The 139,197-nt window shown below is 37.8% G+C and overlaps 3 protein-coding genes across 3 annotated transcripts; all 3 read right to left on the minus strand.

The window, feature by feature from the left end:
- Nucleotides 1–895: 895 nt before the first annotated feature.
- On the minus strand, nt 896–32,150 carry LOC134415081 (macrophage mannose receptor 1-like). The gene is made up of 30 exons (XM_063150394.1): nt 31,981–32,150; nt 29,838–30,236; nt 28,433–28,606; nt 27,389–27,553; nt 26,932–27,048; nt 26,551–26,694; nt 24,987–25,169; nt 24,640–24,794; nt 23,736–23,849; nt 22,932–23,047; nt 21,962–22,110; nt 21,337–21,539; nt 20,844–20,965; nt 20,003–20,090; nt 19,162–19,306; nt 18,676–18,711; nt 18,418–18,587; nt 17,514–17,581; nt 15,805–15,905; nt 14,412–14,554; nt 13,500–13,614; nt 12,082–12,230; nt 10,470–10,572; nt 9,430–9,662; nt 7,813–7,978; nt 6,684–6,836; nt 6,323–6,439; nt 5,439–5,606; nt 3,477–3,518; nt 896–3,080 (listed from the first exon to the last, which is right to left on the minus strand). Exons 1-30 carry the CDS (start codon nt 32,039–32,041, stop codon nt 2,839–2,841), a joined length of 4,341 nt encoding a protein of 1,446 aa, XP_063006464.1. The 5' UTR covers nt 32,042–32,150; the 3' UTR covers nt 896–2,838.
- Nucleotides 32,151–36,267: 4,117 nt separating this feature from the next.
- On the minus strand, nt 36,268–89,031 carry LOC134415071 (macrophage mannose receptor 1-like). Its single transcript, XM_063150386.1, has 30 exons — nt 88,927–89,031; nt 84,798–85,199; nt 83,130–83,303; nt 79,253–79,414; nt 76,056–76,169; nt 73,539–73,685; nt 68,944–69,126; nt 65,732–65,889; nt 62,704–62,817; nt 61,278–61,393; nt 59,801–59,949; nt 58,215–58,414; nt 57,503–57,627; nt 56,302–56,389; nt 55,245–55,389; nt 54,044–54,085; nt 53,767–53,930; nt 52,788–52,855; nt 51,724–51,824; nt 51,072–51,214; nt 50,256–50,370; nt 48,178–48,347; nt 46,061–46,163; nt 44,956–45,185; nt 43,742–43,907; nt 43,223–43,375; nt 42,262–42,378; nt 40,635–40,802; nt 38,049–38,108; nt 36,268–37,662 (listed from the first exon to the last, which is right to left on the minus strand). The coding sequence occupies exons 1-30, from the start codon at nt 88,991–88,993 to the stop codon at nt 37,412–37,414; spliced, it is 4,395 nt and encodes a 1,464-aa protein (XP_063006456.1). The 5' UTR covers nt 88,994–89,031; the 3' UTR covers nt 36,268–37,411.
- A 16,776-nt stretch (nt 89,032–105,807) lies between these two features.
- STAM (signal transducing adaptor molecule) lies at nt 105,808–138,527 on the minus strand. The gene is made up of 14 exons (XM_063150457.1): nt 138,439–138,527; nt 128,028–128,112; nt 121,459–121,534; nt 121,278–121,373; nt 120,603–120,749; nt 120,241–120,331; nt 119,067–119,259; nt 118,647–118,741; nt 117,344–117,432; nt 115,661–115,748; nt 113,081–113,135; nt 112,586–112,739; nt 111,899–112,074; nt 105,808–110,721 (listed from the first exon to the last, which is right to left on the minus strand). Exons 1-14 carry the CDS (start codon nt 138,476–138,478, stop codon nt 110,472–110,474), a joined length of 1,635 nt encoding a protein of 544 aa, XP_063006527.1. The 5' UTR covers nt 138,479–138,527; the 3' UTR covers nt 105,808–110,471.
- Between the last annotated feature and the right edge of the window lie 670 nt (nt 138,528–139,197).

A 139,197-nucleotide genomic window follows, 5' to 3' on the forward strand; every position in this document is an offset into this window, starting at 1 on the left:
AACTAAACTTTCTTGTAAATTCCTGCTTCACTGATAGGGAAGAAATGCAGATCATAAACTGGGTTTCTTAAAACAAGTTGTTCTGTTTGTTTGGGTTTTTCTCTAACAAGCTGTTATTATGAATAGAATAAGCTCCTCTAATAACAAGCAGGTAAATATTCACATAGCAAATTCACTTATTCACTCACAGATGATCAATATTGGTTGGACCAATATTCTGAAACTAATCCCAGCTGTACACTCAGTTTCAAAGAGCCATACTGGCACTCCAGATAATTCTCAGGAGATGTCTGGAAAGTTCCTTAGAGAGTCTTACTTTTCAACACCAGGCACCAGCCACTTCTGTCTCCAGTATGGTCCAAGATACAGAATCCTCTCTCTGCTGATGCTCATGGGCACTAGAAACTCTGTACAGACCTGGTGAACTCTGGGTTCAATTCTCACAAATGCAACAGGACTGCTAAGGCTTATCAGTCCTTGGAAACTTTCACTAATTAAATTCTCATTAGGCATATTTCCTGGGTTTGGCCTATTGTTTTCTGGTAGCCACTTTATCCAAAATTATGCATCCTGTGGAACCAATTCAGACAAGCCAGACAAAAGGCTCCTTTATCAAAGGTGTTACAAGGATAGATTAAATCTTTTTAATCTGCTCAGTGCTGCAAGGATCTCAGCTGAAATATCTTATCTACTGGTGCAGGGCACTATCAGAAGGACCTACATACCACAGCATGGAGTCCAGAAGGGAACAGCAGAAGGGATGAGAGACCTGGAAGATGCAGTCAGTGAAATGCAGAAGGAAGAGCCAGAGTTGCTATCAGCAAATATTGAGAGGAGATATGAAAGGGCTATCAATATATAAAATCCGTCTCAGAAACTACTAGTGCAGACCAGCTTAAATTACAACACTTTTATTAGACAAGTAAAACCTTCAAATGTTACAGATAAAGAAGCAATGAGACAGTTTCACAGATTGGTAAGGAACATTTAAGACCATGGTAGACTAGGAAAAGTGGATGCTCATTTGTGCATAAAAATTTAAGAGCTCCATCCCTCCTTTCTCTTTTTTTCTGTTATGATAAATTGTTGCAAACATATTTTTGTGAAAATCCTTGCTTAGGATTTTTCCTGCTGAAGCTGAGAATTTTCAGCAACAAAATGTAAACAATGATTATCTGCTGCTGTGGAATGCAACAGGTCCACATGTGATTGGCCCATCTTGGATGTTTATAATTAATGGCGAATCAAGGACTGAGCTATCTTGGACAGAGACTGAGAGAGCTGCCTTTTGTTATCATTCTTTTCTTTTCTATTCTTAGCTAGCCATAAGAGGAAACCTTTCCTGCTATTTCTTTTTAGTATAGTTATAATGTAATATATATATCATAAAATAATAAATCAAGCATTCTGAACATGGAGTCAACATTCTCGTCTCTCCCCTCATCCAAGAACCCCTGTGAACACTGTCACAATAAATTTTTCTGTTTAAGAAGAGACACACACTTTTACTTAGAATCAGCCTTTTAATTCCCATTTAGTGAACCAACGCAGAATAAAAACTTATTTACATATTTTTCATACACACACAAAATATTTTAACTTAAACACAATTAAAACCTGTAAAAAGATTAAAATATCAAAAAGTATCAAATTAAATAAGGCCATCCACTGTACTAAGAGCTTTGAGCCATTTGGTTGTTTGCATTTGGCATGAAAGATGCTCGGAAGGTGAAAATTAAAAACACCTGTATGCAAGCCTATTTTAAGGTTTATGAAGCCTGAGAATTATACCAGTAGACCAGTATAAGATGCAATGCCATAAGCTCCATCATGATGGAAGTCTAGAATGAGACTCAAAGGTTTAAAACAGACCTGCACAGGGTGAATTTGGTTAGAAATTAGAAAATACTTTCTAAAGGTAAGATTCATTAGGCGTTGACAAAATGGCCTGAAAATTTATGAAATCTACATTGGCATTGGAGATATCAAGAATACTTTTTATGCCAATGTTTAGGTGTGAATTAAGTATAATTTCTCTTTCCTTCCTGCCCTTTTGCAGCATCTTTTGGGATCCCTACTTGACTGTTTAAGCTACTTGACTGTTTATGACAAACAACTATATTCACAATACATTCCCACCTCTCATCACAGTTGTTCTTTCAATGCATATGTTACAGAACTACAGCAGAAGAAATACAATTTACACTGTGCTTTCATCAGTCATAAACAGAGGAGGAAATTATGTTAATTCTGATGTTATGGGCAACACAAAGAGTTTCTGTGGTGCCTCAGTAGCAAAGAGAAGACATGGACCCGCAGCTCTGGAGCAGTTGCCTGGCTGAGGCCAGGACCTGGTCTTGCTTCAAACAGGGATCTGCGCCAGATGAGCTTGGACATCCTGTCCTACCTGTGCAATTCTGCCAGTCTGTGCTGGACATCAACAGGACACTTTCAGGGTACCTACAGGTCTGGATAAACTTTTTGGAACATGCTAAGGACTATATTCTCACAACTGAATATGATGAACACAGTTCTTGTGCCTACAGATGATGCTGGATGTGCGTGGTGGCTGGAGCTGCCTGGGTGTTGGTTGACACAACAGAGCTCCAGGTCTGTGTGAAAGCTCAGCAACCCTCCCAGGTACTAAATTTTGTGAGCAGATCTCTGTGTCTGGCTGGCAAGTTTGCTTGTTCCTGCTAGTAGAGAAAGCAAGAAGCACCCCATGCAAAATTAAATAGAATTTACACAGGAGAAAATTGCTTTCCTTTTCCTTAAGGATTCTTATGTATGCCAACACTTTAATTCTTTTCAAAATCAAGCCCAAGATTACCCCGCCTATTAAATTGTTGCCTGCTCATTTTCTTCAATATTGGTCACAAGACAATTGGATTCATGAGTTCCAATGTCACCACGGTATATGGCATTGTCAAACCCAGCTGTAAACATTTGTCGATCACGTCGTCTTTTATAGAAACAATACAATGTGAGGCCAGTGCCAGCCAGCAGAAGGAAGACCAGTACAAAAATCATCCCACCTAAACCACTGGATGATGAAGCAGCAGGAGCTTCGTTTCTGGATGCTGTAGAAGACAAAACGCAACAATTGCTACAGATGCCCAGAGAGTGCTGTTGCATACAACAAATATCTCTCTAAGTAAGAAACTGAGTTAAAACAAAAGTCCTGAACAATCATAATAGCAGTTAAAATTGATGCATGTTCCATCTAAATAATGCAAAATTTGGCTCAATCTCTTCTAAGGAACATTATGTTGTACTACATATACAACTTGTCAGGAAACAAAGACATCCAGTTTGAGAGAAGTGCTCTGATTTTAAACAGATTTAAAATAAAATAATCATAACAGTTAAGTGGGTATTTAAATGAAAATTTCTGGAGGAAATTCCACTTATAAATAATGAATGCCTATAAACCTATTGAAATTTCTGTTTATTTGGCTCAAAAGAAACCAACTTACCATTATTGCCAGATGAATCATGGGTTGGCTCAACTTCAGCAACTTCAAAATTAAGAAATATGTATATTATACAGCTTGAAAGCAAGAGTTCAATGAAATAAATTTGGCATACATAATTTTTGCTTTTTGTTCATAACACAAAGTTAAAATTTTTAAATTTTTACTTTTAAATAATCATAGAATCATAGAACGGTTTGGGTTGGAAAGAGCTTTAAAGATCATTGAATTCCAAGCCCCTGCCCTGGACAGGGACACCTTCCAGACACCAAGTTTCTCACCAACCCCTACCCAACCTTTCCAGAGCTGGGTATCTACAACTTCTCAGGACAACCTGTCCCAGTTGCTCATCACCTTCACATTAAAGAATTTCCTCCTAATATGCAATGTGAACATACTCATTTTTATTTTAAAGTCCCTTATCTTGTCACTACACGCTCTTGAAAAAGTCCCTCTCCAGCTCTCTTGTGGGCCCCCATTAGGAACTGGAAAGTGCTATAATTTATGTACCTATAAAGAGTTTTCCTGGACTCTTCTCCACTCCAGACTAAACAACCCCCGCTCCCCCAGCCTCTGCTCATATGGGAGATGCTCCAGCCCTCAGATCACCTTCAAAGTCCTTCTCTGTACCAAGCTGAGTAGGCTATTTTAAAAGTAGGTTATTTCAAATGGTTTAAAAATAATCTAGTTGAGTTTTTCTTGTGCTGGGGGCCCCAGAGCTGAACAAAGTATGTGCACATGAAAAAATATATGAAAATGTGTTTTGACAAATGATGCTGAATTCATGAAATATACTCACTAAAAACATTTGTAAGAGAAGAAAACCTCAAGACTAACTGTCGTCATTCATTGCTTTGACCACTTTTTATGTAAGGTAGATTGTGTTCAAAGTTTTTACTTTTCCACAGTGTAAGGCTTAACACTTCACACTAAAGAATTCCAGTTTTAACGTTAGCAAAAATGAAAAGCACAGTTGTACTCAGCACTTTAGCTGTATTATTAGGCAGATTCCTTTTCCTCCCTCCATTGCTTGGAGGGTATGATTCAGTTAATTGCCTGTTGATCTGACTGGCTGGGCCCTAAGAAGTTCATGGATGACTCCATTGCCAACCCACCAACATGTGAAGATCCATAGGCAGAATTACATTTGTGTGGTGGATCTGTTTGCCAGTAGCAAATGTGACCTATTCCACACTGTCTCCCAGCTGTTGTGTGCAAACATTGACCACGACAGCTGCATGTGTGCAGATTTACATCCTCCACATTTTATGAAGTACTGCTGGGGAAGTACTCGCCCCAGCCTGTGACACCCAGATTCCTTATCAGCTGTCATCTAAAACACCACAGGGCCACAAGTACCCATTACAATGAAGCATACCATGCTGTTTGGTTGTACTGACATGTCTCACTGTGCCCCTGTCAGCAGAGAAAGGAATTGGGCCCCACTGCCCACCCTCTGATGCTTTCTTCTTGCTCATCCAGCAGATCCCAGCACAATTCCCCATGGTAGCACTGTCCCCACCAGCAGCACCCACCTTCTCTCTGCAGGAGCTCAGTGACTTTGCACTGCTTCCCCTCAGCTTACCCATGAGGAGAGTATCTGCTTTTCTTCTCAGCACTCACTAGTTTAATCATCTACTCATCATCTACTGCTCCTTGCACTCTAACCATAATATCCATGAATCTTCTCTGCATTCTCAGCAGATTACTTGTTCTTCCCTACCCCAGGGCCCAGTAAATGCCCAGAAGTCAATGCTTTTAAACTGAGGGGAGGGAACAGTGACTCAGATTATTCTCCAACATTATTTCTCACCATTTTAAACAGAAACTACTCTTGTCTTTCATTCAGGTGCACATGCATCAGCATCAATGCATGAAGTGTACTCACTGCCTAAACACTGACGGCCTGATGTGCATCAACCACTTCTGTGTAAATAACTCAAAGCACAGAAATTCAAAACTTACTTTTGGGGATTTTGCAAATAAAATTCTGGTCAACAGAGCAGTAATAGGTCCTCCAGGTTCCACTTGAGACATCCATGTCAACACAGTGTTCATCAAAAAGTACTGTGGGCTCTCCTTTCTCCCAGTTGACATATTCTACTGCACTTCTGTCCATCCATATCCATTCTCCTAAAATCAAATGTATTACCTAGTGAGTGAATGAAGTGGAGAATAACTCCTAGTCTACTGCTCACAATGACAGATCAGATCAGATTTGGGATTTTTTAATTTATTAAATTGGTATCACAGAGCATCTGTTTCTCACTCTAAAGCACTTATTTCTCACTCTTTTAACACCCAGCACTTTTCAGGTGGGAGTGTACCAAATGCAAATGCTCACAAAATTTACTTCATTAGTATTCACAGCTGTCACTGACGTATGGACGACCTGTCCAGCTTCCCAGGGACCTTTAGCTGGAGCCTGCACCCAGGACTGTGCCTGGGAACCTTAAGGAAAGCAGAGCACCTGTAAAGCCAGTATCAGCAGTGCCAGCACACAGAATGCTCAGGAGAGTTTCTTTATGTGCATATTCAAGATCAGCAAATAACTACTTTATTAGAGCAGGATTAATTAATTATCTTTGCAAATTGAATTAGCTCTCTCTTTAATCATCTCATCTGCTGACTGTCATGCGTCTCTCATCAATTAGGAATAATAGCTATCTTCCCTGCCTCTGCACGTGTTTTTGTGGCAGCATATCCTGGTATATCCAGCTGCCTCAGTGCCACTTCCTCTGTCCCTCTCCTGCAGCTGCACCTCCCTCCCAGTGTGTTAGTAGTGCTCAGTATTCCCTCTGTTTACTCAGTATCTATTTTCATCCCAGTATGCATTGTGAAATAATTACCATCAATATTTTTGAACAATCCTATCCAAAACTTTCTGAAGTCACTTGCAAGTGGAGACAAGTAAAGTAAGAGAAAATTCATTTCAGCCGAATCTTCTATGGAAACCAGAGAGGCACCTAAAAATTCAATTAAAGATTACATACAATTTCAGTGAGATTTTTCATTATAAATTAATTATCTCAGTAAAAAATCATTACATGCTTCATGATCAGCATTGCCATACAGTAAAAATGCTTGATAATAAATTTAAACTAGTTGCAGCTTATAATTGATGCACACATTAAGTATTATAATTTGGTTCTGGATTAAAAAAACAAACATACAAACTGTAAAATATCCTTATTAAAAAAGAGCACGTACCCATTTGAATACACATCATGGAAGCATCAGGCCAACTTTCCTCAGAAGTGGTGTGAACATAGTAACAGTGCCCACGGAAGGGAATCCAGGACCTACCACGCTTCGGTTCAGGGCACTTCCCAGGAAGCTGAGGTGGCTCGCTAGGGATTAACTCTGTTAGGAAGAAACACAGGTTCAGTGGAGTTTTAAAACCTAAGGGAAATATTTACTCCTGGACCCCACATCAGCCCTACAAATATGACATTTATTCCAGGAAAAGGAATATCCCATAGATTCAACTCATTATAAAATACTGAATTAAGCTTGACAAACTAGTAATAAACTATCCTGGTTGGAGCTGGTTCTCCAGTCTGCTAAAGGAGGCTTACATAATTGCAATTGTCTTCAACACTCCAATTTTTACCTAAAATTTGTGAAACAGAATGAGGAATGAGTCAGCATACATAAGGGATCTCAACACAACTCTGTGGCTTTTGTCTAGCTAGTTTCTACAAAAGTCAGAGAAGTTGTCTATTCATGCCCTTGTGCATCATACAGCCTAATCAACATAAAAGCAGAATTTGTAGCCTATTGCATCACCTGATTAAAGCCAAAACAGAGCTTAAATTAGAATAAAATTTGTTGTGAATTATGATGCAGAAATTATTATTTTCATATATAATTTGTAACATGTTTGAAAATTACATGCAATATTTGAGCACTGATGTATTTGGGCAGAAACAACAAACTAATTCATTTGGATCCTACACTGGCAGAAGTTTTTTAACTCACAATATTTCAAAAGATACTTTTAAATGTGAAAGTATATCATTAATATATTTATAGTTAGGCTAAAGTTGATTGATTCTGTAGTTCTTGACAAACCATGGATGCACTATGGCATGTGGCATGAAATATTGCAGCTGTTTTTATGATGTGCATTTGTTGGCTGGTCTGTGAAATGATATGTCTGGAAATCACACAAGACAGACAGGATCAGACTGGATCTACTCCTTAAAAAAGTAAGAGTTTATCACAAGGCATACACAGTTTATTACAACCTTTGCATATGTGGAAAATCTAAATCCAAATAAAGACATTAACTCAAATTCCAACCTCCCAAAACACATTTGTCCAATTCAGAACTTACCATTGGATTGCTTACAGAGGGATGGAAATGTTTCATTGCAAGATGCTGTCTTCCAAAAACCATCCACATCTAAATAGACACAGGCCTTGTTTTTATTTGGTTCTCCACTGCCCCAGTTAAGATACCTGCTCCTCCTTCTATCTGACCATACATATTGGCCACCAGTCTAAATGCAAATCAAAATTATGATTATGTCACATACAAGAATTAGATTGGAAGAACATTAAGATTGCACTTGAATGCATGCAAAAGTTGGGGAAAAAATGAGAATCGTGGTTTCTTGCACAAGATTATGTAATGAATATATAGGAAACTGTTCCATACTCCCACTCTCCACAGCAGGTGGTAGGTGAGCCACATCTGTGGTCCTACAGATGTTTAGCATGCAGCCTACATTATTCAATTCTCACCATTTGTCTCATGCCCTAAGTGGGCAAAGGGTCTTGAGGTAATAAATGTGAATATACAGATGAAGATTTCTTCAAATAAGTCCACATATACATACAGATCAAATAAAGATTGCAGAGAAACTATTCCTCTAACATAGGCTTCTCTAGGTATTTAGAAAGCAAAGAGGAAAATCTGAGGTTTCACTGAAGAGAGAAAACTAATGAGGCTTTCCTTGGGGCTGAACCACAGAACTCTGCCACCCATATTAACAGGGCTTGTGGTCAGTTTGTGGGTCTTGCATGGGCCAACTACCAGAGATGAGCTAAGCATGTATTTTGTCAGTGGATTTCACCAGTGTTTGTGGAGGATAACTGACATTAGTCACACCCATGGCTTCTGCTACCCCATCCTGTGCATCCTAGATCCTTCCTACCATCGTGTTCTTTGTGCCATTTCCTTTCCTGTCTGCTTTGAGACCCTTGGCCATGTTTCATTCCAGATTCCTGACTAATCCCAGTTCCCCAGTGCTCTCACTAAGGTGCAGCACCTGTGTCCCACCAAGCTCTTGCTCCCATCTCAGACCTGTGTCCCACCAAGCTCTTGCTCTACCTCTCTCCACGTGATTTCTGCTCAGCTTCAATTCCAAAAATATCTAGCTACACTTTATTTATCTATGTTCTTTTTTTACATGCCTCTGTAGATGCTTCCCATTTCAGATCTTTCCACTCTTAGCTGAGTTTGTTGGCAGTTTTACACAAGGCACCAGCTGCAGCTCCAAAAGCCAGCCTAAGGAGTCCTCATTGCCAGAGCCCTGCTCTTTCCACTATTGCCCAGCATGAACTCTTGTACTGCTGGGCTGTGAATTGAAACAAAAACTTGAACTCACAAAGAAAGAACTATTTTTATCCCATTTTTTTCCTTTGGTGTGCTCCACAGTGTACCTTCAGAAAGCACTGCTCCACCACAGGAACATGTGGTAGACCATGGAAGAGGAAGTGAGAGCTTCATTGCTGCTTTTATCACTGAAGCCACTCAGGTCTTTGAAGTGTGGGCTGTGGCAGTTCTTGTTTACACAATGGACAAACATCTAGATGTGTAACACCCCTCAAGTGGAGGGAAGTCAGGAACCTCTGCAAGATTTTGATTCCTGTCACACATCCATGGATCTGACCAATAGTTCATCTAAGGCAATGCTATGACTGTCACAAGCAATTGGGTTGGACTCACTATGTTGCTGTTAAGGCCAATCCATACAGGCTCCCCGTGCTTTAGTATTTGTAACCACAGGAAAGATTCAGCATAAGGATCCAGGATACTGGCCAGTTCTGCAGACTGGTCCCTGCAGTTCTTCTCTGCTTTTTCCCAGCTCATTTTGTAGTTGATGACTTCGTAGCGGTCATCACCATAACTGTTAAAGCCAAACGCCGGATCTGTGGGTTGCGAGTGCGGCAGTTTGGGGTCTGTAACAAGCAAAAGAACCCAAAAATCTGTATTGGCTCAGACTCATAACCCTGAGAGAAGATCTAGTATACTGGAATTAAGTGAAACTGCAATAACAAATTAAAATATATCCAAAAATCCCTGCAGTGATGAAAGCTACATGTTCATGAACTGTGACAAAATTTTCTAATACTTGTCAGAATCACTTTTTACCGCTATCATCATGCCCAGAAATACACCTTTTAAGCACAGACCTACCTAAATCATATTGTACCATATGCAGGGCATTAAAGGGAACAATTCCTTCAATTTTTCCATTATATAAATATTGGCATTTGTTGTATTTCTTACAAGGAACAGGGTATGATAAACACAGCATGAGCAAGCAGAGGGATGTGACTGCTGCTGCTGAAATTGTCTGAGAAAGAATGTAAAGGAAATCAAGCAGGGCAGTTTTAAAAAAATAAAGAACTTGCAGTGTTTTTAGTATACCATTAAAAATTCCAGTTTTGAAGATGTAAAGACAATTCACTCAGCCACCTTTGATTGCTAAAAGTAGTAAACTACATGATGATACATAGTTCTATTTTGTTGTTGTTCTTGATGTTGTTATTTGCTGGTCTAGTTTTTGAAATAGAAAAAAATTAAGAGATTTTCTCCAAAGAAATAAAATGTGTGATCATCTTGTTAAAACGGCCAATAATGCATGTGATACTGTCATTAATTTCAATTAGGTTAGGGCAGAATTACAGGAAAGTCACTTTTAGCATCAGTTTGAAATTACCACAATAAATCAGGTCTATTAGAAAGTGTGAAAGAAAACTTACCAGAACTTTTTTGGCAGATGTAACTTTTGCTTGCTTTACACCCTTCATCCTTCCATTTCCCTGCCTGTTCAATAGGGTTCTTCATCAAAAAGACGCAATCATCCTCCAAGACAAGTGAGATTAACAAGAAAAAAATGTGGGTAGGTAGGAAGCATTCCTGTTTCTGGATACACAGACTCATGCATCACATACAAGCACATACAGAGGAATAATATGAAGTTCATAAAACTCATAAACCAATGGTCAGACACATTGTATGGCAATAAGCCTATGCAACTCAGCCCCAGGCAAGTCTGCCCTTGGATGATGGAGGGAGTTGCAAAGCAGAGCACAGAGGCAGGAGGATGTGTCTGGGCCTCCTGGGTGTACGTGGCTCTGTGCGTGGCCCTGAATGTGTGTGCCTGTGTGGGGGTTCCATGTGTGTGCTGGGGCTGGCCCACAGGTCTGCTGCTGTTTTCCTGGAAGTTGTGGGGAATTTCTCCTCATCACTGAAGCTTACCTGGAGGGCTGAATTCCTCCTTCTGCCCCAGTTCAGGACTAGGAAGCAAAGTGGTCATCACAGTGCAGTAATGTAGAGGCAGTTTCTCCTTTTGTTGAAGAAACTCCCACACCCTTTCTGCTGCACTTCAGACCCTTTACCCTTCTCCTCTCCTCCCACAGCATGAAAAGATTGGCCTCCTGCAGGAGGAGGCAGTAGCTGTCCCCCCCTTGCCTCAGTTTAACCTTGTGCTACCTCCAAACCCCCTTCTGGCACAAGCCCAGGTCTTGTCTGCAAGAGGCAGAAGTTGTCTGTCCAGTGATTTCTGGAGGGGAATGGTCACAGCCTTCTGCAGGAAGCACAGGCATGTGTGAGATGGGGAAGCCCTGGAGACTCCAAAACCCAGCTCTAGCCTGGTGATAGCTGGACCTCAAGAACCTTTTTCCATTTTAACTGAATGTGAAGCAATATTCTTAATGAAAAGAGAGAAACTTGGTAGAGCTAGCGCAGGGGTATAGAAACAATAGTATTGGGCAGTATTTTACCTTGGCTATTTCACAATTACTGAGTAACACTATGTTTTGTCTTATAATTACACACAAAAGGTATAGAGATGCCAGAAGTTTCAATGCATAGAGAAAGGATTTTTTCAAAATGAAGATTAGGGGAAGATAAAAATTAGAAAGGAAAACCCAGACTCCCTCTTTTGAGTATTTCATTCAATGCATTTATCTTGACAGGCCCAGTGCCAAGAAATGTCAATGCATGTAATTATCTGAGTATTTTCATCAAATCTAAATAACACTAACTGCATCCCAAAATTATATAGTTTATGCTATGGTTAATTTGAATATCCCAATGAATCATGGTAAAGTGAGGGAAATTGCTCACATGTCTGAGTTTTGCACAATTCTTCCAAACCTCTGTCTGGGCTCATACAGAGCCAGGACAAATACAGAAGCTGAAAAAAAGTGTGTATATACATCTTCTACACTGATACTCTGCTTTTAAAAAGCAATGAGACAAGTAAAAATCTTTGTAAAGGAAAAGACAGATATACAATTGTAGCTGTATACATTTTGCTCATCTACCAAAGCTGTAATGTTTAAGTGACAAACAGAAATTGATGCTTACCATGCTATAATAACTTCGGGAACCTTTGGCCCAGTTTGTATAGTCTACTGGGCTTCCATCTGTCCACAAGTATGTGTGCTCCTGATTTATGTCGTTCAGCCCAATCCAAGCATCAGTTGCAGCATTTTTTAAGAGGGACATAAGGAAAGCTGAAGGGAAAAAAGAAAAATGGTATAAGGAAGGAAACTGGATGCACTCTTCCCCAGTGCTACACACTTTGGAGTGCCTGAAACCAGGATGATGAGTTTTTTCTTAATTATAAGGTGCCAATCTCATGACAAAAATAAAATTTATATATATTAATGGATATTTAACATTGGTCATATGAAGTTAAAATTGGAAAAAAGAGTATACAAATTCAAGGATCGGAAAATTTTTAATGAAACAGGAATTTATTTGTACATTCCTCTATGTTGCTCCTCATCTGAGGAAGCATGGAAAATGTTCTAATATATTACAGAAATTAACATGACTACACTAAGCCTTGGCACATAGAAATTGAGTCCACTGAGTGTGCACTCCCTCTCTTTCTTTGGTTAATTCTTTTTTATCCTGATGTAATAACTTAATTTCTAAACAGGCATAACACAAAATAAACCTTACTTAGTAACCAAGTATGTATTTACCAAGTATGTATGAATTTATGGAATACCAGATTCTGCTCTCCTTAATTCCTACCAAGACTGTCTTTCCACTGAAATAATCTCCTTCCTCTGCTACAAAAAAAGACATTTAAAACACTAGCACTGATGGAGTGAGGTAGGAGATCCACGTGCATCCCTCAGGACCTGAGGCGGCACATCTCCCAAGCAAACATGAGGCCTCTTAAAACATTTGCAACATGCTGAGCAGCAAGAGCAGCAGGTGCTGAGGTGCAGCAGAACAAGGGGAACAGTGGGAGGCTGGGACTCCAGCACTGGAGCCCTCTGCTGCCTGAGGATGTGTCCTCCACTGGCACCCACAGCATCTGCTCAGCAGCTACGTGCCCAGTGATTTGGGTTTGGATATTACTCCTTTTCTGTGCCATTTGGGCATAGAATCATAGAATCATAGATTCTACCAGAGGTGGAATCTATGAGGTGACGTTCCGCCAGAGATGGATGTCACCTCAAGGATCAGCTAGCTTCTTTAAAAAAAAGGGGGGGACATTTAATTATATGACAAGACTCTAATTAAAAAAAAAATAATATTTCAGGAGTATGTCCTATATTAACCTCCAAACTATGACTTTAGGATTTAATCAAGACACTAAAACCTGTGCAAGCATTTTTCCAAAGGTGCAATTTCTCATTCAGCATAAATTTGTATTGATATGGAATAAATAACTGCATATATGGCAGAAGCTCTAACATATTTTTAAATCTTTTTATCAGAAATTAATGATGTGTCATCATTGTCAAAACATTGGTACATTATACCTTGCTCTTCCTTTTTTGATATAGTAGCCAGATTTCCTCCAAGATCAATGCAGTTGTTTCGTGCAGCATGCCATGTCAATGTCTCATTTTCATTAAAGCCAAAGACTTTAAAACACTGAAAAAGAGAAGTGTGCCAAATCTGAATCTAGATGCTGTTTTAATTTCTGATGAAAACATCTCTGTTTGTAGCAAACAAAATAAACTGAATATTTTATGTTAAAGGGGAGGTTGCATTAAACCTTCTGAGCATAATTCTGGCATGTGACCATGAGAAGAATGTTGAAGAAGACTTCAGAAAAGAAAAAGGATAAGATGTGTTATTGAAGCCAAGTATCTCATCTTCTGCTGTCCTATTTGTCAAACAGGATTTGGTTCTCACACGAAAATCACAGAAAGAAAATTATTCTGACATTGTAAATAAAACCATGAATTTATCATTTCTTGTAATATGATCTTATGAGGTTTAAGTCATTAGACAGCTTTGTCAGAGTCATGCAACCCAAATGTGCTACCTAAAGCATGCAACTGAAAAGTCAAGCAGTTAGTTTGTGGAAAATTGTGGAAAATGGAAGGTGGGCAGAAGTGGTATATAAATACTTAGTGAAGAGTCCAGCGAAAAAGACCATGAAGCTCCTCTTCCTGGAGAAGAGGACCAGAGAGAGATTTTAACTTGAGATAGCAGCATGAAATGGAAGACACTGCATTTGTGACCTTTCCTCAGGACTGGGAGAGAGAAGGGAAAGGAAGACAACAGCCAGTGATCTCAAACACAGGATCTCTATCAAGCTGAAATATTTTTGCTCAACCAAATTTGTGATAACTAAAAACCCTGCTAAAACTGAAAAATTGATTCAAAGATTTTTTTCATTCTGCTCTGTTAAAAATACAATATATTGGCATTTCATACTGCACCTTGTTATCAAAGAGGAGCCAGTCTTCCGTACACCCACCCTTTGGTGGTGGTGAGGTGGGAGCAACAGTTGGACGAACAGTGTTGTTAAGCCTTTCACAGATGAATAACTCAACACTGCCACAGTTGATATCATTCCATGTACCTGAAAGCAAATTAGAATTAGAACAAAACAAAACAAAATGCAAACAAGACTGAAATTAAAAGTGTCCTTTCCTAAAGAAAATCTATTGTAGGAAGCAAAACTGGTTGCAGCATTTGTGTTTCTCTCCCCTAGGAACAATAACTTGTTGTATGTCCGTTTCTTCAAAATATTCACGTTTCCAGCAAAATTTAGAATATAAATAATTTGTCTAGAAACAGAGATATTTCAATATTTCAAAACCATTGCATTAACAGAGGGGAGTTTTAGGTCAAATACTTAAATCCTTTGAGATCTGTAAAGTCTCTGGAATCGCTCTGTCTATATATAAGGCACTCAAGTCCAGGGTACCTTCCTACCTGAGCTTCTCACACTCCTAGAGTTTTCTGGTATATTTTCTGCCTATTGGAGTGAGGTTTAAGACAATAACATTAACATCATCATCCCCATTTTACAGATCAGGAATGAATAAGAAAATTAGATATGTTTCATTGGCTGCAGACATTTACAAGTAACTACCTACAGCAGAATTTTCCACCCCTAATGTTTAATAGAGATATTGCCATTTTAATTCAGAAAAGTTAAGGATATGACTCATCATATCTGAAAGAAGGTTTCCCAAACAGGACATAATATTTACTCCCCAAAAGTGTCCATATCCTTCCATTCACCTCTAAGAGAACCTTGGAAAATCACCTCAGCTATAGATTTTGAGACCAGAAATGTTTAAAAGTAGAAGAGATTTACTGATCCAAAAAAAAGACTAAGTTCTTGGCTAGTATAAACACAATTGCTTCCAGTTCTCTGTATTAATGGATATTAAAGAATATTAAATTTTCTTTTAATTAAAATCTTGTATAACATTGCTTAAAAATAATAATCCAAGCCATGGCCAAACCCTCAATTTTTAGGAACTGCACAAATGAAAGCAGATAGTTAATATCCTGGGGAGGTGGGCATAAAATGGACAGAGGTAAGAGGAGAAAAAATACTGACTCTATCTGCCAACTGTCTGATACTTACCTGATTTATTCACTTAGAAATTTTCTTACAAAATTGCAGGTGTTAGCTACATAGAGTTCCATTTTTTTTAAAGTATCTATATAATGAAGAGACTACAATTCATTTTCCTTTGCTTTTTGAACATTATGAAACATCAGCCTGCTCAGTATGATAACCCACCCAGCCCTGCCCACACAGCCCTCCCAGGCCTAAGGCACATTCTGCAGATTGAATGTTGTTACAGCACCCACCTGTATGGGTATACATGACCACACAGTTTTCATCATTATTTGCAAAGTTGGGTTCATTTGGAGCCCAGGCAACATAGTTCACTGATGTTCCATCCATCCACCTGAAAGAAGTAATTTGAGGGAATTATAATTCTAAGTTGAATTAGTCAATATTTCTTTGCAAAGGATACATTTGAGTTTTGTATTGTAAGTTTTGTGTGTCATAGCTTAAAAACACATGTTTTTCTCTGTTAAAAGGAAACCAAGACCTTCCAATATTTTCATATCAACTGCCTACAGTGTTGACTCAGACCAGGTCTGAACAAATCATCTTCACTGGTGGTCCCAACTTGTCTTGGTCTCTAAACACTGATAGAGTGCTGGAAATGCACAAGTCAAGGACTTGACCTGGATTTCTCTGGAGCACAGAAACAGACACTTGAGCTTATTTTCCTGGGTGAAAAGCAATAATATAAATTCTTGTAGGATAAGAAAGGGTCTTGAACCATATACTGGGAGTCCCTTGGAAGCATTTTGTTAAGCATAGGAAATCTTTAATGTTATTTACCTATTTGCTCTTTTTTCCAATTATGCATCAATTGATTCTTAGTTTGATGATTCACAAGTTTATTTACAAAAAGCGGCCAAGAAAAAAGTGAAAAGGCCTCAGTGTGCTGGAAGTCAAGTGATGAATCAGACAAGACTGACAATCTTCAGGCAGTAACACCTCCTGGACAATTCAATGTTTTTCCAATTTTGGAGACTGAGTAAGTACTTGCATGCTTTTGGAAGTAAATTACAGATTAGGAGTCCACCTGGATGCCTAGCTGCTTGCAAACCTCCTGAGTCAAATTAGAAAAACCAGGAGAAAGAATACACAGCAAATAGTGGCACCTTCATCCAACAGGGAAGAGAATGAAACTAGTGAGGGAACAAGGGAGGACTGGAAAACAACAATCATCTGAGCAGTGAATGTGATGTAGAAAGCAGAATCTCCAGGAGCTGAGACTAAAGAGTTGGTTTGCCAACAAAGACAACCTGTGACAACAGAAGAAAGACTAAAATGAAGAGGCTGAGACTCATCTGACCAAGCTTTGAATCCCAGAATAATGCACTAGAAAAAGTTGCAGTGGAAGAGAAGAATGCCACAGGAGACGTGTCTGCAACACATCCAAGGCTCCAGGGGACGTTTAAGATAATTCCAGCGCCCTTTGTTTCCAAAAACGTTTGTAGAGGAGTAGCGACTCCATGTCACCTGAAGCTGTCCTGCCCTGAACTCTGAGAGTAAAACCATCTGAAAAACCAAACAAGAGCTCTCCAGGATTGATATTTCACCTCTAAAAACTACTTTGGTGCTTCTCACTGCAGGTTTCTAGGGTTCTTTTTCTTTGATCATTTCAATGTTAAGTAATGCCTACAAGTAGTGTCTGGAATATGCTGAAGACCTCCAACCAAATAAAAGAGGATGAAGCCTCACTTACCATGATACAACAACTCGGCCTCAGAACATGAAAGCAGGGTAAAGAACCAAAAGAGGTAAAAATTGATAGTGGAAATATGCTGCGTGAAGTGCTTTGCTGAGGAGCAGAATCCCATTTGAAAACCTTATGTGAGGACATAAACCTGTCTACAGGTTGTGTTAGTCATTGGATCTCAATTGTCTCCTAGAGCCAACCTTGTTAAATGTGAATACATTATGAGTCTGACAAAATTAATTTGTTTTTGCTTACCGGAATGTTCTGTCAAGGCTCACACTTAAGCCAATGTAGAAGTTGTTCCCCCAGTCTTTATAGAAAATCTAAAACAAACAAACAAATTTATTTAGCTGTAATAAAACAGATTTCAAATAAAATTTAAAAAAAGTTCCAAAAATGCTGTAGTTTCTGTTGCTCAATTGCATAGTATGTAATGTGCAGGGATTTGCTGGAATTATGTGCCCAAACTGCAAAATGCAAAATTTTCTGCTAATTTTCAGTATATAACTAGGGGAAATTTAAAAAAAAAAACAAACAAAACAAAACAAAAAAAAAAGTGCAAATTCTCTTAAAAAGAAATGGAGAGAAAAAGCTACGTTAAAAAGGCGAGAATGACCTCTTAAGCAGGCTTATAGTAATATTTTTGAGAGTTTCAGGAAAACATTGTGAGAATTTGCTGAAAGGCTCCCAGTTAATCATGGGGGTTTGTACTTAGTCATGTGGGGAAAGAATGTAATAAAATTTGATTTTATTTTATTCCAAAGCAGTATATCATCACCAGGCCATTCCTTTGCTATAAGACAATATCCTAACTTAAACTTTTTGCTGCCAATATGAGATCTACTTTGACAAAGAGCTGTTATTGAATTCTGTGAAAAGAATGAGTTAAAAAAAACATAATTAGTAATTGCAGCTTTCAGTTAAACAGAGCAAAGTCTTCGAAAGTTGCACCCTGAGAATTTGTCTATGTATAGCAAGTTATTAAAATAATTATTATAATAAAGCTTTTAAGTAGACAAGCCGATGAAAGGATGAAAGGTGGACTGATTTTTTTTTTTTTTTATGATGGGGACAACTTTCTAATATTTCCCAAACCAGATAAAATATGTGCCTCAGTTCATCGAAAATGGTGCATTTTTCAAACAAACATGTTTCTTACATATTTCCAAAGAAAATTTTTTTCAGTTTCACTCTCAATAACAACAAGGTCACCACCATTCTTCTTGCAAAAGTCTCTGGCTCTTTCCATAGACTTCGCTTCTCTGCTGAAGTAGTATTCCTTGTGTTTGTACATTATCCAGTCATCTTCACCAACAGTATATTCATGATCTGCAAATGAAAACATAAATTACCTATAATAGAAATTAACTTCATTACATGTTAATTAAATTGTTTTCATTGGATGCACAAGACTTACTGAATGTGGAATTAGGCTCTGGTTTCGGTGAGGTTCCTGCAATATAAATCAATATTTTAGTATATTATGTTTCTCAGCTCTCTCTCAATTATATTTACACAGTAATCAGCATTTTAATTACAAATAATCCTAAGGATTACTCAGTATATGCTTATTTTTGTCACAGAATTTCTCAGAATATCTGTAAAAAAAGGGCTACATTCAGCAAACAACATGTTAGAGCTCATCATAAGTTAAGCTTACAGAAACTGCCCAACTTTAGGCTGTTGTGTTTCTCTTCCCCAACATACTGTATATACCTTCTAAACCTGCTGGTATATTTCATGGATTAATCAATAGTTTTCAACTGCCTAAACTGAAATTATATATATAAACTGTTTTATTGTGATTGATGGCACAGCTGTCTCTAACACATGTAGACAGTGTGATCTGACCTGGGAAGGATGTTCTCATCTACCTAAAAGTTGCTAAACAAAGTTATCTTACCTTTTTTAATTTGGCAAGCAAAGTCCAGCATGTGTTCACAAAATAAATCATTCCAGTTCATATTGAGATAGCCAGTAAACACACCACATTTTTCATTCCCATCATAATTGTTTGGTTCTCCATGTGACCATTTCTCAAAATTTACCTGTAGGGAAAACACAGCTTTGTTACTATTTTCTTTTTAAGAAGATACAATCATTCTGTTAAAGAAGGATGTATTTCATTTGATTTCATGGTTCATCTTGTTTTGTAATGCCAGACCTTTTAAGGAGAAGTGCATGACACTTGAATAGAACAATCATTAATCTATGTGTTTATAAGCCATGTTAGTAAATCATAAGTTCTTGCCCCATTTGTTACCAGGAGAGTTGATGTTCTCCTGTCAAGCTCTAAAGAGGAACCCTTCTGGGTTGTTTGTCCTGCTCAGATGTTCCAACCCAAGACAATCCATTGGTTCCAACCCAAGACAATCCATTGGTGCTGCCATGGCCTTGGGCCTGGCAGATCTTGATTCACTTAAGACAAAGAGGGCAGCAAAGCTGAGCTGGTGTAGATGTACAAAATTATTTATTACAGCAAATGATGAATGGGAATATAGAGATTAGACCAATCAGACTTGCTTGAAACAGGCGCTAGACTCCATCACCTTTCATTACTGTAAATGCTGTACTTTTATCTACAACTATGAACTATTAGAAGATTTTACACTAATTCCTACAAAGGAATCAGGTGCTAAAGACTTAAGGTTACCTGTATTTTATATAGGAATTATGAGAGCTTTCTACCAAGAGAGACAAAAAAGAAAGAGTCAAAAAGCTAGAATAACAAATTATTTACTCACTGGTGAGCCATCACTCCATGTAAATCCACTGTCAGAGTCCAAGGCACTTAAACCCATCCAGTAAGAATAGTGAATATAACCTCTGTCTCTGAATGATTACAAATAGAGAGAATCAGACACACCATGAAACAGAGAAGGGTAATGTACAGCTTTATATTACTGTCAGCACACATGATACTCTAAGTATAATTTGAGATAATCATATAAAGTAATCATTCAATTGTCATGGGGGGAAAAACAGCCTGGCACTACATGTGCCAGGAAGCAGTGAAACACAGAACTTTATGGGAAAGATCACAAAAGCCATGAGTGCACAAAAACTGAGTTAAAAGAAAATATATTTAAAGGTCTTGGTTCCACTAAGTAGCTTAGGCATTCAAATTCAGACCTGCCTGCATTCATGGATTTGATTTAAACATGTATACAAGCATATCAATAGGTCAGACTTTTCATAGTCTTCCAATTTTCCCCCTTACTTAAGGTAGGAAACCAACACAAAACATTCTTTTAATCAAGAGTATTTTATCTACTGATCAGCTACAAATGAGATAAGATAATCTGTTTTATCTCTTTGAATTAACTTCAGTTAAAATCAATTTTGATGATTCTTCTTTCAATTTTGTCTATGTTTGGGCAACTTTAGTGCATAGCACCAGCTTCCCAGAGGTGTGTCAAGAAAACTTTTTTACTCACCTCTTTTTACCCATTTTTTTCCTGCCACCATTTACACCATCTTTGTAAAGCAGAAACTGGTCATCAGAAATCCTTCATGTCTTTAAGAGTGGCATTTTTAAAATTTTTTTCTTCTTCTACTTAAATGATGGACTTTGCAGATACTTACAGTCTAGCTATCAGGTTTTGTTCTTCTTCACTGTGGATGCATGCAAGATCTCCTCCAATAGTTCTGCAAAAATCTCTTGCTTCAAACCACGTTTGCATTTTTTCCCTTCCTCCGTGAAAAATCTATAGAAAGCGGGCAATTAAATACTGTATTGGATATTACAGATATTTAAAAACACAAATATGATCTTCTGTCTTGCTTCTGATTTTCTGGTCTCATTCTATTACTGACTATTTAATTGTTTTACCATTCGACCTATGGTTGTCTATCAAATTTGATTATTGCTTTTCGTGTCATCGCAGAGTTCCTGTGATTTCAAACATCATACACAAACAACGTTTTCCAGCATTTCCCAGCCATACCTCTTGGGGATGGCTGGAGACATGTTACCACAGACTGTCAAATAGGCAGGGTAAAATCTACCGTCCATGCATGAACAAAATATATTCTTATTTAAATGGCAAACACTTGCATTCAGAAATGAAACACCTACTTTGAAGCAGAAGCTGCTCTTAGAAACAGACTGCCATCCCTCTGGGCAAAACAGGAGAGGGGATGTTGTTGGAGGAGGAGGAGGGGGAGTGATTCCCTCCACCAGCTGCTTGCAGAGAAATGTGTTTGTCTCTTCACAGTTCAAAATATCCCATAATCCAGCTGAACGTCCTGTTGCCATGGCCACGCAGCCTGTCTCCTCTCCTTCATGAGACATAAAGTTGTTAAATCTTATTGATAACTACATCTCAAAATATCTGCTGCTTATTTAAGAGTAACCTGTTCCCTCTGTGTTTGGATACCAGTAGTTCACAATAGCTCATATTCCTTCCTATTAATCATTAAAAGATTTTTGTAATGTAACTTTATTTTATGTTATGCTAGGAGTTACTTAAAAATACCCATCAAACAACAAAAAACCTAATGATACCAACAGACATGCAGTTCCAAGTGATCTTCTAGCAAGAGTTACCACAATCCCTGATCTATCTCTTTTGCATAAATAGAAAGCAGCATTACCCTTTCTGCTGCTTTATGACAGAGAGTTTCTAAACCACTTTTTAGCTTTCAAACCCTCACCTTGTCATTCCCCAGAGCAGGACCTCAATGGCCCCTATGGCACTTACCAGGCATTCCCACATTCCAGTGAGTGAAGCTGACGGGATCTCCATTATCCCACTTGAATGTCCCCTGTTCTTCCACATCTGAAAGACCAATCCAGAAGTATTTTTCTGGTTTGAATCCAATTATGGAGGTCAGAAAAGCTTGTTCATATCTGCAAAGAGTAAACACCAAACTGTTGTATCACATTTTATCAGAATTTATTTATTGAAAACAGCAGAGGGGATGTTGTTGGACGTTGGATGTTCAAACAGTACATGGTAGCAAATCTGGTAAATTTAAGGTGACTTGTCAATATATACGAAATGAAGCAAGGGTAATTGTCTTCATTTAATAGTTCTAATTATCATACAAAATAATTTTTCCCTCATATTTTCCAATGTAAACTATATCTAGAATTTAAGATGATTCTATTTACCTTTTATACTGTGCAATGAACACAAGACAATACTTAAGGTAATGCATATATTTCTCATTCTGTATAAATAAGAGCTACAGTATTTTACTGAGATGTATGATAAGTTCTAGATCTTTAAATATTGTTACTGTGGGGGGAAAAAATCTATTTTTATTCAAAAATTCTTCCAGATCTGGCTGTTGCAAAGAAATAAATAAAAGGCTGAAAAGCTTGAACCCAAGAGAAATAAATAGTTCCATGTTTATCTGTCTATTTTAATTCAAAAAGTTTGAAAACAATCTGTCAGTCTGGGGTTGTTGTGCGGGTGACCCAATTTTTTAATTCCCATAGGCAACAACAGTGTAAGTGCAGTAGCAATAGCCTGAATGTTTTATTGATGACCCTAAAGACCCTGATGTATTATGTAATACTTGATCAGCTCTACCTTAAATTTTCCTGGAAAAGAGAGGTGTTACACTAAACAGACATTATGAATATCTTCTACGTAAAAAGAAATTTCTATTTAATTCTTCCATCCTGGTTACACATGTTACAGGACAAGAATTATGTTTCCATACCTGTCTCTTACAGTAGCCAGATAACCTTTGTTTTCTTCACAAACTTTTTTTGCACCTGAAAATGTTGTTGGCAGCTGCACCAAGGAGTAGCAGTAAAAGCCATGCTTCATCCAGCCCTGTCAGTGTAGAACAGAGATGTGCAGAGAGGCTGTCAGATTCCACGGCTTTGAGCACTTCCAAAAGCCACACTAGTACCACACCCAAGTCATAACTAATCCCAAAGGCCGTGAAAGGAACCAAGAGGATAATCAAACATAGCCTTTGGGACAATAACTCCATGTCTTGTCCCTGGATACAGCACACTCCAAGGGTCTTTGCAAACAGTGAGCCATGGTTATGCCTTGGGGCTGGCAGCCACAGCCACTTTGCAGCTCCCTGTGTAAAGCTTGCTCTGCCTCCTCATTGCATTAGTAGCTGTCACAAGAGCTTACAGCCTGCAAAACAGTCAGCTCAAATATTCCTGATTCCTGTGGCAGACTGATGGAACTGAGGAGGCATGCAGCCCTTGACATGTGTGTTACACCCTGAAAAGATTGCTCAGCAGAGAGTGGCTTTTATGGGGGCAGTGATCAGTTCTGCAGGAGGAGAGAGCTGAGTTTAAATACGCTCATAAGGAAATACAAAAAATAAGTCAATCTACATTTTATTTAATAAAGCAAAAGTTTCCCTATTGGTCTAAGAAGTATCAATGCCTATGAAATTAACAGCTTTCTAGGCTCCACCAAGAACAGTCAAAATAATTTACTTCTGTCGTAGTTATTATCATGGGAGCGAAAGTAATACACAATCACCTTTTACACTTACTTTCGGGCAGCCTGGGTAAGTAACTTCAGCTTCCCCTGCTTCTTCAGCCAAGGGTTTCCTTTTACAGATGTAGCCAATTTTCACATCACAAGCACTGTCAGCCCAGGATCCATCCTAAGTATTGTAAGAAGAAACCACAAAGAGAAGTGAAAGCTTGAGACAATTCAGGTCCAACAAGAATATCCATCCTCAGAAAGAACTCTTCTGTCTTCCTATGGTTGAGACTGCTTCAGCTCTCTTCCTTGCCTTGTTTTTTTCTCCAAAACTCCCAAATACATACAGTAAGGGCCACATTTCCTTAGAGATGTGAGAATGTATCCATTAAAGATTCAGGGACTAATGAAAGCAGGAAAGAAACATTAGGTTCCTCTTTATTCTCACCAGCATAGCATCTATTATGGTCATATAACCATAATAGATGACTATGGCAAGTAAATGCTTGATAAACCAAACGGAAAATATGAAAAAATGCCTTGTGAAGTCTTTTTCCACAACATTACCCTTTTCTTTTTATAATGAATAGAAAACAAAATAAAATCTGGGTTTGTGCCTCCAAAGTAACTCTAAAAACCATATATTTGAGTAGTTGTAGAGAAAAAATGAGAAAGTCCATGCTCCAAGGATCAATTTGTTTATGATCAGTCACGTAGCATGTGGAGGATGAGTGATTTCAACCAATTTCAGATGGAAATTGCATCAGAGAAGACAAAGTCTCCAGGCATTGCACTGCTTCTGGTGCATTACACAGCTTCCTAGACCTGGTCTTGCTTGAATATCCCTCCACAGTAAGATATCCTAAATTAAACCAGTTTAAGATTTATTTTTTTTTTTTAATCATGATTGTTTTCATTTTAGGCCAGAAGAAGGCCAGAAGAAAGTATGAGAGTGGGGAAGGGATTTTTACCTGTCCCTTCATAAGGACGCAGTCTGCCTTATTCCAGGTGTGGGTTGGCTCTCCATGGTGCCATTTGGTGTAAGTCACAGGTGTGCCATCACTCCATTCAAAGTACATTTGAATCCTGAAGTCATTTAGACCAATCCAGAGTTCATCATCTGGCTCTGGGAACACAAAATTAATTGTAGGTATGGATATATCTTATAATGGAATAATTACATCTCACACCCACTTTTGACTGAAGAACTTAAAAAAAAAAAAAAGACCACGATTATAATGATTAAATGAATAATAGCAACAGCATAATCCCAGATTAAAAAAAAAAAAAAAAGAAAGTGATCTTCAGGAATACTCACTGTACCCGAGCTGTGACACTGTAAAACTGTACTCTTCAATATTATGAATGCTTGCCAGCTCTCCATCCTCTTTTCTACAGGAAGACTGGGCTTCTTTCCATATTTTTGGTGTTCTATAAATTCTGTAGCAATGACCTGCATAAGCCACCCATTCCCTGGGGCATTTAAAATGCTTTGAATCACCTAAAAAAATTATGTTATTAATGAGACATTATATTCAGTGTTTTATTCAAATCAAAAATAAAATTACCTGTGCCAATATGAATTTGAAATATTGGAGCACATACTGAAAGAGAAGCCAAGGTCTGAGGGTACAAAGATTAACAAACAAATTTTTCCCTCCTATTTGTGCTTGGAGCTCCCAAAAAACTGTTTTACAGGATTAAGTAAATACTGAGTAATTTGGCATGCAAATGTACAGGGCACAACTCCACATGAAATCCCTCTCACTGAGGCTCTGGATACAGCCAAGTTCTATATAAAAGAGCCTCTTTTTCCACACAGGGACTATATCTTGGTGAATTTTGTAGCTTTTTATATTTTTTTTCTGGAAACAGCAGGTGCTCAGGAGCTGGTTGGAGTTCCTACACAGCCCAAACCACATATCAGAGAGTCCAGACACAGCCACGTTATACCAGAAATGTTATAGCAGGCATTCCAGCTGCACAGAAATGCCACACACTTTGTTCAACACTGATTTCCTGGCATGAATTCAGTATGGCCAGCCCATCTTCCATTGCTTGGAAAGCTCCCATGCTCTGCACCTACAGAGCAAACTGAAGAGGGGAGGATGTGTGGGGGACGTGTGCCCAGAACTGGTGTGTGGTCCTGCTTTGTCTGATGCTCCCTGGACATGGTTTGGACCTGGGCAAATTGCAACCCTGAGCAACATCCAGACATGGTTTGATGGTTAGCAGGGTCAGAAACGTTTCCAAGTGATCTGCCTGGATACAGCCAGAAAGAACAGGATATGCATGCTCCCCTGAGGTGTACAATCTCAGATACTCATATATGTAAGGGGAGGGAGGTACTGTGAAGTCAGTTACACGCTGGGAATTCCCAGGTAAGCAACTGCACACCTATTTCTTCACATAGCTAAGACCTAGTCTGCCTCAAGTAAAAAAGAGAGCTCAGCAGGGGAAAGGTTCCTGATGCATAGTCTGATTCTTTCCTTTCAGAATAGAACAAAAAAGTGTCACAGAGAGCAGGGGAGCATGAACTCTGCTCACATCTTTTATTAGAACATATGTTTAGAGTGTATATCAGAGCAGAGGATATTTATCAATATTTCATGGTCTGGATAACATGGCTAAACTCCTAATTGCCTTTTTCAGTACCCTGGGCTCTTTTCCAGATGATGAACAATATTTAGAACAACATGAGCCAGATTTTAATTTTCTGGCTCATCTTTAAAATGAGCCAGAAAATTAAAATCATCTCAATATTTGACCCAGGTCAACAAGTGTAAGCCTTTTGTTTTGATAATATGTTGCCTTTTCATGTGTGACATCCTCCCAGTATTTCTCACTGACTGTAAAAACAGCCTTAACTTTTGACAGTGTACCTGAGGCAATGGTGAGAGAATCCAAGGAGGTGTTTCTCTTCTGGCAGATATATCCCAGTTTCCGATCACACAGCTGGTTTTCCCATTTGCCATTCCTACCTTGGAAGGTCCCACATATTTTTCCAGATTCCACGGAGGGATTTCCTTTTCAAAAAAGCAACAGAATCCCTCTGTTAACAGTGAAAATTTTCACCTCTTCACAGGAGGGAATGTGCAAGACCTTTGCAGCTGCAAAGCCACAGGGGTATTATTCTTTAGAGTGAAAAATCCCAAGAGGTGTGACAAGGGAGCATCACTGTGATGAGGAGGGGAGAGGAGGAGAGAGAAGGGGAGGAAATTTTGGCCCAGATGTTGATCATCATTTAAGAAAAGTGCACTTACCTGGGGCCCAGTTGAGGTATCTGAAAGGACTTCCCCCAGTCCACTTCCAGCCACTGTCAAGTGCACCATAGAGACCAATCCAGAGCTTTGCATTGATGCCCAGGTCACTAGTGAGCCCTAAATGGCCAAAACAAATAGTCAGGTTTTTAAATGACTCTGTTTTTTGAAGTTATTCAGTAAAACTGGAAATAATATTTTAAAGCATGAGTAACATTTTTTTTTAGTGCAAGTTAGATTATTTCCATTATTTTAATACAGGGTTTTGTGAGAAAGACAACTCTTATAAGAATGTCACTGGGACCTATTTTATGGGATAAATATAAGTATCCATGCTAAAGTCTTGGATCTGACTTACATTTACTATTATTATTATTATTATTATTATTATTATTATTATTATTATTATTATTATTATTATTATTATTACTATTATTATTATAGGGTATTTTTACCTTACCTAATAAATACATTTCTTCACGAAGGTCTGTGATGCTCAATAATTCTGCATCCTGCTGCTGGCAGCTTTTTCTTGCTTGGTGCCATGTCAAAAGTGACTCTGAGTTTATCTGATAGCGTGTTTCTGTCACAGGATTTGTTTTCCAAAAGTTATTGTGGGTGGTGTCTATAAAAAAAGATACCAGCAACTTGACAAGATATTCATGTTTACTAACCCAGAAAATAAATCTTTGATGAAGACTAAAACTATATAACTGTGATTTGATACTTTTTAAGCAGCTTTTGCCTCACATATGTATATATTTTGTCCATTCAGTGTTAAAAATATTTCAATCACATAAGGAATTATTTATCCTTACAAACCTAAGTTTTCTACATTGACCCTGTTCCTTGTCATTTATGTAATTCATCTACTTCTTTCACATTTCAGTCCACATTAACCCACTCACTGATAAATTCTACCTCTACAAGTATTTCTCTCTTCACCATACAGAAGTTTTGGTCTCCACACCCATTTCTTACCTTCAGATCCCTCTTATGCTCTTCCAGACCACTCAATATAACATAAATTGCCATTTCCACTCAATTACATGTGAAGTGAGGAAGAAGGGGCAGGGAATTTGTGTATGGAAGCGCTGAAGGCAGGTGAAGATCGCTGCCTTCAGCGTGTCCTGTACCCTTCCCTTCACTAAAGCCCTCCTGTCTCTCCTCCATCCCATAATACACCACTGTCTCCTGATAAATCTCACCTTCCTCATTCCACCGCACTTCCTTTTGCCTTGAAACCCAGTCTTCCTTTATCCATCAGTCCCAGTCACCACCCTGAGAACACTCCCTGTAAGCACCAGTTTTGGGGGACACTGTAGGATAGTGGGAGTGCAGAGCAGATGCCTCATGTCCTTGGGGCACAGCTCACCAGGGAACTGGGCAAGCCAGAATTCAGCTCACTGTCCAATGCTACTTCCACATACAAGAGCATCTTGACCATGACAGTGCGTGACACTTTTGCTTAACAGCTTTCTGGAGATTTTCATAAATAAATTACCTTTAAGTGGGCAGTTTCCAAACAACTGGTCTTTATCAAAATCCGCAGAAGTTGCACACCAGAGAGAGTCTGTGTCGCCCCTCCGAGGGATGCATTTGGCATACCACTTCCCCTGGTGCTTAAAAGGGAACACACAGGGTGCACCAAAGGCATTTCCTCCCAGGGTATAGATGTCTATGGAGAAAAGCAGAGATCAGTACTCACAGTCAGCTGCCATCAGATGCTCACCACAGTGACACTCATAGCCAGTTTTCCATGGACAAACTGAGTCATGCAGGGCTCAACATGCCAGTGCTTTGTTACCCTGAGCCTCTAAAGGTTGTGCCAGTCAGGTGTGGCTATGGCAAAATATTCAGAACTTAGACTCTCAAACACTTAATTGGGCCTCAAACTAATTTCTGTATAACTTTGTCATGCCATTGCTTTCTGGACTATTGTGTCAGAGGTCCCTGTGACTCAGCTTTTCCCATGACATACATACTTCTGTCCTTAGATAATATATATATTTATTCTTTTTTTTTCCTCTTCATTGTTGAAAAAACTTGGAAAGGAGGTATCACAACATTTTTGTTAGTCTTCATGAGAGGAAGCTGTATCTTAAATTTGCAAGGACTTTGCTAGGAAGTGACCCATCATTCTCCACTCTAATTTGCTGCTGTCTGTACAAAATTATGAAGAACGTCATTCCAGTGCAACAGCTGTAGTGTACAACAAAAATTTATTCTATTGTTATTTAAATTCCCAGCATACCAGTGTCACAAAAAAAAGGACATTGATTACTTGATCCTGAATGCCCCCACTACATAGCCCAAGAGCCATAAAATTGTAGGAAAAGATCTTACTCTCTAGGGGTCTTTTTTCAGCGTAATAAAACATTGCATCCTAAACCATTATGCAGCATTTTTCCTTTTGTTTCTTCTATTTTTTTTTCTTACTAGGCCTGGGAAACACTAGGTAGATAATGTTAATTGTGAATTCCATCCATCTAAACTAGAAATTCACTTACAGATTATGGGTGGTCAAACCAAATAAAAGCAACAACAAAAACTACATATAACACAATCATATCTTCTACAAGTTGCTCAGATATATTTTAAAACAGTCATAGGTTTCCTTTTGCTATTGTTGTACAAACAGAATTGCCATTCTTCTTTATGTTTGCATCATGGGCCTTTGTAATTTTATTCTATCATTCGAAAGAACTGCATTTTTTAAGTTATGCAGAAATGTATACAGCTATATTTGTTGAAAATCATACAGATATATTCACCTTTCATTTCTACATGCTATTTATAAATAGCTCCTCTGCTGATGTCACCCTAAGAAAATGGTTGCTGCCTGTCCAGGCTTTGTAGGAAGGGGCAGTCAAGTTACCAAGAAATAGAGATGGAATTTCAGTACTCACCCTCATAGCGCTGAGAGCACACGCTGTCTGCACTTCCATGGATTTTCCACCTGCTCCCTTTGCTGGATGCTTTGGACAGCCTCATTTTCTTCCCCTTCCCCTTGCCATAGTTGAGAAATAAATCCTTGCCATGGGTTGCAAGTGTCTCATTTCTGCACTCCCACCACTGGAGCTGGTTTGTCCTGTTGCAGGATTCCAAGGTGATGGCAGCCTCGTCGTCCTTGGCGAGCACTCCCAGGCACAGCTTGAGCGCCATGCTCAGCAGCTGCGTGGGAGAGACCCACCTGAACTTCTGGAACTCATCATGTTCATCGCAAGTGGTGGTGATGACTGAGCTGGAGTTCTGAGCTTGGGCACACAGCTTGTTGTCTTCATTATAGATTGAAAATATTTCCCTACCTATAAAATAAAATCATAATGCAAACATTTGAGGAGACGTTTCTTAGGAGATAAAGGCTATTAGTTGCTATATGACAGTCTGCTACCCAAAAAAATCAAAACTATCCAAACACCAAAACCAAAAAAAAAACCAAAAAACAACCAAACCAACCAACCAAACAAAAAACCCAAAATAGCATATGTAGCTCATAGAGAGATAAATCAAGGGAAGTTAATCATTGGTATGAAGGACAATTATGAAAATATTCTTAAAATGAAAAAACACGAGAACTGAAAATAGAGCTCTTTCAAGAGAAATTGCTCTTCTTCACAGCCCTCCTGAAACCACAGTGGTCTCAAAACGCATGTGAAAAATGACCTTCACTACATTTTATAATTTCTTCAAAGTTACACAAAATCATATTTAAATGGGCCTAAATTCTGCAAGTAAGAGTACTTTTTTGCTTTAGAGCTATTAAAAATCATTTACATACTCAAAATTTTAAAAAATTTATATTTGGCCCAGAAAAACACTGTAGCTGTCAGCTCACCAAGAAAATGGTGTATTTTTCATTTTTGGTTAATTATCTTGGAAATTTTTAGCAGCTGTGCAAAAATTCATTTCTTCCCAAAGTTTTATTTGTGAGTTTCTCAGGAGGGAAGCCACAACTTGCAGCATCATCAGTTCTAAGAACAGCTAAACTACGCCAGTATCCTTAGTGCTATTAATAACTACATTTTTAAATAGAAATGTGAGACACTGAACATCAGGGTTTTGTTTCTTAAGATCAGCTTCAACAAAAAGCCTCCTGCAAATCTTCACTCTTTTTGCATCTCAGCTTGCATCCCTTTTCTCCCTTCTAGTTGACAGGCAACATCACCCAATTCACTTGGCGGTGCCATCGACTTCTACCCAAGGGTTCTTGCCAAGGCCAGAGTATTTAACTGTGTCTTCATAACCCCCCACCCCAAAGCTGACAGGGAATGGTTGAACAGCCTTGGTATTGTTGCTCTGAAAGGCTATGGACCAGAGCAAGCCAGGTAATATTTTCCCTGACAGAGCTCTCTGGCTGCAGTGGTGCTTGGGCAGGTTAGCAGAGGATGGGTTAGAGCTGGCTTGGTCTCACCCAAAAGCATGCCCCAAAGAAATTGCCTGTGGTGGATTAGATCATTGGTGCATTGGGTGGTCCCTGCTGCCATTCAAGCAATAGCACTTGACTTCCAGAGTTCTCTAGCTGGGAACTTGCCATGGAAAAGACACAGTGTCATTTCTTTTTCATCTCAGCAGTAGGAGGGTGCAAGATCTAATGGATGGGAGATTTTGAGGTCCTTCCTAAAGCTCCCAGCTTGGAAACGAGTTTTCAATATGCACTGATCAGTATGCTATGGTCCATATGAGCTGCCAAAAAACTCAAAGCACACATCAGCCAGTAGTCTGTGCATGCTGAGTTCACTGCTCTGTACTGAGCCCTTCTAGCCTCCGATGGAGTAAAGTGAAATCAGATTTTGTCTGCTGTCCAAGAATCCGCACTGCCGAGGTTATGGCCACATCTGTTGGCATATTCCTTTCACTCATACACCTCATTGAAACCTGGGTTAAGGAAAGAGAATGCCTATGCAGATATTACCAAACTTCAAGTTGAACATAACATTTTCAAATCATATGCTGTGACTAGATCTAAATTCACTGCCCACTAAGAGAGATAATTGAATGCATGCTAAAGAACTTGAAAACCTCCACACTAAGCAGAGGACAAAGACTTACCAGACATTTGAAGAGATGTACTAATGGAGAGAAGAAAAATCAGGGACAAGTAGAGAGACATGGCAAATATTTCCCTCCTTTCTTCCCTTCACCTCGTATTGATGCTAAAGACCAAATCAGTGCCTTGCAAGAAAACCCCACTGCACTGAAGTGGATTAACAAACCCTTTTTAAGACCCAACAGATAGAGGGAAGTTCTGAGCTTCAAATAAGGAACTGTCTCATGTCACATGAGTAATTTTGAAATAATACATTAATGAGCAAACTTTGCTTCCTAAGCTAGTTTTTCTAATGTATATGTCTGCCATGGAAGTATAAGATCTAACAGGTAAGATTTTAGTGTGGATTTTTTAAGACGTACCTTATATCTCAGAATAATTATTTTTAACAAAAGGTGAGATTACTGTCTCATTTGCAGAAATAAATAAAAGAAGTAAAAAAGAAGAGAAAGATTTGTCTGTATTAATACATGATGAAAAAAAACCAGAGTGCACTGCAGTATTGTGAAAAATCTGCTGGGACACCACGCAAATGAAGTAACTATGACCTTGGAGTCAGAGAGAAACAGAATTTTCCATGCCTGAAATTCCACAGAAAAAAAAAAAAAGCTATAGAAAGTGAGATCTGTGTTCTTCAGGAGACACCTATTCTTTCTTTTGCTCCATTCTTGACTATATGCAGGAATTATTACCCAACTGACAGCAACAGCTGAAAAAAATTGGGAAAGAAAATACACAATTCTAGGAAGAAAAGAACCTGTAACTGGGAAATACTGGATTTTCAATTATTGCTAGTGAGGAAGCCTAAACTGATGGGGAATATGGCCTCATTTTTAGTGCCACTAGTTTGTGAAAGTTTGCACCTCATAAAGTATACACCCTACAGGCATTCTGACCAAATTCTGATGTTTACTTTGATAAAGCTTTCTCCATGATAGTCTAAAGAGCTCAAACATCTTAGAGCACAGGGACAAGAAAAGGGACTTTGGTGGAAGTTTTGCATCAGTTTTTGCACGTGGACTTTGAAAAATTTCATTTCCCATACCTCCAGGAGAGGCTGGTATGGCATTCTTTCCCCAATATTACATCTGCAGCAAAATTGCTTCTGTTGCAGGTAGTGAAAACCCTGGACACCCACACGGAGTTGTGGGACTTTGCTGCTGTTACTCTGACTCAGATGTAGATGAACAACTGGGTCTGATAATGTATGCAGGGAATTGGAGTACAACAAAGCCACAACAGTGAGGAGAATGGTGGGACCTCAAGGCCAGCAGACACAGTTAGAACAAAGCCATGTGAAGAAGGGAGCCTGAAAAGGATACAGACACCTGAGCAAAGAGGATGAAATGAGGGCTGCTCCACAAAGCAGCAGAATCCAATTACTCATTAAGTTATGATCCATACGTAAGGATGGCTGCAGTCAAGCAGAGTGTTTGAACATGCAACCTCAATTTTCCAATTTTCCTTCCTTCCTTGTTCAGGAGCAAGACAAATATGTCTTGTGGTTCTGCTGTATAAAACATCTCAGAATATCCAAATCTACCAGGGTGTAACAAGGATAATTGCAACAGAAAAAAGGAAGCTGGTTCTGTTCTGAACAAGGATCAGTGGTTAGTGAGGGACTGGTACTGCTAATCTGTTGAGAGAGGCTGAACAAGTGTAAAACATACTAAAGTCAGCTTTACCTCAGTGTTTGTGTGTTTGAGCAGATTGCATCACAGCCCACAAAGCGGGAAAGCAAACCAGAGGGTTGGGAAGATGTGCTCCAGGATCTGCCATTTGGCAAGGCACAGCCTGACGCTTTAAAAGTGGCGAAGAACAAAAGCTGCTGGGGTTTGTGTTGAGTCAGCATTGTTCCTCTGGCAGCCTCTGCTCCCAGGCAGGAAGTTACACTCACAGTGTGCAGATTCACCACCTTTCTTCTAAAGTCCAAACTTTTTCAGAGAAAAGGGGAAATGAGAATTAAACACAAGTGTACCAAGAAACACAGCAATGTGAAGAGACAAAACCTTACACGCTATTGAATATTGCCATCAAGTCATTCCTCAGGTGCTCACAGAAATGGATGGGTGAGGCCAACTGGATTCAACTGGATGCTTCCCTACATTCATTTTTAAAAAATCCACTTATATTAAAATATGAAAGTAATTTTGTGATCATTTAGCCTGCGATAAGTTGATATAAGATTTCAATCCAGAATCCCCACACATAGGACAATCACAGTTTCCCAGTTATAAACATTTATTTTTTTTCAAAAAAATCACTCTAAACCTCAGTAGGAACATTATAGCCTAAAAAAAAAAAAAAAAGGGAACAACCTTTCTATTTTTCTGTTCTCATGTTACATAATGAATAACTTTTTTTCCTTTCATTTTCCTAAACCACCTGATCAAATGTAAGAAATCTTGGCAGCATCAGAGGGTTATAGATATAAACTCTTAGGGATCTGTCAAAACATTTATTTGCTTTTCTGTTCATATTCCCTTGTTCATACTATTCATCATCTTGTTTTTCAAAGAATTGTTTTCCTTGTTTTTACAGCAAGTATGTTGCAGAAAAGCAAGAACCCAATTCCTCTGTGAATATATATATATATATATATATGTGTATATATATATATATGAATATATATATATATACATATATATATATGTGTGTGTGTGTGTGTGTCTGTGTCTGTGTCTGTGTCTGTGTCTGTGTGTGTATGCAAAATACAGCCTGAGACCTCCCCTACGTAGTGTCATCTACTTGGGAGACAAGGTAAGAGATCACAAGAGCAACAATTTGATTCTAAGGCACCTGACCAGCCCCAATATGAATAGCAGTCAGTAGTAGAAAATGTTTGAAAGATTTGGTGAAGAATCAGAATATGTAAAATATAAAATTAGGGTGTGTCCATATGAACATGACTCATTTCCAGTAAGACACATTTCTTTTTTCCAGTCAAATATAAAAGCATATTTTACTTATCAATGTTCCTCGGTGAAAGCTTTTCATTTGATTAATTAGATACTGTTTGAAGTGTTCAAGTTTGTTTGTTTCTCTATCTTCTATTCAAAACTTTCTGTTATAGTTTGTGTATAAAGCATCAGTGCTCACTTTCTGCTTATGACATGGAACTGTAAGGATTTCCTGTGCTGTAAATGCTACTGTTTCTGTATCAATCTCTTTAATGGGAAATTTGCTTCAATTCCATTGTCTTTAAATAGGAAACACTGAAAGCCATGCAGTTTAAATTTCCCCCTCTTCTGAAAATCTTACGTCTTTTTAACTTATACTCTTTATAAAATAAGCAGGCTAAGTAGCTCCACCTTCAAAGTAGGCTTCTTATTTGGAACCTTCTCTATTTTTCTATACCTGTTTGGACAGGAGAGCAGAACTGACACAGAAGCACCTACATCTACCGCCAGCTATTAACGTGCATGGCATTTTTAATTCTCCTCAACTCAGAGATGATGCTGGATTTCAGGAAAAATAAATGAATGAATGAGCTCAGAATTATCCAGGCTCCAATGGCTAGATTCCCTCCTTGACACCTTTCAGTGATGTACTTTGTAAGTATGGCAAAGAACCAGAAATGAGATATCCCCTCTATTTTTGTCTTCTTTGCAACCATACCTTTGCACATGTGCATGGCAATAAAGGTTATCTGGAAGAATGACTCAGTGTACACACACATTTTAAGACTGTGCAGGGCCCAGAAGAGGACTGAGCTTCTTTTAGGTGGGACTGCACCTGTTTGCTGTTTGCTCAACAGCCAGCACGGTGAGGCTGGGATTTCAGTCAGGCGCCCTTGGTCTTTCACTGTCTGTTTCACATAAATTTCTGCCTGGCACCACTCCTCTCTATAACTGAAACAACATGGCCCTTAGTATCATTAATCAGTCAGGAGCCACATCAGATGGCATAAAAAACCATTAGAGGTGCTGATCCTTGAAAAAACATGCTTAAACAATTGTATATTAAAAATGGAAACAGCAGTAGGAACAGTGCAGGGAAACAGCTGGGAGAAAGAGAGCGGAGCCAGAGAAAAGGAGTTCCTGGACAAATTTTCCCATCTTACCTACATATGTATGCAATTTAAGACTTTTACTAAATCCCTCAACTCACATTTTTGTTTTGTCTTTAAGCATATTTAATCCTGGGACAGATTCAGGAAAATATGGTTAATATAATACTTGTTAACAACTTCTTCTGGAATTATGATGTTACCCCTGTGGTAACATCTACTTTTTCACTTTATCATGTTACAGTGTCTTATTTAGATGAGGTTATAAAATAAAAACCTATTTTAAAAATCAAACATAGTTATTTTTATTTCACAGAGCAAAATCTGAAACCATGAAATCAATTCTTGCAAATCTTTGTAAGCAAGTGAGGAATCATGCATGATTTACATTTTACAGGATGTACAAAAATTAGGAATATAAACTCCTTGGGGAATAGAAGATGTCCATAAATAGTCGCCGATTTAACCATTTTAGAAAGCAAATAAATTCAGTAGTAACTATTATATTGGTAAAGCTAAATTGTTCTTTACTTGCAGCACACTTCCCACAAAGCTATGCTGCTTATTGAGAAGCTGTAGAGAGCAGTACCAACATGTGATCACCATAGCAGCTCTGCAGAAACCTTCTGCTCCTAGAAACCTCCAGAACATGCACAGGCAATCTTCCTCCCTCTCCCCAGGAACTGCTGCCTGGTAAGAAGGAAGTTTTGCCATGACCTCCATCACCCCTCACCCACAAACCCACTTGTGGCCAGCCAAAACTGACAGCTACTATCAACCACAATTTTCCACTTCAGATGTCTGCCCCCAGATTTCACCTGATAAAATTCTGGAATATATGAACAGCAAGTACTACAATCTTGGTTTTCTGTGTTATACGAACTTGTGGAACTGAAATATCACAAAGGTCTTTCTGCCCATGTGGTTCAAAGGGGAAATGTGCCCAAATACAGTCTTATTCTCTAGTGACTATGCCTGTACTTAAATCCATGCGAATACTTGAAAGATGGTAAAATTAGAAGATGCTTAATGAATAGCTTTGAGTTCAATAGCATGGTTTGAAACAAATCTGATGAGGAAACCTCAAATCTTGTGTGTGTTATTCAAGGTGCTCTTCGATTTTGCTTTCTTTATTTTATCCATTTCTAATGTTCCATTTAAGAACCACACTTTTCTTAAGAACCTCATTCACCAGTGTGATCACCAAATCCAGAGATCTGAAATCTTTCACTTTATATAATGGCTACAAAATAAAATTAATGCAGTATTTGACATTACACACATACAGAAACAGACTAGTACAGTAATTGCACATGAGAAAATACCTTTGGCTTCATTCTAATTGCATAATATTAATAAAACAAGGCACATTTTATTACATTACATTTTATATTACATATTACATTACATTTCCTTTTGTTACATTACAGTGTTGCATGTTCATTCTGCTCTATGTTGGTCACAAGATCCTTTGTGTCACTAATTCCAGGAACTGCATCACCATTAAAATACAAATTATTCTCAAAGCTGTCATTTGCCGGCAAACAATTCTTTCTTCTTTTGTAGAAGAGATATCCTGCAAGGCCACTTCCAACTAGGATGATGATACCAACAATAACTATAACTCCTGTTTTGCTGTGGTTTAGGGTAGAAGCCTTCTCATCTTTTGTCATTGCTGAAAATAAATAGGAAGAAATCAAGAGAATGCTACAGAAGTCTTTATCTGATTACTGGAAGCAAGTTCTTTAGTATGCATGATCTTCTGAGAAAAAGGGGTTAATTTGTTTTGATGTAATGAGAAGAAGAGGCAGCAACATAAAATAACTTGATTTTAAATCATTAATATTGCATGCCATATCAAAAACTATTATTTTGTTAAATCTGCATTTGGAGATGCACCCAAATAGACTATATTGTGTATTACTAGAAAACAGTGTCATCCTAGGAAACAGGTACAGTACTTCCATATAACAGAAAATTTAAGAGACATAATACAAAATATTTTTGGTTTATGATCTTATGTGGGACTAGTTTTTTCTACTTGAAAGACAATATTCTTACCCATTGTAGGTATTTCAGCTGGTGGCATTTCAGATGCCGGTGGCATTTCAGTTGCTGGAACTTGAAAATATTAAAAAATAATTATATTTTTGTATTAGTATTTATTTCTACATTATTTATTTTTATATCTTGGACCATACTGAAAATCGTGCTCAGATAAATATATGGTAATACAAACCACTGAATACTGAAAACACTTGGATTTATTTCATACAAAATTATATACACCTAAGACAGAGCACAGCACTCTAGTGTATTCTGGTCTCATAGGTAGCTATTTAGAAAAACTAGCAAAAAAAGAATATCAAAAAAGCCCCATGAAGACTGATCCAGACATCAGAATGAAACCAAAAGAAAATCTATACAGTATCTTGAGGATAGACATGGTCAAACATAATCCTCAATGTAAATAAAAATTCTTCCAGTACCTGTTATATAAACATAGAAAATGTAATAAATTAGGTTTTCCAATAGACATTGATGGCTTACCTCCATAGACATTTGAAGTCACTCATTAAATTCACAGTGCCCTAGCAGGTATCACATCTGAACTAAAAGGTTTATAGCTCATTTAAATTTTAACATCAGGTCATGAAATCTAGCTTGCTGGGTAAATAAGCCATCATTTAAGATGAAGATATTTATTTCGCCAGGTGGATATCAAAACAGTTTATTATTAAATCTTAAATCAATGCATCATGTTTCATTCTGAAAAAGGTGAGCTCAGGAATTTAAATTATTTTTCCAGTCCCCACTTATATCTTTTCCATAGTGCTGCCCAGTGACAGAAGAGAGGGTGTGGGCACCACCACTGTGCAACACAAAGATGCTCCCTCTAAATATCAGGAAACACTTTTTCACTGTGAGGGTGACTGAGCGCTGGCACAGGCTGCCCAGGGAGGTTGTGAATTTCCATCCTTGGATGGTCACTAGCCCTTAGAAGAAGTCCCTCTCCAGCTGTCTCGTGAGCCCCCTTTAGGTGCTCTAAGGTCTCCCTAGAGTCTTGTCTTCTCCAGACTGAGCATCTCCTCACTTAAGAAATAGTTAGATACTTTGTGGAATAGACCTGCTACAGAACTCTCAAATTACTGTGGTAAAAATTAGCTCAACAAATGAAACAGAAAACAACATCTATTCTACATGAAATGAAACAGAAAACAACATCTATTTCATCATCTACATGATGGAAAACTTCCATCATGTTTTTCTTTCAGTCTCTTCAGAAAACAACAAACAAAGCCGGCAATACCCAGTGCAATTTGGTAAAACCATGCTTCTAATGCTCCATTTATTTTTCTGTAGCTATAATTGTTTAAATTCTGCACATGGAGCATTGTCACAGTTCCGAAAAACTATGCCAAGAAAAGCTGCATTTCTATAACAATGTAGGACTAGATTGTGTCCTGTTTTGAGGTGAGTGAATATATAATCCTTGCATTGACACTGGAATTAGGTTGAATCTGTGGCATTCCAGATTAGTAGACAAGACTGGGCTAAAGCTAATTGTAGAAACAAGTAACATGCTTTCATCTGAGAGCTTTCAGCTCTTTGGTCAGCATCAAAACAGGTGAATGACAGTAGTAGCACAAATAATTGAACTGAATGGTCAAAAAGGAGCAGTGGGGATTTATTTTAACACTTGGTAGCCATGTCTATGAATTTTTGTCAATGACAATACAAAATGATTGAGAAATGGATTCTGAAAGGGTGGATTTACTGAGACGTTGCAGTGCTTCCTGTAAAAGACACAGTCATCGTTACAAAGCATTTGAGTAAGTAAGAATAATTTTGCATGAGAACAAATTTACAGAAAGGACAGCAGAATTTCTCCCATTTCCAGTATTGTAGAGGAAGTCAGTGTATTGCAGCTACACATTTCAAGCTTCTTAGGAAGCATAAGTAAGAGATTTTGGTATTGCAATGTATGCTGAAAGAAATTATTATGATGACTTTTAGGAATACATATATACTAGATGTCCCTACTATCAAATTTGCACATTCAGTTATTTCAGGATGCCTTCAGTTTAGCAAATTCAAACTATGTTATTTGCATTGCTTTTCATTCATTCATCTTTTCACAGCAGGAGGACACAGAGACAAAAGATCCCAAGCTGTTAAATAAGTCACACTTCACAAATACTCAATTAATAGAAACACTACATCATACTCAGAAAACACGTGCACATAAGACTCGCAGAGGGAAATAGACAATGGGCAGAGCAGAGGGGATACCCTGAGGAGTATGTTTGCATATTTTTGAGACAGATTTTTGTACACAAGGCATGATCCTCACATTGTGATTTCTCAACAACTGTTGATAGAAAACACACAAACTCGTCAAGTGCATACACCAGGTACAGCTGAGATATGAACACTGTCTTCTAAAAGCAATTCTTAAGGGACTTGACTACTGTGCAGAACTACTTTCTGAAGAGTCATTCTATCTTTTTGTTGTCATGGAAATGTGCATCCTTTGGCATTTACAAAAACTCAGAACATCCAAATGAAATGCATTGTGTGTAACAGCCACAAGCTTACAGAGAGCATATTCCATAAATAAAACAAATTCATAAATGCAGCACTTACTTTTTGGCTTTTTACAAATATATCCTTTGTAGGAAGAGCAATAGAAATTATTCCAATACCCAGAGTCTGCATACATTTCAACACAGTGCTCATTTTGCTGAGAAGAAGGTTCTCCTACATTCCAGTTGACAAAATTCACTGCACTGCCGTCTAGCCACAACCATAGCCCTAATTGAAAAAAGCATTGAATAGGGGGAAAAAAAAGATCATCTTAATTTCCATATTTTCACATGCTCCATATTTATTGCCTTTCTAAGAAATTTACTTGTCACCACTTTTGGAGATGGACCACTAAGCTATTTACTTTTGACACATGTTGTCCCTGAGTTTTTATGTAAATGATGTAATATCAGTATTTGGAAAATGGCAGACAAATCTGGCTTATGGTGGTGCAAAGGCAAGATAGTTCCAAGAATAATCTCCCACAAGTGACAGCAATGGTCCAGTGTCAATTATTTATTCCATTTATAGGAATAAGTGACGTTAAAATATAACTTCACCAGAATACTCTTTATTTCAGTAATTGGTAGGAAGGTTTTGTGTTACTTTTTTCAAATCCCACACTGAAGTCTCTCTAGGTCCAATTTTATTTCATTTGTCTTCCAGTTTCTACTCCTTTCCACAAGCTTTACACAGACAATCTTCCTTTTTATAGATCTCCTTCCAAAATCTTGTGATCACTCTTGCTCAGCTATGCTTGGGACTTTCTGCTTCTTCCTTCCGGTTCCTTTTTTCTTTCTTTCTTTTAATAGTGCTATTTATTTAGAATAAATGTACTCCTTGTGACTGCAAGTTGTACTCAAGCAAATACTTAGACTCAGCATGAAAATTGTATTTTGATTTTTGTAAGATTCTATATGTTTTGCCTTTTTTTTTTGTTTTTTCTTTAAAAATTCCTGACACCCTTTCTGTAAGGACATGGCAACTGAATACATCCTGGATACACAAATAAAGGTATGAAATTTAGTTATGCAGTTATGCTGAAATTGCTATAATCACTACCTTCACTAATGAAGAGCTGAAGAATTGTTGTGTTTATGATCACTGTGAGAAGTATGCTGCTCTACACTGCTCTAGAGCCACTTCAAGAAACCCTTTTTGTGTCAACTGACCGCATGAGTAAACCTCAGCTTTCCTCTATGTGTCATGCTTATAAATGACTACCCTCAAATTCTTCCTTTACCAATAATTTTCACTATTCCTGGTTAAGATCCAAGCAATGTAATTGAAAAGTTGTCGTATCCCTAAGAAGTTTGTCATTCAAGTGCTTGGGTAGGCAATTGCAAAAATAATCTTCCAAAACTCAAGAAAATCCCACCTGAAGTCACCTGAACTATTTTGCAACCCTGCCACTGAGAGTTATACTGGTATTTTTTACCTGAACAGTACAAGACGGTACATTAAAGTCTATCATAAGAATAAAAATATCTATCTAATTGAATTTTAATTGCATTAATGTGAAAGCAATAATCATCAAATATAGGATTTAATTAAAGCAGCCTCCTTCCTTTTCTGTCTGGCTTTATCTTCCTTATTAGAGAATTATTATGTGAAATTTTCAACACTCATGTCAAAAAGCTTGCAGTAATTATTCACTAAAAAAATACATTAAAAGTAGAGAAAGTACCATCCACATTTCTGTACATTCCTGTCCAAAACGTTGATGTTTTGCCTTCAAGTGGTTCAAGGTTGTAGGTCAGAAAGTTGGCTTCAGCTGAGTCTTCAACTGAGACCAAAGAGGCACCTGGAAGACACAGGGAGAGAAAAGTCTCCTAGAGATGTTTCACAGGGGAAAACGTTCTCATTGCCCTGTCAACAAACTGCTTCAACAAAATGCTTCAACCTGAGTATCAGAAAAGAGAGAGGGAATCTTCTCACCCAGTACCAGGCATCTACATTTGCCATGGATTTCACTGGTAGATTCTTATTGAGCACATGACAATATATACTTCCAGTGAAGATACAGCTATAATAAATTCTGCTGGTGTGAGAGTGAGTGAGATCTCTGCATAATCTGATGGGAGACCAGGCACCTATGTCACATTGCCACCAATTCCATAAACAACAATGCTGCAGACATATGAAGTCCATCATAATCAATATTCATCTGTTTCCCAAAGAAGGAAGTTGAGAGAATGAAGCTGCACAACAGCGCTAGTTTACTCATATATTATCCAAACTAAACAGTTTTCACTCCAGTGGTATAAAACTGCAATAATTAAGGGAGAAATTAGATCAAGAATTCAAAAGATTAAAAATCCATTAAGCTTTAGCGACTGCTGTGAATGAAGCTGTTTATCTCCTATCAGGGTCAAAGCACAAGGTTTCTATTTTCATGATCCTCACTCCAGGCCACACAGCTCCTCTCACGCCTGGTCCCACATGCACAAGGCAGTGCGGGCCATAGGTTTTCCATTATCTCTCCAATTAAGGTAATAATTGGATGCAACTGTCTTGTCCAACACTTGGATCATCCTTGAACTCACAAAAACACATCTCACACGTTCAGCTTTCCACAGTTCGGAAAACAAGTAGGTTTTGTTACTTGATACTTTTGATACTTGCTTTAGGAAAAGTAGGATACTCACCTAGTCGAAGGCATTCTAAAGATGCCTGGGCCCAGTTTCTAGAAGATGAAGATTCAATGTAGTAGCAATGGCCTCGGAAAGGGATCCAAGATCTGTGTCCTTCTGACTCAGGACACTTTCCTGGAAGCTGAGGGGGCTCAGTGGGAGCTTGAACTGATTAAAAATAGTTTTAAAAAAACCATGTTACTACTTCCTTACTTCAATGCCTTCTGATTTTTGCAGGTTTTGACACTGCAAGTTTATTCAATAGGAGAATAAATAGCGGAGTAGTGTAAGTCTTAGCTTTGCAAAATTTGTCTAACACTCTTGAAATAAAGCGATAACTAACACTTGATATAAAGTGATAACTATTCACAGTCACACTAGCTCTTTCTTACTATGTGTTTGCCCTAACTTTAAAGTGGCCCAATTCAACCTAAGTAAATTCTAACGATTTAATCTATTTAGCTCTGGAAAAAAACCCCAACATCTCTAATGAGATGTTTGTTAAATTGCAATGGTCAGATTTCAAGTTCTTACCATCAGATTTTTTGCAAACTGAAAAGTAACTTTCATTGCAGAATCCTGTCTTCCAGACTCCAGTAATGTCAAGATAGACACAGCCTAGTTTTAGCTTTGGCTCCCCTTCAGCCCATTTCGTGTACTTCATTCTCCAGTTATCAATCCATTCATAATGTCCGTTGGTCTAAGGAAAAAAACCATCAGCTGGAATGATTAAACTCTATCAATCTACTCTGTCTACATAGTACTTTGTCCTAAAACGATTGAGGCTTTTCTTAGAAACCACTAACAAATACAAATGGTTGACACTTGGAAATTTTTGTTGTGACAGATATTTATTGGGAAATACAGCAGTGCAACAAGTGCTTTTCAGCAAAAGTAAATGCAAAGTGACATTGAGTTAATGTTGAACTTAATATCTTTAATTTGAAACTAATAATAATTTCATTAAAAATAAATTGTGGGAGTGAAATTCTGATGACTAATTTTTGCACTACCTCTTTCCCCAGAAGTTTCAAGACATGTAGATTATTTTAACTTGAAATACATTTAAATGAGCAATCATTTCCCACCAAAGCTGGTTAACTCATTTATCCTGCTGATTAATGTTAGAGGCATCTTTTGATTTTTGGGAAGTGGTGTGCTAAGTTCATATATTTGGAGGTTTTTTTCATTTGCTCAGCCAAATGGAGTGTGTGGGACAAGTGTCTGTGCCAAGAAGAAAAAGATATCTTATTTAAATTGCAGAAAGTATTAAAATACCAAACAACTGAGAAAGGGGAGACAAATACAATTAAACTAAGTAAACTAATTAATTATTTTGCTAAATCTCCTCAAAAATGTTAAAATATTTACAGTAATAGCACTTTTTTACACATCTCAAAATTAGGTATTGTTATTAAAATAGATGTTTTCTTCTGTAAATTCTAAAATATTAGGAGTTTCTATCACACTTATACCTGAAATATATAAAGAGATATTCCAAGATGCTAGACTAAAATGCCTTATTTGGAAGTGCACAGAGTGGAATATCATAGAAAAAGTGTGAAAAGCACATGCAATATATACAATTTAATCAGATGAACAGAGGATAGATTCCTCTGACAGCACAAAGTATTTAGGTCCAAGATGCAAGCAAATAAGCTAAAATAAAGAGAAATTATAAGACTTTTCAGTTCCTGACATGCCCACGAGAAAAGCAGCATCATATTCAATCAGTTTAATGTTCTTACCACATTACTGTTAAGACCAATCCACACAGGCACCCCATACTTTAATATATTCAGCCACAGGAAGGAATGACTGTAGGGGTCTAAGACACTGGAAAGGTCAAACTGATTTTGTTTGCAGTTTTTCTGTGCATCCTCCCATGTCATTTTGGTGTGGATGAACAAGTAGCTACTATTCCCATAACGGATAATGTTGAATGGGGATGAAGTTGTAGAGGGCAGAAATTCAGCATCTGTAAAATAAAGGATGAGAAAAGACCCATATACTTGTTCAAAAGGGGGGCATGATTTCACTGTGGTTGCATACAGAACAAAACAAAAGTCTTCCTTATTTCATATTCCCTGGTTTATTATCAGCATGGGTAAGATGCACTATGTTTTAAGCCAGCAATAGTAGTAAAATTCAATTACAAAGCTGTAGAAAGGAAAAGAGCTGCTTAAAGCAACTTCTGATAAAGAGTAAAGGAACATTTTGTGTAATCATCAAGAATAGTATTACTGAAATTACTTAAGATTAGGTTGTGAATTTTTTCATAAAATCTTTTTTCATAAAATGAAATGGTTTGCAGAAGCTGTTTGGTTTCCAAAGATTTTTTTCCTTGAAATAAAATGGTCACAACAGACCAGTCCTTAAAAATTATGCAGATATTTAAACAGAAGATGGATTTAAATATTTTTAATCTCTTTTTTGGAGGCAATGTTTCTCAAGTTCAGCGCAGACAGGTTACAGTCTCACTCCAGACAGTTTATGCTACATGTACAAACCAGCATTTTCCATAACATGTTTTGAAAGCCAATGTACTCAGAAAATTAAAATAGTATGGAACAAATGTCATATCAAAGGTCATACTAGACACAAAGATGCAGATACAAATTCCAGCTCAGAAAAATAGCAACACAGCATTTGCTGGGAAGGGTCAGATGAGAGCAGTGACTAACTGGACTTTTGACACATGTGACTATTTGACCCTTTTCTTCCTGCCTGAAGAACAATTCATGCATTTATCTTTATTGGAAGCAAAATCATGTTTAAATCCACATATTTAAGCAATTTCCTGGTGGGAAAAAAAAAAAAAAAAGGTTTGGTTTTAACTAAGAAGAGAATTACCTGCATTAATTTGGCATATATATCCTCTGCTGTTATCACAACTCTGATCAGCCCACTTCCCTGCTTCCTTAACAGATTTGTTTTTCATGGCAACACAATCAGCCTCGAGGCAAAGAGATACAACACCAGTTAAAAATAGCTAGAATAAGCAAGTATGAAACTTTTGACTCCCATTTGCATCTTTGGACACAAGTAATGTTGTCATTTTAGTCTCATATCTTTGTAACATTTAAGAGCACAAGCTTTAAGTTACACAAGTGATGTGGAAGTTCTATTCCTCTTACACTTCACAAATTTCTTTGGTACTTTCTATTGCACAACACTGGGGTGAGTAAGAGGACCAGAGCAATTCTAGTATTCTCAATCCCCAGGCATACAGCATGGAGAGGAGTCACAGGCAATTTAAAGAGAAATCAGATCAATCATTGCAGAAAAGACTGGATAACTTTGCCCCAGAAATAAAACAGAACCCTTAAAGTGCAATGCAACAATTTATTGTTTCAGGCTGTAATAGTACACACAGCAAAGTTAGAACAGCTCCAGCCCAAAGGCAGACACTGCTCTGTCAGTTCCAGCCTTGCTGTGACATTTCAACTTCTCTGAAGTGGACACAATAGCTAGAAATTAGATTAGCACATATTAAATAAACAGTGATTACTGCAAAAGCCTGCAGGGTTACAAGTGGCTCTGTGCAGTGAAACACCTATATTTATTTTATTGTTTACTTGTTTAGGGTTTTTTCTGTTCCATCTGAAAGATGTTCAGATAATTACTTCATTTTTTTGGGTGAAAACCATTTGGATTTAAATCTTTCCAATTGAACAATTTCATACTAAATTTTACTAACTATGATAATAATTTTTGGTAGGATCAAGTAGAATTAAAAACAAATATAAACTTTATGAAAAAGGGACTTTAAAAGTTGTCACATAAGACTTAATAAAATCCTATTACTTCACATAAAAAAGAGACAAACATATATTTTTTTCAGAAGTAGCATTTTTGAAATATTTTCCCTTAGTACTCCAAATTCTACCTAATATTTTTCCTCCTTTAGAGATAAGAAACTCACAGGTGCTCCTTTCAAAGACACGGAAAAGGATATTATACATAAAAATCAAATTTCTACACTAAAAACATCATTCAGGAGAAATAGAGTTAACACTATAAAGTGCTGTAGTTCTGGAGTACATACACGTGATCAGAGAGAGAGGAACTCTGTGACCTATCAGATCAGTTTGTTTGATAGAGAAATAGAGAAAGTTATTTTCTGGTGGTTTGGGGGGCTTTCCCTTGTAAAAATTGAATGTCTGTCTTTTTATAGACTTGTGTTCTTTCTGTAACTGACCAGCAGAACTTGCCTCTTTGCTGTAAGACACCTGTGTCAGGGGAATGTTTGTGAATGCCCCTTGTGAACTACATGCCAGCTGGGAAGCCTGCCAAGCTCAGGCACAGCTGTCACCAGAGGACTGGGAGGATGTTCCCACTGTTGTGCTTTTGGGAAAATGCCACAGGGCAGGAGAACCACTGCTCTCTTTACCCAGCCCATGAGAGAACACAGGCTGAATACAAAAGCTGTGAAGTCCTCACGAACTGGAAACTGAAACAAGTCTGTGTATGAGCACTCCGTGGATCCTTTCACCAGCTGATACAGCAACTGCACAGGGGCTCAAAAGCTTCACTCTAGCTGGATTTACATCCAACAGGTATACAAGTATGAAAGTAGTAAGTCAAGCAGTGACATACCTAAAATCCCCACAAATGCATGAATTCAATCCTAGGCAAGGTGGGTACTGATCTCTTTTCCCTTGGATAACAAGTGACAGGACAAGAGGAAATGGCCCAAAGTTGACACAACAGGATTAGATATGAGGAGGAGTTTCATCACCAAAAGAGTTTTCAGGCACTGGAAAAGGCTGCCCAGGGAAAAGTGTTTAAGTCACCATCCCTCGAGGTATTTAAAAGATATGTAGATGCCGCACTTGGGGTCATGGTTTAGTATGGTGGCCTTGGCAGTGCTATATTAATGGTTGAACTAAACAATCTTAGAAGCCTCTTCCAGCCTAAATGATTCTATAAAATCAAATTTCAGTGAACAATTTGTGATTGCTGTTTACCTGGCCGCTGTACGCATATAAACCCGTATGGCCCGACGGGAAGCCTTTGGCCCAGTTTGTAAAGTAAACCCCTGTTCCATCTGTCCAGAGGAACCTCATTTCATGATTTATATCATTTAATCCAATCCATGTCTCAGTGGCAAAATCTTTTAAATGGAAGGTAAGGAAAGCTAGAATAAAATAAAATGCAAAGAAAAAGAGGAATAATTTCAATATAGAACAGTTGTAATATTTGGCCTCACTGAGATTGGTGATATTAAATACTTTTTCTGAAATACAGAGCACTCCAGTGCTGATAACATAAGCAGGTGAGATGAAAAGGAGCTGAATGCTGAGTTGATGAATGGGTAAGTAGATATATAACTGTGGCTTTGGGCAAAATACTTCATCTAAGCATATAAGCTGGTACTGGAATGAACCCCAAAAACATGACAGAAATTGTTTTTATAATGTCCCAAGACACTTTTGAATCCTAGTTCAAGACATTAACAGCTGTGGGGATCACACACAATTTTTGATAATCCCACAAGAGATGTTGCCCCCCAGTGACACGACAGCACCTCCGAGCTCCTGCCATTTGCGTATCTGCATAAGCCGTGCTGCTCCAGAGCCACCAAAGTGTTCCTTCCCTCCCTGGACAGCTGGGCAACAGCCTGCACTGCCTTGGCAGGGAGCAAAATGCACAAGAAACATGCTCCAAATGAGACTTAACAGAACTGTTGAACACAAGCAAATCAATTATCACTGCTTTGCACAGTCCAGGTGGGTGCTGATGTGTCTTAGCTAAGGTGGCAAGCTCACAAACAGAGCAGGCTAGGTCAGCTGATATTCATCCATCATGAACATTATGAATTATATTCAATCTGCTAATCCATGATGCATTGAATGTGGTGATCAAATTAATATACCACGGCTTTTGCCAACCACTGCAGTCGTGGTTATGAATGTTTTTTCCTCTGAAAAAGAATACAATAATTTCTGCCTGCTCTATTAATCATTCACCTTCCTTCAGCATTTTTAAATGTATGCAATTTATTCCTCCAGGAATGAAACCTGCAGATTTTTTGCCAAATATTATCATTGCTGTTCTGCCAAAAACTGTAACAGGAACTCAGGCCTTTATGCCTGCACTTCCTGCAACGAGAATAGTTTTTTGCTAATGCATTCCTCATTTATCTTTCACCTAGAATTCAAGTCCTGTGCATGAATTAACCACTGCAGAAATTATGTAAAATAAGAATATAACTGTTTGAAAAAGGAAATTTTGATTCTTCAGCTCTTCACACGTAGAAAACATAATTAGTGCTAAGTTCTTATCAGCAGTTTAAATTAAAACTATTTAATTGCTCATATTTCAATGCATTCTTTTAAAATGGTTAAGTTTTCAATGCGCTCTCTTGAGTTCACAGACAGTATGTTTTGCAGCATTTTTTTTCATCACATTCACATGTAGGATAGAACAGTATGCCTATAAAAGGGTCTATCTATCAAAGTCAGTCTAACACCTATCAAGGTCTTCCCCTGTATTTAGCTAGGGCGTGCACCTTGTTTATTCAAGCATGGGGTAGCTTTCCCCCTCTCATCTCCCTGAGGCACGGATGCAGCTCTTGGTTCATTGCAACAATTTCCTCCGAGAAAAGAGAGGCACTTCTGTGGGGAGAGCTCTGGCTATGGGTGTGAGAACTCAGCCTGTTTCAAGATGCCCACAGACAGGTTCTCATCCCAAAGGTGTTCTACTTGATTTAAAAGGAAAGCCATGCAGCAAGTTAATGCCACCTAGTGAAAACACATTGTTTGGTTGGAAATTGCAGGGTCCAGCTGGCATCATACGCAAGCAGAAAAAAACACTACTTTGGCTGCCAGGACAGTACACACATATATATCTCTCTGAGCCAACACTAAAATTTGGTAGATTCAAGTGAAGATTTCATTATAGAGTGCTAAAAATTATATGTTTTGGAACAAAAAACCAAATATGCAATTATTATTCAAATCTGTTCATATTCAGACAAAACCCCGGCCAGCCTGTAAGGATTAAATGTCGTCTCATCTAGCTGCTACAAAACTGTGCACAGTACCTTGCACTTGTTCATTAGGAATCGAGGCCAGGTTTCCTCCTAAATTCATGCAAGCTGTTCGTGCAGCATGCCAAGTAACACGCTCCTCTTCTGTAGATCCAAATATTTTGTAACACTAAAATATGAACAAATTCTTGATATATTATCTTCACTTCAAAATCCCTCAATTGATAATCACTGTTTTAAACAGAGCAGGATGAAAAAAGGCAGTAAAATAATGCATTTATCTGAAAAAATACCTTCAACTTTCAATGAACTTTTGTGTTGGTCTTAGTTCAATATAAAATTAGAATTCTCACTAAAGCATTTTGCTCAGCAACTAGATCTGATCTGTAATCCCTAGAAATTAAGCAAATCCTGACTTTGCAATAGACAGCTAACACTGCTAAGTTATGCATGACTGATCTTAGTCTGCCTGATTATTAATTTTATTCTACAACACATATCATGTTAGTAAAGCTAAGGAAGACAAAATGTAGTCAGTAAAAAGGATTACAGCTTGGTTAAAAAACACCAAGATCAAGGCATCAATCCTTCAGGAATTCTGACTAAATGTGCATCAAAACACTTGAAGAGCTGACTAGAGAATTGTGTTTCATCAACTGCAACGAATTTGCTTCACCAGAAGCATCAGAAAAGCACTTTTCCTGCAAAACAACAGATAGGCAAACAAACAAAAGCATGCATGTGTCATAGCCCTTTGCATAAAAATAACAACAGTCTGTTTTAATAAGAAACAGTATGATTTAAAAATTCCCTCGTTCTCTATTATATGCTTTGCCAAACATCCAGCATAGACTGTGTTTGTTATGGTACCTTGTTACGAAAAGAAAGCCAGGTTGGACGACATCCTCTTGGACTTGGAATTGTTGTTGGAGGAACAGTTGAATTAATGGAACTGTTGTGCCTTTCACATATGTAGGGATTTGGATAGCCACAGTTTATATCATTCCAAAACCCTGGGTGTAAATAAATGGAGAACTGTATGACACCACATGTCAAGTTGGTTAATGAAATCTGTTTCACTCATTCTCACGTACAGTGCTTTTAGGTGAAAGATAAGATCAAAGCTGTCTCTCAGTTTATTATCATTCAATATCAGTATCTAGGAAAAATATGTCACTTTTTAGCTGCAATTACATAAAGTTAAAAGCTTTGTTGAACCAGGTACTAGAAATTTCGCAGTGACACATTAGGTCAATTTTAATAAAAAATATAAACCAGCAATCACAACCATAGACCTCTGGCCACAGACCTCTATCAGAGCTTCCCCTTGTTAGGCTCCAGGTAAGCACAAGAGTATGAAATTATTAAGTCCTGTAAGTAATACTATGGTCTACTTAAATAACTTTTTGTAAAAGAGGAACAAAAAAGAAAAACAGGAAGAAAGGATACTTTGCAGAAGAAAAAAAAGTTGTGACGCAAACACACAAATAATGAAATTCATGAAAAAACATACAAAACTCACCTAAATTCTTATACATAACAACACAGTTTTCATCATTATTTGCAAAGTTAGGTTCATGTGGTGCCCATGCCAAATAATTCACTGGAGTGCCATCCATCCAGCTTAAGAAAAACAATCCAACAAAATGCTTCTTTAACATAAAATAGAACTTCTTCCATGCTAAAAAAAGTAACTTTTTAATATGCTTAATATAGCTGCTCATAGTAAAATGTACAGAGTTTTTTGCCTCTTTACTAGTTGCATTAAACTTACTCTGCTCAAAGACATACAACATAAAATACAAACATTGGAAAAGCTGAACATCCATGTAGATTAGGCAATGAAAAACAAAATTGTAACCAGGAAAATTATTAGGACATATCTTTCTAGTGGTCTGCAAGTGACAGAGGTGCCCAGGCTCATCCTTCAGACCCATGCAAAAGGTACTTAAAAGTATATTCATCTTAGGGTCCCTATGAAATCACAGGGCAGAAACACCTCATTTTCAGAGGCTCACCTAACTTCCTAATTGTCCTCTGGAGGTCCCTCATTGTTATTGTGGACTATAAGGAGAACTGAGAACTACTAGCCATCTATCCAGGCACCTCAAACACAGACTGAACTGAATCCAGGCCTAAATAAACATCACATGTCAAAATCAATATGGTGCTGCATGCTGACATTCAGAGAGGCTTGCAGAAAACCTGCCTGACCTCACAGTGCAACAGCTATCATTGTTCTAGAAAAAGAAAATAGGTTACATTTGTTCCTTTATTAGCAACCGTTCTCAACGGTTAAGGATGGGGTAAAAGAGCATTTTTACCCACAAAAAGTCTTATATATTTACAGCTAGAACATCTACGTATATTTTCAGTGTAAATAGCATAATAAAGGAAAGTAGATTTCCTGAATAAAAATTCAAAATACATTAACTGCTGTGTAATTTTTTGTCCAGCTTTGAGCACATTCTATTTAGGAAACATGCAGCATTTCTTCTGGATATCTAGAGCTAAATTGAGATGTAATTAAATCACTTGAGAATACAATAATTTTTAAATTATGACTCAAAACTGGGTATGTCCTACCTCGTACGCTGGTCAATACTCAGTTGTAAACCAATGAAATATGCATCCTCTTTGCCATTTTTCAACATCTAGAATGCAAAAATTAAAATTGTACAAATGCCCTCTCTTGTCATATAAACCTATTATATTACTGATGAGTAAAATACCTCTAACTGACAGAGGATATGAACTGGATATATTCTCTAGCCACAACATTTAAGTTAAAGCAGCTCACAGCTGACAGCCCACAGTCAAACTTCACCATTGGCCAAAAGGTGTGGTCACTATCAACATTTCTCACATTTTACTTGGAAGGCACTGAAATCAGCACCTATCACACAGTCTCTGCAGCAGACATTATCTGACTAATTTCTTGCAAAGACAAGCCCCTTCCTACATTTTGGATATAAATTGATACATGTCCTTGTGTCCTCTCACTGTCACTCTTCAGCCAGCTCAGGAAATGTTCTATGTAGTTCAAATATAACTTTTAAGCACATTGCTGATTAAAAATAAGTTGACCTCAGCCAGCATAAAAAACAAACAATTCCAATTATATAGGAAATAGGATTTCAAAGCTCTTTCTCATGGCATAATCTATGTTCTAGTTTCTTCTCTCTCCATAATTATATTCTCAGAAGAAGGAGGCAAAGGAGAAAACTTGAGGACCAAAAAGAGACTAAGTAGACTATAGCTTATCTAAACAGGTAAGATCTAAATCCAATGTTCTGAGTGCTGCATTTAAGTCAGCTGCTGCTTTGATCCACAGTACTTAAGATATCCTACACAATCATAACTCATCAGTGTAATACTTTTTGCTAAAATGAAGCCACAGATCCCTTAAAAGTTAGCATTAGTTTGTTCTTCATACCAATCTGGCTTAGTGTAACTGCAACTTCACTATCAAAACTTGTAGGGAGAACACCATGGTGAAAGGGATCTGTGCCCATGCTCACTTGTTTTGGATGGTTTATTCCATAGTATTAATGATTTTTCTTACATATCGCCAGAGGAACTTCCTTTCACTTTCACTCTCGATGACAGAAAGGTCTCCAAAGTTCTTCTTGCAGAACTCACGACCCTCCTCCATAGGGACAGTCTCTGTGCTGAAATAGTACTGTTTGTCTTCATGTATGATCCATCCATCCTCAGTGGTCTTGAATTCTGTAAGAGAATTGCCAAGCTAACTATTCTGCTCCTGAGATGCAAGAGTCCTCCTTAATAAAATTTTAGTGCTTTAGAACACAAACACAAAGAGCAATAGCTGTAACACTTACCCGGTGTAGGAGATTCTGTTGGTTCAGGCTTCACACTTGCCCCTGTGACAAAAAATATTTATTATGACTGTATATTTTCTGTCTGAAGAGAAGCTATTTACTGTGTCTGACAGGCATGTTTTAATACTGATATTGACTTTCGCAGTTAGCAATGGATTTAACACCAAAATTCAAAAGGAACTAACTAATCTAAATCTCTCATTTTTTTATATAATATTCAATTTTAAATATGTAGTCTTATTCCCTGAGGATATTCCTTACATGCAAAGTATTATAAGTACCTTGAACTTTACTTGAATCAAGTAATTTTTTACTCTTTGAAAGCAGTAAACCCTATGTCCCAAAGCATTAACTCTATTGAGACAATTGTCCTGGATCTCCATCTCTCTCTCCCCTGGCCACAAATACTTGAATTCTGACTTAAACCTGAGGCAGCAGGAATGCAGACTGAGTTATCATCTGATGGAGTGCCCTAATTACTACAGGGTGAGGTTCTTTCCACCTTTCTCCGGTTGAAAGTAACTTCTACCTTAATCTTACAAATCTCCCCAGATAAAATCTCACTGGAAAAATTCCCTTTTTTTTTGCTATGGCATCATGGAGATGGGATCTTGGACGTCATCCTTAGCGTCCCAGGAAATGAATTTATTATTCAGAAAACCTCTGTCAGTTTAGGCTTACCAATTAGTTTTTTACTAAAATCTCAGTAGTAATGACGTTTATTAAGAAAATCTATGCCTAAGAAATTATCTTACCAATAAAAGGCAGAGCTGATATTTATTGTCAATAATATGATGTAACATCTTTATTTTGCTGCTCTCTGTCCCACTATAAGAATGCAGTAAATCACTTAAATGTGCTGCACTTTCTAAAAAGCTCAAATGCAAATACATGCAGTGCTAGTGAAACTCAAGTTCTCCCTAAATCATAGATATTGTCTTGATATCTTCAGTAAATAAAAAGCATCCAAACACATATTTCATGAGAATTTAGCAAGTAATCAACATGTGAATATAGAAATCAAGTATCTTGAAACCAAGCTCCATCCTCAAACTACACATTCTTATCAAACAAAACAGCACCTAAAGCAAGAGAAGGAGGGAACTATTATTATAAAGAGGTCTTGAAAATTTTTGGTTTTTTACAAGAAAAAGTCAACCAAGGACATCTTATTACACTAATATGCAGGAGTGAGCAATACCTTTTCTTATTTGGCAAATCCATCCATACATATAATCACAGTGCCTGTCATTCCAAAGCATGCTGGATTCACCACCGATCTCTGTACAAAGTTCAACTCCTTGATAATTATTTGGTTCTCCAAAGCCCCAGTTTTCATACCTCACCTATGACAGAAGAAGTTTTGTGAAGATTCTGTTATATGGAAATAAAGTAAGGGAGAGAGGGAGGAGACAGCATCAAAGCACAGACCTACAAATTGTTCCTATTGTCAGGTTAAAAGCTGAGGATGAAACGAGGATCCTCCTGTGCAAACGCTGACACTTCAAACTTTTCAGATGGCAAATGGATTGCAGTTTAGGTAACAGTTGTTTTTGTACATACTTGGAAGAATATAAACATTTTTTTGGGACCTAAATTCTTTAAAATACATTTAATAACAATGTTGGGGCATGCTACGTCTTGATATTAAACTAGTTAAATATACAATATGAGTAGAATAGGATGCTATTAGGATGCAATAAAAATGTTGGCATTTGCCTCAAAAGAAGTATTACTTCTATTCTAATTTTCCTATATAAAATCCAGTTCCAGGTTTCTGTACTGACAATCCCCATCAATATATCTTGACCAACCTTGTATCAAGTACACCTACATCTCCAAAATCACTTTGATTTCTACAGTTTTATACCTTAGTTTAAAGTGCAGTAAGTCAAACTGGCATTAAAAAAGTGTCTTCATCTCCATAGCATGTAAGCCATTGCAGATAATGAGCAAAGAAAATAACAACTAAAGAAATACTATTTTACACAAAAAATCCTTGCATTCATAAGAATATCCTTTTAGTCTGCATGTATTTAGTTTCCTTGTTGATTCAATATGTATCTTCTTATCAAAAATCAGTATGTTTTAGCCAAAAATATCAAGCCATAAAATTACTATTCATTAGTTTTCTTAAAGAGTGCACAATACAGAGGGCTATGATAAAGCATAAAAAATACACAGAAACACATACACTACGCATAAATAAGAAGCACAGGGAAGGCAAAATAACAGCTGTGGAAATTTTAATTACTCACTGGAGATCCATCACTCCAAGCAAAGCCATCATCAGGATTCAAGTAATATAAACCTATCCAGAAATTCTGGTGGTAATAGCCATTGTTTCTAAAAAAAAAAAAAGTACCAATATTAGTAAGGGCATGACAATATTTTTAACAATCTACCATTTACTACAGTTAAGAGTTCTCTAAGGATAACGTAATGCTGTTTAAAAAAAAATAAAAACCAAGGTGGAAATAAATTAAAATGCAGCTGCTTCTAGCTGTTATCATTAAGCATTAAGTCAGACTGAAATACAGATCAAGAAAATTACCAGATACAACTCCTGTAAATGAAGTGGCTTAATGCCTTTGTGTAATGGTTCACTGGCTACTGTTGCTCCGTTTCTCAACTCCTCATTTTCTCTGTAAAGGCACTTAGAGCTTTCAAACAGAGAGTTACTTTCTGCAGTTGAATCACATTTTAAAAATATCACCTTCAACTAATCCTTGCCTGCAAGCAGACACACTTTACTGATTAATCTGAATATATTCAGTTAATTTGTGGCAAAGATGCATCTACGACTTCTTCCTTACTGTAAATACACAACTGGGATTTTAGTATGGTCCTAGCATTATGCAGGGCCTTGATACTTCAGTCTTGCTTCTTGGTTAGCCAGGGATGTACAAGATCCTTGAGCCTGATTTGCTCTGGTCGTATTGCAAGTGTTAGCTTTTCATCTTATTTAGAAATCTCACACCTGTTATTTTGCAGTTCAGGGACTTACTAACCTTATTTACCCTTCCTTATGTAAAAAAAAAAAAAAAAAAATTATACTGAAGTTGCCTCTGCTTTTTTATGAGTTCATAAAAGTGACCAAAAATCAAGATATTATCCAGATTTATTAAACTGGATATTCGTTTACTTACTTGAAAACAACTGGCATCTGTAGTGGTTTTATAATATCAACAACTCCGCAGTAAATAGCTTTACTTCAGATGATAAGTGCAGCCTTAACTAGACATCTGGCCAATGCCATTTCAGCACTACCTTTTGAGGTCATTGCTGCTAGTCATACAACTATTTCATCAGCCCTACGCTTTTGCTGTGCGTTTGACATGGACAGGGACTGCAGACTGGCTCACACAGAAGCAAACCCAACAACAGCTAAGGAGAGCTGTTTCAGGAAGCGCCAGGCGTGGCCGGGGTGAGCGAGGCGCTGTCCCCACGGACACTCACGCGATGGAGCGCCAGATCACAAACTGCTCCTCCTTGCCGGTAATGGAGGCCAGGTCCCCCCCGATGGAGCGGCAAAACGCCTGCGATTCCAGCCACGTCTTCTTGTGCTCTGCTCTGGAAAAGGGCTGCAGAGACCATGGTGCCATCAGATAAAACAGACCACATAGAGCAAAAGATCAAGGAATATTAACTACCCCAAAGCAGTTGATTTACAGTTATCTTCTGTGGGGGTTACAGAAACTTTGAGTACGAGTGCTCTCTGTGAAACACAGGCTTGGAATGAGCTCTTTAAGTCAAGTTAGCACACTGCATTGCTGATAAGAGTGTCTACTGCAAGAAAACACCAGACCACAAACTTACCAGAACTGGAATTTAAGAACAGAAGGTCAAAACCTGTAGATTAGTCTTTAAAAGAATAAACAAAACCATGGGCATTTCAGTAGAAAGGAAGAACACTTCTATATATAATCTGGAAAAAAGAGTATGAAACAATAGGACACACATATGCCAATTTTTATTGGGATCGCAGAATATTCTGAGTTGTATGAGACCCACAGGGATTATCAAGTCCAGCTCCCAAGTGATTGGCCCATAATGGGATCAAACCTGGAACCTTGGCATTATTAGCATTATACTCTGGCAAACTGAGCTAATCACATGTAGGTGAAGCAAACAGAAACTACCTTAATGCAGAAATAGCCAACATACTTACTTTGAAACAGAAGCTAATACGATTGCTTGAGTCCCAGCCTTCTGGGCACCGGGGAATAGGAGTTGTTGTGGGAACAGGTGGAAGTGTCACTCCTTCTGCCCACACTTTGCATATGAACTTTGCCTTTTCTTCACATTTTATTACATCCCATAATCCACCTGCTATTCCAGTCCTCATGGCAACACAGCCTGGCTTTCTTCCTGATTGTAAACAGGAATGCACGAAAGTGCCATTTAGGGTGTTATAAGAAGTTAGAAAATTTCATATTCTATCCTGGTAAAAATAAAGTCATTTTACAGAGTCAAAAATATTTCTAATCTTAGAGCAGGTCCCCGGGAGGACCACAAAAGTGATCAGAAGGCTGGAACGTCTCTCCTACAAAGAGAGGCTTAGGGGTGGGGCTGTTCAGCCTGGAGAACAGAAGACTCCAGTGAAACATTACCTTGACTACTCAATACCTAAAGAGTGCTTCTAAGGTGAAGAAAGACTTTTTACCAGATTTTATAGTGACAGAAGAAGAGACAATAATTTTAAAATTAAAGAAGGTAGATTCAGATTGGGCATAAGGAATTAATTTTTTTTATTATGAAAGTAGTGAGCAAGTGGAACAGGTTCCCTGGAGAAGTTGTATGCCCCATTCATGAAAGATATCAAGTTCAGGTTGGACTTGGATTTGAGCAACCTGGTCTAGTGAAAGGTGTCTATGGCAGTGGGTGGGGACTAGATACCATTCTGTGATTGTATGATTCTAATTCATGAAGACAAAAAAAAAGGCAAAAAAATCTGTAGTTCATCCATGCTGAAATACTGAATTATGCTTAATACCAAATCACCTGCAGTGGCTGACTCTAGCTAGATCATAACCTTAGATCCAAGAAATTCTCCCCTAAAACTGAATGTGGTTAGAGCTAGTTTCTCAATTTTTTTCTATTTTGACTTAAAATTTTCAAGAACTAACTAGTTATATATAAGCCTACATAGCCTTGCCACTTCACCTGACACATTCAAATCAGCAATTAGATTAGGTACTGAAGTTAAACAGAATCAGAGGACTTCCTGAAAGGCATATGCAACATACCAGAACACTGAACCCATAACCATTCCCTTTCTGATGTGATCGTGTCAGATTAAATGACGTCCCATTGTTATATTTTGGCCCTCTTTGGCCTTACAATCCCATTTTCTCTAGGGCTCAGAGATGATTGATGCATGCTATCCCACACACTCAGAATGTGCAGTGAACAAGTGTGAAATGAGATATGGCCCAACAGGCAGGACTTGCAAGGAGGGTCACTGGGCCTGCAGAGATTGCTCCTCCAGAGCCACACACGCACAGACTTCCCAGAACAGTTGTAAATCAGGAACTTGATCTCAATGAAAAGTTTCTTCCCAAACTTATACTAAAAACTCATTTCAGCGCTAGGCAGGAACTTTCCAGCCATGCTGGGTTCTTGGGGAGAGCAGCCTGATGCATTTGAAAGCCATTGGCCATTATGTCATCAAGAGACAGTTAAGGAAAAATCTTCAAGCAGTCAGTGACTTATTTTGGGCCTTGGACCAATTAAAGAGCACAGAGTCATACCTACCAGGCATTTCAGAATTCCAGTGTGTAAATAAGACAGATTCACCATTAGACCACTTGAACGTTCCCTTTTCTTCTACATCTGAAAGTCCAATCCAAAAGTATCTTTCTGTTTTCAGCCCAACCAGGCTGGTCAGATAGGCTTGTTCATATCTGTTAAAAAGAAATCCGTCAATAAATTAATACTGTTAAATTTCTTTTTTAAAAGTTGCAAAAGGTTTGTTATTATCTCAGAATTGGAGCTGCACCTTCTGGAAAGCAAAGCTTGAAAGGATTTTCTTTAGCAAAGAATATAACAAAACCATTAAATAATAGATATTTTGTGAGCTTTGATATCAGAGTATTTTGCTTTTTCACAGATCTCTCAGTGAATAAGACGGCCTAATCTTGGAGTGACAGGAAATTGATGGTAAAGAAGAAACCTGACATGCCTTATGTTTTATACCATTTATTCAGTGAGTTTCTAGTACTCTTGTATTTTATTACTTCTTGTTTCAGACAAATCCAAAACTGAAAAAGGAATCTCAGCGTTACTGAAGTTACAAAAAAGTAGAGGCTAAAGTAGTATGATACTAAATCATAAAACTAAGGAACACTGTAAATTAGATCCAATGATTGGGCAAGACAAGTTATATTTAGCAAAGAAACCTATGTAGAGGTAAAGCCTGTCATCGCTCAGTATGGTGGTTAAACAAACAGCTCTTAAGCAATCAGAGCAAATAAAAAAGTCTCCTCCTAACAAGGTGTAGTCAGAAGGCCACATTAATGTTAAAACATTTTTATGGCAGCTGCAGTGCTGTGTTTATAGAGCTACCATTTGTGACAGCTGGGGCTTTCAGTAGAATATACCCATTTTGATTATATAGAAAACAAAAAAGAGATTGTGTAAAGCAACAAGTCATCTGCAATAAAAATATTCTGTTTCTTAAACTTGTTATTTTTCCTATATTTCACATAAACTAATGTGCACCACTTCTCCAGAAATTCTGCACTCACTGAACCTTGGCTGCATTGCGACAGATTTTCGGGTACCAAGCGCTTTACATCATTTGGTTTCTCACTTAATTTTTAGGAAGTACCTCAATTAAAAGTCCAGATAGCTGAAAATTATATCCTCTTGCTCATTTGTACTACCTTTTGTAACGAATTCAGAGCCATATCTCTTCATTTAATACTCAAAATTTGATTCTGTACTCCTTACTCAAGTAAGCCAACACAATTAAGAAGTAGAAGATAAAATTCTACTTTTTGTTTGACAAAACCATCTATATCAATACTGATTTCACAGCCATGACCTGCTTTCATTATAAAGCAGATTCTTGGATTTGAATTTACAGGTAAAAACTGTGAGAAGTTCTGTATTGACAGATAGCTGTCCTCTGAAGTAGATGTTTGTCCAATCAATATTTATTCTGATATGCAGGTGATGCTAGAAGTTGAATCCTCATGTGACCCCCTCAGACAATTAGACATTTACATACCTGTCTTCAACTGTTGCTAAAAAAGCTTGATACCTTCCACAGGTTTGATTTGCTTGAGGAAATGTTAAAAATGTGTTTCCAATGAAGTAACAATAAAAACCATGTCTTTTCCAGCCCTGTCAAAATAAATATGAAGTGATCACAAAGGGAAAGGGAAAAGGAAAGGGAAAGGGAGCCAACAAAACAGAGAACTGATTTATACCACCATTACCTAACCACTAGTCAAAGGAACAATGTAACTGAAAAAGTCAGAGTGAAAGCAGACAGGATCAGAGTTTTTTAGAATTTTGCTTTATAAAACAATTTTTCATATCTAATTAATTTTCAATCAATGAATTCCACTCACAAAGGGATGAGAGGCTTTGCTGTGCACCTTTTGTGCTCAGAACAGGATTATAACCAGCACATAGGCATTATGAAATCACAAGGACAGTCTTGAAAAGCGAACTTCAGCTTGAATTTTCAGAAAGGGAGTGACACCTCAAACAAGTTTGTTAATTCTTAGCTAACATTAAAACTCACTCCCAGAGTTTTATCATTCAAATATCATTTACTGAGGAACATGCTCTCAGAGAAGGATGATGTGATCAACCACAGTTCACAAAAAAATTCTTCTGATGGTTTTTAATTTCACAATTTTGAGAGACTTTTTTCTCTACAAGCATCCACTTCGTTCTGTAGGCAATGGTAACATCCATAAGTATGAGGAACTCTTTATTTCCTCCAACACTTGTAAGGATTCCAGGTACTCTTTAAAAATACTGGGAATAATCATCAAAGACTTTTTCTGAAGTTGTGTAAAGCAGACTTGGAAGAAAAGGCAATTTCTTCAAGGAAAACAAACACTCAATAAGATTTCCTATGACATAATAAATTTCAGTAGTTTTTTTGTAATTACTGGGTGTTATGTCATTAGAAAGCAAGCAAGTAAAAAATAGATCTGCTGACAATTCAGAAGAATCACAATAGATTAATTTTATTTAGTGGTAATAAGTTATTCAAAGTAGAGAGAACTGCCAGAGTCCACAGCAAAGCCCTGAGAACAGTACTGGGACAGGGACACGTTTCCTGCTATGGACAATTATGTAGAAAAATGTAGCAGAGCTGAAGTGCAGCTGATGGCACAGGCAAACGCTTTAGGGAAGCTTGAATGCCAATCAAGGATAAATGGTCTACTGCAGGGATAACAGGTTTGAGATTTGGTTTAAGTTCTGCAAAAAGAAAGTGAGTATTAAGAGCCAAATGACAGTCATATATTAGATTTAGTCATATTTAGTCATTCTGCCATAGAAATGAGAAGGCAAGCTCTTCTGATTATGATGAAACAGACGATATTTTTCATGGGTTTTCTGCCACCTAGGTGACAGTTTCTCTTTTTTATCCTTCTTAGCAGCCTATTCAGATCAGACAGCTTTTCTTCACTTACTCTCTGGCAGCCCATGTCAGTAGTTTCCTCTTCTGTAGGAGCATCTGACATAGGTTTCCTTTTACAGATGTAGCCAATTTTCTTTTCACAAGAATGGTCTGCCCAAAATCCGTCCTGAACATACAAACAGAACCTCAGTCAACTGGGCTTTAATCTTCAAAAAAAGCTGGTTTATGCTTCTAAGTATTTAATTATTTTTTGCTAGCTTTCAATGGAGAAAATCCTTCACCTAAGTTCAATACTTAATTGCAACATCTTATTCCTATCTCATTTCTTTTGGACATGATTTACCATTGACTTAGACTTTCTTTGATTATCTGCCCTTCTGAAAAGCAATCCCTTGAGAGTGACTGCAATATACCATCTTTACAAAGACTGCTGATTTAACAGTTATGTTGGAGGAAAGGGAGATACCAGCTATCCCCAGAGAAATTCAGCTCTAACAGCAAAAAAACAGCACCAGAAGACTGCATCCCTTAGTTAATACTTACACAAAACTTTGAAGATGCGAAAAGTTTTTTGTCAAAGTTAGAATTAATATTTTTATTCCTCATACTGCAGGGTCTCAGAAGAAACAATGACATTCAATGGGAGTTGTACTGAAAGTAAGGAACATGACACCATGTTCCCAAAATATTTTATGTACATTTTGGCTGAACAGATGAACTAAGATATTAGGAGACAAAGGGAAACTTGTGCAACATTCACCTGTACCTTAAGACTACACCTTTACAACTGTAATTTCATAGCAGTTGGTGGCAATTTTTTTTCTTTTTTAATTTGTTTTATTCTTTCAAACCCCACTCTCCTCAAAAATGTAAAATAATCATCATGTTAATACACAGACACTTGTGCCACAATATTCCAAGTTCTCAAGACACTCAAAAACCCTGCTTCCAGCAAAAACTTTCCCAAAGCTCAACACTTCTTCTTACAACAACAAAGCCTTGGATGTCACCTGGTGCTTGTGTCTGTCCTGTGCTTACTGCAAGGAAAGTCCATTGGTGGCTGTCACATCCTTCCCTACCATGTCTTTCTAATAAGGTAGGCAGACCCTTCAAATAATCGCCTAAATCCCTGACCTTCCCAGTCTGGGAGAAATTAGCTTTGCAAAACCTTCAGACTTCCTCAACACAGGAGAACCTGCCCTGAAGCTGTGGGTCCCTGTAGGCACAAAGTTTGTGGGAGTTGGGAGTGGGGCTGCAGTGGAGCCCCATCCCCAGTGGGCACAGCTGTGAGCAGCACTGGCAGCAATGGCACAGGGAGTGCCCAGGGCACTGAGCCCCATCCCCAGTGGGCACAGCTGTGAGCAGCACTGGCAGCAATGGCACAGGGAGTGCCCAGGGCACTGAGCCCCATCCCCAGTGGGCACAGCTGTGAGCAGCACTGGCAGCAATGGCACAGGGAGTGCCCAGGGCACTGAGCCCCATCCCCAGTGGGCACAGCTGTGAGCGGCACTGGCAGCAATGGCACAGGGAGTGCCCAGGGCACTGAGCCCCATCCCCAGTGGGCACAGCTGTGAGCAGCACTGGCAGCAATGGCACAGGGAGTGCCCAGGGCACTGACCAACCACCAAAGGGAACAGAGGGCACACAGGTGCACTGCATGAACACGAGGGGTATAAAAGGGCTAAAGAACAAGAAGAGCAGATGCTTGAGGCCTTCTGATGTGGTCTGATGTTACTCTGTATGGGCAGATGCTTGAAGCCTTCTGATAAGGTGTGATGTTACCCTGTGGGTTGAAGCTTCTGATATTGTATGTGATAGTCTGTGTATCGTGGCCATCTCAACTGTGGCATATGCTGCAACCTATGATGTGACAGGTGTCTAGTTGCAGCAAGATCACTTGCTGCCTTTCCATAACTATGTTTTCAGTGGGAAATTCATGCAGTAATTTCTAGCTACTTCTTACCGTGTCTTATGAGCTGCCTTTTGTGACTATATCTCCGTTCTCTTACTTTCTCATTAACTAAACCCAAACACCTCCTTGAAAAAGGTGATGTTACAGACAGGGCAAGGCTTTGCTCCATAAAAATAAGTCATAGATTCACATGGCTTCCACCAAGGACTGATCAACCCAAAAAACATCAGCAATGGAAACATAAATATACTTAGGTAGGTAAATATCAGCAAACAGAGAAGGTCAGCTTATAGTTATGCATTGTTAATTTTGCAAAATAAGAAAATACCTTTGGTATGTGTACATGCTTTTTTCCCTCCTAATAAAATAGGCAAACTCTAAAGGAGGTGGTAAGTTTAATATTTTTAACTCATAAAAAGGAAAAATACAGCATCAACACAGACTGACTTTTATGCCCAGTATTATCTCTGTTCCTGTAATACTCCTAGGTCACTGATCATTGCTAGATTCCAGCAGACAGCCCTTTCAAAGCAGCCTTTAAATTGTAGGTATAGAGTCACTTCAGGAAAGGCTTTCACTAATGCCACTGCTAAGTACTTTACTACTTTTCTCACAGCTCTTCATGGGCAGTGTAACTACAGCATAGCAATTAAACCACCTAGATCCAAGATTTATAACTTTGCCTAGAAAAATAAAATTAAGATTTTTATTTTCCTCTGAAGAGATTACTTCTCTCTAGCAACAATAAAAATTTGCTAGAGGAATTTTTTAAGGTGAATCCCATATTCAGTCAAAACGTAAAAAAAAGCCAAACATATCCAAAGTGTCTTTTTAGCTTCCTGAAGAAACAAATTTACATGTTTGTCTGCTTCCTGGTGTAATTATAAGATTCTTTTAAAAGAAAGTCCACATTCACAAACTGAAATTCACAACTATGGATCTTGAGGGGCAGTTGCCACTACTTTTCTGCTTCTCAGGGACGACAGTGAAATTTTCTGGAAAACTCAAACAGCGACCCTTTCTCAAAAAATTAATTTCTGACTTCAAAATTGGCTTCTTCAAGCAGTAATATCCCCATTTTTAAAATTGTTTTTTATTTACTCTTGCATAGAAAAAACTCAAAATAGGAAATCTTAAGACAATTTATTCAATAGCTATGTGACTTTACCTTTCCCTTCATAACAACACAGTCCTCTTGCCTGTTGTTTGCGTGGGTGGGTTCTCCACGAAGCCACCTAGTGTAAGTGACAGGTGTTCCATCACTCCATTCAAAATACATCTGAACCTTGAGGTCATTCAACCCGATCCACAGCTCATCAGATGGCTCTGAAACATGCAATTAACAATCCTGTCACATAATGTGAAATCTCTTCTTTGTGGAAAAGAAAAAAAATTATTCTCAGGAAGTTGAAAAGGCAGCCAGGAAATTAGGGTTCTCAGACTCATAGAGGTCAGACTGATTTTCATATACCCACTCCAGTCATCAGGACAGGCCAGTCACCAAAGTGACAATAAAATAAGGGTGTTCAACTGCACAGAAAACAACCAAAATACTCCTTTTCTGAATTATTTTGCAACACAACAAGGTTCATGTTTTTTTCTGATTCAAAACAATTTTAACAAGATATGAATAAACAACTAAATAAGATATTAGCTCCCCTTTTCCTCCTACTTTTAGTATAGTGAAGAAAGAAATGTCCTATTTTCTAATGCTAAAACACCCAGTGATGTCTTTTAGAGCTGAAAACCAGAGTACTTGCAAGTTTTTCCATTATATGTGTTCCTATATTTTATTTCATTTCAGAGTAAAGTGAAATTAATGTGGTTGTTGGATTTTTTTTCACTTTAAAGTTAAAGGAGTCAGCTGTTGGCTTTTGGCTTGAAGGAAACTGCCAGATTGGCCAAGGAATTTACTTCACTATCTAAAATACTATCTATTTCTGAGAGGTTCCCATTCTGGCCCACTGAGATACAGCAAATATCACCCTCCCAGCCAGTCACTTGAATGACAGAGAGAGTCAGGTCTCTTCCCTTTCTCCTTCCCTCCTTTAACTCTCTTGCCTTTATTACACCTAAGTGTGATCAGCCCTCATAGCTCATCCATAATTTCTTACCATCTCTCCACCCCTAAGACTTCAAATTCTCAGGCTCCATTTTTAGACACACTCCTTTACCCTTTCTTGCAGACCAAATTTTGTGTTCAGAAGCCTCCCAAAATTATGGTTCAGTATCCTTGTGGAAAGGCTTCTGCTAACACATTGAAAGCTGATCCAATTCTACTGCCCATCATGCTCTCATTCCCTCCTTGCTCACTGCCATCCATGATCTTTATTTTTGTTCAGTTACCTCTTAAAATCTTTCTGTCTGTGTTCACTGAGCATTTAGCACAGCAGAGGCATTGTCCATGCTCAGGGCTCCTACAGTGGTGGGCTCACACCATGTAATATGAGCAATAAACAACATTCTTCAACAAAATAACTACATCAAAGCCATCTAAATAAGCCATGTAAATCTACGGAGTCTCTTCCTACATAACATCTTTTTCCTCACTTCTTTTTTGCAATCATCTCTACAGCTGTATGACTAAATACCAAGAGAGATTTTTTTCCAGCAGTTTGTAAAGCTGCTTCCCATTCTCAGTCATGCTCTGGGCCACACTTGTGCCATGTCACATGCTGGACTTCCGTGTAAACATCCAGAATGCACTTCTTTATTCTTCATGTTCCTCTCTAAAGTTCTCCTTTGTGGGTGATGCCAACAAAAGCTCAGCTACCATGACAATATTCACCTCACTGTACCCCTTCTTCCTTTGTTTCATCATGGGACTGTGAATTGTTTGGCACAAAGATAGACTTTTGTTCTTTCTGTACAGCAGTGCTCTGATGCAGACAAGATTTTTCTAGGCATTGCAATACATGGTGTTCTCCTCTCAGTGGTGAACAAGGGTAATCTGACACAGTCATAAATTGTCGTAAAAGGCTTCTCTAGTTGTTCCAATTTTACTCCTCTGAAAAGAACACTTTCAACATAGTCTGTTGCTGCTAGTATGTCATTTGTGAGAAGCCTGGTTTCCTTCATGATTATTTGCCTTTCAAAAACACTCAGTTTTACAGAAACAGAATAGCAGTCAGTTCAGGAAAGGTCTTTGGAGGAGGTATCAAACTATGAAATAACCTACTTTGTACATGTAATGTGAAAATACAACTAGTTTTCTTTAGAATCTAACTTCTATCAAATGCCCTGATATCTCATCAAGAGGTCCCACCTTTCCTAAGAATATCTTTTAAAAGAGTAAAAGTTTCATGAGAGACCAAGTCACTCTTTCAGGAATGTGAAGATAAGCACAAGTTGCCGTGAGGGTAGCTAAGATACAAAAGTAAATCATATCAGCTGCTTTGGGATTTCCACTCCAGGACTGTTGCTATGCTGCAGCTCAAAGCACATGGCTACACTTTGAATGAAGGATAAACTAACTCATCTTTACCTGGCACTGAAAGCACACGTAGGATCAGACACTGCCAAGAAGCACATGTAGGTGTGAATCTGCTTCTTGTATCCAAAAGCAGGAAAGTGTTCCTTTGTGCAAGAGCAGGTTCATGCAAAGCAATAGCAACCATGAAATTGCCTCAGAGTCAGCACGGCTGCATTCTCCTAATGAACACATCCTGCACCTGCAGACTGACTTGCCTTGCAACAGCTCAAATATGTGCTCACAAACCATGCACATAAATATCGTATTTGATATGGGACACATTTGATTTGTATTCAGATATGGATCTGAATCCATGTACTGGGACAGATGGACTTGTGTTTCAGGAGAAACACAACCAGCATGACTTGAAAGATTAAGGATGTGGCAGTGTTAATAAGGACACAGATCTTCCCAAACTGTCTTGGACCAGCAGGCCTCACTTCCCCCCCATTTATTTTTGAACATTGATTGTAAAATCCTTTTATCTTATGAAAAAGTTTTAAATTCCTTTAACCTGTATAGGAGAAAGGAAGGAGAAGCAGACCCTAAGAAACAGGAGTTTGAAGATAATGCAATTTGCATCACTGACCACAGCTTTTTGTGGTAGTAAATCTTGTTTGGTTTTGTGCTCCTATTGTGTGTTCTTGTTTTCTCTGATTTTTTAGATTAAAACTGAAGTCCTTTTGTACTCTGTGGTCAGGACAATTATAGGATATTATTATATCCTATTCTGTGTACATCCTATCCTCTGATTTTTTAAATATAAAATTTAACTCCTCCTGCACCCTGTGATCAGGACAATTAGTATTTTTAAACAGTCTCCTCATTTTATTAACAATTAACACATATTCAAAACACCTTCTTTACTCAGTATATATAGATACATGTTATTGTGAAAAAATACTCACGGTACCCAAGCTGAGAAATAACAAAGCTGTATTCTTCAACATTATGGATGCTTGCCAGATCTCCATCCTCTTTCCTGCAAGATGTTAAGGCATCTTTCCATATTTTGGGGTCCCTATGAATTATGTAACAGTGACCAGCATATGACATCCATTGGTGAGGACACCTAATAGGCACATTAGTCTCTGAAAAGAAAAATTGCCATGAAGAGTTTCAGAATTATGTTCTCAACTAAAGACTAAACATCAGATCAGAAAATATTTAACAAAAAAATTTAATTATATATTTTCTTCACAAAGAACTTCAGACTTGAAAAATATATACAGTGATAAAAATCTGCATGAATATTTGAAAGTTGAAACTTACACACTTAAAGAATACTACAGTTGCAAACAAGTGCTTGCAATTTGAGAAAAGACAATTAAAGACAGTTTTGTCTTTTATATGCATGCATATATGCATACTAAAATGTAAGGTCTGCAGAACGGTGCTTTATATTTTTTCTACACTGATGTCAGCACTTCTCTTTAACCCCCATGCTCATCTGTTAAGAACCTGACATTACAATACATATTAAGAGTAATTATTTTTCAAAAATCTTAGGCACTTTATGGATGAGCCCATCTGCTAGAGTACTGAGAGAAATAACTGATTATACATAATCCTAAGAGAATCCAAATAAGACTACTGCGTTTAAGAATCCTTTTCAGAAGCTTAACTGAGAAAATTACGCTGTCAAAGTAAACAATTTATGCTTAAAACTTGCTTTCAGAAGCTCAGTGGAAGAGCACCAGGGTATTGCCAACAAACACATTACTGCTCAGCAAACAATTCAACCTCAGAAGGAGTGCCACCTGAACATGTAACAAACAGAGTATTGCTGTTGTAAAAACAAATTATGATTCTTGCAGCTCTTTATTTATTATCAGCAGATGGGTTTAGCAAACACCAATATATAGAGTAGAACAAGGACAGCAGGTTTTCAGAAATTCTGCTGGCAAAAAAACTTGTATATATCAGAAAAAGGAGCAATGTGTTTGTTTAACAGTGTGATGTATCCTGTAGAAATGTTTAAATAGGCACCCAAATTCATGACCCATCAAGCCCTTGTTGCAGGCACATATCCTGTTTCAGCTGGATGATACTGATGATTAATAGATACTTAGTGTCATAACACACAAACACACATTTCTGTTATAAACAGTACCTGCTCTTTCAGACCGGCAACTAAAACGTGCCAGCATGTTCTCACAAAGTTTGAGCAAAACTACTTTTTTCCCCAGGACAAGGGGAAATGCTTGGTCAGAAAGTTCTCAAGTCTGCCAAAGGAGAGGAAAGGGTGAAATAGAGGGTGGGGGAACCCCAGGAAAACAAACTGAATGTAGGTGGTGATGTTGGGAGAAATGAGCGAGCACAGAGGTGACAAATGCTGTTGTAGAAATTTGTCTGATGCTTCAGACAGCCGCCTAATCCATTTTATATCAGGTCTCAGCTCTGAGCATATGCATTGAACTTTGCTTTGCCATAAATCAGAGAACACTCAACATACCCTCCTGCAAACCACAAACACTGCATAGAACAGAAATCAGCAGGTCAGACATAGCCAGAGAGAGTCACAAAGGTATTTATGTCTCAGTGAGTCCATGAGCATCTCTTTTTCAGTTGGACGCAGACTGCGACAATATCACCCAATAAACACTAAAGCAGCTATGGCAGAACAGCAAAACTTTTGCTTGTAGATCCAGTAACAAGAGGGAACTTGTTGCAGGCCACAAAAAAGAAAAAAAATATTGATGGTCCAGTTTCTGTGGTGTAAGTCTTATTGAATTACATTGCTGGGGATTTCTTAGTACAAGAAACTCTTCAGTTCTTCGTTTCAGCTACTCAGCAAAAATTAACTCTTTACTTCCCCATTCTACTTTTAAAGAGACTACTAGACAACTCAAAGCCATCCAGTTCACTTTTTCATCCTAATGGAAACAAGTACTGCTCCCTGGACCTCATTTCACTTAAACAAAAGAAGCAATGCAAATGATCATGAATAAAAGGTAAAAGATAATATTACATTAACATTCAAACAATATTATTCCAAATATCAATCTGATAAATGTATTGGCCTGCAACTGTACAATAGTTATTCCTCAAATATAGAGCAAATACTCTTGTGAAGCTGACTTTCTTGTAAGCTTGACTTTCTGAAGTCTGAGAACTCTCACAGTGCTTGATTTGTGTGTCTAAAAGGCTGAAAGCACTAGCTAAAGTCAGTCTCATGATTCTGAAATTCAAATTTCTCTCTTAAACCCATCCTATGTGGTCTGATAAGACAGATGCACAGGATCTCAGCAATAACAGTAGGAGCATTTATTTCTTCTAACCAAATATTTAAAGAAACACTTGTAAACAGTGCTTTAGGATCACCACAATTTGTTGGCTTGGGATGAAATCTATGTTGGCAGTCACTTTGTGGAGTGATTGATAAATAGACAGCCTTTCCTTTCAGCATTTTGAATTTGAAATAAATACATTTCTATTAATATACTTTGCTGGGTTACAGAACAAACACTCTGTAGTCCGAAGACATGTCCGATGCACAACATGATGTGGCCCCCTGCTGGAAAAAATATTTTGTTACAAGAAGCAAAAAAACAAAACCAAAACAATCCTGCAGGTGTTTGCTTTATGAAAATCCAACTGTAATGAAAACCAATATTCTGTAAAGATTTTTCCCGACTTTGTTTTGAACACAAGCATGATTACATTCTGTTGTAAACGTTCCTCTGTCCCTCATACTGCCTTGTTAGAGATAACTATAACTTCCAGGGTTAAAATTTCAAAGGCTTTTCTTTGTGTTTAATGTCAAGTGAACAACTAAGTGCATGTATGAATTTGCAATTAATTTATTTCTTAACTCAGGAAAACATAATCTGCCATGAGTTTTCCTTTACACCTTTAGAAGCTGAGGGCACCTAACACCTTGCATGATTCCATACTTACTCCTTTTATTACTTCCCCCCATGGGACATTTTGGAAAATATTTTATTAATTGAACTACTGCCAATCTCTGGTTTATCTGTCATAATGTTTACTCAGCAATTTTTGTTTAATTGAAAACGTTTTTCTCCTCCTTCAAATTTCTGGTAAACTGAAGGGTGGAGGTGGGGGTTAGGAACAAAAGCTGAATGCAAAAGAGAGTAATGACCATTAGACACACATCTCCCTCCAAAACAAAACCCCTGAATATAAATATAAATAATATAGCAGCCAGTCTTAAACTGGTATTATATTTATAGGCATCAGTGTTTCAGAACTGGTGTATGAAACCTGAAAAGGTGTGCAGTAGCCAGTAAAACAACCTAAAACAACCTCTATAAATGAAACTATTTGGGTATTACCTGTATACAAATACTAACGAAACTTTACATCTTAAATTAGGAAACAATTTTAACATGCATTGAAGTCTTTCTCTGCTAAAGCAATGAATGTACTTGATTTCAACACCAAATCATCAATTGAATTAATGAATTAATATGTATTTCAATATCTAATTAGTGAGACACCAACTAATTCTTGTGGTTTTTTCTCTTTGCAACAAAGCAAAAAATAATGAGGCAGAATTCTCTGTCCTAAGTGTTTTTAACAGGACTGATTCCATATTGGCAAAAGCAAAAAAAAAACAATTAAAAAACATTAACTGTTCTTTAAGCCAAATATCAAACACTGATTTTCCAAACCATCTTTTTTGCAAGTAGTGATGCATATTAATAAATGAACTGGAAATGTAATTCCAGTTCAGCCTTCTGCTGCCAAAACCTATACAAAATAATATCAGTGGATTTAAGAGATACAGATATGACCTGGAAAAAGAAAAGAACTTGGAAAGAACAGAAAGAAGGAGTGATGAAACAAAGGAGTAAGTTAAAGATATTTATAGTACACAGAGAGAAAATGAGGAAAGAGGTCAAAATAAATCCTATCACTCTTCTGTCTTTCTTAAGTACGTGAGGTAAGTTTCAGCGTTACATTTCTTCTGAAAAAGTGTATATAAATACATATTTTAAATAATTTCTTAAAGAATTGTATATGGTTCTATATGTATACAAATGAATATTTTTATATTTCTATATAAAGTTCTCTATATTTATAAGACAGGTAGATACATTAAAAATATCTAATTCGAAAGAATTTAAAAACAGTCTTCTACTCCACTACTGACTTGCACCAACCCATAAGTAGTGAAAATTCCAGGAAGAAGTGGATTATTTTCATTGTGTACATGAGTTTTCAGACAATTACATTATTTTAAAAACATTGAATTCATTTTTTATTATCATCAGAATCAGTTCTGCTTGGTTTTGGAAAAGAGTTCAAGATTGCAAAATTGTGGAGTTCTCAAGACGATTGAAGATTATTACACAGGAAACAGGGAGACCAGAACAAAAAGGAAGTACACACTGTTTACTTTTAGAGGGAATCTTGGTCAAACCACAGTCTACAGAGTCCTTTGCTCGGTTTTACCACATGCAATAACATCTATTCCAGTTACAGGTACAAAACATTGGTCACAAAGAATTGGTTGAGGGTTTATTACCAAACCTACCTCTAGGAATAATGAAAGATTCTAGAGTGGCATTTCCTCGTTTACAAATATAGCCAAGTTTCTTATCACATTCCCAGTTCTCCCACTTAGCACCTTTGCCAGGATTCAATGCACCACAGATTTTCCCAGGTTCTGGAGAAGGATGGCCTTAAAAACAAAACAAACAAACAAAACAAAAAACTACCACCACAATTCTCATCAACAACAGAGTATAAGCACAACATGGTTATCCTCCCAACTCTCACATTCCCTTCTGGTCCATACTTCAACCATAAAATGGATTAACACACAGACAATTGTGGTACATGGCAGTCCTTTAGCCTGAAGGGGGAAGTTCATTCCCTTAAGAGAAAATTTTTCCACAGCAGCCACAAGTTGCAAATTCATAATTTAACAGCCCCTTAAATGTTCAAAGTCCTGGTAGAAGGTGTTACAGTGTATATGTTTATTTTCTTTGGGATTTTTTTCCTTTTCTAGATAGAGAATGTCTAAGCTCCAGAGGACTGTCTTCAGGTAAAAAAAACCTGTTCCATAAGTTTGCCGAATTCTGTACTCAGTATAAGAAAAATAATAAGCAATTATTTTGCTGATGTGAACTTCGTTTGTCTAAACAACATGACAATATCAGGATATTGATATATTTTTGTTATAGTTGGTTAGCATTGATACTAACAAAAACACCTAGAAGAAAAGTAGAAGCTGTAGAACAAAATAAATTTCAGCAATAAACCAGGTGAACTTTTCAAGATCTGACATATTGTTATTAAACTTAGCTTGTTTTTTCTTTAATTTCTGACCATACACCGCTATTCTGCATAACAAGCATTGGTGCTACACAGAATAAGCACAACAGAACAATACTTTTAAAGTACAAGATTTTTCACTGAAATTTTCTTATATCATTATGATTTCATTACTTTAGATTAAATATAGTCTTATATTTACAGTCATGTTATATCTTCTTCCCATAGGAGAAATAAATATGCTTACTTCAAAAATACAATTTTAAATTGTTTTATTGCATAAAGAAGTACAGCTATCAGCAGCTAGATCCCCAAAATGTCTAAGCAAAATTAGTTTTGTTTAAACACTGATAACAGTTCAATTTTTTGTCTATTACTTTAGGGCTAGTGCGATAGAAAAATCTGAAGTTTCCACAAATTCCCTTAAAATGTGTTAGTGAAAATACTTAAGAAAACGTTCTTAAGTATTCAGTGTAATGGGGATGAGACAGGGAGGCAGAGCCAACATAAAGGAGATAGCACAAGTATAAGATATGTTATATGGACATTAGAGTAGAGTATTACCTTTGAATGAAATTAGGGACTGTAAGGAGTTAAGGATAAATGGAGTCCATTTCTGTTACATCAAACCCCATCTTAACTATTTCATTCTTTACAGTACAACTGAGAGTTGTCTGCAGTTTTAACAACCATGAACAGCCCCTCTTGCTGCTTTGGCTCCATCTCACAACTCTGTTTCCCCCCGTCCTCCTTACATGCGGATTCTCATCAGTGCACTCGGATGACAGACCTGTAAATACCTCCACAGCCACTTGCAGCTCATCTCTTTGCCTCTGTGCTCACTCCACTGGAGAGCTATTTGTAAAGTAGTTCAATTCACTCTTCAGAGCTTGCCTGCTCAAGAAGTTTGTCCACCTAAAACGTGCTTTTGGCCTAATCTACACAAGGAAGGCCCTGGGTGGTATACTGGAGCATGCACTTTTAGTTACTGATGATTAAATGCTCAGTGAAGATAAAGAGCATTTACACTGCAGAACTTCAGACACCTACTTTAAATTAGTCTCCAAAAGATCCCTGAATAGCCAGTGCAAAGGAACAAGGCAAGGGTACTGCAAAAAAACGCTATTACATAGGCACTCTGAATAGTCAACCAGAGATGCAGCCCTTCACCACGTGCACAGATGGCACAGAAACTTTCTGATGATGGCACCAGAGCTCAACACTGCAGCTACAGCTGTGGAGTAGCTGGGCTTCTGTGAAAATAGTCTAGCCTCAAATGTTCAGCTTGATATGTGTTACTGTTGAGGGTAGGTTAATCCTAAATGAAAATGAAAAGCTATTCTTGAAGCAAATAAAAAAAAAAAATTGAACAAAAACAAACTGGAAAGGAATTTGAAGAAAAGGAATAAGCAAACATAACCGCCTCACCATTGATCATCCTAATTTCACAAATTAAGGCTTCTATAGCACTTGGTTTCTTCTGCATTCAAAAATAAAATAAATCAGGAAAATAAGCAAATGAAGTGTCAACAAATGACTTAAAACTTTCCTATGGATTTTTAGCCTACCATTTCCCTTATGAATAATAAATTAAGCCTGGGCCATATCCCTAGCATAAGGGCCATTACTCATAGTGTTCATAATCACAACCAGAATCTTTCAGCATCAAAACAAGTCCAATAATTGCAGGAGAATAGAGTGCTAGAAAAGATATTTGTTACACAATGACCAAGTTTTTGCTTTTTGAACTGGGTAGCAAAGCATTTAACCTTACCTGGAACCCAGTTTAAGTACCGGAAAGGAGCACCACCAACCCATTGCCATCCACTGTTGAAATTCAAACTGTTGAGGCCAAACCAGAGAGCTGAACTCAGTGTGCGAGTCAGACCTGGGTAACAGAGACACAGAGAGACACTGGAAGTCCACAGCAAGAGAAAACACTCCTCAAAACTTGAGAGCTGAACTCTTGTTAAGCCTTCTATTTTTTCCTAGTACAAGTTTTAACAATTTTTAACATTCAAGTTAAGGTGGTTATGCAAAACCTGATAAACAGGTCATCCTATATCGGTTTAGTTTTTGAGTTTTGACATATTTAGATTGGGAGAATTTTATTACAACAGAAAACAAAATTACTCTGCTAACATTGATAAAAAGCATGAAACTTGTGTTTTTTGGAACTATAAAATATTAAATGAATAAAGTTGCAGAAAAGGTCACAAAACCAAAACCAGTTTTCTAAAATGAAAATAAACTTTCCCAGTGTGTATTTTCTCTTCCATAAAATCAACAAGTTTGAGTTTCACAGTCTAAAAACCTGTTCTCATTTATCAAAATACATTAAAATGCAATCATTGCAAGCACTATCTTTTTAACAGCATAACTTGTGCATTTTTCAGACTGATCAATTTCAGTTCTTTTGCCAATGTTAAGTCAGTTAGCCAATGTTAAGGTTTTGAAAAAAATCAGTTCAAATTTATTCCTCTAGCTCTGAAAAGCACTTAGAAATATCATGCTTATGTATGGCCCAGCTGAACATTATTCGTAGTCAGTACTAATCCATTGTCTATCTCTGCCCTCAGTATAAGGCTGCGAAGAGCAGCTGGATGCCTGCTGATTTTTTAAATTTAAGTGTGTTTCTGCATAGTTCACAGAAAATCATTGTGCAATATGTATCATTTGTTTCTGCTTCTACTGATGGCATCTTTCCAAGATATTGCAATTTGTAGCTGCCTTTGACACCACAGCGATGGGCAGCACTTGAAGCATGGCAAACTTAAAAGGAGAGGTAGTTGACTGGAAAGAATTGGAATCTCAGACTTGGTTTTGCATCAACACATTAAAATGCTCTATTACTTCTCCTGGACAAACAATTTGTGGTTGGGAGAACTGAGAACTGAGCATGACAGGAAATCCTAGTACTGCCAGGGTATCTGTATAATGAAAAACTGATCTTCACATAAATTTAGCAGCCATATCTATCAGTTTGCAATTAAAACACATCAACTAATAACTATCTTCTATGCCAGCACCAGTTTGCTCCCTTGAGCACTAATTTCAACAGTAATTTTCTCAGTCATTTAAAAAACAATCCATGTTTTGACCAAATCTTTAAATTGAAAATGGAAGTTTAGACAGAACAAATTATTCATAGCATTAAAAATACATTTCTCATCCTCTAAACTGGAGAAATATGGATTTGATTGAAGGACTACTAGATGGATAATGAATTGGCTGCATGTTTGCATCTAAAGAGCTACAGCCAATGGCTTAGAATCCAAATGGAAACCAGTAACAAGTGGAGTCCCTCTGGGGTCTGTATTGGGACCAATATTATCAATATCTACGTCACTCACATAGCAGTGGGACTAGGTGTACCCTCAGCAAGTTGGCAGATGACAGCCAGCTGAGAGGTGTGTTTGGCTCGTGGAGGGAAGCAATGGCAGCCAGAGGCCTCTGACAGGCTGGAAGAGTGGGCCCATTGAAGTTCAACAAGACCAAGCACCAGGTCCTGTCCCTGGGTCGTGGAAATTCACAATATCAATATGGACTAGGGGATGAATGGATTGAAAGCAGCATGGCAGAGAAGGACTTCATGGATGAGAAGCTGGACATGACCAGGCCATGTGCACTCACAGCCCAGAAAGCCAAAGGTGTCCTGGGCTGCCTCCAAAGCAGCGTGGGCAGCAGGGCAGGGAAGGGATTCTCACCCTCACCCTTCTCTGGGGATCCACTCGGAGTGCTGTGCTCAGCTGTGGGGTCCCCAGCACAAGAAAGGCATGGAGCCAGTCCAGAGGAGGCAGGAAAATTCATCAGAGGGCTGAAACACCCCTCCTGTGAAGAAAGGCTGAGAGAGCTGGGGTTGTTCAGCCTGCAGAGGAGAAGGTTCTGCGGAGACCTTATCATGGCTTTTCAATAAATGCAAAGGACTTCTATAAATTTGGAGGAAGACTTTTTACCCGGGCTTGTAGTGGCAGGACAAGGGGTAATAGTTTAAAAGTTAAAGAGGGCAGATTTAGATTGGATATAATGAAGGCATTTTTATAATGTTGATGGAACAGGTTGCCCTGAGAAATTGTGATCCTCATCATTGAAAGTGTTCAGGGTCAGGTTACATGGGACTTTGAGCAACCTAGTGGAATCCATGATGTCCCATACCATGGCAGAGAGGTTGGACTAGATGATGTTTAGATGTTCACCTTTCTACCCAAACCATTCTCTAATCCTCTTATTCTACAAATTTAGAGAGCACAACATATAGGTTATGGTATACAATATTTTATATTTCAACTGATGTACCATATTCAAAATATTTTCTAATCTATTTACTAGATGAATCAGTGAACTATTTCATGTTTGTACACAGGCTGAGAAGGTAATAAAGAGGATTTTCTCAATGTAGAATGTAAATATAGTCAAGTAAAATTTAAAATTTAAAATTTAAGATTTTTCTCATAGGAGAAGTGTGAAGATTAAAACTAAAAGAGAATATTTATGAGTCCTTTTGTTTATTATTTCTTTTTCTTTTCATATATTAGGATATACTGAAGATGCAATAGCTTTAGTGAAATAGGCAAAACTGCTGACTAATATACACTACAAGAAGAAAGAAAGAAGCATGCAATCTTGGTATCTACATCTTCAGTTTACAAACTGCTTTGCATTTTTCTACATTCCAACATTCCTTCTTTGTAGCCGACATTATTTAATTGTTGTAATTTTTAATGCAATTTTAATTTTTAATGTAATTTTTAAATTTTTAATTTTTAACTATTATTTTATGGCAATATTTAATAATGATAAAGTAAATATTATCTCTCCTATATTTCCAGATGAATCACTCAATATAACTATTTCAATTTACTAATTACCAGAATTGAACAAATATAATCTTAAAGATGGAACATGCCATATTAGTGTCACTGTTGCAATAATACACTTTCTTAAGGAAAAAAATGGATAATATTAACCTACCTGTCAGGTATGTTTGTTCATGTAACTCTGTGATGCTCAATAGCTCTGCCTTCTGCTGCTGACAGCTTTTTCTTGCCTGATGCCATTTCAGAGCTGTCTCAGAGTTTATCTGGTACTGGACATTTGTTAAAGGGTCTGTGTTCCACAAATCATTACTAGTAACTACAGGGAGAAACAAAAATGCTGTAACTCATCATAAAGGCAGAGCCAGATAAAATATACCCAAAAAAATTGCATAGCAAAAGACAAAAATTGCCCGAACACTGCTATAGACAAATGGTTTGAAAGAAATCCTGAGGTTCTCTAATGTAATAGTGGATCCAGGACAGTAGATAGGGTATGAAACAAGGTCAATGTTTTCTCTGGTACAAAAGAATCTGCTGTTTAGGTGGATAAAAACATGCTAAAAGAGTTCATTTGTGAATGTGGGGGAAAAGACTAAAAACTTTCAGGCTGATGCTAGCTAAGGTAGATTTTTCTTACTGTGATTGTGGTAATCAGACCCAAGTGCTGAATGCAAAGCTGACATCACCAGTATCCATCTCACATTCCCCTGCAATTCCTGATTCCTTAAGCACGTGTCTGACATGGCATGACTTTCTCCTCTGCCACACAGCCTGACTGAGCTCCTTGAATACCTGAATTGGCACTTTCAGGCAATGCCAATGAGAGCATCACCCAAAAGCACCCAACAGGAGAAGCTGCCCCAGAAGGTACCACACTCCTTACACTGCTGCGGTCTCTCCCGCCTCATCTCAATTGTTTCTCCACAAACAAGCAACAGAAAACAGTGTGATCTCGATCTGCCAAAAATGGAACCTACGTGAGTCCCAGCACTGAGCTAAGTATCACATAAAGGGAATAAAGTTGCATGACTCAAGCAGAACACAGCAGAGATCAGTGCATGTCTGCCAACAAGGAAAAAAACCTGAATTCCTGAAGCCTTTATCAGCTTCTCAAGTTGCAATCTGAAAAACTGAGAGAAAGAGGTCTTATCTAAATTCAGAGTGCTCAGAATACTTCAGTCTGCAAATAGAGGGAAATGGGACAATAAACAAAACTCAAAACAAAGCATGATACATGTTAAATACCAGGAGGTCACTTAACCAGTTCCACTTTTTCCTGTATTAAATCTGATTATCTATAGGTAATATAAAGTGATTCTTTTCACATTATCTTTATTTTTAAAAGAAATAAAATATAACCTACTGTAATAATGGCATTTCATTAAAAATGGTAACTTTCATGTGATTATCATTATCCACAAATCAACTTCTGTCCAAAATATTTTATAACTGTCAGAATCAAAACTTCTTTGCTACACTGTGTTCTAAAAGACCATAAATCCCTGTGCACAAGCCTGGGATGAAATTAATATTGCAAAAATAGTAAAATCTATAATTCAGTAAAGAAAACTGGCTCTGACTTGAGAGTAAGGGGTTTATAAATCTTGTGTAATTATTACAGAGAAGAGGTAAACAAGACTTGGGCATTTATCCAACCTTCCACCTCAGTTCCCCTGTCTCATAATTTATAGCTGACTTCCATATGGTGCTGTCTTGTAGATTTTTGGCCTTTCATAAAAATCAAACTCATTTCTAAGTCTTAGAAAATTTGCTTTTACGATGCCTGAGTTTTGAGAGTTCAAATGCAGGATTGCAGAGCAGGATTTTGGAAATCTGTAGGCTATTGTTTAAAGCTTAGTTCCCCCGGAGAAACAAGATAAAACATTTTCCTGGAATAATATATTTTAGTGCCTAAAATTAAAAAAAAAAGCTAAATTAATGTTAAATCACACCTGTCCTCAGTACATAAGTAGAAAATTAATAAAAATCTGAACTCGATCCCTAAACAGATCAATTCAGCATGAATTTATTTTCTGCAGGTTTTGTTCCTGTCCTAGTCACTTGCATTTTTATGCATTGCTTAATGCATAAAAAACCCTTCAGAAGAGTTTCTGAATCCTTCATCCATCAAGAGAGGCCTCAATGGACCTTTTCCCACTGGAATAGAGCTATAGGTACACGTTGAATCACTCTCCTGATGGGCTTACACTGTGCAACTTTTCTTCCCAACACCTTCTTTCAAGAACAGCATACAGTTCAAAAAGAGATGGTGTAACCTATAAAGAAGCAGAATTTCCTAGCCTACTAAAAATTGTTTGCTCTGTTCCTGCTCAGTTCCTTTAGTTGGGGTTAAACTTCTGCTGTTACTGTCCCAGCATCTCTTTCTAAATCACCAAATAAAGGGTCACGATCACAATTATGGCACCTCCACTGATAAAATTTCTCCACCTCTATTGATTATAATTGTCACAGGCACAGCCTCATGCCCTCTTCATTTTGGAGAACACCTGAGGTGGTTTTGGTCACAGTGAGAAGTGACTGGGTCAGCCGCAGACATTTCCCTGAAGGTCCTGGTCCCAGTAAGAGCAGCTGCAAGAGTTTGCATCACATATTTTCATGTTTGCACCCTTGGTCCATTTAGGAAGAGAGTTTAGGAAACAACACTTTATTCTTAGTAAATAAACTTTAACACACACAAACTTAAACATCCTATTTTGAAAGATGTTGCTGAAGTTTATTAACTTATCACACTCTCATATCTCATTCATTTCTCTTTCATAGGGATGACTAAAACTTCTGCTACTATGGTCTGTCTCTCATGAAAATATATGACCCAAACCTGAATATTTCATAGCTAGTACTGAAGAATCAGGAAGGAAACATGCAGGCAGTCAGCATAAAGCAGCTTTTTCCAAAAACAATCACTGCCATCTGAATGGATTTCCTTGAATTATGCCAAAGAATTAAACAAAATTTTAATGATGCCTCCTATTTGTTGTACTCAAATAATACTAAGCAGGGAGTATTCTTAAGTCAGCTTTGCATGTGCTTTATTAATGGGATTGATATTGCCAGCATGTTTTTATTGTCCTGAAAATGATATTGGCATTGAAGAAAAAAAAGGTACAGTTTTTATTTTCTGAAATACTGAATGCAACATTCATGGAAATCAGGAAAGGACACCAGTATTTTGTCATCAACTCAGTTAAGATCAACCCAAACAGTTTTCTTCACATCAAAGGAAAGGCATATTTTTCTCCTTATCTCTGCTTGCAGTCAGCTGGAGCTTTACAGCAAAACACAATAATAAAGAAGAAAGGAGGGGAAAGTGCTACCCTTCTCAGCATGACAGAAGAAGCAGCTCGCAGACAAAATGTTTAGTACATATTTTACAGAGGTCCAGAGAAAATTCATTAAAATTTAAAAGAATTCAAATGCATGCAGGCATAAATTGCTCCCATTTACTTAAAGTAAGATCAACATTTCTAAATAAAGTTCTGCACTTTGATAATACTGCATTTAAAACACCAAGTATATGCAAACCAGGGAAATTAGAATACAAATACTTCTAATTGAGTTAAAAGACAGAAATAAAATACAGTACACAGATTTGGGAAACACTGGGATGTACTAAAGAGTTCGAGAAAGTTCCTTCATGTCTAAAAGGCAACTCATTCTCGAAAGTAATTTTAATTTTCAATTAAATTGTATTCTTGCTTTCAGTTCCACTTCATAGATTTCTACTTTTTGACCTTTTATATATACTACTTATGCTACTGTAAGCATCCAATTTACTTTCTATTTAAGTAAATTGTGTACACAGAGATTCCAGAATACGATTAAAATACTTTCACCCAAAAATAATTGGGCAATGTTTTTTATGCTGGGTTCTATATTTGGATATTTATGTTGCTCTTAAAAGGAAAGCAGGCTAAACAGAGACATTTCAAACCATAAGGCACATGTTATTATGGGCATATTTCCAGGCAGCTGAGTAAGAGCACAGCAGAACTGTGAATGTAAAATCTTACATTTCATTGGGCAAAATCCATACTTCCTGTCAACATCATAGTCCGAGGTGGTTCCACACCAGAACCAGCCATCTGATCTGCCAGCATTTGTGCAGTCAGCATACCATTTACCACCAAACTTAAAAGGAAACACACAAGGGGCTCCATTGTCATTTCCTTTCACAGTGTAGGTATCTAAGGAGACACAACAATTCAAAAATGCATAAAAATTAATAAGCATGAGATATATAGGAGTTAGTCTTTATGATCCTATTAAAATATTATAGCAAGGAAAGCTTGCTAGCTCAGGATACAACTGTACTAGAACTGGAACATTGCTCATTTTACTCCAGGCCAAAGCTGATACCCATGTTCATAGTGAGATAAATTTTTGTTGCTAAGGGAGACAACAGACCACAACTGAGCTAAGACAAGTACATTCCCAAGCTAAATTTCCCATGCATAACAATCAAAAGTATAAAACACACACACTTATGCCATTTTTTAAAGTGCAAAAGACTGTTGAATGTTCTGTCAATAACCCAGTCAACTGCTGATCATTTTGGACGTGGAAGAGCATGTCCATGTAAACTTGAAAGATTTATGCCATGGAGTGACTCCAATATATTATGCCCAAATAAATTTTATATTTGCATGTAAAAATACTTTTTCTTTTATCAGAAACCTGACTCAATGCAACTTATGAGAGTAACTAAAGCAGCTTTCTGTGTGTGCACTTGTCATGTACATTCATTGATGGAAGGACATACAGGGGAACTGGACCTGACAAGGATTTTTGGAGAGGTGACATACCAGGGTCACTGTCTCACAGAGCTGCTAGAAAACAGAGGAGGAAGGAATAGCAGGACATCATTACATCTCCCCCTGCCTTCTTTCACATAATTTGCTTTGCTAGGGTTCTTTGGCTCTGGCTTCTGGCCAAGGACTAGTACTGTAATCAGTCAAAGTGTAAACCACAGAAACTGCACCCATACCTCCCTCTGTAACCATTTCTGCTTATGATAAAATACTAAATGGGAAGTCAAATATATTTCCAGATACTTATCATGAATATATATATGGAGATGAACATATATATAGAGATGCATTATACGTAACTTTTTAAAATTTAACTATTTAAAATATCTTATTCAAATTTAGCAATTTAAAATATCTCATTTCTTTGTCTAACATTTTAGCACCAACTCTGAGACTCCCTTCAAACACCTAGGAAGACATCTGCAATACACTGGAAATTAACATATCAAGAGTGAAATAATATCTTACTGTCAGTTAATATTTACATCCTAAGGAAAAAATATAACCAACAGACTAAACACTCACACTATGTCTTTCTGTACACATATAGTAAATAGTAAAAGTTATCATCAACTGCTGTGTAATAGTTATACATGTTTTGAATAACCATAGAATTTTTTGTTCTCTCCAAATGAATCACTACCATGCATGGTTAATCATCTATCAGCACTTTGACTAATTTGACAAAAACCAAACTGAAGTACTCAAAAAATGAAAGGCACACCCACTCAAGTATTGCTTATTTCACCTGAATTCACACTCACTGACCATTAATAAGATTAAGAAAATTCCTCTCCACATATAAAATGTTTTAATTATCTACACATAAAAATGAGTTTGAAATACAGAAATTAATTTACAGAACTTTACCTTCATAGCCTCGAGAACACAGATCGTCTGTGGTTCCGTAGACCTTCCACCTACTCCACAAACCAGATCCCTTGTACAGCATAATATTCCTTTCCTGTTTGTTTCCATAGTTGAAAAACAAATCTTCCCCTTGGATTGCAAAGAGAGTCTCATTTCTGCATTCCCATCGCTGAAGTTCACTAGCCTTGTCACAAGGGTACAGGGTGATGGGAACCCAGTCTTTCTTCGAAGGCACTCCCAAGCACAATTTGAATGCTATGCTCATGAGCTGGTGATCTGAGACCCACCTGAATTTTTGTGCCTCATTTTCTTGGACACAAGGAGCAGTAGTCACTGAATTAGAACTTTGAGCCAGTACACAGCGCTTGTGATCTTCATTATATATTAAGAAGATGCTAGTATCTGTGAAAAAAAACAAACACTGGAATGATTTGGTTTGAGATAACCTTATCTGCTATCTAAATGAAATATGAATCTGGAGACTCCTCTTGATGTGCAAATCTCATTATCTGTTCAGCAAAAGAAGGTGTGGACTACACTTACACCTGTTGAAGAGGCTGTATGGTGCAACTAGCTCAGATGTGAGGACATTTCAACTGGTTTGTGTCAGTGAAAGCATCTACACACAAAAGCACAAGGCAGCAGAGGTGTAGACCAAGTGTCTCCTGCAGGTTTAAAGCATGGGTTAAACTGAAGAGAGAAAACACACTCATGGTGTTAATCCAAGCTGCACCCAGGGAATTACTGAATTGAGGATACATGGACACTGTAGAGAGCAGATCCTGACACTGAGCTCTCCAGCAGCACTGGCTCCCAGGCTTAGGGAGACGACAACAGTCACTGAGTCCTTCAGGCTCCGTTTCCTCACAGTGGGGAGCTCTGCTCCCAAAAGCCCTGCTAAAATCTTTAAGGTATTAACTGAGGAGAAGGACGTGTTTTTAAGCTTTATACTCAAGTTTCTTGTAGAACATATTTATTTTTTAATTCAATCATCAGTGACTTCTTTCTTGCATCTCTCCATTATGACTGAAATACCAACAGCAATAGATTTGCCATCACCAGTTATGTCTCTTCATGACTTATGAAAATATGCAAAGCTCTTCATAGCTTCCCAGGTTATTTCTCCCTCTCAGTAAACAGTGCTTCACAGCAAGCATTTTCACGTATTCAAGGCTGGTTTCAAAATTGTGACCACTTGAAAAGTTTTAGCATCTTTTGCATGTGGATGTGCTATGAGTGTAACATTTCTGAGCCAGTCTTGCTGAAAGACTGAAAATTTCTCCTCTCTGATCCACCTGGGATACCTTTTGGCACAGTAACTTTATCATGCTCTTTCATATAAGGTAACAGGATGCACAACATTTTAAAGCTATATTTTAACTGGCTATGAGATAGGAAGGAGAAATATTAATTTATGTGACTCTGGGGATGGAAGATGATTTAAATGCTATTTATTTTAGTGTATGATTGCCAAACTAAATAAATTCTATAATGGAGAAATAGTTAAGGGGAAAACAGGTTAACCACAGAGAGTCTTCCCTTTTCTGCTGAGGCTCTAATGTGGAAATGATCATTCTGCAGAAGAACAATCTGGGAACAAATAACCTCTCTCTCAGAGAAAGAGCTGACCTAGACGTATCTCATCTATAGTTCAGCTTCCTTCTCTTGTCCTTTGGCTTCCAACTCACTGGGAAATAATGTAAAACTGATGAGCACTGGAGGCAGAAATTGTTGTCTTTTGCCAAACTGTTTTACTCACAGACAATACAAGGAAATGTATAATTATCACTCCTGGTGACAACTTCTTTTTATTCTGCTTTTCTACTAGCATTTAGCACAATGTTATTGTAAACTGATATATGCAGTGCTTGCAACTCTCCTTTTTCCTGAAATCTTGTTCAAAGTTTCTGGATAAAAGAGATGTCAAACAATTTCACATGTGTAGAAAACACTACCTGATTTTTCAAACTGCTAAAATTGTATCTGTAGCCTAAAATAACAGCCCTTATTTTCTGGTTCTTGTGGTGTTAAAGAGAAGATGCTATTTCACATGAAAAAAGTATCCCTAAGTCAAAATCCTCAATTATTGCATCCAAGCATGAGAGGGTACAGAGTTTTGGCTTCAACAATGAAGTTAAAAAGCTGAACAAAGCAGTCTGGCCAGTGGGGATGGAGAGGGGCACAAAACTGAGGCTCTCTGCTATTCCAATGGTGCCTTTACAAAGGATTAGAAGTATGTAAACCCAACTCACTGCTTACACAAGGGCATATTCCCAATGCAGGCAGCAGTGCATATGCAAGCAGCTAAAAGGCCAGCTCAGCCAAGGAGGCAATGAAAATGAGCTGACACCAAACCAGGAGAAGAGAACAAGAGGGAGCAGGATGCTGGAGCAACTGTGGCTGAGGCTGTAATTGCAGGATTTCCTTTCCCCCAATGTTGCTCCTCTCTAATCCATGGCCAGACTTGTAACTTAGTGCTGTATTGCTCAAGTTTGCAGCTTTATTTCTTTTTATTCTGCCATCCTGCTCACCAAAGGGGATTCCCATATACCAGTATCTGTGTGAGTAATTAGATTGTCTAGAAGAAACAGGCCAGGTATTTGTGCAGCACTTCCTCTGCCCTGCCAAGTCCTCTCTGTAAACACTTGACACGACTCTTGCCAACATGATGAGCTGTATCTGTGAAATGGGCTGAGCAGCATCACACATAGCACCATTAGCTGTGTTTCACTGCTCTGCAGCAACATTTGTTACAGAGCTCTGTAACAGGTGCTGTTCTTCACCACAGATGAACTGTGGGTGGAAGAGTTTAGGGTCCACCACAGTGTGCTCATGAGTATCACAATGTTAGTACTTTGAATTAAACCTATTTCTAACAGTAAGTCGTATTTTGAAACTTACCCCTGGAAGGAAGGTCTTTAAAATGCATAAGAACCTGCCAGGCTTAGGAAACAACTTCACCACTACCAGTGCACAAGCAGCCATTCAAGGAGATCTAGTATCTTTTAACTCAAATGTCCCAAGTAGGTCCCTAAGAATTTTTCTCACAGACTTTCATTTTTCTTTAATCACCCACTGTGACTATTTGCCCATCTATCTCCGGCCCCAAGTTGTATTTAAGAATTGTGCCAAGTACTGCAGAATCTCACTGGACAGTATCATTTTCATGGTAGAGATTCCAGAATGCCAAACTGACTTCACACTCTGCAGCATTTCCAAACCATCACAGATTATGTGAGCATAAATAAGGAAGTAATTTGAGCAGCCAGTGAAGTGCTACCACTGTTGAACACTAATGGAGAGCATCAGAAGAACAGACCCAGAAACAGAAGCAAAAGAGGAAAGAGCAAGGAGGCAGATGCAGGTAGGGTGACCGTTTCCCCTACACAGGCTCTTCTTGTCTGCCAGATGGCCAAAACTGATTGCTGCTAGTTACACAAAGAAAGGTTACAAGGCAGTGTTACAAAGATTTGCATTGCTAAATCTCAACCCAGAGAGCAAAGGATGCTGAAAGGTTTCCAGAAAGAGCAAGTGCAAAACTTTCACTGAAACGTAGCTGTGAGCTGGAAATCATGGCAAATCTCAGAGTAACTGGGCACAAACTTCAGGTATCACCAAGCAACACAACTTCCCCCTGTTGTCACACCTTTATCCATCCCAGTACCTCAGCTACCCCAACATTCCCCCTTGAAAGCCACCTGTGAAAGGCAGGGCCCGTCCAAGAGGGCTGGAGGACAGGCAGAGCCCCAGTACCAGGCAGTTCCACAAGCCTCTGTGGTGAGCAGGGCTGCGAGGGAAAGCTGGGGATGGTGTCAAATCAATCAGGGACTCATCGGAGCGGTGGGGAAACCGAGGCAGCGCCAGTGACAGCCCTGTTCGGCGTCCCCAGCGCCACGGGCACCCAAAAGGCCGCCCAGCCTGGCAGCTCTGCCCGCCGGGCACCTCTGGGTGCGGGCGAGGAAGGGGTCCCGAGGGGGGGCCGCCTCCATCCCTCCATCAGCCGCAGAGAGGCTTTAAATGTTCGCGGGCTTCACCTGCCCCCGCGGCTCCTCCGCACGCCCCCCGCAGCCCCAGAGCGGGTTCGGCTCCGTGCGACCCCTCGTTTCTCGGCACAGCCCCGGGCACTTACCCAGCCGCGGAGCAGCCCGGGGCAGCAGCCCGAGCAGCAGCAGCAGCAGCAGCGGGGACGGAGCCATGGCCGAGCCCCGGGCTGGGAGCGCAGCGCGTCCCGGTGGATCGGGAAAACTCTGGGCTCCAAATGATAAGGAAATATCCTGTCACATGGGGCGGTTTGAAATAACAGGAATTCGCTGTTCAAACTTTGCTTTCCTAAGCTGATTTTTTTCCCTTAGCGGAGGAAAGAGCCTTCTTCCAGGCATGTGCAGGTGATAAAGCGGTGATAGCTGCGAGGGGCGCTGCTTTTATTGTTGTTGCCGTTGTGTGCGGCGTTCGTTTTTGTTCTTTTATCCCCTTTGCGACTCTGACAGCGTTGCATCTGGGTCAGTGGTTTGTCTTCCAAGAAAATTAGCCAGTCCCGCTGGTTGGGAGGAGGAAAGGAGAGAGATAAGGGGAAGAAAGTCAAGTCTCAAGGAAAACCCCCGCTCGAAATCCCGGGCTGCTGCTCGGAGAGGGCTGCAGAAGGAGCAGAGACCTACTTTGGGACGCCGGGATCTGCGCTGCGCCCCCGGGCCCAGCGCTCCTCCCCCGGGCGCCAGCGGGAGCGGGGGCGGCTGCCGAGGAGGGCACCGGGGGCTTTAAGGACCCTAAGAGACATTCTCTGAAGCCCAATAAATAAACTTCACCCGATTTGTTGGTTCGTTTGTTTGTTTGTTTGTTTGTTTGTTCTACCGACAGTGATGGCACTATCTGCTGTTGACAGAACTCAAATCCTGCCCGTGAATCAGTGCGGGAAAGGCAAAACCTTGCCTGCTAGCTGAGTTTCACAAGCCAAGCACCTGCCTGGAATTAAATTATCTTCCTGAAAAAGGTGTCTTTAGGGCACAGTCAGCCTTGGTGATTTCTTGCTGTGCTGGATATGGAGCAGCATGCTATTTCTTTGAGATCACCATCAATGTACAGTCCCAAATGGACTGAAAACAGCATTCATATGTTGTTTTGCATAGAGAGGCTTTTATAACACATGGGACTTACTGGGTATTTTGATGGGGCATACATGAGGCTCAGGGAGCACCTTCCATCTACAGCTCCCTGAAAAAAGGGCTTAGTGAAGTGGGGATTGGTCTCTCTCCCAGGTGACAAGTGACAGGACAAGAGGAAATGGCCTGAAATTGCACCAGGGGAGGTTTAGATTGGGTATTAGGAAAAATTTATTTGCTGAAAGATTGGTCAAGCACTGCAACAGGCTGCCCAGGGAAATGGTGGAATAACTATCCCTGGAAGTGTTTAAAAATGTGGAGATGTGGTGCTTAGAGGCATGATTTATTGGTGGGCTTTGGAAGAGCTGGATTAATGGTTGGACTCAATTATCTTAGAGGTCTTTTCCAACCTTAAAAATTCTATGATTCTATGATCCTTAAGGCACCAAACCTACAATGTGTATAAAGCCTGTTGCACAGCAGGCTGTACCCCTGTGTTGTCATGCACTTGGACACTCTGATAAGTGTTTAAAAATCGTCCAAATCCTCCTTGATGGAAGTTCTGGGTGGGAAAGTACAGCACATCCAGGGAAACACCAATATGAGATTAGTATGGAAAAAGGCAGAGCAAAGTAAAAAGGTACTTTGACACTGTTATAAGAGAAGAGGAAACAATGGAGATGAAAAACAAGCTCATTTGAAGTCAGTGAAGCTCCTGCTAACATTGGAAAGGATTCCAGCCAGGCACTTCAGCTGTGCTGGGTCCTCTTGGGGGCTACATCAGGGGAGTAAAGAGGAAGTGCTTCATAATTCCTCTCAACATCTGTAGAACCACAAAAAGGTCAGGAACAGCCTGGCCCAGAGACAGGAGGTGGAAAGTATTTCAGCCATAATCAGCAATGTTCTGTATTGTTGTGTTGATGAATTGTCATGTGGGAAACTTTATCTCTTGCTGTAGTGTATGGGAGATATTTATTTTTCCCTAATTACTTGCAAAACCCAAAAGCCCAGGAAAACATCTAGTGTTAAAAGGAACAAGTCAGAAGATTCAGAAAAGTGCTGCTCCCCTAACAGAACACTGCTATTTCTAAGACAGTCACTGAAAGTTTGGGTATTTGTGGTATTCTTTTGGCTCAAGATAAACAGAGAAGGGAGATGCTGCGTGAAGTTCAGTCCCAATGTAAAAAAATAAAACTTCCACCAAAGTCTTCGCATGGTTATGTAAGACTGATTGTATGATGATTACGTGCAACAAAGGCTGCATGTAACTTAAATGAATAAATGTGTTAGGCAGAAAAAGGGAAATAGGCAGAAAAAGGGAATTAATTAGATGAGAAGTGATACCTCTTTGGATGTCAGTGGCTTTGTGAGGAATGAGCTATTCCTCTAAGTGACAGAAGAAACTGTTTTAGGCTATTCTTGGAGTTTCTCAAAACTGAGCTGGACGAGATACTGAGCAACCTGATCCGAGTCAGCCCTTCTTTAGAGAGGAGGTCATTCTAGATGATCTCCCAAGGTCTCTCCCAACCAAAATGAGACTTCAGAAGAACTACTTCCAAGTGAAGCATTGCAGCCTCCCTTCCTGATCTTAAAACTGCTTTTTTCTCGTTGTCCCTTACACTCACTGGATATCTATACGGGAGATATTACCAGTTCAAAACCATTTTGACACAGACATGTGTGATACACACCTACATGTCTATGTGTGTGCATACATGTGTCTACACATAGCCCCTGTTTAGGGCAGCACAGGTGTTGATGAGCTTATGCACGTGGCCTCTGTGCCTCATCTGCAGCACACACATCAGCAACTATATCTGGATCTGGCTCCCTCTTTCATCCTGAATCATGTATTCTGATCTAATGTAGTCAAAGGGAAAGATTTTCTCTCTTCTGAGACAAAAGTACTCAGCAAAGTCTCAGGCTGTAGTGATTTGAAGGCAAAAAGTTACCAAAAGATCAATCTGGTAAATAACTAATGGCGGGGTACATGTCCTAGATAGACATATGTTCTCATCTGTCCTGTGGGTAGGAAGCCAGCTGACATTCACACAGAACAGAAAGGCTTGAATTCCTCAGGGGCAGGTCAGACCCTCCCTTCTTGTGACACATCCACTTCCAGCTCCAGGTCATTCTTCCTGGCAAAATACATTGAAATCCTGAAGCCACAGTGGCCCTTGACTTTTATAGCAGACTGGAAAATGAAAAGTTCAGTGCTAAATGAAATCATATCCAGATTTGAAAGATAGTATGTGTGGAATAATTGTATGTGTGGAAGAAAATCAAGTGGATTACTATGCTTGCTTTTACATTTGCATCCAAGATGTTTTTTGATGTTTCCTGTGGGAACCTGTATTTCTCAGATAGTATTCAGTAGTTACCTACACATTACTAATATTTGCATGGGTGCTGCAGTGGGTTACCTGCAATGGAAACCTAAAACCATTTTTGTATTTCATTAGTCATCTTAGAGTATTTAAACAACATTCTCACACTACTGAATGATTTGGGAGAGAGAAGATTTTACTATTGTAAGAAGATAATTAAAATTAGATACTATACTGGTTTTGGCTGGGATGGAGTTAATTTTCTTTGTAGCAGCTCAGATGGTGATATGTTTTGGGTTTATGACCAAAACAGGGCTGATAACACAGGGATGTTTTAGTTATTTCTGAACAGTTTTGCACAGCCTGAAGGCATTTTCTGCTTCTCATGCCACCCCATCAGTGAGCAGGCTTAGGTGGGCAGAAGCTGGGAGAGGATACAGCCAGGACTGTTGGTCCCAGCAGGCCAAAGAGATATTCCACACTCTAGGATGTCATGCTCAGCCATAAAAGCTGGGGAGAAGGAAGGGGTGTTATAGTTTGGAATGGGAGGAAATTTAGAGAAGTGATGCAAAATTTTTTGTGTAATTGATAGTTTGTTGAATTATTGAGAAGTTGGATATGTTTTTGTGAAATATACATGTTAAAGATTAAAAACTTTGGGGATTTTCTTTTTTTTTTTGGTTGGTGAGGATGTGGTAGGTTTCGGTTTTGACTTTTTTGTTTTGGTTATGTTGGATTGGATGGTTTTGTTGTGGGTTGGTTTCCTTTTTTTCTTTTCAGGTTGTTCATCGGTTCCTTTTACTGGTTTTGTTTTGTTGTGGGTTGGGTCTTAGTAGTTGTTGGGTAAGAAGATGGGGAGGTTGTGGAGTCTTGGTCAGAGTAGGGTAGGTTGTGGTTGGGAAGTGCCCTTTGTCATCAGGTTCTTTTTTTAGTGTGGTTGAGATTAGAGACTTTTGTAGTTTGTGTAGAAAACTAAAGATGAATTATGAGGTTGATTTTGATATAGTCTAGTTATAGCTTTTTGTTAAAAATTATTGGTGGGTTAGGTAGGCTTTAGGTGTGATGTTAATATTTTTAGTGTTTTAATTTTTTTTTTTTGAGTGAGAGAAAGGAATAAGATGTAAGTATGTAAAGGAATAATATGAAGATATTGAGGTTAGTGAGGAAGAAGTTAAGTCTTAGATGGGAGGGAATGAGGAGATATCTAGATTTTGGGGTTGAAATTTTTTTGTAAGTTCTGGAGAAAAGACTTTTTTCTTATAATATATGATATGGGGAGATTAAAGTGTTCAAATTGTGATTTTATGAGAAGTTTGAATAGAGAAAGAGAGAAGAGTAGTTTTCTCTTTTTAGGAGAAGAAGAAGACTTTTGGCTTTAGGGATGAATATGTCTTTCTAAAAAGAAATAGATAATGATAATTTTTACTTTTAAATAAGTTATCTTTAAAATAATATTTTATAAGTTGACATCGTTTATTGATAAGTTGTGGGAAGGCTTGTGGAAATGGGAAGGATTTTACAATAATAGGGTTCCTTGGGTGGCTGTTATTCGTGACAAAATAGAGAGTTACAAGAGAATTGTTTTCTTTCCTCTTGTGGAGAAGTGTCCATAACCTTAACAGGAGGAACTTCTCTCCCTAAGTGAGCTGAAAAAAGACTATTTTAGAAGTGGTAAACTGACTGGAAATTTCAGGTTTAGTTTCTTTACATTGTCAATAGGAGATAAAAGGTTGTAGGGGGAGAAATATTCTGAGGGGTTTGTTTTTATTATTTTCCTTTCTTTTAGTTACTTTTAATAACATTTTCTTTATATCCTTTTAAAGTTTTGAGCCTGCTTTACCTTTCTCCTAATCCTGTCTCACAACAAGAAGTGCATTAGTGACTAACCAACATCAAAACTGCCACAAGGGGGGACATTTAGAGTTGTGTCTGCCATCCCAGACCCTAATTTCCTTGGGAAGTAGCTGGACACCTGTCTGCCCCTGGAATGTAGTGGAAAAAAATTCCTTTTTTGTTGTTTTGTTCATGTAGTCTTTTGCTTTCCCTATTAAAATGTCTTTATCTCAGCCTACGAGTTTTCTCACTTTCACCCTTCTGCTCTCTCCCCATCCTGCTGCAGGAGAGGGAGTGAGCAGCTGTGGGGGGTTGAGCTGCCAGCTGGGGTAAAACTACAACAGACACAGATTGAAACATTATTTATTAACATGGTTTCAATAACTTTACTATTCTGCACATTCTAATTAGTATTTAGGAGTGAGAGATTTTGTTTTTCATTTAAACCAGAATCTTTCAGGATCAAAAGGAGTTAAAACCTAAGAGGAAAATCACAGAAAATGGACAGAAGTCTTAAATTTTCTCAAAGAATTTTCAATGACAGTCAAACTAAAAGTATCTACCAAGCTGAGGCAAAATTGTTTAGTTCTTAGAGTGTTGTGTATAAGCTAACAGAGCCAGGACACAAACCTGTGAATGCTGGGTGTGGATCAACAGACACCACAGTTTATTTCAATTGCAGCTAAAGCTGAACCAGACACATTTCCTCCATACAGGAGCTAGTAGAAGGAAGAGTTATTAACACTTTGAGAACTTTCCCATCTAATTTCTTGTTTTGCAAGGCTTAAGCTCATCTTGTTGACTTCTGCAAGCCCACAATACAGCTAATGGGAACAATGAACAAAACAAGTAGGATCCAGTCCAGCACTGGTTTTACAATACCATTATCTTAACAACAAATTGTGACCACTGGTGAGAAAAATAAAAGGAAAAATAATGCAGTAATACACTGCCAAGAAATCAAATTCATCTATAATCACTTCAAATCCCACCAAAAGAAAAAACAAAAGAAAAAAAAGAAAATACACATACATATTCAGCTCTTACATCTCCTAAAACTGAGTACAGTCACCCTAACCTCCCTTTGCTGTCAGTGGATGGAGCAAAGAAGGAGCAATAAATAGAGGACCAATTTAGATGTCAAACTTTTATGCATGGTCTTACCTAACTTGAGCCTGAGCCTGTATTCTTGAACAGGAATAACACATCATTGTGCTGAGTAGTACAAAAGAATAAATATTAAATCAGAATGACTTTTTAATTTTTTTTTCCTCAAGACAACACCTCAAGCCTTTATTGTGAAACCCTACATGTCTTCCTTTGTTTAATTACATGAAATCCATACTACAAATCCCCTACAGCCAGAAGGCAGAAAGGGAATTCTACTGTAGAAGCATTTGTTGATTTTCACAGCCTATTTCACTTTATTTCTAATTCTGTAGTAATAAGTCACTCCTAACTACCACTTTGGGAATTTTTTTTTAATTACAGTGTTCTACATGTTAGAATAGTGGGACCCATGGCTCTGTTACCTACACAAGAGACAAATACTGGACTGCCATGTCTTTTTTATCCAGGTACAATAAGCCTTCTGATAAGACTACTTCTCTAAACAAAATTAAAACATATCTTTAATCCTGGTCATAACTTTGTGAGCGCACCAGTGGTCTATAAGATTTCTCCAAGGCATAATAATCACAGAGAATCATTCCAAATCAAGTTTGGAAGAGATCTTAAAGATAATCAAGTCCAGCCATCAAAGTAACACCACTACAATCTCTCCTAAACCAAATCTCCAAATCCAGACATCTCTTGAATTCTTCCAGAGACAGTGGAAGAGTCCATCACATCCTTGGCCAATTATACCAATGTCTAACCACTCTTCCAGGGAAAAAAATATTTCTAATATCTAAAATTTGGAACTCAGTGGGAGTAGAGCAGGACACACTTGAAATTAAAATAATGTCATAACCTACTTATAACAGTTACTGCCTTGAGTTGTATGTTCATTTCCAGTTATTTACCATGGTTAAAAGATGACTTAAAAGGAGAAATGTTGCAGTAAATGTATGAAACAGTGTTTTCTAAAGCATGAAGAGGAATAGGTATTTTAGAAATGAATGGTAAAAGATGATTCATGATAGGAAAAAGTATCAGATGATAGGAAAATATCCAGAGCTGATTTGTATTTTCTATTTGCCATATCACAAAGAAAATATGCCAAAGAAAATTCAGTTTAATTCAGAAACAACTGTCTTCATACCCACTGTCATTATCAACTTAAAATAGAGCCATGACATGAGCACAGAGGTCCTTCAAGAACCTTCATTAGAGAAATAAAGCAGTAAGAGAAAGCATTTAACAAGAAACATCTGAGAGGGAGGGGATTAAGGATCAACAGGTGGAGAGTCTGGGCTTTCTTTGCAGAGAGGAGAGTTTCTTAGGGCTTTGTTTGCTTGGGCTTTTCAACTTCAAATTATCAAATTTTGGATGAAACTATAAGCCACACTCCTTAACTACAGATTTGATCCTGTCTCACTAGAATAGGAATACTCAGGCATCCCTGTAAGTATTAAGAGGATACCAAGAGATATTTGAATCATTCTTTTGGCAAAGCTTCTGTTGAGCTGTTGTTGAGCAAAGGTTTAATACCCCATACTATAAATAATAGTCTACAACCATGGTCAGTATGCCAGTAAGTCCATGCCAGCCTGAATACTCATAATACCACACACCTGACTTAAAAGAAAGGAAACAGCTTTCAGTGCAATTTCCAAAGAACTATGAAATTAAACAACAATATGAATTTTAAAAAGCATGTATTTTAAAAACAGATTATACCATCCCTAATGTCAGTCAGATAATTTTACACATTGCTGCTAGTCCTAAATTTATGAAATGTTACCCATGATACCCATAGTCAGAATATCACGTTTTTAAAAGGAAATTCACCTGATTTCAGTAAAGGCACTGAGAACTGCAGTTTTGTATATGATTTAATGTTCAAAGATGTCTGATTCAAGAATTCTTTACAATGTCTGCATTTTATAATTTTTTGCAGAATTCATTTTTTTCTCAGAAAGTTAGCAAAGATTGAAATATTATGAATTATTACATAAACTAAACAGTCACTGAGTACTCATTTTTGAAGATTCAGCATAGTAGGAGGGGAAATTAAATTTTATTTCAGATATCATGTTTATATTTCATTCTAATTTCAACAACAGGGTTTAGGGTTTTTATTTTGGCAATATCTCCTGCAGAAGAGAATAGAATTTCCATGCCTCAGTGATTTCCCCTTAGGCCAGCTCCAGTACCATGAGGTCGCCCCTGTCCCACTACAGCTCACCTTCTGCTTTGCTCATAAATGTACTGGGTTTGTCTCTTCTACGGCCAAGATTGACAATCATGTTTTTTATTTGACATTGTTTAGTCACCAAATAATGTCACTTTGTTTAGTCCAATATTGTTTATGCACTCAGATGCAGCTCATCAGATTTCTTTGGAGATTGATTGTCACGCTGGCTTCACAAGCAGGGTGATCTCTAGAGCTCAGCATCTGCATCAGGTGAGTGCAGAGCCAGGGCTGCCTCCCACAGACATTTCACACCTGAGCACGAGTCCTGTCCCTGCAGCATCACCCAGGAACAGCACCAGCCCCAAGAGCACCCACACTGAGCATAGAGCCCAGTCCAGGCCCCCAGCCTCACAATCCCATGCTTAACTCATCCTTCAAGTGACACAGTTACTACCTCCTTCCCCTTACTAGAGAAGCTTATGGGGTGAAATGTATATTGAGTACTCAATATAATGAAATTTATGAGCCAAAAAGTGGATGAGAATCTCAAAACTGCTCTCCCCCGCCCACTTTCAGTGAAATAAAGGCCATGTAAACACCTGTGGATTGCAGCCTAAAGAGCTGTGCGTGAAGGAGGGTGACCTCTGAGACAGGGCTGGAGGGAGGGAGGCTGGCACCACCCGCTCTGGTGGAGGGAGCAGAGCTGCTGGGGCTGAGGAGGAGCTGTGCTGCTGCTGGGAGAAGGCACATGTTGAAACACCAAGCTGGGATGGTGTAAAGCATATTTGGGGGCTTAATCCTACCCTGGATCTCAGGAGCCTGCTGGAGTTGCAATAATGAACCTTGTCACTTTTTCCTCCATCTACTCCTCTGTAAGTGAACTTCAGGGCAGTGTGGCTCCAAGAGATCAAGAGTTTAGCACTTCTTCTTGATGTAGTGTCTCCTGCACAAGGCTTAGTGGGACTAGATAAAGAGAAAACAGAAAACAGAATTTTAAGTTGCTCTTATGAAGTTTTGGTAACATAGAAGGGGCGAGTCTAAGTCTGTAGATAACAATTTCTGTGAAATTCACCAGTGTTTCCTTGAATTTGTTTTAAGCTCCAAAGTTAAGAAAAAATGTTACAGTTAATAAAATATGTTACATACATGTAAGCACTACACCACCCTGAAAAACCTGCCACCTGAAAAGTGCTGGATGAGCCAGTACTGAAATGCCTCAGGCCAGAAGCGCCTGAGTAAGGGACTCAGATTCCATTTTCCTGCATGTTCATGGTACATGGCAGTCACCACATGCCTCATCTCTCCAGTTTAAGGCATGCTGGTGTAGTGCCCTCTGAAGGTCTATCAATACTTGCAGGATGATGGTGACTCCTGGGTGAGATGGTTCCATCATATAAAACTTACTTGGAGATGGAGTGATTAAATCATGAATACAATCATGGATACAATCATGAAAGCTTTCTTCAGAAGAGCAGGGAGCCAGGTGGGTCTGAAAACCACATCAAAGACCAAAGCAGAAGGCAGCAGCACCTGGATCCTACTTGGAAAACGTCCTGTCCAATAAAACTATTCAGGATACAATACTTTCACAGTATTTTCTGTGATTATTATATTCTCTTTTGCACCAGCAGTGGAGACCAGCCCTCACACATGGGGGATATTGACAGCACTAGAGGGATGAGGAGCCTCATACAATCTCCCCATCTCTCCTACAAAATAGTCCTGTACCTCCTCCTTGACCAAACAGCGGCAGTTCTGTTACCAGGAGAGCTTCATCTCTTGTTTTCATACAGATACAGGCTGTCCATGGGTGGGCTAGACTCCAATTTCTGTTGGTATTTCCATAGAAAGAATCCCAAACAGACAGTTTGGATTTGGTGTCTGCCTTTCCTGGTGCCTTGGCTAATAGCAAGAGATCAGCAACAGTTGTGGCAAATTTATTTTGATGCCTCATTTCAGTGGGAGTTAGGTATAATAATGCTGAAAATATGAAACCTAGATGATAGTTTAATCCTGAATGTGAAGTTGCAAGACTGATAAAATGGCAGTTAAATAAGAAAAAAATCAAATGAAAATCGTTACTCTGGTAGGTTAAGAATAGTTTCCTGATAGGACATTTGCCACTTTTGAGACTTATTTTGTCAATATCTTTTCTACAGTTTTCCATCTCCACTATTTCATTTAAGAAACTTTTAAATATTTCAAATTAATTCTGTTATTTCAGGCACTGTGAGAGCTCCTAAATAAAACAAACCAAATTTTCACTGACTAGTAGCCAGCTATGCCATCTGCATTTAAACTTCTGGTGGAGGTAAACTGCATAAGCTAGTTTACCTCCACCAGAAATTAAATATCTACAGCATTCAGTCCAGTACCAGAGAATCTCAGAATCTGTTTCTGAAGGCACAGCAGCAACTGTGCCATTTGTTGTTGCCCCAGTGCAGTGTGCAGCTGCTCAGGCAGCCCCACTGTGGCAGCCTGCCAAGCAGCCCAGACACCCACGAGACAGCAGCTTCATCCTCTCCGTGTTTCATTCTGACACTGTCACCTTATCTAAGCTTTCTGTAGAGTAATGGGTTTGAAATCATGAACAACACAAAATATCTGCATTTTCTGAGAACAGCTTCCTTCTGCAGTATCAAACATGACATTTGCTTTTTGTTGCTAAAGTAAAAATACTCACTTCAGCTCTGTTCTGCATGCAGGATTTTAATGGACTATTCTTCTTAGGAGTCCTGGCAGCTCTTCCTGCCTGTTATCTATGACCAGAAGTGAGCTGATCCATCAGTTTTCACAGGAAACCAAATCAGCAAATGTCACACAGGCAGCAAAGCAGGATATAGTAAACCATGCTCCACATATACATCCTGAGCTTCCTTTACACTTTTAAAGCTGAGACCCAAGTAGCAAACAGAAAACATAGGTATAGGGAGGGAAGAAAGCTGAAGAGCTTCATAAATCATAAAATCTGATTCTCTCTACAAACTACTCAGTGCAAATATAAACAACTGAAGGTGAACATTAAGTGCTCGAGATATAGCATGCCACTGGAGTCAAAACATGGTCCAAAAAGGCTTGTCTTAAACATCCTTAAACTTTGTTTGTTTTAATAATTCTTCTGGGTGAGATGTTTAACTAATGCACTCAACATAGAAAACTTCTGTAAATCTTGAAATTATAAAACATACCAATCAGAACTTTGATTTCCCTCAGAGGCCTGATTTACTTTTGACACTTTAAATACTAAAGACTTTGAATACGGCTTGGTTTACAGAAATTGAGGGTTTCTGTGGATGAATCCTCTCTGTACAAAGCATGTGTCCTCCTACAAACCAAGCTTTATTGCTAAAGACTCATTTATTTACACAAAGTCTTTATCCTTCTTTGTCTTTCCTAATTGCATTATTCACCTCAAGTTCTCTCTTGCTTCTTTTCAACCTTTCCACCTTTCTCAGTCCCTAGATACCCTGCCCCACTTGTCATGCTCAAAGTGAAGCCACATTTGCAGCAAATCTGTAAGAATAGGAACTAAAACCATTTCATGATGGTCTCTTGCTTGTCATTCCAAAGTAGAACATTACCCAAAAATATTGACTACTACATTCCATGTTTTGCTAGAGTTACCTTCAACAGCTGCCTCTTCTGTTCCTTTCTGCAAGACAAACAAATGTTTACAAAGAAAAGAAAAGACTTAAAAAACCTGTAACAAGCTATGGACAGCCTGTCAAATCGAGTTCAGCTGAGAAATTCAGACAAAGTATTTTTGGGTAAATATGAGAGATTGAATCTGTAGTCAAGATCCACTTAACAGCACAACAGCCCTTACAGTTTTGCACTGTGAGTCACAGTCACTGAAAGATTGAAAAATCAGTGAGGGGAACATTACTGTCCATGCAAAGCATATGCCAAAAGGTGACATCTGTATCAATACTGAATACAGCATTCTCCTACCAAAAAAGACAAAGATCCTTTCTTACCAACTTTCTCAAATGAAATACAATCTCTTCAGTCTTGTGCTGCAGATACTGATCTTATGCAAAACAGATTATTATTTTAATAGAAATTAACCCAAGACGATTGTACCTCAGGGGCTGAGTCCTTTATTTTCCAAAGGACTTTGTAACACCAGTGGGAAAAAGAAAATAGAGACAATTTTTGATATTCTAGTAAACTCTGAGTACAAGGCAGGCTTAAATATTCTGTGAATATGTAAATGCTACAGCTGTCCTGAAGGACCCCAGAGTTTAAGAAGGAATCATGAAAGGGAGAATTTTTCTGACTTTGTTGATAGGAAAGATTTTTAAGCCTACAGGATTTACTGTTATGGAACATGCAGTAGTGTTGCTGATAAAAAACTGGTCTGGCAGTGATGAGCCAGGAGATCATATTCCTTAATGCAGCATAGAACATTATAAAAATGAAATTGAACATGTAGGAGATCAACACTGGTTTTACATGACTGCTGCCTACATGTGAAACTGAATTGCAATGCAATAACAGTTCTTAACAACAGTTAAGAACACGTCCATGGAAGTTGAGAATGCCCCATCCCTGAAAGTGTTCAAGGCCAGGCTGAACATGGTTCTGAGAAAGTGGAAGATGTCTCTGTCCATGACAGGATGTTTGGAGCTAGATAATCCTTAAGGTCCCTTTCCACCCAGACCATTCTATGATTTTGTGAATCTTGAAAGGAACACACAGTGTGTGGCAAAGTACTCATAAAATTTTATTATGAACTTGCCACACATACCACAGTATTTTTGTTTCTGAATCCTGCAATGAATAAAATTAGCAAGTAGGATGGAACTGTCAGCATGCACCATTAAACAACTTGGAACCAAACTTTGATTCCCAAGAACAGAGGTGCTTCTTTCCTGGGTTGAAATCTGGCCAATTCCCTTGATGAAACTGCATTACTGATGAAGAGAAAATAAAGTAAGAAAGTAATGATCCCAAGTTAATGGCAAGGTGCTGTGAAAAGAATACCCCATAGGCCAAAGGGATATTGCAGAAACATGAAAAATACAAAGCCCAGTTCCAGCAATTGTGTGACTGAACCAGTGATGAGGGACACTACTTCAGAGGTTAAAGATCAGGACTGTCTGCCTTTCGGAAAACAAGGTAAAGGGCTCCCTAAGACTTCTGCATTATGTGGAAGGACAATCTGCAGACTAGAAATATCCAGAGAGATTGTATGTATGTGTATATATGAAATTAATTACATTTATGATTAACCATTAGTATTTCTGAGCATACTTGCTGTAAGGATCAAGTATGGAAAGCATATGAAAGGTGATAACCATTAGGAAATACATAGACTACATGAAACTGATTGAATATATATATAGAGGAGAGCTGGGATTTGGACTTTCTGCATTGCTGCTGCACTACAAGAGTCCACTGAATGCTGCTCAACTCTATTGTTCACAGATACACAAAATTGTTTCATGCTACCTACTGTCTGTCTTGAATAAAGAAAGCTTTGGAATAAATCTGGTGTCAAATAGAGCCCCATGGATGGACAAATCCAAGGAGTCTAGTTTTTGGAGGAGGCAATCAGGAACTGGTCTGAGCAATTAGGACACAGCTGCCCCCTGAAGTGATCAGTGGGACTCTGAAACCTTGGAAGGAACAGCTAACATTTACAGAAGGCCTTGATTATCCTGAAGATAAGAAGTGCTCAAGAGTAGAAAGCATGTCTGTTTTGAGAGAACAAGCTTACTAAAATAAACTACTAAATTAAAATCACATACTTTATACTTAAGTGAGCAGGAAGAGGTTTAAAAATTCCTAATGCAATATCCCAGTGGATATACTGGAGTGTCATTAGCCAGACCATCAGATAATATAAATCACGACTCCAGAGAAGCTGCAAGAAATTGGCTAAAATGTTAGATTGTGGACAAAACAAAAAATTCTTCACTAATTGTTTTGCCTCACCGCACCAGAAGGAAAGGGAGTTCTCTGAACAAACATACCCCTAACAAGTTTTTTAGACACTACCCATGATTTCTCTGAAAAAGAACCCAACCAACTTACCTGTAAGTTTAAATAGCACATTTCAGTGAAATGCTTGCTCCTGATCCGGTGTTCAAATTCAGGTTCAGAGAACCATGACTTCTCTGCTGTTCTCTGGAGATTTCCCTTTTTTTATGAAAATCATTGCATTACCTATAAATCCTCAGGCCATATGATTTTTGCTGAAGGATTTGCCTAACCACTCTTCAGCATCAGCTATGACAGTGTTTCACAAGGCAAAGAAAAAACTAATTTGGGGAAATTTTCACAAGTCTAAAAGCCATTAAAACCAAGGCAACTAAATGTTCACACTCCTTTAAAAACCACAGTAATTTGGGACAATCTGACACACAGACTGCAAAATAAAACACATCTGCATAATCCACAAATACCTGAGTCAACAGAGGTGAGCTATCACAACGGGCCAGAAATAGATTCGTGTGATTTCAGTAGCAGTGGCATTAGTAAATCAAGCTTCAAAACTGTGAGTGGTCCAGGTATGTGTGTATTGAAGGCTTCCGTTCCTTGATATGAATGCTTCCTGGAGCCAGAAAGTGATAGACAGAGACACTGACCAGCCAGGTTGTGGTACTGAGCAGTCTCCCAATGACAACAGGCTCTGCCAAGCACCCTCCACCTTGCTGCTGGGTTCTCCTCCTCTACAGGGCTCCAAAGCACAGCTGCTGAGGCAGGGGATGTCACCAGCATGGGAACGTGGGTGTAGGCACCAAGCTGCACTGTTTGTTAGCAATCAAAGCTGCATGCAGAAGGACTCAAACCTATGCTGAACAGAGTTAAGCAAAGTCAAAGCAAAATATTAGGTGACAAAATCACCACATTCCATATATATTCTATCAGAAGATTGTATGCTAAAAATGCATTTGTCTTTTTTAGCCCTATGTGATTATCTCCATTAGTGTGTGTTGCCCATGTACACTCCCAGGGTTGATGTGAATTTTAAAAAGCACAAATCAGCCTTAATCAGTGGAAGTTCTCCCAAAGGTTCCCTCATAATGCCTTAATTCTCATTTCTCACTTAAAACATAGATCACAATCAGTATCAACAAAAACAGACTTGACTCAAAATAATCTGGAAATTTAAATTTAAAAATATTGTGAGAGAGAAAAATCTTTATCCTGCAACACAGTAGAATAAGATTTCAAAAACTAGTTAGAGTAATAAGACAATTCATTAAAGTCTCCAGCTTCATAAATATGATATGAAGTGAGTGCTAAGAAGAGATTATAGATGAACCAGTTCTTCAAAAGTTTAAGAGTTGGTTCTAGCTTCTTAAATACAGACTTCATGCTTATATTATCTCTTGCCCAGGTTCATGGCAACAGATTTTACAATAAACTTTAAATACTATGAAACAAACTCTCAAAATTTATTTTTATCATAGGCATCTCAAAAGAAATGCTTATCTAAAAGAGATAGGCAGTAAAGCAAACTCAACATTAATTGCCTCTCCCTGTCAACTGAATAGACATTCTCTTGAAAGACACAAATTATCCTACTGAACTAACCCACAATCCACATAACTTCTTCTTCTAAGGGGTTTGGCTCACATCTTTAGGAAGTGGCCCTAAGAACAGGCAAACTGATACTGCTGCTCACTGCTCCCAAAGTCCCATGCATGGTGTCTACATCAATTTAAGCAAGAGATTTATGCTTATCACTGTTGTAAGAACACATCACACAGTTGTCAATTCTATTAAGCTTCAATTCTAACAGCAATTTAAGATTCATTAACCAGATTTTAGCCTGATCTTCAAGATTGATCAAAACACCAGGTTCTACACTACTTTGTGTTGCTGTCACAGAAATGGAATGAACTGTCAAGCTACCATAGAATCAACTTATTCATCTGTAACCAAATATATACATCATAGTACAGACACAATTGTTTCCATTTGTTCTTTAAAATCCTTTTAAAACACTGATGCTGTATTTACCAACAGAGGACATGCAGCATACTTGAAATAAGATATACATTGGATTATCTGAGTTAGCTGAAGGAAATCAATGAGAGAACGTGTTTAAAAGGATAATGTAATTTATGTGTAAGCATTAAACAAGAACAAAAAACCTACAAATCCTCCCTGACCAGAACAAACAAAACCCCCACCTCCAACCCATCTGAAAACAGAAAATGTAAGTACTTCTAACAGACCTTGCTTAGTGTATCTTTAAGTCTTTCCAGCAAAAGAAGTCCTTGCCAGAATATTCTTCTATAAAATTTATAAATTGACTTTGCAACATAATGAACTAAATACTCCAACTTTAATATTTTGCATTCATACCAAAAAACAATTAACAGTTTTTACAAATAGTGTTATTTACTAAAACAATTCTTGTACAACAGTGCAGTATATCTAAATATATACATATGCCAACATCAAAGGGAGCATCAAAACAAACAAAGCCAAACAAAATGCACTTTGCTACTGTGTACACTTTATTAAAACCAAAGCAGACTGCAGCAGGTTTTTATTTTTCATGACATAGACAAAAAATATTTGGATTCCAGAAGAACATGCAGGATAGAACAAAAACTGCTACCACCTTTCTGCCAAGGAAGCAGCATGAAAAGGGAATTTCAGATCTGCAATTTACATAGTAGCAAATGGAATGTTTTTAAACACAACCATCCTAATTTAAGAAACAAGGCTTCAAAAATGTACGTAGTGTTTTTTACATACTGAAGCAAAAGTTCAAATGTCAAGGCTTTCTCCATGTTTTCCTATGGTGTTGGACAGTGTATGTATGAAAGTCAATATTCTTCACTGCAGCTGAAAATGAGAAAGGAGCAGCTGTAGTGTGGAGTTGATCAGCTTTACTAAGGTTGAATAACAGAGTAAAAAATGATTCTGCCTGCTGTTGGCAATGAAGATTTTTGTAACTTTTATTCTACCTTTATCTTTAAAAATAACTCTTCCAGTTCTTAACTGGAAAAATTATGCTCCCTTGTTCTTCAAAACAGATACATACATGTTCTCCAAAGGAAGGTGCAGTTGTGTAATTCAAAGTGCCAGTGTAGCTGCTCTAACTAGAGATGCCTTTTTCATTCTGTGAACCCCAGCAGAGAAGGAATAAGACAAGACCTTTGTATATAAAGACTGCACAGATATCTTTGAAATATGAGTGAAAAATAGAGTGATATTAGAGAAAATACTAAAAAAATGGAGAATGAGGTATTAAGCAGTTCTCCAGTGTAAATCTGATGCTCCTGCCATCTAGAGGAAATCAGAGAACTATAGTAGCAGCCTAGAGTTGATCAGCAAAATATGTATATGCTATTAAAAGCAAATCCATCTCATTCATGTAACCATTTGCAATCTGACAGAATTTTCTGAAGCTCAGATTTATTTAGTTCTCCCTGCCTCAAAATTCATGAACAGTATTTTGACATAAATACTGTGACATGAGGGCAGTATGCTGCTCCACACCTGTTGAAACATGCAGGAATTCTTACATTTTGCTCCTTTTTTACTACTATGTGCTTTGGCCAATGACATTACAGACACATCTACACAGCACCAGTTACTAAACAGAGTTGGGCAAATATATTGTGACTGCACACTCTGGAACACACTGCCATGATGTCAATACAGAAAATTTTACCATAGTACCCCAGTATTTTTCTTGGGAGGTTTTACAGTAAATCTTGACACCTTTGTTGTGCCCACATAAATTGAGATGATACACATGGCTAAAAAAATTTTGCTCATAGAAGTGAAATGCACAGAAGGCAGTTTCCAGAGTTTGCTCCAATTCATGCCAACCAAGACACTGAAATGCCCCTTCTGAAGTTAATTAGCATTTTTGTATTCCTTAATGAAAGGGTTAAGTAAAAAAGGGTTATACAAACTATCTGGAAGACATTTTAGCCTTAAACTGACAATTTACATGTAAAGAAACGAGACATTCAAAAATCAGGTCCTCTATTGGAACATGAAGAACATTTCCAACGATTCCTTACTTTCAAACAGTTTACATTCTGACACTTTATTTAATTGTTAAAAAGCTTTTCCACACAGTAGCTGTATGTGTGCTTTCCCCTGCTCACTAACATTTCAGTGTTCAACACCATAATAAGATAGAACAGAAGTGAACTTGGTCAAAACAATGCATGAACAAGGAATCTGATAATAAATCATGGCAGAGAAGCACCAGTAATGGCATCTCCAGGTTCATGATAACAAACCAGCAGAGAGGAGGTGAACTGAAGTTCATTTCTGAGCTGTAAGAGAGAATATGAGAGGATGACTGCAGGAATTCATGCAGTGACAGCATCTAGCAAAGTAGAAGGCATCACTTCAGAGTATCAAGCATACAGGGCACAACCAAGCAGAAAGACATTTTCTGATTTAAAAAATCAACATGAAGTAATACAGCTCCAAATTCAATTTAATCCAAAAATTGCATGTGAAATGGAAAATGTAGGTAGCAACAGAAACACTAAGACTCGGAACCTAAAATTTTAGTGACCTCCTCCACCAGTTATAGACAATGAATTCTGATTCAAAGTCAACTAAAATTCCCAGCCTGCTACAGGAGATACCTTACAGCAGTGACTTTTATTAAAGTATGAAGGAAAATAGCAAATGTCTATCTTTTTTTCACAACTTTCATTATATTGAATTTAAAGGGGCACTGAATTTTAGCAAGTGGATTTTTTTTGTCATTATGAGCATGAAAGGTGATTTTAATTTTCATAAAAGTGGATGAATGACCAAAATAAGCAAATTGGAGAGCAGAAAAACTGTGATGCACATAATGGTTCAGCGTTCAAATGAGAAACCAGGATCCAGCATTTCTGTAAATCAAGGAAAAACTTCAAAAGTTTTAAAAACAATGACAAATTATGAACAAAATGTATTTTTTCTGGGTCATTTCTGTATGGAAGTTCCACATACCCTTACTAGGGAACATGTGACACAACATATGAAAACCTAAGAACACAACTGTTAATATCAAAAAGACTATCTTGATGCTTCAAGCTTCTCCTTGAATCAGGGACTAAGAACAATGGAATAAAAACATTATTTTCACTTTTGTGTATAAATTATACATTTCTATACATTGACTATCTGATTTTGGAACAAGATACCTAATGCACACAGAGAACACTATCTAAATTATACTACAAGTTCTTTCTAAATACATCACTTCTTCAATCCATAAAAAGTCATCCATGACACAGTACGTCAGATTATTACTTTTTTCTTTAGTATTTCCTTTCAAATTTCACAGCCTTTTGTGATGACACCAAGTACTGAAATAATTAATGACAGTTTGCAAGGATGGTTAAAAATTTTAGAGAAAACAAATATGTGAAAATTCTAGCATTAGATCAAGCAGCTGGCTAGAACATCTCCAACTGGAATAGATCAACCATGGGCATGTTTTGTAACCACCCCAATTAGAAGTTATGCAAAGCAGTCATCAGAAAGTATCTGGCAAAACACTGACATCAATTAAAATAGTGAAACAAAGGCATGTTAGGTAACTGTGAATAGATGCAGGAGTAAATGGGATAACAGAGCTCATTTTATAGTACAATGTACAATTGCAACATTTAATTCCAGAAGCATCACACTAAAATATAGTACACATAACAAACAACTTCTGACATACACACAGGACTTAAACCAGATCTGGTATTGAAATTAGTGGAAATTAGAGCTGCTGGAAAAGATGAAAAAGGATGCATATAAACACAAAGTAACAACAGTCTTTGTACAAGAAACTCTGCTCAAGCACACCTGAAATGCTGCCTTCCATTACCACATTTCTTTTGCAGCACCTCATCTACAGAAAGAAAATACCATGCTTTGCAAAGCCATGTGGCTAAATTACTGAGGAACACAAGGATTTAAAACAGGCTAATGCATGTTGCTGCAGAAGAGAATTTAAAGTAACCTAAAAGTGGATTTAGATGAGATGCCTCATGAACTATTCAAATTATAGAAGGGTTAATAAACTCAAATGGTACAACTGGCAATTGAAACAGACATTTAAGGCAGAAGTGTTTGTGTTAGAACAGTAAACAGAACAAATTGTTAAGCAAGGCCACAAGAGATATAATGAAGCCCTGAAGGTTTGTTCAGCAAAGTGATTTACATGTCCATAATTCTCCGTGTTCTAATTAAGAAGACTTGAATAAAATAGTGTAATTCACGTTGTGTGTTCCAGTTTAAAACTCCATTGTTTCTCTTTCAAATCAATTCCTCTGTCTTTCTTTGGTGTAATCTCTACCAACACACACAGAATACAGTTCTGGTTCTCATATTAAAAAACAACTCAAAAATAAATTACATGCTTCTCATGATAATATGCTGTTCTGTTTCATGGTCCCATGACATGTTTAGCAGCCTCTGAATAGCAGTTTTAAGTTAGTAATTTTGTCCGAAGCAGAATCATAATTTGCTGTTATCCCCCCAAATTATTTACTAGTTAACAAGTTTACTTTGGTAGATAAGCTATCTAATAGTCATGATACACTTGTGTTCAATTTAAGAAGTAGTGAAACTTAGATAAGTTTACAAATTCATATATAGACTTTAGCTTGTAATTGTAACCATGATATGCAGAATTACTGTTTTTCCTGCACTGGAAAAAGACATTGCATCTGTCTTAAAACTAGACAAAACTATGAAATATGGTTGTCAGTTCATGATTAAAATAAAATAGTAAAGCAAATTATTTTTAAACATTGTGTTAAATATATTCACATGACCACCATAGTTATATGAAATGGGCACTACTGCAATCACACACTATATGTACATAACATATATGCCACAACAGTTTGCAATGGTTGAGTTTTCACAAACTAGCCAATTTAACCATACATAAATAATCTTGTACCAATTTTAGGCATTTTAAAAGGAATTAAATTTCCTAAATATATCAGTTCTTCCGCAAAATTAAAAAAAAAATCCTAAAAAGTCAGTGCAAATTGAACTTGTTCACCAAGAGAGATTCTTATTAAGCTGAGGATAAACAAAGTTTAAGAGATTAAATGAAGGAACTCATAGAATCGCCAACCGCCTTTAGCAGAGGTTAAAGAAGATTAGGAATCACAAGTCCTGGATCCTATAGCAGAGCCTTCTGTGAGTAACTGTGCTGTGCTTGTTGAGGTGGTGGAGGCTGTGGTTGTTGTGGAGGTGCTTGCTGACTGCCTGCTGTCTGTGGCAGAGCTGTAGATGCTAAGTTATAGTTTGGCACCTGGGACATATTAGTTCCAGCATTCTGATAAGCAGCAACATCAACAGTACCAGGTGGTGGACTATACACTGAAGGCTGGTTAGAGAAGGTACTTCCAGCAACAGAACCAACCATTGCACTGAAAAAAAAAACAAACAACAACAAAAATGAGAGAAAACATATTTAAAGTAGAATTAACAAACCATTTACCAACAGAACAGCAAAACTTTATTGCTTCTTCAGTTGTTTTATTTATACACACAAAAATCTTCTAACTCTGGACATGTTGCATATTTAAAACTGTAGCCAATGAGTATTCCCATTAAAACTCAAACACACTCCTGAGATTTAAACATACAGTAGACGCTCCCTATGGATTTAAAATTAGACCATGTCTGTACTTCTGATTTATTTCAAGGTGCAAATGGAATACCATCTATCTTCCATTCTGTTCATGAAAAAAACCAAAACCCAACAAATTGTTTTAAATAGCAAAACAAGTCAGATGAATATGCAGAAGCTCACTTTATCATTGTATGTTTTGCTATTCCAAATAAGTACCTCTGGGGACAAAGACTAACAAATACTTTAATAACTCATATTGATGTGTCTCCCAACTTTTTAGAATAAAATTACTCTCCATAGAGAGTAAACAAAACCAGAAAACCCAAACTAACAAAAACCGATTAGCAAAAACCCACAAATCTTTCCACAATATAGGTAACTGAACCAAAACTTTGCATCTTTGGCCATCCAGCCAATGTAAAATGTCTCTTTTAGTTTCCTTATTTGGGCAAGCTGTATAAGCTTTAGTCAGTATTCATTGCTCATTCACTTCTTTCCCAATATGAGCAGAATTCTCCCCATTCTTCTGTAGTAAGATATTTGACAAATGAGCAGTAGAATTTGTACCCAGAAATTATGCAGAGCCAGCCAGAGCAGCATATAATCTTCATCATTAAAACTGTACTAAAAGTTACTACTAATTCTACTAATTAATGTCTGTATAATTTTCTCTGGTTTATATAAAAAAACATAGAGCTATATAAATTACATATTTTGTATACAGAAAATTTAAAACTATATAAATAAAAAAAAAAAAACAATAAAAAACTTAAGGAATAAAGGTAAAAAAAAAAACCTTAAGGAATAAGGTAAAAAAGGAATTTTTACCAAATATATGACACCAATAAAAAGCACTCTGGATATGATTGCACTAAAGTATCATTCAGTTGTGTTTATTATATTCCTGTAATTTAAAAAACAGTCTCTGTTTAAATTTATTTAAACTTGAATAGAAAAATATTTAAAATTACTTTGTGTAAGACGTCTGTGCAGGCTGACCAGGAATTACTGAGCTGGCAGATGGAGTAACTGTGCCTTGGCTGAGAGAAGGGAGCTGCTCTGGAGGAAGATTGTAACCTTGAATGGGGCCCATCTGTGCACTCCCTGCCACCAAATATGCATTACCTTGAGTTTGCCCTGGATAAACCTAGGAAGTTAAATAAAGCAGTATTAGAAATAAAATAACGAAAATTTGCTATTCAATATCTGACTTTAGAACTTAGACTTCTCAAATCTTTTAGTTTCCTTTTTTTAAAAAAACATCACTGAAGATCATTTAGCATTTAAATTACTGCAGTTAAAATGGTGATTGTTTCATAGCATCATTTTCATGTTGAATTATCTATGAGTAGATAGGGAGAAATTGTACTCCTTTGGTTGCTTCTTTTCTTTGACCCACTATGCAAAGCCCTGGCAGTTTTATTTTTTAATTTTATACAACTTAAAGCCCAGGATGGGCTTTTTCCTTCATCAAAATGAGCTGAACAGAAAAAAACACTGAATGCATTAGAACCCACAAAAGAAGAGCATCCAAAGCTTGTAGCTGAAAACAAACACTTTTAATTTTTTTACATACTGTGCAAAAAAACTAAGAGAAAACACTGCTCAGTCAGTGTGAACTTGATAAGGTCAATGGCAATTAAAGGCTACATCCATACCTGAGAGCCAGAAACACCAGATGACTGCATGTAATACTGCTGGTTTTGTAGTTTTGCATACATGGAATACATTGGGTCCTCATTCATCAATTTGTTATACAAAGAAAGAGCCTCCATTGCTTTTACATTGAGCTCTGACAGTTCTGAATGTTTCCTAGAAAATATATATTACAGTTATAATACAGTTCATTTTACAATTTAGATAACTTTATTATAGGACAGACAACATAGAGTAATTTCATTAGGTGTGTTAAGTAACTTTTTTTATTGTGAACTGGTGCTTGACAAGTGACAGAAAGTCAAATGGTATAACACTATAAATTGTTATGTGACTATGGGAAAAAAAATCTTCAGACCTCTTCTCAGAGAAACTACTAATAAATACACATATTTTCTTTGCCAATATTCATAGAAATTACAATATTATCGAGTAATAATTCTGGTTTCTAAGAATAAATTTTAATTTTGGTCAAAGCACATGACATTTCTTTTTACCTGTCTATATCCTCCAATTTTTCATCTATGAGAGGTCCCATCTGGTGGCACATTGCTAGAATAGAAACACATTAAAATATATCAGAGTAATAAATGTTTCCATACTGCAAAGTCAGAAAGCAATAAAAAAATTAAATAGAAATAGATGCAAGTCAAATTTTGTTTTAGTTCATTACTATAATCTGTATGTCAAAAAAATTTTAATAACAGAGGTAGCATCATGAACAATCCAAGAATGAGACCCAGCTAAAGTTTTCAGTACTGGTACAATTTTAAAATTATATTTTTAAAATAAAAATAAAATGAAACAAAACACACTTAACATCCAGGAAGTATAAAACTGAAACTATTTTGCATAAAAGGTCGACATGAATTGAAATGTCTTCTTAAAGGAAGAAGATTTGGCACTGGAACCTAGATCGTGTGCTCATCTAATTTTGCTACAAGAAGACTATGAAAACAATGAAGGAGAAAACTGGTTGCAATGATTCAATTATCTGCACATCAAAAGACACTAATAGCACATTAGACTCACTAGAATTCTAACTGGGGGAAGGGGCTCTTTCAAACCAGTGATGTGCAAAAAACAACACAAAATCTTACCAGAATCAGATTTAAAAAGCATTAAAATAAACAAAAATGCACACCCCATGCCTCCTTTCAGCACAAGGACATGGGGCTCATCTACCTGCCAAGCAAACCATGGCTAATTTGCAGAAAGGCAGAGTTTGTCAAATGTCAAATAAACAGACACAGAAGCTGAAAGGACAATTTACGATATTAGACATGCAGAAGGTCCTGAAAACATCTGAGCCATGACAAGTGCAAGGACATCATTACTGAGTTCCTTGAAGGCAACTCCAGGTGAAAGAGGACTTGTGTGCAAGGTACCCATCTGCTTCTTTGAACCTGGGATCAGAAATACATTGGCAGAAATGTCGGGCAAAGATATAAAAGCTGTCAAAGTTCTGCCTGCTTTTATGTATAGCACAAAGTGTGACAAAAGGCATCACAAGGATTGCTTAGATGTCTGTTAACATGATGACTGCTCTGCTGCCAACTACAAACTCTGGGCTCCTGAACACATTAGAATGAGCTCTCCAGTTCAAAGACAATTGTGACTGGACATGTGGATGGCAGAAGAAAATTAAGTGATTTTTCTGTCAAATTTTTGCAATAGATATGTTTTGAGTCCTTGGTTCCTACCAGTGGTGGCAGATGCTGATCAACATTTGATAGAAAACCACTTCATTTTTTTCTGCCATCCACATGTCCAGTCACAAATGTCTTTAATCAGCATCTGCCACCACTGGTAGGAACCAAGAACTCAAAACACATCTACAGCAAAATTTTCAGAACCTATGCCAAAACCAGTAGTTCACCAAAGCCTACTTAAGTGTAGAGCAAGTAATCTTGAATTAGCATTGTAGAACCGTATGTAGCCCTAAGTCTGACATGTGCTGTTGCAGGTAGCTGGGGAGTAATCATCTGACCACACTACTGCCTTCAGATTCCAGGAGCAGTCCCATGGTTCAATACAAAATTCAGCATTGCTTTAATGATCACACAATGCATTTTGAAGCAACTCCTAAGGTAAGCCATATCTGTAGGCAGGTTGACAAGCATACCTTTAATTTCTCTGCCTCTGTCCTGGATCAGATACAGGCAATCTGCTTCTTAGAGAACAGCCTCTATAGCTATGTTTGGGACTTGAAAGAATAAAACCAGTCATGTTTCTTTTTACCTCTCTTTAGTTTCAGTGGAACTAGAATATGTGTAGACATGTTGCTGATGTGAGTTTCTGAAGCAGCATTCATTTACAGACATGATGAACCAGATGGGTGTGGAAAGATGGGAGATACCTAAAAGTTTACAAACCTAATTAATTATTAACTTCTAGATAGATGTAGAAACTGCCATTTTCATGACAAAGTCTGGTGTCATCTGAATGGTCACTTTAAGCCTATGTTCTGTCTCATAATTGGGAAGTTTCTTTTCTTCCTTTTCCAAATTCTATTTTAAAACTTTTGGTGCATGTATCAGCCTAGGTAAAATGATCTATAATGTCTCTGTGAAGAGGTAGTCTAAACAATGACTCAAAGAGTAGGAAAATTTGTAGCACTCTATGAGTTATTTGTTAATATGCAACTCCTCCAGAAATACACATGCAAGTGAAAAGCATGTGGGACACCCACAAGTCTATTCTAAATCTCTCTAGTATTTCTGCTTCCTCTCATGGAATCTTCCTGACACAACTTTTGCCACTCATGCTGTGCTACCCTGTGAAGGAAAAAAATTATGAATGAATATGACCAAGTATTTATGTGTCTTGAAAAGGGAAAATAATTTAGGAAACAGTAAAGAAAAGTAGATTTGTTTTAAGTTAATATTTTTGACTTTGGTCTCGTGGATGTGGGAAACAAGAAGTGAGAAGATAATTATGGCTCAGGCACTTTTCTTAGGCATGCTTCTCACATGCACATGAAACTGAAGTAGTTTCAGCTTAGTTTCAATCTGCATTGATACAGAAAATTACCAGTGATGAAAACAACAATGAAAAAATTCATTCTTTTTGGTTACCCTCAAGATGAAGCAGTTCTGGGAGGTCTGGCTGGTCATCAGATGGATCAGCACTTTGTAACATCTGCAAGAGTTGGTCCATTTTATCCTGCAACACAAATTGTATTATCAGGGCAAATGTGGCAGCAAGGGAATTAGCACTTTCCAGATAGTAAATTAAAGCAGCTGTTCACAACAGCCATTTTGATCTCTTGGCACTTCAGAATCAACTAGACTAACTTTAAGAAATTGCAAATTATACATGCTACTTTACAGGAATGAAGTTGCTTGAACAAGAAAATGCTAAATGAGAAAAAATGGTGGTAACAAGTGGAATGTGCAGAATACTCCTTTATTCCTAGAAGTCCTTTTAAACATATATTATCTTCTGAGCAGTTCCTATTTTTCCAGTCTAGATATTACATATGCAATACTACCACCTAGTGGGATTGGTGGGAATGTTTTGACAGAATACATTGAGAAAGTACTTTAAATTCACTGAAAAGAAATTTTAAGGGCATGAGGCCTATTCAGCATATGAGCCATGTCATTAGCATGTCAATGTAACGAAGCGTTGTTTTAAGATGATCCTTGGAGGCATCTCAGGATTTACTTCAGAATAAGTTAAGCTTAAGTAAAGAATTTAAGTGCAACCATTTTGTAATAAAAACATCAAAGGTTAGAAAACAAACAGGCATAAAGTCTTTGAAAAATATGTCTTGGACTGAACTATATTGGTTAAAGTACCAAAAACATAACATGTAAATTTTTTAAATCATTTATTAGCTGAGCACTATCAAATAAATAGCCTTTTTCACATTGTGTTATATAGGTTGTATAAAGGAAAACCATGCTTTGTCCTCCTTAAACCATAGAAAGTTTGGGAAAAGTCAAATTAACTACTTCCTTAAAAATTATACTGTGGCCAATTCAAAAACAAAAGAAGACACTGAAAAATCAACAATGGACTCATAGAAAACAAAAGCTGGAAGGCTGAAAGCTCAAGGCAGGCCTCAGATAATCTATTTTAGCAGGTTACAAACTAGTATCTCCTGGGAAGAAGAGTTTTTGAGGTGGGATTTAAACAGGACTTCAGGAAGGTAGTAACTGATTTCTCATTTCAAAAAAAACAATGACAGAACCCAGGTTGAGGTAAAAAAAAAATGTGGGGGGGGGGTGAATTTCCTGGACTGAATGTTCCTAGAAACCCTACAGGATCACTGTGGTGAGATTGTAACTATCTTACTAAATCTGACTTACAAAGGAACAGAATTTTAGACTTTTCAGGGACAGAAAGAGATCTTTCAGTCTGAGGGTAGACAGTGGTGGTTACACTGGAAATAAATCTAAGTGAGCAGTCAAGATGAGTATCTCTATGATATCCTGAAGTATTTTAAACAAAATTTGAAAGTAGATGTACTACTCAGCACTAAGATTCTAGCTTGGAGGTAAACAGATGTACAACCCTCAAGTAGGGCCCTAAATGGAACGCAGTTCCAAATTCATTTTCAGAAATTCCTAAAAACTTCAAGACTCTTAAACAAAAGGGAATACTGAAGATTTTATTTATTACTTTAATGAAAACTCTCGTTCCATGCTCTTTTTATCATATTTTTGAAGTATGAGATGAAAGGGTTAAACATCACATATTTAAATATTCCCAGCAGCACATTTTATACCAATCAGGATTTTTGCCATGCTTACTTCATCAATATAAACTGGTTCTGGCTCAGGTTCTATTGTCTCTACTTGAACTTCATCACTGAACTGCACTGTTTTCTTCTCCGCTTTCACTGTAAGATAAACAGCCAGACTTAATTTTACAAAATAAAAAATAAACAATGACATAAATATTATACAACTAGTATAGGTTATAGGTTCCTTGCATTTGAAATGCCTACTATTGACATTTGAAAGCCACAGACCTAAATAATTTTCTTATCTGTAAATCACATTATTTAAAAAAATAGATCAGTTCACACAAGCTCAGCAGAAATGTGTTTTAGCAAGTAAACGGCTTTATCATAGTCTCCCTATATATAACATATTAAAAGGTCATCAGGATAAAAGACTCAAAGATTGACTGGAAACAACAGGCCTACCAAGTCAAGTTTAAGATTAAACTGATAAAATCATCTATGACAAACTGAGCCTTCTTTTCTCCAAAGCCAAGTCCACAACTGAAAGGTCTCAAGATTCTCTACTCCTTCTTCACCAAATCCTATATGCAAAGCATCTCACTCCTCTGTAGTGGAGACTAGCACAAAAAAGCTCTATATTTAGCAAAAAAGCTAAATATTACTCTTATTAGATAGTCTTAGCATAGCACAAATGACTGGTACAGCATGTAATTCTGCTGACTTGCTCATCCTTCTAGCACCCTCAAATTGTGAGCACAGAAGATTAATCTTGCAAACCCATGAGATTTACAGAAATCAACTCTATAATCTTGAAGTCTTACCTCATATTTATTATTTTTATTAAATATTTAAAGTAGATTGGATGGATATAAATAAGCTGCATGGAGAAAATCCCTCTGTCCACTATGCACAGGTACATACCTACAGTAGGTAGGTTTCTTGAACTATTTGAACACTGGTAATCTGTCTCCAAGTCCTATCTGCCATGGGGCCTTCAGGTACATCTCAATTAGATATGCACCATTGCAACTGCACAAAAAGGCCATTTGGAAAAAAGGGTGCTGTTGCCCACATTTGTTTAGGTGTCAATGGAGAGATTTCATGAGTCTCAAAGAAGCTGCTGACAAAGCAGCAGCAGACAGCAGCATTTTTCAGCAGAAGACAGTTTGGGCAGCCTTGGTCTGACTGTTGTTTGTGATAGCATAGCAAGGGCTCCTTAGTTTTACTTCAATGACCACATTCACTTGCAACTGAACTCTGCCATAAGGGGAAGGAAATCACCCATAAGCCATGGCAGAGTTAAACATATATATCATATATATCATATATATATATATATATAAAAATAAAAATATCATGTTACTTACTCATTTCAGGCTCAGCAGAAAGATCAGCTGTTACAAAATTAGATGGAAACAATCCTATACCCTGATGAGTTTCTCCTTTCCACCAATTTGGATCACTAAAGATTAAAAAAAAAAAGTAAAGCCATCATACATCAGAAATCCCACATTCATATGGAACTTTCCTAGGAATTGCACAGTAAAGGTTTTTATATTACTAGCACATGAATATAACTTGCATATATGCAGAAATCTTTACACAGGAAATTTTATGCAAATACATTTATTTGTAAAAAATTGAGAAGATAACAAAATAAAGTATTAATACAAAAATACATTTCCATTCATTGTATTTCAAGGTATGCTTCTACATAGAAGATATAATTACTTCTAATTAATTTTTACAGTTTAACATAATTCTAGTAGGCTTTCTATATTACTTACCTGTCATCAAGTATAGTTATAAGTTCTCCAGCTTTAAAAGTTAATTCATTATCTTCAGCAGCCTCAAAATCGTAGATTGCACGAACCTTTCGGCCCTCATGTTTGTGGTTTGTTAAAAGGCTTGAGGTGCTTGGATACAAACTGGAAAGTGCTGTCTGCTGTTGCCTTTGTTCTTTTAGTGACAGCTCAATAGCTACAAAAGAAGAGTTACTCAAATGAAAATTCCCTATAGAAATGGGTTGATGGATATGAAAATTTAATTCTGTGAAAACTTTTAGTCTAATTCTATTCCTGTTGCATTTTAATGACTTTGTGTCTTTCTCTTAGAATTAATGGTAAATAACAAAGAGAGCAGAATTCTGCCTGTAGATTTACTGAGGCTTCCAAAATGGACAGGATGAATAAATAGCATTTGAGAACAAATATAATAACTCCACAAAGTATGATATTATTGCTACAACTTTGAACCGATGTAAAATATTTACATTCTTATTTTACATCTTACACCATGTTGAACTTTTCCAAATTGCCTGAAACATTAAAAAGATACATCTGTTCCAGTGCACACTGGTTCTCTGTTAGACAGAAGCCCGTAGCCTGGATTCACAGAATCAGATTTACACAGATTGGCTGAGGTTGGAAGGCACCTATGGAAGTCATCTGGTCCAATCCCCTGTTCATGCAGGGTCACTACAGCTGACTGCCAACGACAACTTTTTAATATCTCCAAGAATAAAGGCACCATCACATCCTTGGGAAACTGTGCTAGTGCTTGGTGACCTTCACTGTAAAGTCCCTCCTTAACTCATAATTAACAACATGATTTTTGCTTAAACAAGCAAAAATTTGCCCCTTCCTTTATATTCTTCCCTATCATTCCTTGAATTATTTCACATTTCTGGGTCATTTTCAATTGAACTTGACTGAGCAGAAAAGTTTCACTCACATTAAACTCAGTTCAAGTTTGCAGGAAAAAATTGATCATATTTAAGAAGAGGCAGTGTGGACACAAACATTATGAAACTCATGCAGATAGACTTTTGAGACACAGATCTCTTTAAAAGTAGACTTTGGTGGGTTGACTACTGAAGAAATCATTAGTAACACATACAGATTGACTACTGTTCATTTAAATAAATCAATATGCATCATGTCAGCAAATAAATGTACTCACCTTTAGCTAAATCCTCCTCTTCCTTTTTGGTGGCTACAGTACCAGGATCTTTGGCAACTAGAGCTGGACTTGCTTTTGCCTGTTCAGCAGCCTAGCCAAAAGTAAAAGATGTAAAAATTAATCCAAGAAAAAACTGTCAGTGCATTAAGTTCACCATTTTGCTTTGTATTCATCTGCTACATAAAAATCTAAAATAATTTAGAGCATTTCACTCCTCAAAGAAAAGCTTTATTAAGACAAGGTAGCTTTCATTTTATTTGCCAAACATTCTAGAATTCAAGACTACAAACTGTAAAATACAGAGTTAAGGATAAAAAGAATTTGTGAAACACTTTGACAACAACCACAAAAATCTAATATACCTGTGAACCAATAGCTGGGAAAGTAACTCCTTGCTCCTTAAGATTTTTAATCATAGCAGATATTAAACTAAGCTGTGGGTCATTCTTGAATTCATCAGTCCATTCCACCATAAGGGCTTTCAGCTTTTCACAAACTTTTGGATGACCCTGCATGGACAGTAGAAACTAGTTAAATGATCTAAGAATCTGATCTAAATTTCAAGTAATTGCATGTTACTGTCAATATAAAACATATAGATACCTTACTTTGCAGTCAAGTTTAGCACTCAGTCTTTATTAGAAAGGGAGAATAATACATCAGCATTGTGTTTGTGCCAGTACAGTATGTGCCAGGCCCAAAATAAAGTAAAAGAGGATTACATAGAACCTTCTGTTTTATCTCCATTTCATCATATTGGTATTTAATGTTTTACTGATGTTATTTAAAGTGAAAATATAGTAGCTTATTTATAAATTCACACACCACACCTCCCCCAGACAGAATACCTATGTTAACTAGTATGAAGTGGCATTCAGGAAGTTCTGAGAGCCACAGTCTTTACAATAATCTTCTCTCCTTCCCCTCCCCCCATTTCCAGTCCTCTAAAAGCAGATTCCATTCCACTTTCAGATTGCCCCAATTCTCTATTTAATTTCCTTTACAGGTGAAACATAAAAGTCAATGCAATACATTACCTTATTCAACACATTGCTTACTTCACTGGCAAAATCTCTTGAACAGACTTCTAAATGAAAGATTTTGCCACAGTTTGATACACATGCTCCTAGAAGCTAATGAAAGAAAGATTACAACTTAGATATTTTTTTGCAATATAACTTTCCAGGAAGAAAATGAACTACATTAAGAAGAACCTACTGTTAATGCTTGCATAGCGACGTGCGGATCTTTATGGTTCACTCTCTTCATTACAGAGCGGAGGCAGTCCTTAGGCCTGAAAAACACAATCCAGCTTTAAAAATATGGAATGGAATGAACATTTCCTTCTGCACACGTGACCATGCTGACAACGTTAACAGATAGCAAGAGCTCCTGAACACCGTGAGTAAATTATTTAGTAGCTTATAATTTAAAACAAGAACATTTAAAATAAATTAAACAGCATAAACTGTTGTAGCCATTTCTATCTGTAGGATTTGTATCTCTCTTAATTATCTAAACCTCTCAGTAATTTCTATTACTTCTTGTACTTAGAACGAATTACTGTAAATACTCCAGAAATGCATAAAATCCCTTACAATTCGAGAACTGGAATTCTCTGTAGTCCATGCACCTACTCCTCTATATTTCACATATGTATGTAAGAACATTTCCTTACATACCGGTTTACCAACACCCTTTTATTTTGAATTACCACCACATTCCTCAGAGTCTCTTTTAATCTACAGAAAAACATTTATAAAGAAGCTATGTAATGAACAAATAACTTCTCAAAAAAAACCTCTTAGACAATCTACATCAAAGTTTCAAAGAAATTAAATACAGAATTCAAGTCTTATGTTGTGGTAGATAGAAATAACATGAAAAGCAACTTCAACAAAGAATTTGAAAGGGGACTTCAGAAAGTTTAGCATATTAAAATGTATTTGACTTTCTGATACTTTGTTCCATCTATATATCCTCAGTGGAAAGCTGAGCCAGGCTGAGGTAGGAATTTTCAAGGGCATACAATCATTATGTGTTAAATAGCCCTGGAAAGATAACCCTGGAAGAGAGTAAGTAGAGAAGGAGGAAAAGAGAAGGTAAATTTACACTAAGAGATTTTACACACTTATGGAGTTTACACATTTATAGCATGGTTGTCTTTGGAAGCAAAAGTATTTTTCTGTTGAACTGATATCCAAAAACTAACATGAAACTCAGGTATAAGTTACACCACTGCCTGGCTATACTATATTTGGCAGTGTCTACATTTTACAGAAATGTCCACCTCATATTTAGTGGCACTAATTATAGAAAGTGCTATCACACAGCACAAGTACATATCATTCAGTGTATACCTTCATATACCAATTATTACAGATGAAGGCTTTAAGGCAAGTACTACCTTTTATCTATTAATTTTCCAAGACTTCTCATATGTTCACTTTAGTTGAGAAAGACTACAAGCTAAAATTGTTAGAAATAACTGCTTTCTGTAACCATTAGTTTATGAGTAGGATTAACAATGTGATATGATTGCAAGCTCAAAAAAGGTGCTTGCCCATTGTGAAGCCAGTATTTTTAAAGGCAGGGTGCAGGATCAAGAGCTAAGCAGTTCAGGAACAGTATCATTAGCCTATGATGTTTTTTACAAAGGAATCCAAAGTCTTATTAAAAGTAATAAGAAAGCCTCAAAGACAATTGATAATCCACATGTCTCAAGTACAATCTATTTGTTTATATATTTAAAAGAAATTATCAATGCTTGAGTGTTAAATGTTTTTAAATACTCAAATGTTTAAAATAAGAAAAATTTTGATTACATGTAGATAGGAAAATAACCCAGGTGTACCAATCTTTAGTCACACAGAGTAAGAAGACCTATTCTAGACAGGCCTGCAATTCTTAGTTTTACTTCTAATTAATTCATCATACAATTTAGTGCATAAATTATGAGAAGCACTATGCAGAAACCAGAGGGAAGCATGCATTCCATGAGTGTAGAATTCTGTCTACTTATTAGGCATCTCTCCAAATTGTACTATACAAATATTTGGCCAGAGCTCCACTCCAACGATGATAATTTCAGAGGCACCATCATGAGCAGTAATAACAAATAAGTAGGGTGAAAATATGGCAAGATATAATAGAAGTTATGTATCATATGTGGCATCATATGGTATCATAAACCAATTCATATAGAAAATAATGAATTTCAGGTTTAGTTTTAGAAAGTAGAAAAAAAATCTGATTATATTTTATTTGACAAGGACACAATTAGCAGCATTTGCAATATAAAATACTACTCTGCACAAAACATTTCAGATATGTTCAGGAATTTATTGTTCATTTACAGTCTAAGGTAACTCTGTGGGACTCAGCTTTCCTCCTAGCTCCTTTAGAAACAGGCTGGTCATTAAGCTTCCTGGTCAGCCTGTGAGACATACATTGCAATTACAATGCAAATGCTACTGAGATTGTGTAATGTGAGGGGGAAAAAGGGAAGACACATTGGAAAACTACCAAGTAAGCAAGTTTGCTGCTCTCTCTTGCATGAACAAGCACAAAAACAACCAAAGAAGAAATGGCTAACCAGAACACTGACTTGCTGAGGCAGTGATTAATCCTTAAGGAATCAAGACAAAGTTAGGCAAGCAGCAATATGGACAAACCATTCCTCAATGACAATTTGCCAATACCCACCCCCAACAGAGAGCACTGCAATGAACTTTTCTATTTTCTCAACACTTGGTGCAGCCTCACAGCCACTGACTACTTTTTTTCAGCCATCTTTTCTTTTTTTTTAAAAGTAACCTTTCTTGAAAAAAACTGAAGTTGTGAAAGTTTCACTGTAGACTGATATGTCTAATGAAATAAACAGTACAAGTGTCTCAAAGCCAAATGCAAACCTGATTGGAATAAGGAACTGGCTAGCACTGAAATTTACTGAATAAGGGGGGGCATCTTTGCTAAAATATACAATTCCTGTCCATTAATTTTTCCTTTTATTCTGTTTAAAGAACCATCCAAATTTTTTAATGTTATTTTATTCTAAGATGAAAAAACTATAGATTCAGTTTTGTAAACATTTTCATTTTAGAAAAGCAACACTATGCAAAAACCTATACCTTTCCTGTAGTCAGATTTAAAACGCCAGTCAAATATATAATCATAAAACATCCTGAGTTGGAAGGGACCCCCAAAGGGCCCTGCAAAGTACAGCCTCAACAATCACTCCATGTGATTAAAATTTTAAAAAAATTTAAAATAAACAAGTTTTAAAGAATGCTGTACAAAACCAGGAGGCAGAAAGGATTGTCTCTAACAGTAAAATCTTTGTTTTAATCATGTTTCTATGCTGAAAAGGCAACTTGCTCACTGAGCTAATATTGGCAAAAAACAGGATGCAAACAATGATGTGCAACTGCTGAGCTGTATGAGCTCCTAATGGAAATTCAGAGATTAAAAAAAAGTGTTGTCTCAATATTAGACAAATTTTAGATTATCTAAGAACCTGATACGTGAAGCATGCAGAAAATGTTAATTCTGTACCACATGGAGTAGTAGTTCATATAGGCTATTGTAAACAAGTCATATTGTTTAAAATATCGACATATTTTCTGTCTTTCCTGTGTTTTCTATAAAAATTCTAATAGCAACTCTGATTTTAAAATTCACAAAGAGAGGGATTCAATGGAATTCTAACTTGCTAAAAATCTATTTTAGTTGTTTGGATTAAAGGAAGCAAGACAACATTTTCAGCAATTTGCAATTCTCGGTACCGAGAGTATTACAACATAAAAAATAACAGTAGCAATTATGCTATGGAACTGTAACTAATTTATCTTATGAGAAAATTCAATGCCTTTGTAGCATAACAGGTTTCCAACAATTAATCTGGATACCAACAAGTTTGCAGACAATGTGCTATACCAGAAGTGCTACTTAATGAATAAGTGTTTTTCTAGGCTGCTGTGGCTTCAGGTGTAAGGCAATCCACATCTAGAATGATGTAGGATGCAAAGGAGCTTGTAGACTAGTACAAAGAAAATCCACAAAGGAGAGATTTTTGTAATCTAAACTTCTTCCAAGAACAGTAACAAACAGCTTGTACTGGAGCAGAATTGGTTAAAAAATTGAAGCCAATCCCAGTTAAGAAGACTTGCATACTTGTCAGAGGACCTTAAACTGCAGGAGAATTTCAAACAGCTAAGCATGTCTCATTTAAACTTCTTAATGGGAAACATTGTCTTGCTTTACCTTGCTACTGCACAACATAATCCATAAAAACAAAGAAAACCCACTCTCAGCAAGTTTTAACAGAATCTGAATTTAAGCAACAAGTCAGTTGGCAGCCTATTACAAGCAGGATAAATACTACAAAGGATTAAATCCCACTTTTCTTTTATAAAACAATTTTATTAGGAAAAAGATTAAAATACAAATACACAAAACAAAAAGACAAAAACAAAAACAAACTTCAGAAATCCTAACGGAAATTTATCTGCAAATTACCAGAAGATCTCTAGCTTTATGTGTACTGCTGTCTCTTGCAGCTGCACACATTTCAGCACTGTTCAGGCTATGTTGCTGTGAGACTAAATTTCATCTGTGGAAAGGCTTTCAGTGAGTAAATAGAATACTGAAACATTCAATAATATAGTTACTGTTACAAGCTTGGCATCAACCTGCTCAAGGAATAGAAAAGCAGTTTTACATATAAAGACTAATACGAAACATTATTAACAACTTGCCAGCTGCTATCTTCACTACAGTTATACATAACAGCACAGAAACCTCAATATGCTGTGCTATTTTTATGTACTCCTCCAGGGACCATCTCTAATCCCAAGAAATAAGATTATTTGCAAACCTGTCCTTAGGAACAAAAGTCCCAGGTGGGACTTTGCTGTCTGGCATCTCATACTGTTTCTAGCAGTTCTACAAGGCAATCCAAGTCATTCTCAGAGAAGCCTTCCACAGCATCAGTGGCAAAACTTTCTTCTTGAGATTGTTCCATTCCTAAATTTTTACAAGAAATGCTTCAAAAAGGTGTATTTAAAACATTTCCAAGTCCTAAAACTACACTGACTGAAAGCACTATAAATACTCTGAAATTATGTCTTTAAACTGTATTTTTAGTTGCTAGTTATTATACTTTTATACTTCATACTTTATCTTTTCTTGTCCAAAAAGTAAATTCATGCATAAATTCTATGATAGAGCTCAGTAAATAATCAAACATGAAACTTTAGCAGCCCATATTAAGATGTGTTTAATTTAGTATCACATCTCTAAAATGTACGTTTTCCAAAGCCCTGCTGACAGAGAATAGCTTCTGAAAACAAGGAGAAGAAACACAAAGTCTTGTTGTTTTCTGTGACAAAGACACTGGTGGTCTGATGGTGAGAACAATGGAGGGCAGCAGATGCTTTATACCTTGATTGCAGCAAATATTTGACATACAGCTGAAGTCTTTGTAGTGTCCTTATCATATAGCAAGTGAAATACGGGCTGGGTAAAGGTGAGTGGAAAACTGGTCTCCTAAGCTCAAAGAGCTGTCACCTGTAGTGCAAATCCCAGCTAGCAGGCAGTATCCTTCAGGGATTTCTGCTGGGATCAACAGTGCTCTCTGTAACTTACTGACCAGAGCAAGCTGAAGGGGAACATATCAGTACACTGACGCCATGGCTAATGTTCAGAGGAACCTGGACAGGCTGGAGAAATGGGCACACTGGAAGTTCAATAAGAACAAGGATAAGCTATTGCATTTTAATGAAGCCAGGAGCTGACCACATGAAAAGCAGGAAATTATCTGCAGGTCCTATTGGGTGAGAGGTGTCAGCAGTGCAGCCTGGCAGCTAAGACAACCAACCACATCCTGGCTTGAACTACAGGTCAGCACAACCAACAAGGTCAGGAAGGTGACCCTTTCCCTCCATTCTGCACTTGTAAGATTGCATCTGGAGCATTTTGTCCACTTTGGTGCTCCCCAGAGCAAGAAGGGTATTTACACACTGCCCTAAGTCCAATAGATAGCTGCCAGGACAGTCAGGGACAGTCACATACAAGGAAAAGATGAGAGAGGTGCTTTCAGCTTTGAGAAGAGCAGCCAAAAAGTGGGGCTTACTGCTTTCAACAAGCAATTAATCAGAGTATACACAGAAGATGCAGCCAGATTCTTTCTTAGAGCTGCACAGTCACAGGACAAGATGTAACAGACAAGTCAGAACAGTAAAAATTGCAAACAGATTGCAGAATTTTTTATTTCCTTACTTAGTAAGTAGAACTAGTTAAATACTGAAACATGTTGCCCACAGAAGTTGCAGAACCTTTGACCTTGGAAGCATTCAAGACTCGACACGGTCCTGAGCAACCTGATCTAATTAGACCTGTTTGAAACTGGAGGGGTTGGACTAGATGTCCCCTGGAGGTCACTTCCAACTTAGATAATGATTCTGTAAGAAAAATGCCTCATGAAGCTTCCTGGGTTTACAGTGACACTGCTAAAACATATCAATTTATTTTATCTGCTACACTGGTGAAAAGCTGCTGTACACAAGTCCTAATTTTAACTCATCAGCCAGTATCTCCAAAGTAAGGATTGCAAAATATTTCAGCAGAAACCCCATACATTTTCCTTTTACTTGTAATCAATTTAAGTTAAATTCAGCTTTTGTAGAAATTTGCAAAAGATAACAAAAAATTCACTCCTCTCACCTGGGTATGAGACTGAAGTAACAGAATTAAAAACATTTGGGGAGGAAATTCCTGAAGTTACTTACCCTGTGCGTGACTGTCCAACTTTATCACAGATGTCTAAGATGAGGCCCCAGTCCTCTGCAGTGTTCATCTCACTGGTTGCTTTCTCTGATAAATAAAGTAAAAATCAAAATACAAATTTAAAAAAATACTTAATTGTTAACAAAGACATTGATATATTACCTCTTTGTATATTTCTAAATGCATGAAAAAATCCCTATACTTACTAAAACTCATATATTAGCAGTGTCATATTTAATACTTTTTGATTTTCTAATGTTCACTTGTGACCATTAATTTTAATTAATAAGCAAATATATTTTGGGGTTGTTTTACCACATCATAAAGATGCACACAAAACATGACACAAGCAGTATAGCTATCAACAGATTTTTTTTTCCATTTGAACTATAAAGTTTATTAGGATATGAATATCCAAAGCATTGGTTCACTCTTTGCAGAGTCAGATACAACTGAATTTATCACCTTCTCACACACCAAAGTGCTGTGTCTTGCATTTCCTTGTATTACATCTCAACAAGAAGGATTTAAAAAGTCATCATAATCACTAAACTTCTATATTCCCATTCTTACTTCTGCTTTGGATGATATATTTCACTGTTTCTTTTCAGCTACAAAGACTGCTAAACCAAAGGTAATTTCAAAGAAGCCACTGTGACTCTTCCTTCCAAATTTTTTTAATAGGACAAGAGTCTCTGGTAAACACTAAAGAAATAGAGAGAGGATGTAGAGAAGAAATAGATTCAATGTCAGAAGAAAAAAATAGACTCACTCCCTATTTGTCCCCCACAAAAGCTTAGTTACAGTAAGGATAACTGAGCCTTACACTGCAGCTCAATAGAAGATTATCTAAACACTGATACATCAGCTCAGGACTGGAGAGAATAAATGAATGCACCTGCATTTTTAATTACTAACCAAAAAGTAGGAGAATGGGCATAGAATAATACAGAAACTTTGTTTCCCATCCCTGCTCTTCATCTAATATTTACAGCTTCATCTACAAAACACAAGCCTCAGCAGTAAATACCATCCTTCAGAGAATGTCTTGGGCAACTTAGTTTTATGAAAAGTACCAAAGATTTCCTATAAAAAACTTCTCTGGCAGGAAAGATTCATTATCTACATTAGCACTGGCAAAATTGCAAGACAAAGAAAACACCTAATCTCCAAAAATTACAATGACTATTCATATTGAAGTTGATGACTTTTCATATGAATGTTTCTATGTCCTGCTCTATAGTTATGTGCTCCCAAAGTATTTCTGAGGAAAAATTCAACACTGACATATATTCAACTGAAATGATAACACATCAGCTCTATGGCCTGATGCAAGTAAAGAGCAAAACAGTATAGGGAAATCCTAAATGGAAGTTAATTACTATTCTGAATGTTCTCTCAGATAAAGTAGAGGGACATTACCTCTTCTCTGTAAACCCTATCAGAAAACTTGTTTGATTAGAAAAAGCATTCATAAGCAACAGAAATATCAAAAATGATGGGTAGACATCATGCTAACATCTAGCACTAAGATATACCAGCTGATCAACCAATCACTTCATTTTCCTCTCAGTCTGTTCTTGTTCCAATTCATGCTTATGACTAACAGTCATAGAGATTTGTGATTTTCAGGTAAGACACTTGAACTCAATGCCTGGCATGAAGCATCACAGACCAAGGCAGCCTTCTGAAATTGCAGTCTATGCACACAGCAGCTGTTCTGCTCCAAAGACAGCCTCAACTCTGCAGCACCAGAACTGCTTTTTTGAAACACAGAGCCAGAGTTTCCTACACTGTGTTCCTCAGACTGAAAGCAGCTGATAAGCACAGTCCAGAGACAAACAGAGCAGACCACATGGAGGCAGTTTACTTCCAGGACTCCACTGCTCCTGTTCATTGCCTGCTCTACTGGAGCCGGACCAGCTCCAGTCAAAGAGCGGCTGCACAGTTCTGTCCAAAGCCCTCAGCTCCCGCCAGACTCCGAGCTCGCGCGAGGAGCTCACAACCCACACTGGTCACTCTGGCCTAATGCTGCACTTCAGTTGGCACATCCTTTAGCAGAGAGATGAGCAATCCAATGGGACTGGAACCTTGGTCTTTTCCATTGTTCTACATAACAGACGTATTTCTGTATTTTTGACAACAATCGATCCTTCTTTCCTCACCATGTCAGCAAAGAGAAATGACACAGCAATCAGTTATGTCTTCCACAAACCCAGGAGTAAACTAATGCATGTTTAATGTTTTAATATAACAGCAAACTGTGCTTTATGCTAATTTAAATACTTTGGCTAAAACTCCAAATAAGATAGTGATTGATGAAATCCCTGATCCACATTAACCACACCAATTATAGCTTTTATTTTAATTCTCAGTGAGAATATTTTGCAAATCTATTCCATGAGTACAATTACAAGGTTTTTGCTATGACCATGTTCTTTCTTGGCAGTCAAAGTTAGTCCTATATAAAAAGTGTCATTTGCTTGTAATGCCTTCCCCTAGGATATTTCCTCCACCAACAAACACTAGATAGTTTCTTAGTAAATTTCAGCCTGAAACCAAGTGTCACTGTATACTTTCAGTCCTCTGTAGTAACAAGCATCCAATAAATCAATCAGAAAATAAAATTAATGGTAAGACAAGAGAAAAAAATTGCCTCTGGAGTTCTATTTAAATTCTGTCTCAGACAAGGGAAGTTAAAAGTTACGAACATACTGAGAATGTTAGCAGCACACTGTCTGAGCTGACTGTCCACAAAAAAGGCCTCTTACTAATGCTATGCCAAACACTAAGGGAAAAGGACTACATCACAGCTCTCTTCCATGAGGCTGCACCACTCAAATTCAAGGCATTGTTTTCAGAGCACAAGCAAGGCCTACAATAGTAACTTTAAGCAGTGCAAGACTGTATAATCATATAATGCATCAGGATAATTTGTAGTAACTAATAGTTATTATTAATCCTAATTACTATTAATAGTAGTTAGTAAAATAATAGTTTTAAATTTTTTAAACTGTTTTTTCCTTGGTTTTTTTTTTTCATTACTTGTCTTTACTGCTCACCTTTATTTTTTCAGGAGTTATTTAATATTCTTCTCTTACCAGTAATTCCATAAGACACACACACATATTCGTAAGAGCCAGAATTTCAGATGAAAACAATAATTGGATCTATTGGTTCTTTGGCAAAAACAACAATGATCAGGCACAATATAAGAATATCTTTCTAAATTATTTCAACAATTTATTTAGTTCCTAAAACAAACACAAAAGAGACAAAAAACTCATATAACTTTTTGGCCACTTTGCAAGGCGCAGACCTTGGAATCACTAGGCCTCTCTCCTTACACTTCTGCATTCAGAACACGAGGCATACTGGGCCAAACCAGTTCCAACTTGCCCAACATTCAGTCTCTAAAATAGATATTATACCTACACCAGACACCTAGGAAAAAGAGAACAAGGTAAGCATTAATTGTACTTTCCTGCCAACACACCTTTCAAAGACCAACAATTTGCAGCTTCGTAACTCCTGAGTCAGAATTGGTGCTCCAACCACACAAACATTGTCATAAATCACACACAGAACAAATAAAACATTCTGAAGCAAAAATGCACCTCATTTGATGGAAATCTCAGCTGTGTTTGTATCTTTAGCTTCTCAATAATTTGTAGCATATAATGTCCTTTAAATAAAGCACCTACATGCTGAAATAATTCTTCCAAACATATATTGTATTTTTTTTCATGGCACTGAATAGCACCTGGCTTCTAAGGAAAACATCATTCCTCATTACAAATGCCATAGACTCTCCCTGAAATACTGTACCTAAAATCCAGAAGACAAAGTTAGACCTATTGAATGAGAAGCCAGGCCAAAAAGATCTAAATATACGAGTTTAATTTCTTATGCATTGGTTGAAAGTACACAGGCTATTGCATGGCTCTTTTGGGATACCTAAATCACCCTGCCTCTCCTTGTGTCCTAAGGTTCATTAAGTGTGTTGAGGCCCCATTTCCCTCTCATTTACACAAACCTGAATGCTTGGAGCATTGATAAAATTCTGTTTGCTCCTCTGGTTTTATGCATTATTTATAAATTATAGGCAAAGCAAAAATTATTTGCATTCTGATTCTATTTGAAGTTCTCTATTACATTCAAAACACAATTGCAGTTGATTATTTTAGGACAGAAGAAAAAAAAAAACCTTTACTCAGAAATAAAAATAAATATTACTTAAAATACATGCCTGTCCTAAAAGAAATTTATCATCAGATTTACAAAGTACTATTAGCCAGAAGAAAGGTAGCGCACGTTGAAAAAAATCTATTGCCAGATTTAGTGATTGATGCTTTAGGTGCTGGTTAAAGGAATATAAATATTGCTGCAGATTTGCCATGGAAATATGTGCTAGTCACTGCCTTAGTTCTGCATCTTAACAATAGCATTTTACTGCCTTAACAGAAATTTGCAAGAGTAAATACTCTCATGACTGTTTGGATACTGCAGTGAACCACATGATGCATTTCTAAGGGCAGAAAACTTAGTGACAGTCCATTGCTAACATCATTTTCAGAGGGAGTTCTTGGCAGGCTTGAGCTTCCCAAGCTTCAGTTTTTACTGAAGTTTATTTTGAAAGAAAAACTCCAGTCTAAGAACTGAGCTATTTTTCTGCAATGACGTTTCAAAGATGTTAAAACTACTAGAATTTCAAGAAATAACAAAGCTAGATCAAAATACCTTCAAACCCAGCACTTAAAATGTACATTATTTGAAGCAGTTAAAACAAGTAGCAGTAAAAACTGCCAGAAAATTCTACCAATATAAGGTTTTCAACCATCCTACTTATTATTTGCTATTACTCTATTCATTAATCTAGCATCATTTTCACAGTTGGACATCATCAAAATGAAATACTGAAGTTGTAACTTCAATTACAAAGAGAAAAATAGCTACAGAAAGTCTTCAAAAGAATAGCTAAAGAAAGTCTTCAACTCACAGACTCATATTACAACCACTTTCTAGCATGATAAAAAATCCTCAAAAATCTCTTATATCATTATAAATAACACAGATTTAATGAAAAATTCAACACTCCCCTAAGCCTTCTCTCCTCTTCTGCTCAAAGTTTTCTTTTCTTCACATGGCTAAATAAAGAATTTCCCCTCCCTTATGAAATTGCAAACACTAAAATTTCAAAGCAATTTAGTTTAAATAGCCCTTAAAGACTAAAAGTGACTGCAAATTTTTCTTTTTGCAGGCACTTGCTGAGAACTTTGGATTACATGCCACTCCACATCCCTGAAGTTAAATGCACTTAAGTTTTGCTCTTTTTGTCAGTCAAATAAAAAGAACAAATACATTTGTTGGTCCATTCTACAAAAGCCACCACTTGAATATTAACCACTTTGCATTTCACTAACGTGCTCAGAATTGCACAAGAAGACTATGTCCAACCAGATTTCATTTGGCCAAGATTGAAAATACTCCTAACAGGCAATGACACCATAGAGAGAAACATGAATTCCATGTACCATTGACTTTGATAAAGCTATTAACCAACTTCTGCAGTTTCACTGTACATGTGCAGTGTTCCCAAGTCCTTCTGGGGGCAATTGTAGGAGGTGAAAGCCCTGCAGCTGATCCAAGGCAAAGCCAGCAGCAGTGACTGAGCCCACCTCAGCCCATTCCTTCAGAAAACTGTGCAGGATCTCACCGTGCTTACAGCGGCCCAGCAAAAATGAACATCCCTCAGCTCAATGAACTGAGCAGAATGTTGACAAAAGGACTCCCAACCTGGTTGAAAAAGGCTGAAATTTTAAGACTAGCTGAGCAAAAATAATTTAGATGTTTAGATCTCTCACACAAACCCTAACAAATCCACAGAACTCACACTGCCTTTCACCCAGAAATATTACAACACAACAGGAAGGTGAGCACATTACAGATACATCAGAGGGATGAACAGTCGGTAAACAAGGTGCATCACAGGCATGTCATGTGAAGAAAAGGTGCCAGGATATACTTGCAGAAGCCCACAAGCCAAGGCACAGAACAAGAAGCATTTCAAAAGGAAGATCAGCAAGAAACTTAATTTTCCACATCAGGTATGCAGTGTTATTTTTATCAGTTAGAGGAACAGATTTTACATGTTGAAGATCTACTTTGATTCTTTTAAATTTTGGTATTATAATACACGCTGTCATAGCTGAAAGGAGAACCACTTAAGTGACAGTTCTTCCCTGGGAGGAAAGAAAGAGAATTACCAGAAAAGTACAGTCTTTCACTGTGGAACATCCTATGCCCACCTGAACTGACAGCCTGCTAATTGACACTGGTAAAGATTTTTTTTTGTTGTTGGCTGATGCACTGAAGGGGTATTCACTTAAGTCTTACCCTGTCAGCATTGCCATTTTTCACTGAGGACCTATCACCAAAGGTATCTTTAAGTAAGAAGTTCCTGTTTTTCATAAATATTTATAAATTACTAGAAAGCGGGGGGGGATATAGCTCATTTTCCACACATTTTCTACTCGGTCTCTCTGTTAGCCCACAATTAATGTCCTTTGTAAAACAAAGCTGAGAAAAACAGTAGGCCAACTCAGGAAAAAAGTGTCAGTCTCATGACAAGCTGAACCAATCTCTGGAATTCATCTTTCTTTGCAGCCAGATGTTAACTCACAGTCTGCAGTCTCCATAATGATCTGGGGTCAAGAAACTCATCTATGACAATTTCCCCTTTTTTGGCAAACCTGGCCCAACAAAAACATTCAGCTCAGAGAGACATGTAATTGGATGCTTTGAAAATGTTGACTAAGCAAGGGCATAAATCTAAAAAACAATGAGCTTAAATAGCAAGAGGATTTAATTTCAAGAAATTGCACCATGGGAATCATGGTCAAACCATTTCTTACATTCTAAAAGCATGAAACTATAGGTGATCATATGTAATTCAAGCATATTATTAAATATTTGAAGAGTCGATAGTATAAAATTATCATCAACTGCTAGAGTTAATAAAACATGGGGAAAATGATTACAAGTCACATCAAGTTCTACTAAACCACCTGCCTAATTTCCTATTACTGTAAATAACAAGCCTGAATTTCTTCTCAATCCTGTGCTGCTTCAAACCATCCAGAGTAACATCCAGAGCAAGTGCAAATACCTTCATCCTTTACTGTGCGTAAGGAAAAAAGAAAAACAACCTAATCCACCATGTTTTTAACAGCTTCTCCTAAATATCATGTGTGATTTCTATGACACCTTATACCAGAACCTGAGTTACGGATTTTATTCTTGAGATAATATCTAAATGACACTTGAGACCTGTTTTAGCAGTAAGTTCTTCATCAAACCTAGCCTAAGCACCACTAGATTACTGATAAGCCTGTCATGACAGATTAGTAGACAGTCTTTTGGTTCTTAAAGCAAATGTCACCATTATTTTACCTGAGTCAAACTTACAGATGAATCTGCATTTCTCAGGAACATCTCACTGGGAATAATTTTATTATTAAGATTGAAAAATACAGCAGAAACAGAAAACCCACAAACCTAATAAGAACACTTTCAATTCTAACTCCTTAAATGGAAGATTAGAGTTTCTTAATTATACTCTCAACAGGCCCAGTTCTTGGTGTTTCTTTTTCTTTTTTTAAATTCCATTATTACATTTCTTACTTGGGCACATCATCAAAGGTTCCCCAACTTAAGTGTGAAAACTTGAGTGTCACCACTGATTAGCATCCTTTGCTGCTGAAATATTCTTAAATATGGTAAAAAAGAAACTTCAGAAAATGAAAAGTATTTGGGCTTCATCCAGAGATTTGAACTCTTGAGGATGACAATGGTTAACCTTCTCAAATTTCTGGGTATTCTTTAGTATTATTAATTTAATAGCAGTCTTAAACATAATTCTTTAGCCAGCTACACCAAAAAAAAAAAAAAAAAAACAGTTGGCACAAATGGTAAACTATTATGGATGACCAGGTTCCACTGCAGCAGCATACTAACAGGATTAGCCAAATGTTGCTAGCTGGCCAGACAAACTGAAAAATTTGTCCTGAATGTAAGACATACTTATGCTCCTCAAAATGATGGAAAACAATTTAGTTCCAGATATGTTCCCTGCAATCCATTATCCTAAATCATTCCAAGATAATTTCCAACTACTCCACAGTGCTGATCAGCTGTTCAGTACACAAGAATGCACAGCTATTGCAATACTATCAACTACACCAATGTCCAAATTCATATGAAATTAAGACTAGCTGCTGACTGCCTTTCTGCTTCAGGAGTCTGATTTAAAAAGACAACTTTCTTGCTGGTTAAGAACAAAAGCAGAGCACTCAACTTTCACTCACAGGAAACAAATGAAAAATAGCACTATGTCTTGACAACTTTTGGAAGTTTCCTGAGAACATGATAGCTTACTCTACAGCTGATGCTGTCTTATGAAGCCTGCCAAAAAATTCATCCAGATAATAGCAAATTCCCAAAGGACCCCAGAAAAGAAGAGCCCAGGGACGCTTTCCAGGAGACTTCATCATTCCCATCTCCCTGGCACAAATCCAGTTAAGTGATGGATAAAGGCAGCAGGCTCCTGAAAGTAGGCTGTCACCAACTGGACAACCTGCTGCTCCTTCAGTCTCCCTCAGGACACCATGAAAGGGGCCAAAAGAAAGAGGCTGTCTACCCATGAAAATCAGCTCATTGCCCATTCTCTGCTTTTCCCAGAAGGATTTGGTACTGAGTGGTTATTTCTATCTCCTAATGCAGTTTACAGAATAACAGTGAATTTTGAAAATTCTTCACTGTTGATCATATTAGGCAAGCACAGTAGGTAGGGGATTGGCATCCTCTGCACCTGGAAAAGAGCAACTGAGCCACTGAAGCAGCTGATGGGTGCGACTGCCCTGCCTTGAGACTGGCAGTGCTGAGGAGCACATCCAGTGAGCTGAGCTCCAGAGACCCCTTCAAGCAGTCTGAGCTCCCCTGCCAGCCAGAGGCACTAGGAGGAAAAAAAGTGAACACCTGCCAGAACCTGAGCCTATCACTTTTTAATCTTATTAGTTCAAATAATTCTCTAATAGTCCATGGAAAACTGGCAAGCAGTACAATCTCTTCCTCACCTTCAGCTGCCAAATTACACTAGAAGATAGCAGAACAACTAAGAAGAATTATTTACTGCTTTCCAAAATAAGCCAGCCAAGTTTGCTACCAACAAAATCGTTAATTGGAGCACAGTCTTCAGCTTAAAAGTTCAAAATGAGAAGACCGAGCTATGTTTATTTTTGATGCAATAAACTAAGAATTGCTGATAACATACATGTAGACTTTATGTCTCAGTACTTTGTTTGGGCACTAATCTTTTCTCCTGAAAGGTTACACACTTTTCAAACGGTTTTGACTTGGTATTTCTTTGAAGAGCTGGAAGAATTGAATCGGAGCCTAAACGTCAGAAGTCTGATAAACATTTAGAAACAATGTATCTGTAGTTGAAAGTTAAAGCCAGTTTAACACTATCAAAGAAATTAGTTTCAAGAGACTTATACAATGTTGCACTTCTGTAGGACAATAACCAAGGGGTGTACTTATCCACGCAGGAGAAAAGGTCCCTTTATATTACGAGATTCCCTAGACAAAGCCTTTATGGCTCAAAGCAAAAGAGATGTCAGCAGCAGGTCAAAACCAAACCATATTCCACAATCTCAAATAAAACACACAAAACTAATTATTAACTATCTATATGTTATTTTATCTTCAGTTTCGACACATCAGCATTAAGTACAATTTTTGTCAAGTAAAAGCAAGATATTTCCTCTCCATCTAGTCTGGCCTTGGAACAAGCAAGGTGGGGAAAACACCTGAGCTCAGCACGTCAAGCTTTACTTTAAAGGAAAAGAGAAAGCTTCCACAGGAATCCCCTTTAGAGAACTAAATAAAAAACGCTTTAATGATTTTCTCATGCCTGTCTGTGGAGCAACTGTAGACGTTGCTTTTTACTGTTCACCCTTTCAAAAACACTCCAGCGCGGACCTTTCGCACTACTTGTTTTGCTGTGCTGCAGCGTTTCTCGTGCTGAGCAGGCCGGCCCGTCCCCCGGGAGCATCCCCGCGCTCAGCCCCGCGGCCCGCAAGGCCACAGGGCCCCGGCGCTGTCCCCGGCCGGCCCCCGCCGGGACGCGGCCCCAGCCCGGCCCGGCCCGGCCCGGTCCGGCCCGGCCGCTCCCGCCGCACCGCGCCCGCCGCCCCTGCTCCCGCTGCCCGGCCGGGCGCCAGCGAGCCCAGCAGCGCAGGGCCGGGACAGCGGGCCGGCCGCCCGCGGGGGATGGAGCCAGAGCGGCTCGGAGGGCCGGCCGGCCGCCCGCGGGGTTACCGCGGGGGAGGCCGGGCCGCGGGAGCCACTCACCCACATCCTGGTCGAAGGGGTTGGTGGCGAAAAGAGGCATGGCGGGGCGGGGGGCGGCCGCCCCTCCCGGCGGCGCGGCGGCGGCGGCGAGAGAGAGCAGCGCTCGGTGGCGGCGGCGGCGGCTCCTCCTCCCGCCCCGGGCAGCACCGCCGCCACCTCCTCCCAGGGCCGGGCACCGCCTCCCGCGCAGCACGCCGGGAACCGGGGCTGGGCCCGCCGCCTCCCGCGGGGCCCGGCAGCGACACCCGGGCCCTGTAGTGACACCCGGGCCCGGCAGCGACACCCGGGCCCAGTAGTGACACCCGGGCCCGGCAGCCACACACGGGGCCAGCAGTGACACCCGGGCCCGGCAGCGACACCCGGGCCCGGCCCGCTCACCACCCCAGTCCGGCACGGCTGCCCTAGGCGGAGGTTTATATTGTTTAGTTATATGTAGCTCTGTCCTCCCCCGTGCTCGGGAGGCTGGTTTTGTATCCAGCCACATCTGCTTTCTATGGAGGATTTTTGGAGTTTCCCTATACGTTGGTCTGACTGAATCTTTTCATTGGTAATGCCATGTTGTTTGTGACATGGTTAGCCTGACGGCGAAGGGCAGGCTGGTGGTTATGCCAGCATCCCTCAGAGCATCGCTCGGGAGCCTGACCCGTTCTCTGCCGTCACATCCCATGGAGAGCAGCCGCTATCAGCTGGTCACAGGGCCTGGAATATCCCGTGGCCTCTGCTTGCCTATCTTGGTGCTCCATTTTTGTAAGCCTCTGT

Source organism: Melospiza melodia, chromosome 1, assembly GCF_035770615.1.
Source record: "Melospiza melodia melodia isolate bMelMel2 chromosome 1, bMelMel2.pri, whole genome shotgun sequence".
Classification (NCBI taxonomy): Eukaryota; Metazoa; Chordata; class Aves; order Passeriformes; family Passerellidae; genus Melospiza; species Melospiza melodia.

What these genes read in the sequence shown, in the direction of transcription:
- LOC134415081 (XM_063150394.1), bottom strand. Translation starts at nt 32,041, where the DNA reads ATGTCTCTCTACTTGTCCCTGATTTTTCTTCTCTCCATTAGTACATCT. An exon ending in CAAAACCTGATAGCTAGACT is followed by an intron (nt 20,091 to 20,843) that starts GTAAGTATCTGC and finishes GTAATCATTCAG; the next exon opens with AGACAGAGGTTATATTCACT. An exon ending in CATGGAGTGATGGCTCACCA is followed by an intron (nt 19,307 to 20,002) that starts GTGAGTAAATAA and finishes TTTTCCCTACAG; the next exon opens with GTAAATTTTGAGAAATGGTC.
- LOC134415071 (XM_063150386.1), bottom strand. Translation starts at nt 88,993, where the DNA reads ATGGCTCCGTCCCCGCTGCTGCTGCTGCTGCTGCTCGGGCTGCTGCCC. An exon ending in GTGTTGTTATGAAGGGAAAG is followed by an intron (nt 62,818 to 65,731) that starts GTAAAGTCACAT and finishes TTGTATGTTCAG; the next exon opens with GACGGATTTTGGGCAGACCA. An exon ending in CTGACATGGGCTGCCAGAGA is followed by an intron (nt 61,394 to 62,703) that starts GTAAGTGAAGAA and finishes TTATTTTGACAG; the next exon opens with GGCTGGAAAAGACATGGTTT.
- STAM (XM_063150457.1), bottom strand. Translation starts at nt 138,478, where the DNA reads ATGCCTCTTTTCGCCACCAACCCCTTCGACCAGGATGTGG. An exon ending in TCGCTATGCAAGCATTAACA is followed by an intron (nt 121,374 to 121,458) that starts GTAGGTTCTTCT and finishes TTCTTTCATTAG; the next exon opens with CTTCTAGGAGCATGTGTATC. An exon ending in AAATTGGAGGATATAGACAG is followed by an intron (nt 112,740 to 113,080) that starts GTAAAAAGAAAT and finishes TATATTTTCTAG; the next exon opens with GAAACATTCAGAACTGTCAG.